General features: G+C 42.5%; 5 protein-coding genes across 7 annotated transcripts; 3 read left to right on the forward strand and 2 right to left on the reverse strand.

The window, feature by feature from the left end:
- Window positions 1–30051: 30051 nt before the first annotated feature.
- Window positions 30052–49513, reverse strand: LOC111975700 (AP-1 complex subunit mu-1-like). Its single transcript, XM_024004231.2, is given in 14 exon segments — window positions 30052–30363; window positions 35017–35092; window positions 43086–43211; window positions 43395–43553; window positions 43696–43767; window positions 44400–44542; window positions 44885–45011; window positions 45214–45361; window positions 45608–45738; window positions 45870–45937; window positions 48259–48293; window positions 48295–48327; window positions 48329–48408; window positions 49062–49513. Coding segments are annotated over 14 exon segments (1263 nt in total). The 5' UTR covers window positions 49104–49513; the 3' UTR covers window positions 30052–30340.
- Window positions 49514–49939: 426 nt separating this feature from the next.
- Window positions 49940–53773, reverse strand: fam32a (family with sequence similarity 32 member A). Its single transcript, XM_024004044.2, is given in 5 exon segments — window positions 49940–50442; window positions 50445–50469; window positions 50595–50648; window positions 50789–50933; window positions 53637–53773. Coding segments are annotated over 5 exon segments (342 nt in total). The 5' UTR covers window positions 53714–53773; the 3' UTR covers window positions 49940–50401.
- Window positions 53774–53785: 12 nt separating this feature from the next.
- Window positions 53786–70735, forward strand: LOC111975618 (large ribosomal subunit protein mL54-like). Its single transcript, XM_024004045.2, has 3 exons — window positions 53786–54046; window positions 67164–67320; window positions 67578–70735. Exons 1-3 carry the CDS (start codon window positions 53920–53922, stop codon window positions 67645–67647), a joined length of 354 nt encoding a protein of 117 aa, XP_023859813.1. The 5' UTR covers window positions 53786–53919; the 3' UTR covers window positions 67648–70735.
- A 1067-nt stretch (window positions 70736–71802) lies between these two features.
- Window positions 71803–83921, forward strand: malt2 (MALT paracaspase 2). 3 transcript variants are annotated; one of them, XM_070447523.1, is made up of 17 exons: window positions 71803–72018; window positions 73853–74000; window positions 74261–74427; window positions 74565–74695; window positions 75220–75370; window positions 75553–75740; window positions 75919–76015; window positions 76619–76663; window positions 76780–76821; window positions 76991–77194; window positions 77312–77489; window positions 77600–77674; window positions 77768–77895; window positions 79813–79962; window positions 80171–80328; window positions 82005–82139; window positions 82388–83921. In XM_070447523.1, the coding sequence occupies exons 2-17, from the start codon at window positions 73864–73866 to the stop codon at window positions 82844–82846; spliced, it is 2445 nt and encodes an 814-aa protein (XP_070303624.1). In that variant the 5' UTR covers window positions 71803–72018; window positions 73853–73863; the 3' UTR covers window positions 82847–83921. The 3 variants fall into 3 exon arrangements, with proteins under 3 accessions (XP_070303624.1, XP_023859811.1, XP_023859810.1); XM_024004043.2 differs by lacking the exon at window positions 71803–72018 and adding an exon at window positions 72234–72722 and having other exon boundaries at window positions 73857–74000; XM_024004042.2 differs by lacking the exon at window positions 71803–72018 and adding an exon at window positions 72235–72722.
- A 1051-nt stretch (window positions 83922–84972) lies between these two features.
- Window positions 84973–97861, forward strand: LOC111975291 (scaffold attachment factor B2). The gene is made up of 18 exons (XM_024003491.2): window positions 84973–85400; window positions 86013–86103; window positions 86252–86316; window positions 86412–86639; window positions 86884–86929; window positions 87712–88117; window positions 88470–88516; window positions 88659–88768; window positions 88924–89073; window positions 93443–93528; window positions 93631–93763; window positions 93872–94014; window positions 94158–94478; window positions 94698–94835; window positions 95105–95147; window positions 96745–96827; window positions 96930–97022; window positions 97175–97861. The coding sequence occupies exons 1-18, from the start codon at window positions 85236–85238 to the stop codon at window positions 97281–97283; spliced, it is 2457 nt and encodes an 818-aa protein (XP_023859259.1). The 5' UTR covers window positions 84973–85235; the 3' UTR covers window positions 97284–97861.
- The last annotated feature ends 27920 nt before the right edge of the window (window positions 97862–125781 follow it).

Consider the following 125781-nt stretch of genomic DNA (forward strand, 5'->3'; position numbering starts at 1 on the left):
AACTGTGCGCGTGATGATGCTCATTACATGCTCCATTTTCAAGGCTTTACCGCACAACGCTTCCTGGTGTATGATACAATGATAAGCTGTCAGCTCACCTGTCGCGTTTTCCTCTTGCATCTTTTCCCGTATCTTCGCCACCAGTCCGCTCCTGTGTCCACACATCGCAGGTGCTCCGTCGGTTGTCAAACCCACGAGTTTTTCCCAAGGCAGCTCCATCTCATTTACACATCTTGACACCTCTTCATACAAATCATGCCGTAGTTGTGCCATGCATAGGACGTAAAGCAAAAACTCCTCTGTCACGCTTAGGCTGGAGTCCACTCCGCGGATGAAAATTGACAACTGGCAATGTTCAGAAATGTCGGTGCTCTCATCCACAGCCAAGGAATATGCAATGAAATCTTTTCCCTTTTTCACAAGCTGCTCTTTTAGATTGATGGACAACTGGTCTACTCTCTCGGCAATGGTGTTTCTGCTCAGACTCACATTTAAAAAGAGTTGCCTTTTCTTGGGCAAACTTCGTCACAAACTTTAATCATGCAGTTTTTGATGAAATCCCCTCCGTAAATGGCGGGCTGATTTAGCGATCTTCTCTGCCAAAATAAAACTGGCCTTGACAGCAGCCTGGCCTTGTGATTTGGCTTTTTGAACAGAGCCTGTCGAGATTTGAGGCCTCGTTTTAATTCCTCTGCCTTTTGTAGCCTTTGTTCCATGTCCATATTCTTGTTTTTGTCCGCGTGTTTCGTTTCATAATGTCGTCTCAGATTATACTCTTTCAGTACCGCCACACTTTCTCCACACAGAAGACACACAGGTTTTCCAGCTACCTCCGTGACATATACTCCGACTCCACCTTGTTTGAAACCCCGGTTCTCAGTGTCCACCTTCCGTTTTTCCATTTTTGATGGGTATCTGAAAGTTAATTTTACTGTGATGCTGACGACTGCTGTGCCAATAAATATTGAAATGAAGCAGCCTACTGCTCGGTGCGTCACCGTTGCATTGTGGGAAATGTAGTATTGGTGCGTGTAAAAGATCTGCGGGCTGCCGGCTTGCTGCGGTCTGCGGGCCGGTTCTAATAATAAATCAAGATCATCCCAGGGGCCGTAAAAAACCTTCTCGCGGGCCGGATGTGGCCCGCGGGCCTTGACTCTGACATATGTGCTCTAGATAGTCAACTAGTCTAAAAAAGGCCAGTTTTATTGCTTCTTTAATCAGAACAACAGTTTTCAGCTGTGCTAACATAATTGCAAAAGGGATTTCTAATGATCAATTATCCTTTTAAAATGATAAACTTGGATTAGCTACAACGTGCCATTGGAACACAGGAGTGATGGTTCCTGATAATGGGTCTTTGTACGCCTATGTAGATATTCCATAAAAAATCTGCCGTTTCAAGCTACAATAGTAATTTACAACATTAACAATGTCTACACTGTATTTCTGATCAATTTTATGTTATTTTAATGGACACAAATGTTGCTTTTCTTTCAAAAATAAGGACATTGCTAAGTGACCCCAAACTTTTGAACGGTAGTGTACACTCAAAAATGCTCTCATCCCAGAACAGATATTCAGGTACCATCAAGGTGAATTAGGCTCAAAAACATGCCAAACCCTGTCATTTCAATTATCTTAATTGATATTCACAGTATTTTCCCCCAAGTAGGCTACATAGAGTAGCCAGCCAAATAGAAAACGTAGCCAGACACCTTTTATAAACTAGTCAATACTTGCTGTTCAGTCGTCAATCAAATCACAGTAAATAGTCTATGCGCCACGACTCCTTGGCTGGCTATAGGAAACATACGAAAGAAAATAATGAATGTGCCCGAAAACAATAATTAGACTCATCGTTACCACTTACATGTACATCAAATACATTTTATTTGTCACATGCGCCGAATATGTCACGTTGGTATGAAGGATCGGGAGACAGGCGCAGGAATGCGTAATAGTTTTTTTTATTAAGATCAAATTACGGCGTGCCGTGTAAAGTCACGGGGACGAAGACCAAACAGACACGTAACAAAACACAGGCTGGAAACCTAAAACAAAATAGCGAGGAGTACCTCAAATAAATAACACAAGCGCACAATGATTAACACATGGGACAAGACCCGTAATCGTCTGCGCAATCCACAATGGCACGAAAGCCAAAACACACAGCACAGGTACTCACACACACCAACAGACATTGTAACAATAATGGACCGCCCAATGGAAACCAAAGGGCACACTTATACAAGTACTAATCAGTGGGAATAGGGGACAGGTGTGCGTAATGAAAGTTCCGGAGGGATCCGTGACAGTACCCCCACCCCGACTTGCTGCACTAGCAGTGCAACGACACTGGCCTCGAGGACGATCACATGAACGCAGTGGGGGTTGATCAGGACCTGATGCAGCTGCCGAAGTTGTGGCGGCGTCGGACAGGCCAGTTGTAGCTGCTGAAGTTGCGTCGTCGGACGGACCCGTTGTGGTGACTTCGGACGACCCAGTTGCAGCATTGTTGGACGGGCCATTCCCGCTGTCTCCCTTAATGATCCATTATTCTGTCACGCTGGTATGAAGAGATTCAGGAGACAGGCGCGGGAATGAGTAATAGTTTTTTAAAATTAAGCCCAAATTATGGCATGCCGTGTCATGGCACGGGGACGAAGACCAAACAAACACGTAACAAAACACAGGGTTGAAACCCAAACAAAAGAGCGAGCAGTACCTCGAATAAATAACACAAGCGCACGATGATTAACACACGGGACGAGACCCGTAATCATTTGAGCAATCCACAAGGGCACGAAAGCCCAAACACACAACACAGGTACTCACACACACCAACGGACATTGTAACAATAATCGACCGCACCATGGGCGCACTTCTACAAGTACTAATCAGTGGGAATAGGGGACAGGTGTGCGTAATGAAAGTTCCGGAGGGATCCGTGACAGAATACAACAGGTGTAGACCTTACCGTCTACACCTGAAAATATTTACTAAATAAACTGAAGTAAAAAAAACAAAAAAAAAACACAATCAAATAGTATAAGAATAATGAGGCTATATACAGTGTGTACCGGTACATGTAGGTAGGGGTAAAGTGACTATGCATAGATAATAAACAGCGAGTAGCAGCAGTGTCGGACGGTCGGATGCCGAGCAGTTGCCATACCAGGTGGTGATGCAACCGGTCAGGATGCTCTCGATGGCGCAGCTGTAGAACTTTTTGAGGATCTGGGGATCCCATGCCAAGTCTTTTAAGTCTCCTTCGGGGCAAAAGGTGTTGCTGTGCCCTCTTCACAACGTTCTTGGTGTGTTTGGACCATGATAGTTTGTTGGTGAAGTGGACAACAAGGAACATGAAACTCTCGATCCGCTCCCCTACAGCCCCGTCGTCATGGAATGTGCAAATGAACTTACAGAGATGATCATGGTCTCTTCCTCCTCAGTGTAAAGAAATTTGACTGCAACCAACCACAGCGCACACAAATCACACAGGTACAGGGAGGCGGGACAGACAGCTGACTGTCAAACCAGCAGTATTTCCCTGTCATCGCTCACTTTTTGACTGATAGGCGTCTGTCTTATCAATAGATCGCTACAGGATGCATATTGTTCATTCTAGCGGGAGAGGGCTCGACTGACTTTTCTGACTAGCGAATTTAAACTTTTAACTGAAAAGTTCATTTTTTAAGTGGAAAAAGTAGCTGGCTGAAAAAGAGTATGTTACTGGCTATTTAGCCAACGCCGGCGCTTAGGGAAACCACTGCATTCATACTCACTCAGTCAATTAGATTTTGGGGGCATTGAGTTGGGGCATGGATATGTACTGTACTGTATACAATTTTTTTGCAAAAACATTGAAATGTAACAGATCTCATGAGACTGGGTTTTGTCCTTGTAGAGGACTTATAAATGATAACAGTGGGATAGGGTTGGGTTAACAGTGGGATAGGGTTGGGTTAACAGTGGGATAGGGTTGGGTTAACAGTGGGATAGGGTTGGGTTAACAGTGGGATAGGGTTGGGTTAACAGTGGGATAGGGTTGGGTTAACAGTGGGATAGGGTTGGGTTAACAGTGGGATAGGGTTAACTTAAAGAAGCATTGGGGCCTTCCCTCTCGTCTTGTCTCCAGGCTTAAAAATCCTTCTTTAACCTGTGTCCTCTTTCATCTACAATGATTGAAGTGGATTTAACAAGTGACATCAATAAGGAATCATCGCTTTCACCTGGATTCACTTGGCCAGTCTATGTCATGGAAAGAGCAGGTGTTCCTAATGTTTTGTACACCCAGTGTATTCCCACAAGGTGCAAATGTTTTTCTTTTATTGATCAGGTCACACTAGACCAGAGTGACAGTGGTGTTCTACACACTGACAATGCTATGTTAAGAGCGCTACAGGCTTTTCTTTAGTCTACATATCTGTTCTTAATGGTTTGTATACTCAGTGTATATGGAACTAGTGTTGCTGTTCCCACATTCAACTCAATTGTCTGCCTCCTTTGTGTCACTCCTGCCCTGCATCCAGTTGTCTCTCCGGACTGAACCCAGATCAGAGCATAACTCTGTGTTCATGCCAAACACTTCACCTGGCACAAGTCCCAGCACAGAGCTGAATAACGACCTGGGAGCTAGTGCTCTGCGGTGCAAGTGAGAGCTGGTTAAGCAAGGAAGGATTTCTGTCTCACAGCCCAGAGGTGCCCTCAGCTTGTTGGCAGGAACACGAAAATGACTGTCAAGCCATTCAAACCTAGTGAGAACAGAATGTCTCAGAATGCAGGTCGACCTGCTGCCAAGGGTACATTATAAACCCTACAGTACCTACTGTACTTATGATCTAAAAATACATCTGCGGTCCAAAATCATGTCTCTCTCTCTCACTCGCTCACTCTGTTAGATCTGTACTTTAAGTACTCTGATTTTGGAATGTTGTTAAGCAACAATGAAATGTATGTATATAGTCTCACGCCATGTTTTGTCAGTTCTTCGGACAGTGTCAAAGAGGGATGTCAAGCAACGATTTTGTTTCATAAAACAAAGTTTCACAAACAATAATTGATAAATGAAGGCTACTTGGCCATTAAAAAGTAAATGCTGTCAGGAGCATTTACAGCCACCTGGTCCAAACAATAGTGCTCCTTCATTCCCCTGCAGGTGGAAGTCATAGATTAACCAATCCACCTTTTGTGAGCCACGTTGTAATGTTGACCCAAGGAAACACCGTACTTCTGGATTATGTATTACTGACTGGTTGTCAAAGCAAAACTTGACTGTGGGATCAAGTGTTTATAGTCAGAACAGGAACTGAATTGAGCATTCTACAATCAATCCTAAATACAAGTATTTCTACCCTTATATTCTTTGTCCCCTCAGTGAAGTAGGCTAGTTGTAAGATGTTTGTTTGTCTCCCCTCACACGAGCATAAACACACCTCCTGCAAGGGACCTTACTAACAGTTATTGATTTAGCGTTTACCGCCACTCTTTGCATAGTGACTCACGTTAAGTCAGTGATTAATTAAACAAGGGTTACAAACCAACACCGTGTCACTTCGCAGCTCAGCATTCAACTCAAATAGGAGATCAAATGTCCCGAGGCCATTTAAACCAAATCCATCCCTAATCCTGGATGTTATCTATTGTTTGATTACCTGTTAAATTCTCATCTAGCACTAAAGGGGTTGTCAAGGATACAGGGGCCCCCTGCAGTGGTGGAAAAAGTACTCAAATATACTTAAGTATCAAAAGTAAAAGTATAAATCATTTCAAATTCCTTATTATAAGCAAACCAGATGGCATGATTTCTTGTTTTTTTATTTTTCAGATAGTCAGGGGCACACTCCAACATCTTTACAAACCAGATCAGAGGAGGACCAGGGATAATCTATTGATAAGTGTGTGAATTTGACCATTTCACTGTCCTGCTAAGCATTCAAAATGTAACAAGTTATTTTGGGCGTCACAGAAAATGTGGAGTAAAAAGTACATTTGTTTCTTTAGGAATGTAGTGGAGTAAAAGTTGTCAAAAATATGAATAGTAAAGTAAAGTACAGATACCCCAAAAAACTACTTAAGTAGTACTTTACACCACTGGCCCCCTGTTCACCCTGTGTATAATGTGTTTGTGATAGCGAGATCAACCACGAGGGGTATGGCAGTCTACGTGGTATCACACTGATGCCCTAATTGTGTTTATTTGTGCGTGTGTGTATGTGTCACTGCCTGTGCGTGTGTGTGTCAGAGAGAGAGACAGCGAGTGAGAGAGAGAGAGACTTCTACAGTATCAAAAAATGTGTCATAGGATAAAGCTCAGTACATGGCTACTGAAACAGCCTCCCTCTGTCTGTGCCCTTACAGTGAACGTTCTTGGTCTTTCGTCATGGTCATTTCCCATTTAAGAGCTCTGGCAGCTCAGTGAAAGTCATGGACCTTATTCATATCCGTTTATAATAATTCTCTATATAGAAGCACTTAGAAATGTTTTTTCCAAGTAGAGCAAATCGGAGTGCATTTAGTCATTCTATATCATTCCATTTCCCATCTGTCAGATAGCCCAGTTGCTGGAAGGTGCACTGTTTCGACCATAGAACTAGTCCAAACTTACAACAGTGTTATTTGTATTTGTATTTATTAGGAATCTCCGTTAGTTCCTGCCAAGGCAGCAGCTACTCTTCCTGGGGTCCAAACACACCAAAGCGTCCACATTACATATAAAACAACAGATAAAACAGTGAACTATGTTTGTACTGAATGAACTAAAGATAAAACAGTACATCATATAACATCTCTACACCACCACCACATATCCACAACACAAAATGTTCAATACCACCATACAACAATATCACAATGTGTGCGTATGCATGTGTCTGTACCTTTGTGTGTGTCTCTTCACAGTCCCCGTTGTTCCATAAGCTGTATTTTTACCTGCTTTTTAAATCTGATTCTACTTCTTGCATCAGTTGCCTGATGTGGAATAGAGTTCCATGTAGTCATGGCTCTATGTAGTACTGTGCGCCTCCCATAGTCTGTTCTGGACTTGGGGATTGTGAAGAGACCTCTGGTGGCATGTCTTGTGGGGTATGCATGGGTGTCCGAGCTGTSTGRTWYWAWTWRWAYCASACAGCTCGGACACCCATGCATACCCCACAAGACATGCCACCAGAGGTCTCTTCACAATCCCCAAGTCCAGAACAGACTATGGGAGGCGCACAGTACTACATAGAGCCATGACTACATGGAACTCTATTCCACATCAGGCAACTGATGCAAGAAGTAGAATCAGATTTAAAAAGCAGGTAAAAATACAGCTTATGGAACAACGGGGACTGTGAAGAGACACACACAAAGGTACAGACACATGCATACGCACACATTGTGATATTGTTGTATGGTGGTATTGAACATTTTGTGTTGTGGATATGTGGTGGTGTAGAGATGTTATATGTACATTCAGCTTGTCAACACCTCTTACAAAAACAAGTAATGATTAAGTCAATCTCTCTTCCACTTTGAGCCATGAGAGATTGACATGCATGTCATTAATGTTAGCTCTACGTGTACTTTTAAGTGATGTTATAGTGATGGGCCGTCCTCTACCTCTGACTACACTGGGGTCACAAGGCCATGACCCCACCAGGATGACCCCACCAGGAAGTAAGTGTGAGAGAGTGACTGCCGAGAATCACTTTTGGTCATAAGGCCTGACCACTGACTTTTTAGCCTGACTGTGTGTCATGGTCAAGCTCAGCCAAAGGGAGAGGAGGTGACCTGCAGTTCAATGGTCACGTAAGAGGGATTTTTATTTATGATGATGTTTTGCATCATCGCTCATTTAAGCTAACTTCCTTCCATATGTGAACAGCCCACTTGTATTACTCATTACATAGAGTAGTCCACAGAGCACATGGCCTGGCCACAGATTCCACAACGCATGAAGCACACCCATATGGGATCATTATTTTACATCAGCAATTAAATAAGAATGTATGGTGTCCAACAAAAGGTGGGTCAACATAAAAAAATCTTGATCAACATAAAGATCTTTATAATGAACTGTAATAGGTGTGTGTGGGATCTGTGTAGCATCACTGACACACCTATACACAGAGGTAGTGTATGAGAGTGGGAGGGCCAAGCCTTCATGAGTACGTGGCCTGTGGCCCGTCATGTTTTCCTCTGTCGCAATGTGTGACAAAAGCTCATATAGGAGGAGGAGTGTTCGTGTTGTGAAATGGAACGACAACTCTGTTTTTAGGACTTGTAATTATTCTGAACTGTTCCACCTTTCATTGTATAGACACATAGATTACATTGCACATTAGTATGACTAAGACAAAAAAAATGATGAGATGCAATTGCCATGAACATACACTGAGCAAAAATAAAAATGCAACATGTAAAGTGTTGGTCCAATGTTTCATGAGCTGAAATAAAAGTTTGAAGAAATGTTCCATAAGTACAAAAAGCTTATTTCGCTCAAATTTTGTGCATAAATTTGGTCACATCCCTGTTGGTGAGCATTTCTCCTTTGCCAAGATAATCCATCCAACAGCATGATCATTACACAGGTGCACCTTGTGCTGGGGACAATAAAAGGCCACTCTAAAATGTGCAGTTTTGTCACACAACACAATTCCACAGATGTATCAAGTTTTGAGGGAGAGTGCAATGGGCATGCTGACTGCAGGAATGTTCACCAGAGCTGTTGCCGGAGAATTTAATGTTAATTTCTCTACCATAAGCCACCTCCAAAGTTATTTTAGAGAATTTGGCAGTGCGTCCAACCAGCCTCACAACAGCAGACCACGTGTAACCACGCCAGCCAAGGACCTCCACATCCGGATTCTTCACCTGCGGGATCGTCTGAGACCAGCCACCTGGACAGCTGATGAAACTGTGGGTTTGTACAACCAAAATTGTCTTAGGGATGCGCATCTGCGTGCTCGTTGTCCTCACCAGGGTCTTGACCTGAATGCTCACATTCAATGGCCACTGGCACGCTAGAGAAGTGTGCTCTTTACAGATTAATCCTGTGTCGACACCCGGTTTCAACTGTACCGGGCAGATGGCAGACAGCGGGTATAGCGCCATGTGGGCGAGCGGTTTGCTGATGTCAATGTTGTGAACAGAGTGCCCCATGGTGGCGGTGGGGTTACTGTATGGGCAGGCATAAACTATGGACAACGAACACATTTGCATTTTATCGATGGCAATTTGAATGCACAGAGATACTGTGACAGGATCCTGAGGCCCAATGTCGTGCCATTCATCCACCGCCATCAGCTCATGTTTCAGCATGATAATGCACGACCCCGTGTCACAAGGATCTGTACACAATTCCTGGAAGCTGAAAATGTCCCAGTTGTTCCATGGCCTGCTTACTCACCAGACATGTCACCCATTGAGCACGCTTGGGATGCTCTGGATCGACGTGTACGTCAGCGTGTTCCAGTTCCCGCCAATATCCAGTAACTTCGCACAGCCATTGAAGAGGAGTGGGTACAACCTTCCACAGGCCACAATCAACATCCTGATCAACTCTATGTGAAGGAGATGTGTCGCACTGCATGAGGCAAATGGTGGTCACACCAGATATTGACTGGTGTTCTGATCCACGCCCATACGTTTTTTTTTAAAGCTATCTGTGACCAACAGATACATATCTGTATTCACAGTTATGTGAAATCCATAGATTAGAGCCTCATTTATTTATTTCAATGAACTGATTTACTTATATGAACTGTAACTCTGTAAAATCTTTGAAATTGTTGCATGTTGTATTTATATTTTTGTTCAGTGTATTTGTTCAGTGTATTGTATAGAACTGTTCTGTAATGAATAAAGCATGAATAGATTACTTTGCACATTTTCTTCTGGCTAAACATCAAAATACGACTTTGTGCTTTTTGTCAGTTTAGAGACACAAGCAGAAGAGCAGCGTCGAGATGTCACGATATTCAACATCTGGTGCCCCGCCTTATCTCATCTTCTTCTTGGTTTTCTTCATGAAGAACAATCTTTTTGTGTGTGCTATTTGTACATGTCATTATGTGGGATGTGTCGTCTATTTTTACTCCCCCTATTTGACCAGAAAAACTGATTTTTCCTCCTCTTGGTGCTTATGAACTTTCATCTCTTGCACAAACCTACCCTCTTATTTGAAGGAAATAATCTGTAAATTGCCTACTGGTTTGTGCCTAATCATAACAACTCAAAGTAAATAGGTCACAATGAGTGAGTGCCCATCTTCTACCCCCCCCCCCCCCCCGAGTCAAATGAGAAGCACACGTGTCTATGGGTTATTTTTACTTCCCTTGAAGCAGTTACGGCACTAAACCACTTCATGGCTGTTATGGAAAGTAGTCTTTGGTGGAGAGGGGACCAAATTATGGAGGCAGGCAGTGCACATGTCACACCGGTGGTTAGCCTGCAGCCTCAGAGGGAACTCTAGAGAAGCAGATGGAGAGAAGGGAGGACTGATTAGGAAGGACACACAGATGTTGATGGGTAGTGTAGTGTACATGTAGCGTGAGCACCAGAATTGAGTGATAGGGGGAAAACAATAAATACTTAACAGCATTGTGAGTAGCCAAAGGTACTTTTGGTCTTAGATTTGCATATACTGTATTTGAGTGTGTGTCAGCACAAAATCGCTGATCATAGGTGTTAAAGCAAATGGCTGTGTTTAAGGCTGACACTTATGCTTAGTTGCCGTGTCTCAACGTTTTACCTCAAGTCTAGATAAAATTCCCCTCAGAGCCATAGCTGACATTAGCGATACCAGGTCAAACTACATTAGACTTCTCTCTGGAAGAAAAGGTTAATTAAACAGGAAATTCAAGGTAACTATTGACTGAAGCCCCCTTTGAACGCTGTCAGGACAACTCCAGACTTGAGTGTGTCTGGGGGGAGACAATGAGAGGGCAAAGCCCCCTGTCAAAGGGGGACTCTGATCTCAAACACATGTCTTGCCTCTCCAACACACCTAAGCCTAACAAAAATCAACATGCTTTTTTAGGGGATTGCTGCTGGCTCGCATGATCCTTCCAAGCACTGATGTTATTTGTTTATTTGGATCCCCATGAGCTTCCTGGGATCAACAAGAAACACAAAACATGACAAGTAACAAAACACTGATCCACTGATAGACAAGGACAGTCACAGAAGTGTAAAATACAATGATATACAAACAATACAACTACAAAATGATTTTAAAAATACAACTATAAAACAACGTGTGCATGTTCTGTCAAAGTTAAACTCTGGTCTGTTTGCTGGGGTCAAAGGTAAATAGTTGAGTCACTACAAATGCGCTCTAGCTTCAGACACGATCAGTGGTTGTTGACATGTAATTGCTAATGCAGCAACTGTTTATGTTTGTGTTGAATTTCCATTTCATAGCTGAATTAGTCACATAAGCGTGATGCTTATTTAACAATAAATGATTCATTGTCATGGGCAACTGTCACATTGTGGTATTGGTTTTGTCTCCCAGTAGAAATGTATGATCATCATGTGCCTGCTTTTGATAAGAATTCCTTATGAGTGCCACTAACAAACAATGACAGAGATAGTACAGTATGTCCTTTTACTGTCATTCTTTATTCTGAAGTACAACTTTGAGTTGTTAAATGCTTCAGTGCTCTTTGTCAAATACTGTACATACGGAACTTTAACTCACTTTTAGACACTGTGTGAAACGGTGAGAATGTTTGACATAGTGACGCCTACAGTATATGGAGAGGCACATAGCTTGCATGTCAACCTCAAGCAGGAAGTCGTGCCATCAGAAGCTATAGCACCACTAGAACTTGGACGGCGCTCATTGTGGACCTCGGCCAAACCTACTGTGTGTGTGTGTGTGTGTGTGTGTGTGTGTGTGTGTGTGTGTGTGTGTGTGTGTGTGTGTGTGTGTGTGGTGTGTTAGTGTGGCAGTTCGTGGCGTGTGTGTGTGTATGCAGCACACCCTTGATCAGGCCCAAGTGAGAACTTCTAGAACTCTGTGTGGATGACTCATTCTTTATTATTCCCCATTACCATGGCAGCGTGCAAACCGGTGTGTGTACCTTTTGCATTGTGCAATCACCTGAGCGTCAGTGTACCTCCGAGATACATATTACTCAAGCGCCAGATTTTCCAAAATAGTGCGACCGCAGCACAAAACATGCCAAAGCATTGTCTGTCTGCCCGGGGCCATCACATTACAGACACAGCACTAGGGAAATCCGGAACTATACACTGTATCCATTTCAAAGGATCCAAGCCGACTTTGTATCTGCTTTACATTAGATAAAGTTCAGAGAGATACCTGAGTTGACTGTACTCTGTTGAGTCCAATGGAATGCTTAGAGAATACTACACATCTCTCCAAAGAGATGTGTAGTATCTATCAGTGTACATGTTTGCTCTCTCATGCACAAACATGACGAAATCATAAACCAGGGGGCCTAAAAATATTTTTTATACTCCAGATGCATATCTACACTACACGGTAATCAAATAAACAATATGAGTGAAGCTATTTCACTCAGGTACATTTGAGCTCTCCCCCTCCTTTCTCAGTACCGCCCTCCCCAGTCTGTCAGGTAGCATGCCTGTGTGTGTGGGAGTCTGATCACAACCTGTGATTCTCTGTCAGTCAGTCAGATACAGCCAGTGTGGCGGCGATACCATAGACATTGGTGCCTTTAACTTCCCCCCTCCCCCTTCCGTTTACCCGTGGCTTACTACCCCCTCCATGTGGGGAAATACTGTCTGCTGACGTCACGCACTGAGCTCCCTCATTCACACGCAAGGGCTTCCCTGCAAGAATGAGGGTTGCTAGGCGACGAGGCGCCAGACCGTAACAAACACAGAGCTTCGGTGGGGTGCAGCGTACCTGTCACTGTGGGGGCGCAGGTCGAATCCCACGTAATCCGATAGCGGTTTACCTAGCTGCTCCTAATTGGCTCATATCAAAGCCATGTACTTTGGAATGCCAACAGACTTTTATATGACTCAAGTGCACTCATCTTAGACCCATTATAATGTCATCTCTTTTATGATATGTGTGGTTGGTAGGTTGAAGTGAGTTTAAACAGCAAGGTAAATATCGCTGTATTCCTTGAAGAAGGTAAAGAAGTGTTTGAACAGAACAATTTAGCAAGTTCCATAATAGTAACTTCCGTCTTTGAATCCTGTGTGCACAATTGTGAAGGGATTTTTAAAAAGATTACAATCATACTGTAATCAAAAGCGTTGAGAAATCGTAGTGAAAGTTAAACAAATGTATTCAATTTGAGACTTCATACAAACTTGATTTTCTCTCAACTGGACACAATTCAGAGGAATGTCACTGATATAAGCCACCTGTTCTTGGAAATGGTTGGAAGTGTGTAGGAGGGATTCAGCCTGTGTGTGTGTGTGTATGTGACTGTACGTGTGTTGTGCTTGTGGCCTCTGTCTGTTTTATGTCTCTCTGTTGTACTCTCAGGGGCTGATAGCGTATGTGTGTGTATTTCGGTGTCAGAAAACCAATACGATCATCATCTAACCGTTGCTTTATCTCCTGAGCCTGTCCACTAAGTAGATGTGTCTTTTCAGAAACAGTCATATTTTTCATTACACTAACAACAGGCGGTAGGGCATAAACCCCATTATCCAACAGGCTTTGCATTGATTGGACTAAAGCTGCATTAATTTCCTCATTAGCACCTGAGCTAGGTAGCAGGGATTAGTGCCAGTTTGCTCTGCAGTGATTGATTTGGTACTAATTGAAATTCCCTCCTGAGTCTATTGGACAGCTGAGGAGGGATTGATTGTTAATGGCTCAACAAGGAGAAAGGACCATTGTCAGGTTTCACAGGCCATTGACAGAAGAAGTATGATGGAATCGCATGAGAACACAGGTAAACATACCATTAGCCAAGGCCTAGTGGGCGTCTGGTTAGCCTGTGTGTGGGCATTAATGCTGTGTTGCAATCAAGAGCTCTTGCTTAAAAGTCTCTCTATCTCTCATAATACACTTTCTGTGGAAACGGGAAAAAAACTGAATTGTTTTCAAAGGGTATTAACTAGAAAGGGGCTGATATGGACATAAATTCCATATTGCGATAAATTGCCTGAATTGATGCGATAACGATAAATCCGGTGTATGTGACAATAAATAATAATAATAATTTAACGATACGTTGATACGCACAATTTGTATTAGTATTATCCTTTAAACTACTACTACTAGCTTGATGTTTGTAGACATCAATTGTCCCATTAACAATCACCCATATTGGCAAACTTATTTCATTTCAAACTTCTATTTTCATTTCACATTTCTCTAGTAAAGGCTACTTATCGCAATGAATGATGTTAGCAAAATGCCTGTGATGAGTGACCGGTATTGTCGGTGTCGATAGTAATCGTCCCAGCTCTAGTATTAACTTAAGTCTTCAGAGGGCCAGGTGGATGTGCTGTTTTTAACCACATCACACGTTGTAACCAGCTGACGCAACAAGTCATGTGTAGTTTATGCAGTGTCTATAAAGTGTTGTTCAGTGCAAAATCAGGACAGGATGAGGTCACAACCTGCGATCGACCTCTCACTGAAACTGTAGAGCTCATTTTAGGAATGCTCCCTGTTTCAAGTGGTTGTCCTCAATTTTACCGCAAAACCTCAAACATTCAGCTTGTAATTGAGTGCATTTTGTGTATTCCAACAAAGAGCCGTGTACAGTTCAGGACTCATTCATATCAATCCATTAAGAATTGTAAATGACTCAACTAGCTAAATAGTTTTTTATGTGAATGTTTTGTTGTTACGTTGCTTTGTTACAGGAGATCCGAGAAAGGGAGAGAGAGGTGTGATGGAGTGAGTGGATGACAGCGCCGCCAGTCTCTCCTTCAGCAGTACTGCAGTTGTACTAAGCTAAAGATTCTATCCTAGTGTGACCAGAAAAGCCAGACACATGAACAGTGTCCAGTCAGACTTCAGTACCTTCATCTATCTGTCTAAACTGGCCTCAAATCTCTCTCCGACAGATTTTTTTTACCTCCGACGATTTCATTATTCTGAATACAACGAATTCCACAAAAGCATCTGAAAATGTTTTTTAGGCTCAGGAACAGCTATTTCAAATTTCCCGTAAACATGTTTACGTTTATAGAGGGACGTTTTTCCTTTCTATGGCTAACAATAAAGTTAAATTGAAAGACGGACATCATACAATCGTATCACTGTCTAGATAGATCTCAATCTGCTGTCTCTTACCAAGCGTAGTAATAATGTGATAATTCATGTGCTATGTATTTTGCATTCTCTAGTTCCTAGATCCAGAGGAGTGGTGTCAGTCTTCGCCGTTAGTACCCTTCCCTCTCATCTCTAGCCTCAGCATGGGTACCCACATCCTGATTTCACACATTTGATGTGTTCTATAGTTCCCCTTGTGTGTATAGATGAGCAACGCCCGAATATCACTCAAAATGATACTAACGGTGCAGTTTCAGTCCCCTGCTCCTTCCATATCTTATAACCATCAACGTCACTACAGCATTCTCAGATTAGTGTTCAGGCTGCACCGGTTGTCTGTTTGAACCATTGCTGTGACATGAGTAGTTCAGAAGTTATGTCAGTGGTTGCGTGCCAGGAAGTTATTCTGCATAGATAAGGACATAAAGGCATGATTGAAGCCAGAGGTGAGTGTAGCCAGAGGTCCAGTGAGTGAGTCACAGTGACTGGCTGTATTTGGTAAATTGGTGTGGCCACATCTCTCTTTCTCAATGGACCTGTCTGGCTTTCACAGTCTGATCTGGTACATTAAGCCAGATCCCAGCTACTATTAGGATCCCTGGCAGTTGCACAAGAGCAGCTAGAATGTAAACAGAACCATAGTAAATGGTCAACTATTAAGCTTTTTAAATGGACTATGGCTGATCCCAGTTCAGCTGCTGCACTCTGCTAACTGTGACCCAAGTCAAAGCCACCCACACAGAGCGGAGGCTCAACACCAAGGTTAGGGCCACAGGCTAAGAATACAAAGACGCTTACTCCCGGGGGGTTTTACCTTCAGATAAGACTGTTCAAAACTGTGATTTATTTTGAATGGGACCCAAAACAATCTGCGACATTTGTTTCTAAACCCGATAACCACCTGGAGCTATTTGGAGACATAATGACAAGGTCAAATCCATAAATACATTGAAGGGCATTTTAATAAATCATTATATGAGTCAAAGGGGATGGCTGGCATATTGAAGAAGAAAAAAAATGGCCAGGAAGACCAGGGCACACGTCCCAAAATGGCCACAAAGAGGTATAATGCAACATGGTGCGATTCATTTATGCTCGAGTAAGAGCCCAGCAAGTGAGAACTTGTGCCTGTGCATTCTCCTCCTTGGTCATATATAATTCCACATTTACATGGCACATACAGTGGAATGGAAACCGGATGGATGTCTGAATGTCTTTTATTGACCTTTGTATCGCTCCTTTTTTCATTATATTACAGTTTCTGTAAAGCTCTCTCCCCTAACGTATCAAGGCCTAGTCTTTCATTCCTAGTAAATGGAGCATTTGCCTTGCCTGTTGATCTGAGCATAAACACACTCTTCCATCACTCCGTCTGAAAGACACGTTAATTGGATTAATGTCTTTCTCTCTCTCTCTCTTTCTCTCTCTCTTTCTCTCTCTGTCATTATTTCCGTGTGTACAGTATATCTCCCCCTTTCTCGCTCTCTTTCTGTTCTGTTGCAGCGTAATGTATTTGGATCTACATGGGTTCCAAGCAGTTTACTTACTATCACATCATTCAACAAAGTCTCATGAGGAGCCAACTGTACTGAGCACCCTGGTGAAGGCTTTAACGCAGCACCATGTGCATTACTGTTTAACGATAGAGAAACGCCGTCCATTGAACCTCCGTTTTCAAGTTTCCTTTGCAGATCCAGTTGGCCTACATACCACAGGTACCTGGCATACTGGAGGGTGTTGGAGAGCTGCTGAGATGAGATGATAGCACAGCTGCCTGGCGATGTGTCCGTCTGAGCTACACAGGTGATCCGTCTTCCTTTCTCTCTGTCTGACTGACAGGTTAAAGGCTAGATTCAATCCGTATCGCCGAAGTATAGCGGAAGATCTGTGTTACAGTGCATTTCCACATACAACGATGGGGGCGATGAAACAACGGAGCCCCTTTCAATTTGAATGAAATGGGCGGAGGGACCGTTGGGCGATGAGCATATGGCAAGGGAGCAGACTAAAGTTGGGGAAAGCTGAACTTTATGCAAATACTCCCCGGTATCGCAATGCTATTGAACGATCTGAGCTCACCATAGCTTCCAGACCCTACTGGATTGGCTGTTGATACCTAGCACTACCTAGTCTGCTTGCTAGCACTCACATGAGGGCAAAGCTAGCATGGCTATCCAAATGATTGTGGAAATCCCTCATATAGTTTGATTGAAATTTAAAGGCAAAGTTCCCGTGTTCATAGAGACTCCATTCATGGGAAACGCTGCATATGTTGGCTCAATCGGAAATTATCTTTATATTTTAACGCTGATCTTCCGCGATACTTCCGCAATATGGATGGAAAACAGTCTAAACATTTTGAAGGGTTGAGCATTATCTAGCCTGAAACATAGCCTGATACTTTGATAAAAGTCAAAGTAACTTTTTTCTGATACTTAAATGTGTGTTAACGAGTAGCATGTAAAAAGGAGTAGCAATTTCAGCTAATAAAAACATGTTTTACAATTTATGTGTTGTATGTCAAACATATTGTACAATGCAACCATATGGTACTCAATGAGTTGTATTTGTTGATTCAAAATAGTCATAAACCCATAACAAGAACCTATTGTTTGAAATTATGCTGACAATGAGCACTAACCTACAGTACCAGTCAAAAGTTTGAACACACCTACTCATTCCAGGGTTTTTCTTTATTTGTACTATTTTCTACATTGTATAAAAAAGGGAAGCTCAGCAACGAGCTGCCCAGTGACACGAGCCTACCAGATGAGCTAAATTACTTATTTGCTCTCTTCGAGGCAAGTAACACTGAAACAAACATGCATGAGAGCATCAGCTGTTCCGGACGACTGTGTGATCATGCTCTCCGTAGCCGATGTAAGACCTTTAAACAGATCAACACCAGGATTACCAGAATGTGTATTCCGAGCATGTGCTGATCAACTGGCCTTGATCAACTGTCTTCACTGACATTTTCAACCTGTCCCTGACTGAGTCTGTAATACCAACATGTTTCAAGCAGACCACCATGTGCCCAAGAACACTAAGGTAACCTGCCTAAATGACTACCGACGCGTAGCACTCACATCTGTAGCCATGAAGCACTTTGAAAGGCTGGTCATGGCTCACATCAACACCATTATCCCAGAAACCCTAGACCCACTCCAATTTGCATACCGCCCCAACAGATCCACAGATGATGCAATCTCTATTGCACTCCACACTGCCCTTTCCCACCTGGACAAAAGGAACACCTATGTGAGAATGTTGTTCATTGACTACAGCTCAGCGTTCAACACCATAGTGCCCTCAAAGCTCATCACTAAGCTAAGGACCCTGGGACTAAACACCTCCCTCTGCAACTGGATCCTGGACTTCCTGACGGGCCGCCCCCAGGTGGTAAGGGTAGGTAACAACATATCCGCCACGCTGATCCTCATCACCTCAGGGATGCGTGCTCAGTCCCCTTCTGTACTCCTTATTCATTCATGACTGCATCGCAAGGCACAACTCCAACACCATCATCAAGTTTGATGATGACACAACAGTGGTAGGCCTGATCACCAACAACGATGAGACAGCCTATAGGGAGGAGGTCAGAGACCTGGCTGTGTGGTGCCAGGACAACAACCTTTCCCTCAACGTGATCAAGACAAAGGAGATGATTGTGGACTACAGGAAAAGGAGGACTGAGCACGCCCCAACTCTCATTGACGGGGCTGTAGTGGAGCAGGTTGAGAGCTTCAAGTTCCTTGGTGTCCACATCACCAACAAACTATCATGGTCCAAACACACAAAGACAGTCGTGAAGAGGGCACAACAAAGCCTATTCCCCCTCAAGAGACTGAAAATATTTGTCATTCGTCCTCAGATCCTCAAAAGGTTCTACAGCTGCACCATCAAGAGCTTCCTGACTGGTTGCATCACTGCCTGGTATGGCAACTGCTCAGCCTCCGACCGCAAGGAACTACAGAGGGTAGTGCGTACGCCCCAGTACATCAAGCTTCCTGCCATCCAGGACCTGTATACCAGGCGGTGTCAGAGGAAGACCCTAAAAATTGTCAAAGACTCCAGCCACCCTAGTCATAAACTGTTCTCTCTGCTACCACACGGCAAGCGGTACCGGAGCGCCATGTCAAGGTCCAAAAGGCTTCTTAACAGCTTCTACCCTCAAGCCATAAGACTCCTGAACAGCTAATCAAAGGGCTACCCAGAATATGTGCATTGCGCCAACCCCCCTCTTTTACACTGCTGCTACTCTCTCTGTGTATTATCTATGCATAGTCATTTTAACTCTACCTACAGTTCAAGTCGGAAGTTTACATACACTTAAGTTGGAGTCATAAAAACTCGTTTTTCAACCACTTCACAAATGTATTGTTAACTTCTCTAGGGTAGGGGGCAGCATTCGGAATTTTGGATGAAAAGCATGCCCAAATTCAACTGCCAGCTACTCATCCCCAGAAGATAAGATATGCATATTATTAGTAGATTTGGATAGAAAACACTCTGAAGTTTCTAAAACTGTTTGAATCATGTCTGTGAGTATAACAGAACTTATTTAGCAGGCGAAACCCAGAGGACAAACCATTCAGAATTTTATTTTTGACGTCACTCTCTTTTCAATGGAGTTTCATTGGGAATCCAGATTTCTAAGGGACCTTCTTGCAGTTCCTACCGCTTCCAATGGATGTCAACAGTCTTTAGAAATTGGTTGAGGTTATTCCTTTGGGTAATGAAGAAGTACGGCCATCTTGAACGAGGGTCACTCGAAGTGTCCTGTTTGTTAGAGGCGCGTGACCAGAAAGCTAGCTACAGTTTGTTTTAATCCTGTATTGAACACAGATCATCCCGTCTTCAATTTTATCGATTGTTTACGTAAAAAAATACCTAAAGTTGTATTACAAAAGTAGTTTGAAATGTTTTGGCAAAGTTTACAGTTAACCTTTGAGATATTTTGTAGTCACGTTTCACAAGTTGGAACCGGTGTTTTTCTGGATCAAAAGCGCCAAATAAATGGACATTTTGGATATATATCGACGGAATTAATCGAACAAAAGGACCATTTGTGATGTTTATGGGACATATTGGAGTGCCAATAACAGAAGCTCGTCAAAGGTAAGGCATTAATTATATTTTTATTTCTGCGTTTTGTGTCGCGCCTGCAGGGTTGAAATATGCTTCTCTCTCTTTGTTTACTATGGTGTTATCCTCAGATAATAGCATRGTTTGCTTTCGCCGAAAAGCCTATTTGAATTCTGACATGTTGGCTGGATTCACAACCAGTGTAGCTTTAATTTGGTATCTTTCATGTGTGATTTAATGAAAGTTAGATTTTTATAGTAATTTATTTGAATTTGGCGCTCTGCATTTTCTCTGGCTTTTGGCCAAGTGAGACAGTAGCGTCCCGCCTAAACTCAGATTTTTGGATATAAATATGAACTTTACGAACAAAACATACATGTATTGTGTAACATGAAGTCCAATGAGTGTCATCTGATGAAGATCATCAAAGGTTAGTGATTCATTTTATCTCTATTTCTGCTTTTTGTTACTCCTCTCTTTGGCTGGAAAAATGGCTGTCTTTTTCTGTGACTTGGCTCTGACCTAACATAATCGTTTGGTGTGCTTTCGTCGTAAAACCTTTTTGAAATCGGACACTGTGGCTGGATTTACAACAAGTGTATCTTTAAAATCGTGTAAAATACTTGTATGTTTGAGGAATTTAAATTATGGGATTTCTGTTGTTTTGAATTTGGCGCCCTGCAGTTTCACTGGCTGTTGACGCTAGCGTCCCACATACCCTAGAGAAGTTAACAAACTATAGTATTGGCAAGTCGGTTAGGACATCTACTTTGTGCATGATGACACAAGTAATTTTTCCAACAATTGTTTACATACAAATTATTTCACTTATAATTCACTGCATCACAATTCCAGTGGGTCAGAAGTTTACATACACTAAGTTGACTGTGCCTTTAAACAGCTTGGAAAATTCCAGAAAATGYTGTCATGGCTTTAGAAGCTTCTGATAGGCTAATTGACATCATTTGAGTCAATTGGAGGTGTACTTGTGGATGTATTTCAAGGCCTACCTTCAAATTCAGTGCCTATTTGCTTGACATTATGGGAAAATCTTAGGAAATGAGCCAAGACCTCAGAAAAACAATTGTAGACCTCCACAAGTCTGGTTCATCCTTGGGAGCAATTACCAAACGCCTGAAGGTACCACGTTCATCTGTACAAACAATAGTACACAAGTATAAACACCATGGGACCATGCAGCCGTCATACCGCTCAGGAAAGAGACGTGTTCTGTCTCCTAGAGATGAACGTACTTTGGTGCGAAAAGTGCAAATCAATCCCAGAACAACAGCAAAGGACCTTGTGAAGATTCTGGAGGAAACAGGTACAAAAGTATCTAGATGCACAGTAAAACGAGTCCTATATCGACATAACCTGAAAGGCCGCTCAGCAAGGAAGAAGCCACTGCTCCAAAACCGCCATAAAATAGCCAGACTACGGTTTGCAACTGCACATGGGGGCAAAGATCGTACTTTTTGGAGAAATGTCCTCTGGTCTGATGAATCAAAAATAGAACTGTTTTGCTATAATGACCATTGTTATGTTTGGAGGAAAAAAGGGGAGGCTTGCAAGCCGAAGAACACCATCCCAACCGTGAAGCACGGGGGTGGCAGCATCATGTTGTAGGGGTGCTTTGCTGCCGGAGGGACTGGTGCACTTCCCAAAATAGATGGCATCAAGAGGTAGGAAAAATATGTGGATATATTGAAGCAACATCTCAAGACATCAGTCAGGAAGTTAAAGCTTGGTCGCAAATGGGTCATCCAATGGACAATGACCCCAAGCATACTTCCAAAGTTGTGGCAAAATGGCTTAAGGGCAACAAAGTCAAGGTATTGGAATGGCCATCACAAAGCCCTGACCTCAATCCTATAGAACATTTGTGGGCAGAACTGAAAAAGATTCAGTTAACCCAGCTCTGTCAGGAGGAATGGGCCAAAATTCACCCAACTTATTGTGGGAAGCATGTGGAAGGCTACCTGGAACGTTTGACCCAGGTTAAACAATTTAAAGGCAATGCTACCAAATTCTAATTGAGTGTATGTAAACTTCTGACCCACTGGGAATGTGATGAAAGAAAGAAAAGCTGAAATAAATCATTCTCTCTACTATTATTCTGACATTTCACATTCTTAAAATAAAGTGGTGATCCTAACTGACCTAAGACAGGGCATTTTTACTCTGACTAAATGTCAGGAATTGTGGAAAAACTGAGATGAAATGTATTTGGCTAAGGTGTATGTAAACCTCCGACTTCAACTGTACATGTACATATTACCTCAATCACCTCGACTTACTCTGTACCGGTACCCCCTGTATATAGCCTCACTATTGTTATTTTACTGCTGCTGTTGAATTATTAGTTACCTTTATTTTCTATTTTTTACTTATCTATATCTATATCTATACTTATCTATACTTTTCTTAAATACGCATTGTTGGTTAAGGGCTTGTAAGTAGGCATTTCACTGTAAGGTCTACACCTGTTGTATTTGGTGCATGTGATGAATTCATTTTGATTTGATTTGGATTTGATTTTAATAGTGAAGACATCAAAACGATGAAATAACACATATGGAATCATGTAGTAACCAAAAAAGTGTTAAACAAATCAAAATACATTTTATATTTGAGATTCTTAAAAGTAGCCACCTTTTGCCTTGATGACAGCTTTGCACACGCTTGGCATTCTCTCAACCAGCTTCATGAGGTAGTCACCTGGAATTCATTTAAATTAACAGGTGTGCCTTGTTAAAAGTTAATTTGTGGAATTTGTGGAATTTCTTTCCTTCTTAATGCGTTTGAGCCAATCAGTTGTGTTGTGACAAGGTAGGGGTGGTATACAGAAGATAGCCCTATTTGGTAAAATACTTATTATAATAAATCAACTACATTTATTAAGTGCAGCAAAGCACATACAGTTTCAGTGTTATTATAGAAGAATGAGACAGAGTGACATTAACGTTGTCATAAAAATAATATAGGCACCCATTATAGTGATGGCAAAGGAAAACTTTGAATAAAAACTATTCTTCGTCATCTAAATAGGCAACCGCATGATTCATAAAAATACTTATTATGGCAAGAGCAGCTCAAATAAGCAAAGAGAAACGACAGTCCATCATTAATTTAAGACATGAAGGTCAGTCAATGCGGAAAATGTCAAGAACTTTGAAAGTTTCTTCAAGTGCAGTTGCAAAAACCATCAAGCGCTATGATGAAACTGGCTCTCATGAGGACCGCCACAGGTAAGGAAGAACCAGAGTTACCTCCGCTGCAGAGGATAAGTTCATTAGAGTTACCAGCCTTAGAAATTGCAGCCCAAATAAATGCTTCACAGTACAAGTTCAAGTAACAGGCACATCTCAACATCAACTGTTCAGAGGAGACTGCGTGAATCAGGCCTTTATGGTCCAATTGCTGCAAAGAAACCACTACTAAAGGACACCATTAAAAAAATACTTGCTTGGGCCAAGACACACTGTCTGTGATTTATTTAGAATTCAAGGCAGACTTAACCAGCATGGCTACCACAGCATTCTGCAGCGATACACCATCCCATCTGGTTTGTGCTTAGTGGGACTATCATTTGTTTTTCAACAGGACAATGACCCAACACACCTCCAAGCTGTGTAAGGGCTATTTGACCAAGAAGGAGAGTGATGGAGTGCTGCATCAGATGACCTGGCCTCCACAATCACCTGACCTCAACCCAATTGAGATGGTTTGGGATGAGTTGGACCACAGAGTGAAGGAAAAGCAGCCAACAAGTACTCAGCATATGTGGGAACTCCTTCAAGACTGTTGGAAAAGCATTCCAGGTGAAGCAGGTTGAGAGAATGCCAATAGTGTGCAAAGCTGTCATCAAGGCAAAGGGTGGTTACTTTTGTTTTACACTTTTTTGGTTACTACATGATTCCATATGTGTTATTTCATAGTGTTGATGTCTTCACTCTTATTCTACAATGTAGAAAATACTAAAAATAAAGAAAAACCCTGGAATGAGTAGGTGGGTCCAAACTTTTGACTGGTACTCTATGTCTAATGCAGACACAGCTGAATGCAGGTCTAGGGTCTGGGAATGCCAGCTCTGAAGGCGACTGTCCCATTGTCCCCATCCACATGTGTGTGAGAGCAAAAAAATGTGTGTTTTGGAGGAATGAATCTATCTGAGTCAGGCAGCCCCACGCTGCCCAGTGTGATCCCTTGTTCCCCACTTTGAATCACTTCCTCCTCCACATTCCAGGGCTTCTTTCCCAAACGCTGCACTCTGTGACTCAGGACGTGACCTCACACAGGCCCAGGCCGGACCTGCAGCATTCACACAGTCACAGACCTCCCCTCAACAGGTCTAAAATAAGCTTCAAGGGCAGACTGGCTGGCCCTGTCCAGGGAAGCCACCCGGCGGTCATCTTCCTCCTATTCAGCTCTCAACACATATGGACAGCTTCAGACACACTGTGTGTGTGTGTGTGTGTGTGTGTGTGTGTGTGTGTGTGTGTGTGAATGTGTGTGTGTGTGTGTGTGTGTGTGTGTGTGTGTGTGTGTGTGTGTGTGTGTACACTCACAGAGAAAACAGCCTGTCACTTCCTGGTCCATGTGCACACCAGTCAGACCCCTTGTTTGCAGGCTATTCTTAGTTTCATCCTTGATACACAGCAATACATCGACTGGCAGCGTTTGGTTTATAGGCCATGTTGCTGTGTTTCGTTGTTACATCGTAATAGTGTAAAGGGGGAGAAGACACACAGACGTATGTTGTGTAAATAGCAGATAGATTTGTTTTAGAGAGAGAGCCTCACAGGTCTGCATGCATGCTATTCTCAACCAGTGGTCTGCAGGGAGATATTCCATTCTGGTCTGGACTGGAGCATGTGAGGCATGCACCCAACACAGCATCTGGACTGACTTACATCACACCTCTGAGGAAAAAAAGTTGAGTAACACAAATTGTCTGTGGTGGAAGATATCTAAGACCTGTTCAAATAGTTGTATGCTTTTTGAAAATGCATCCTTCCTTGGATAGGTGTAAGCAGGGGTGCCACTACATAGAACATAGAGTAGGTAGCTTTCACAGACAGTCATGTCAAGTGATTACTTCAGCAAAGGGTGGTGGAAGGATGCATTTTCAAAGTATTCAAATGTGGCCTAAACATGCTGCAGTAGTTGTGTGGCCTAAACATAATGCAGTAGTTTATTAATACAAAGGAAATAACCAAGCTCTTTTTGATAAACTACTTTATTGATGCTTGATTTTAAAGATATGGATAACAATACAGGCAAGTCAATATCTCTGCTAAAAGCAGTATCACTTGAAAGCTTTTCCTAATTATAACTGTTTGAAGGGTACCTTGTGTCATAGAATTCAAGAGTAAGCAATGGCTTGGTTGGATGATGAAGTTCTGACTTTTGTATGTCCAACAAAACTATTTTATTTGATTTCATTTTGAAAGATCATTTGGCTGTGAACTGAAAAAACATAACATTTTTAGATACATTTTCAGCATATATCTGTATCCAAATGCTCTGGCCTCATATAAACTTTGTTGTGATTAAAAAGGAACGGACAATAAACACAGACAAACCTCAAATCCAAACACACAACCACTAGGACTGTTGTCCTTTGATTTGAACATAAACAGTTTAAAGCAAACAAGACCAAGATGACAAAACTTTGAGGGGGAAAGTGTATCCGAGTGGGATATTTTTGGCAAAATTCAAGGTTTACAGCTTTTGGCCTAGCTTCTGAGAACTTATTGAAACATCCATGCAGTCAACTGTTAACACTGATATTAACTCGTACGAGTCATCTAAAAGATCTGCTAGCACTATACACTCACTGGCCAGTTTATGTTTATTAGGTACACCCATCTAGTACCGGGTTGGACCCCCCTTTGCCTCCAGAACAGCCTGAATTCATTGGGGCATTCTACAAGGTGTCGGAAACCTTCCATAGGGATGTTGGTCCATGCTGATACGATGCGTTCACACTATTGTTGTTGCAGATTGGACGGTGGTACATGCATGCTGTGAACAGCCCATTCCATCCTTAAGATGCTCTATTGGGTTGAGGTCTGGGGAGTGCGCAGGCCAATCAAGTAAACTGAACTCGCTGTCATGTTCCAGGAAATGTTTTTCCACTCCTCAATTGTCCAGTGATGGTGATCTGGTGTTTTGCGGGTACTACTTCAATGAACCCTCCAGTGGAGGACTTGTGAGGCGTCTGTTTCTCAAACTAGACACTCTAATGTACTTGTCCTCTTGCTCAGTTGTGCACTGGGGCCTCCCACTCCTCTTTCTATTTTGGTTAGAGCCAGTTTGCGCTGTTCTGTGAGAGGTGCTTCGGAGCACGCAGCACTCAGGGAGAAAGGAATTACCATTACTATATTTAGCCCAAGAGCCGCAAAAGCCATGGACTTTTTTATGGGCCATTACGTCCACACAAAGGGGATTCCGTCGGGAAATTCGAGGCATTATCAAGTGCTTGTCAAATTGTGAATGAGAGACTGATGAAGTGTATACAGTCTGTGCAAAAAACAAAGCAGAGCTCATTCCTTTCGTCATTTGAGTCGCACCATACAGCCTTACAATGTATTAAAAATCAAAACATTTAGCCCAATGTTTGTAGAACTAAAGTTACATTAATAACTCTAAATGTAGCATATAGGTGGACCTATTTCTTTAACCGCTCAACCTGAAATAGCTGCGTTTGGAGAAAATATCCTATTTTATTCAGCATTGTACAATTGCATTCTTCATAATATAAAATAATTACACGGAATTCTAAGCAAATCTTGTCTGCTAAATGAACTAGTGTAGCCCACAGCCATATGGCATAGCCAGATGAGGACCTAACATAAGGACAACTCAGAGTATGCTATTCTGTTCTTCTGAAGTAAGACTACATTTTCTTCATATCATGTTTCTTAAGACCTGTCTAAAAGAAATCATGGATTTATTGTGAAAGAGTAGGCTATATTACATGTATTTAATATACTTTTTAAAATGTAGCTGTTTCAAAATGTCTGCATCAGTGGCTTGTAGGCTATGTGTAGAAGCCAGGTGATGCTAAATGTGTTTATGTTAATTAACGGTCAATTACCGTGAGACCGGCAGTTATTTGCTTGACAATCACCGGCCGACGAAATGTTGTGACCGCCACAGTCCTAACCATACCATTTTCAAAGTCGCTTACGTCAGTCATTTTTCAATCGAAAAGTTACTGAATGTTTCTCTGCCTGCTTTATATAACAAGCCACAGCCACATGACTGAGCGATACAATTTCATGAATAGGGTGAGTGTACATGTATAACCATTTAATAGCTAGCTTAAGTCGCCAAACCCACTGGCTCCAGGTCACCTACAGTTGAAGTCGGAAGTTTACATACACTTTAGCCAACTGCATTTAAACTCAGTTTTTCACAACTCCTGACATTTAATCCTATTAAAAATTCCCTGTCTTAGGTCAGTTAGGATCACCACTTTATTTTAAGAATGTGAAATGTCAGAATAGTAGTAGAGAGAATGATTTATTTCAGATTGTATTTCTTTCATCACATTCCCAGTGGATCAGAGGTTTACATACACTCAATTAGTATTTGGTAGCATTGCCTTACAATTGCTTAACTTGGCTCAAACGTTTCGGAAAGCCTTCCACAAGCTTCCCACAATAAGTTGGGTGAATTTTGGCCCATTCCTCCTGACAGAGCTGGTGTAACTGAGTCAGGTTTGTAGGCCTCCTTGCTTGCACACGCTTTTTCAGTTCTGTCCACAAATGTTCTATAGGATCGAGGTCAGGGCTTTGTGATGGCCTATCCAATATCTTGACTTTGTTGTCCTTAAGCTATTTTGCCATAACTTTGGAAGTATGCTTGGGGATCCTTGTCCATTTGGAAGACCCATTTGCAACCAAGCTTCCTGACTGATGCCTTGAGATTTTGCTTCAATATATCCACATTATTTTCCTACCTCATGATGGCATCTATTTTGTGAAGTGCACCAGTCCCTCCTGCAGCAAAGCACCCCCACAACATGATGCTGCCAGCCCCGTGCTTCACGGTTGGGATGGTGTTCTTCGGCTTGCAAGCCTCCCCCTTTTTCCTCCAAACATAACAATGGGCATTATGGCCAAACAGTTCTATTTTTGATTCATCAGACCAGAGGACATTTCTCCAAAAAGTACAATCTTTGTCCCCATGTGCAGTTGCAAACCATAGTCTGGCTTTTTTATGGCAGTTTTGGAGCAGTGGCTTCTTCCTTGCTGAGCGGCCTTTCAGGTTACGTCGATATAGGACTTGTTTTACTGTGGATATAGGTACTTTTGTACCTGTTTCCTCCAGCATCTTCACAAGGTCCTTTGCTGTTGTTCTGGGATTGATTTGCACTTTTCGCACCAAAGTACGTTAATCTCTAAGAGACAGAACACGTCTCCTTCCTGAGCAATATGACGGCTGCGTGGTCCCATGGTGTTTATAATTGCGTACTATTGTTTGTACAGATGAACGTGGTACCTTCAGACGTTTGGAAATTGCTCCCAAGGATGAACCAGACTTGTGGAGGTCTACAATTTTTTTTCTGAGGTCTTCGCTGATTTCTTTTCATTTTTCCATGATGTCAAGCAAAGAGGCACTGAGTTTGAAGGTAGGCCTTGAAATACATCCACAGGTACACCTCCAATTGACTCAAATGATGTCAATTAGCCTATCAGAAGCTTCTAAAGCCATGACATCATTTTCTGGAATTTTCCAAGCTGTTTAAAAGGCACAATCATTACATCATCATCTGCACATCTATCACTCCAATGTTAATGCTAAATTGTAATTATTTCGCCTCCATCACCTATTTATTGCCTTACCTCCCTACTCTTCTACATTTGCACACACTGTACATAGATTTTTCTATTGTGTTATTGACTGTACGTTTATGTGTAACTCTATGTTGTTGTTAATATGTCGCACTGCTTTGCTTTATCTTGGCCGGGTTGTAAATGAGAACTTGTTCTCAACTTTAAAAAAAAAGTCACAACAGTCATGTTAATTCCACTGACTAATGTGAGGATAAGAAACCCAAAAACAAATTAAAGATCAAATTGTCAAATGAGAAAACTGTTTTAAAATGAATAAACAGATAATTAGCAAATAATACATCCTTAATAAGCATTCAGGATTTTATTCTTAAGAGGGGTAATGGTGGCATAAAGGACCTGTAACTTTGGAGTGATGACAAACATAAGAACTAATGTGGCACATATTTTATTACAATTTGTCTATTTTAAGTGCTCACTTTGATCTGCATGAATGTACCAATGCACCCTCTCTCATAACAGCCACACAGACTGATGCGACACAAACAATATATATTGAAGAGCTTTTTCAGCCTTGAGTCAGGCTATCACCAAGTAAATGGAACAGAGAAATTAAGAAAGCTGTTTGTCAATTCACATTAACTTCTTATAACACTGTACTGTTTTGTTGGTCACACAACTTAACACCTGAAATTGACCTATGAAATACAATCTCAAGCATGTAATTTAGATGGAAAAAGGGTAAGTACCTTTTTTCTTTAAAGGAGTGTCAGTCCCACTCACTTATTTCAGTTTTTAGTGGACAGGATAGATAGAGGAAGGACAGAGGGGAAGGACAGAAGAGAAAATAGCAGTGGTACAGATTAAAAGCCATGCTGCAGCAGTATATGTGATCTGGAGACAGCAGCTTAGAACGCTAGACCACAGGGAAGTAAAGTATCAATAACTGTATTTATTATTTGCAACTGACCTACCTTTGAGTAACTCTAGAAATATTATATATTTCACTGCTTTTGGAATACAACTGAAACCAAGTAAAAGCCTAGATTCAGAATTTTCAGAGGAGTATCATTTTTGTATTATGGCACTAAATTTGAACCAAACTTTAAGATGGAAATGAAAACAAAAATAAAGACAGTTGACAACAACGGTCCATGACATAGGACTATAGGTAAATATACATCCTGGAAATATGGGTCCTTCCTTCCTCTGCTGCAGCTTCTACTGGGTTCGGAGCTGGTAATCTGGAGAAAAAAGTAAAATAATTAAACAATTCGTGAACTCATTAGTAAACATCCATTTCGCTGGCAGTCATATACATGAATATTGACTGATCTAGAAACATCGGTTTGGCCATAAAAGCTAAGCGAACACTTACAGAGAAGTCCTTTCCCTACCCTTCCATCTTGACCTCAAAACACACAATTCATTAACGTTTAAATATTACTCCAAGAGCCAAACTAAATAAAATGTGATTCGTCTAGTGGGAGTTGGCTCCACCCATTATAAAACTAACAGAAGAAAGACAATAAGTAGAGAAAACTCTTGTTAAAACCAGCAGAACCAGCTCAAGGATAAGTTTCCTTATTTTAGTTCCCTCAGACCAAAGACTGTGTGTTTGTACGGAGATGTTAAGTTCCTCTGGTGCTATGCTTGGCAGCATGACTCGTAAATAAACATCTTAAATACACATACATTTACAATGGGAAGCACACAGCTGTGTGGAGTCTGGTTTCTTCGCTCAAGCCAAGTTCTGACTGCTTATCTGTTCAGGAATCTGAGTTTTGAGTAGAGGTGAGCATGACATCCGCACTCCCTCTCACACACACACAACAGATTGTGTACTTGTTTATGTGTGTATGTACAGTATGTATGTGTGTGTGGACTGTGCGAATTCACTTTTGCGACGAGGGCATGCACGCAGCATGGGCCGGATTTAACAAGATCAGTACCGTCTGTTTGTGGAAACCTCTCCAAAATCACACTCTTTAGCCTAAAGAACACAGCCTCAATTTCTGTAATGATAACAATAATAAAAATGTAAAAAACAAAGTTTGTTATGGAAACAGTGTGGTGTGTGGAACGTTAGACATGGAGTGGTGAAACCGCTTGCCCCATAAGCCCAGCGTATCTGGTTTTCATTTGCCTTAAATCATATCTGCTTTAAGAGCAATTAAGTGCAAAGCCTACGGTGGAGCAGTGTTTTTGTGGTTGCTATGGGGAACCAGAGGCACTTGGAACAATGGTGAACTGAGCCCAATAGTATTGTTACGTGACGTGGCTTTCAAACGCACTACTGACATTTGTAAATCCTTTAACGTGACGGTGGTTCGAGAAATGACGTGTCAAATTTGGTAGTTATGAAGTGTCTAACACAGACACCCAAATGTGCCTGCCACACACACTTTAAATATCATAACATGTTTACTTCTAGTAAAACGCAACGGTTCGCTTTCTAAATGTGGCTATTCATATTGTTAGTTTGACAATGTTTTCATGTGAATAAAACTAAAAGACTTTTGACCCCTTCAAAACAACTTTAACAGACCTAATAAACTTCTAAATACTACTTCTCTGCAATATGACATTTCTTACAAAATATGAGACTTAACGGAACTCTTGAATCCAGTCTACACATCAGTCTAAATTACCCCGACTCGCCTGGAGAACTATTTCTAATTGTAGCGTGCACATGCCATGGGCTAGACAATGGGTCTGGTGGCTTATTCCCCCCCCCAAGCCTCCTTGAAAATGACTGTCCTCTTAACCATCAAACACATGCCGGTTTCCTATATGGCTTTTGAGTGAGGAGAACATTAAAGGGGTAGAATAAGACAGCTTAAGTCTTCAGGACTACTTTGGCTGTGGTAATTGATAGGCTGTGTTTACAGACCTTTACTACACGCTCATGGGAGGTCTCTAYTTTGGTCCCATGCGCCCCTCTCCCCAGAAATGCTCCCCCGTCTTGCGGAGACGGAGCCAACGCGTGGCCTTGCTGACTCAGGCTCCTGGCCATGGCACAGTCACACACAGGGACACGCAGATGAGGTGCCATTGGCTCGCCGTGGTCCACAACAAAGTGCTTGTCGGTGCAGGGGTAAAGCCACAGGTCCTTGGGGGTGGCATTACCCTGTCACACCACTCCTACACTTTCCACCAGTCTTCAACGACAGCCCAGTCTGTGACCTCACCGCCACCAATATGCCAATCAGGACCTACAGCCACATCAAGGCCCCTAGGGCGCTCTGCAAATAGGACAAGGCTTTTCATTCAGCCTGAAGAAACTGTCAGGCTGCCAAAGGCATCAAGGCCTCTAGTTGGGTTAGGGCCAGTGCTTTATTTCTAGAGCTGTACGGTGTCGTGTATCGCTTCCCCATAAAATAATACTGGTCCTCTTTAAAAGTGATATGAAACGTGGAATTTGAAGTAATTTGTCTTTCATTGTTTGATAACAGTGAGATGTCACCTAGACATAGAATTATTATTATTGACCTTCCCCTTTGAACGTGTAAACGTTAATAGAAGAAGTTAATAAAACCACAAAGGGTACTACGCTTAATATTAAGGATGCCTAATTACATTTCAGCTCTTTTAATGAAATCAATCTCATGAAGATTGAATCGTCAGTTAAGGCTCGGGACATCTTTCCGCTAACGTTGCAGCTCTTTTGATCAACAAAATTACATAGGAGGGGGAAAAAATACACAAAATGGTGGTGCGGTGGAAGTCTGCGGTGGGCCCTGGCAAGGAATCAGTCTGGAAACTGTTGACCAGTTTGGCCACCAGAACCCAGAGCTCATCAGGATGATGCAAGCAGGCAATTCAGGTGGCGTTGGCTATTCAGTTGGGGCCTTGGGGGTGAACGTGGAAGTAAAACTTGGCAGTGGCCAGAGCACATGAGGTAGCATACATGAGATATCTTGTTTTCACACCTAGTTTGTAATTGCACCATTGTGATCAGTGTTGTTTAATTGCCCTGACAGCTTCCATAACATGTCAAAATCTGTTTAATTACAGGGTTGATTTTTTAAATTAAAGTTAGGGGCATTAACTCAAATAACAAAAAGGTGTAGTATTTGTTTAACCCTAAGCGGAACACACCACACATGAACATAACAAATACAGATGTATGGAAATGGGGATCTACACCTTCCCTTTTGGTGAGATACAACAGTGCAGTATGATGGCACCGTTCTTACATTTTTTATATCTGTGTCAACTAAAGAACTCAGTCTATATACAGTACATCTACTGTAAGTATTCAGCGATCCACCCACGTTAAGGTCTAACCTCCCCAGTATGATATCTATCACCCATACTCAAGACAAGTAATTCAACAGACCCACAGGTCCCTGTTTAATTAGATCCTATCAGAAACATTGTGAGAGGGGCGATGGAAAAAGTATGCTTTCAGTTTCAGCAGCCCTGAATTCCCCTACTCACATGTGCATTCCTAAATCATTCCTTGGCTAAATGCACTGGCAATAACCCCGAAACAAAAGGTAAGATAAACATTTAAGAGCAAGGGCGTGCACATGGAGTCCCTGTGGGCTGCCTACATTCGTCATCCGCTAACCCCAAACTGGATAGGTCACCATCATTTGGCAAAAGCCTCTCCCCGGCCCGCCCTCCCCTCTAGCTACACTAGCAGGTTCTCTCAGTACTCTGGGACCTCAGAGCTCCCCCCCTCCTGTTTTTCCCCCCTTTTTTCACTCTTTTTCAAAAGATAGTATCAATGTCAGAGTTGCAGCATCATTCATAACCGCTTCAGCATGTGTTGGCTTTCGCTCTCCTTGCAGACAATGGAGGTGGAACTCATCTATGTCAGAGGGGATTGAGACAAAATGGAGCCGTAGAATTCCCGGGACTCATATTGTCAAATATCATGATACTTTCTGGTGAGACTGGATCACTGGAGATATTGTTTCTTGTCCATTGAATCTACTTTTATTGTAGTGAAAATATTGACATGAATTCCATCAGGATCAGCGATTCCGATTTGAGCTAAGCTAGACTTCTACTGTATCTTCAAGCCACACAGGCAGACAACAACAAAACCAGGACCTGTAGTCTGGCCTCGCACGGCGCAGACACCAAAGACTGCTCGGAACAAAAGATTCAACCCCCCGATTGACAAAGTATCAAAACAAACTGTCGGCGGAGACGAATGCCTTCCTCTGGTTGATATCGGAGGTAATGAATATGTTGGTTGGCTCTGCTCTGCGGGGGCCGGTGTATAAGTAAGACAGCCATTAGTTGGGGTGTAGTGCAGTACGACAGCTGGCCAGCGGCCGCCAAGAACAACGCTATTTCCTGGATGCTTCCTTCCTGCCAATTAGAGTCGGGAGGGGAGGGGCCCGTCTCAGACCACCTGCACAGATAACCTGATCAGGAAGAGAGGCCTGGAGAGAGACGGACTGTAGACTGTACTGTAGAGCCTTACAACATGGCACACAGTAGAGGGGAGATAATAGAACCACACAGCACTGCATGAAGCACGGGAAAATCCAGTGAAGGAAGTTACAGACCACTTGGTAGCAGTGTCCCCTAGACTTATTCCTAGGCAGGGCAAAACAGTCCCTGAAGCAACATTCAGTGCTGCAATTACTAAAACTATTGAAACCAGTAAAAGCCCAAACATTTATGTGAGGGGCAACAGAGCAACGTGGGGGGCCCACCCAGAAGCAGAAGAGCCAGAGTACAGGAGCAGAGACACGTGGCAGTTCAGACATGCATAGCTCAACACATAGGATTGATGGCAGATGACAGTGCGTTTCATATGCAGATGTTTGGTGGCTGGGATAACGAGAGATCATTATTACAGTATGGTGGGTTGAGGATCAGTCTTCATTGGGAGGTTTGGTGAGAAGGGTGTGAATGTCTAGTTTTAGCCTTACCTCCGTTCTGTGTGATGTATCGAACCCATGGCAGAGCCTGGTAGCCACTCTTTTCAATGATCTTCAGGTAGCGCACCTAAAAACAAGAGTGAGCAAACATCACGAAACCTGTCCATCGTCACACCTAGCACAAACAGTGACTAAAGGGAGGAAGCAGTCAAATTCTATGGAATACATACACTGAATGGACAAAACATTATGAACACCTGCTCTTTCCATGACAGACTGACCAGGTGAAAGTTATAATCCCTTATTGATGTCACTTGTTAAATCCACTTCAAATCGGTGTGATTGAAGGGAAGGAGACGGGTTAAAGAAGGATGTTTACGCCTTGAGACATGGATTGTGTGTGTGTGTGTGTGTGTGTGTGTGTGTCATTCAGAGGGTGAATGGGCAAAACAAAATATCTAAGTGTCTTTGAACGGGGTATGGTAGTAGGTGCCAGTCGCACCGGTTTGTGTCAAGAACTGCAACGCTGCTGTGTTTTTCACTCTCAACAGTTTCCTGTGTGTATCAAGGATGGTCCACCACCCAAAGGACATCCTGCCAACTTGACACAACTGTGGGAAGCATTGGAGTCAACATGGGCCAGCATCCCTGTGGAACACTTTCAACGCCTTGTAGAGTCCATACCCTGACATAGCCTGCGGCTATGGAACCCTGACCTGTTCACCGGACGTGCTAAAAAAGCCAACTGACATTTACTCCCGAGGTGCTGACTTGCTGCACCCTCGATAACTACTGTGATTATTATTATTTGACCATGCTGGTCATTTATGAATATTTGAACATCTTGGCCATGTTCTGTTATAATCTCCACCCGGCACAGCCAGAAGAGGACTGGCCACCCCTCATAGCCTGGTTCCTCTCTAGGTTTCTTCCTAGGTTTTGGCCTTTCTAGGGAGTTTTTCCTAGCCACCGTGCTTCTACACCTGCATTGCTTGCTGTTTGGGGTTTTAGGCTGGGTTTCTGTACAGCACTTTGAGATATCAGCTGATGTACGAAGGGCTATATAAATAAATTTGATTTGATTTTGATTTGATACAAATTGAGGCTGTTCTGAAGGTAAAAGGGGGTGCAACTCAATATTAGGTAGGTGTTCCTAATGTTTTGTACACTCAGTGCATTTCATGTCATTCTGAGCCTGTTTGGAAAACCAGTCAAGTAAAGTACATTGAATATAACAAAATAGGGTTTAACTATACATGATACTGTGTTGTTTTTACAAGGAAGATTATTTTTATATTCACTTAAAATACTAACTTTAACAATGCCAAGTTCCACCCATAAGGTCATACATGCCCTGCAAACAAAGCCAATGTCTGTAGATGATGGGAACTTCTCTCACATTCAAGAGAGAAACGAGCTGGTAGTTAAGAAACTTGTAGATATTAATACAAAATTAGGGAACTGGCACTTCCCAATCCTATGTGAAATGTCATAAATTCTTCACTTGCCCTTCTTGTGAAACTACAACCTATTGAACAAGACCCAGCAAGGGCACACATATTGCATGATATTACATAACTGAATTTACCAAATTGAGCCATGTCACACGAGAAAACTTAGATAGTAAGCAGAACGCATGACAGGGAGTTAACTACTATTGTCATTAAAATCTAATTATTTACACTGAGGCCTATAAAACAAACAGCATAAATTAACATGCTTATCTCTGTGGTGAGCTTATCAGTGGATTGAGCTTCATATTACCCCATCGTAAAACAGTTCCCTATTGTTTCATGGCTGGGCTTTCGTTGAAACGAGGAGAACCTTAAGGCATTCAGAGATCCTAACAGAACAAGAGAGTGGGGGATTAAGCCTTAAATCTTCTCCAGGATAAAACACTTGCAATAACCGCCCAGAGAATTACACTGACAGACAGATTTGACAATGTGTAAATGGCCACAGCACACCGCACCGCAGCCCAGCTCTCTTCACATAAATACTGAGCTTTTTATCAACACCATATGGGAAAGATGATAGTTTTTGCTTTAGGGAGTGAAACACTTTACAACAAGGGTACCATAAATCACAACTGGGCCGTAATGAAGAAACCCATGCTACAACAGGACACCGGCCCTAACAGGCTCCTCAACAAACACCTCTGGGTGTGGGCCGTCTGTCTGGGGGTCCTGATGAAGATGCAACAGGCATGCAGTCGGCCACCCAAAACGCATCCTTCATCTTCCTCTCAGAAAAGGTGTGAACACTGCCGGTACCAGAACACAACCTGCCTCCAAGACACACAAGGTGGTTCTTCTCATAACAGGAAACAAACAGCTTTACAGAGAGGGTGCTGTTGCGTTCCTCGACAAAAAAAGGCTACAATCCCGCATTCTGGTGCAAAGGAAACATAGTTGGATACAAACACATAATTTACTCCACAGAGGTAAATCGGTCTGCTGACCTGACATTATCCATATCAGACTAGCGCTGTATTTGGACTGTGAGCTGTACAAATCGCCTCCCATTTAGGTGCACAACGCCTATTTCAAGTGTGATTTAAAATCTAAAAGGGTGTTCGAGGCAGATCATACGGCCAATGCACAATGCAGAAAGAATATGTCTATATGCATATAGGAGGAGGACTGTCTGAACAGTCTCAGAGCTGTGTGTGTGTGTCTGCAGTCTAGACATTGTGAGAACAGGAGGATCTCAGTGCTGGCAGGTCAAGGCTAACATCAGTTAGGTCTAGTGACTGTCATTGGCAGAACAGGGGTGCTATCAGGTCAATGCAAGTCAACAAGGACCATCAGAATGGCCTGGTGGTTATGTAGCATGGCCTGGTGGTTATGTAGCAACCCTCAACTATGCGATCACCTCATATATATCACTAAAGATTATAAATGATGTTTTTGTCCAACACATCCATTACATCTGGCCTACATTTATACATCCATACTTTTATCAGCCAGAATCATGCTAACCTCCTAAGTCTCCTATCTTGCCTAAAAGTGATATGCTAACTGAGCCAATTCAATATTTCATCGTTTCTATGGTTTTGCCAACAAGACCAAGTCCCAGTGAGAAATAGCCTTGATCAAAAGAGATGCAGGAATAGTAGCCACGGGGTGAAACAAGGACAGGGGATTTTTCTCGTCCCAAAGTCTCCAACATTAGTTGACCCGTCTACAACTCTACACTGCCGGTGGTGAAATTGGTAGCTTCTTATTCCTACACTGCCAGTTAGTCACAGACCGTAACAAGGTTGGCCGACGTGATGCTGTAATGAATGCAGCTAAATCGAGGTGTAGCCTACTACTCTGTGTCTAAGTAGTCTGGTGCCTTACAAATGTAGATGTTTGTTGTTCTAAACTACTGTAAGGCCAAAGCAGGCACAAACATTCGCACACATTCGTTCCAAAGTTTGGGGCACAGTCGGACCAAGCTAAGAATGCCATATTTTAAGGACACTCTCTTGAAATAGAGCAGATTTATCTTGGGGATGAATGTGTCCTCAGTGTTGAGGATTTCTCTGAGATGTTAGAGAATGTGAATACCAGACAGTAGCTGTGTAGAACAAGCGGTTTCTCCAGGCAGTCTGGTCGACAATTGACCTTTTCAACAGCCATTTGATTTGATCAGCCTGAGGTAAGAGCTTCATTGAACGTTCAAGCGGAACTAGGCAATGAATCCGTCAACCATGGTCCAACAAACAACTTGTTTTTGAAGTTCTCTTTTGAAATAACTAGGCCCACGGGACAGTTCTACTAACTACTGATAGACGTCTGATCATTTCTGTTTATAACAGGAAGAACAGTTTATTTACATTAAATGAAGATCAAACGATCATGTGCTTACAAAGATGACAGCAGAGGCACATCCATCAAATCGCATGTGAAATTGATACCACACCGGAATTTCTGTGATGATGCCTGTGCCAAATACAGTTATCATCTTCATACACAGTACCAGTTTTTTATTTTTTTTTATTCAGTACATGATACAGACTATGATATATTTACTGTAAATAATGTAGTACATGAGTATTTTGCAGTTGGCCAAGCGTTCTGTTCTGGTGGTTGACTAGGCCTATATGGAGTACATCTCTCTGAGGGGCTGGTGGGCCACGCCACTGTGTCTGAGGGGAGGGGGAACCTGGCTGTAATTATCCCCTGGAGGGGGACAGATGAGCCCTGATGTGGCTTCCCCCCCTACCATCAGCAGGCTATAAAGAAACCCAGTAGCCTATGCCTCTGGAGCAGCCCAAACCACTCTGGTGGTAAACTTCCCTTTTCTACCTCAGATGGGATATGGCTGGGGGGCTTAATGCACATCTGCCTGTAGGCCTGGCTGGTTGGCGGTGGGGTAAAACACCACTTTGATATACCACGCTGTCTAATCAAGGAGTTGATGATGTGGTTCCTTTTTTCCCCCCTTGGTGCTGTGTGTCGTGTGCGAGAGACCGGGTAGCGTGGAGAGCGTGAGTGTGCAAACACATGGTCACACATGCAGCCAGGCATATGCAGAGGCACGCACCCACAGACACACACACACTGAGCAGTAAGTGGCGTACTCCCTGTAATAAGCCCAGGCTGCATTAATGTTCCCTTAATGCTAGCAGAGATCCTTGGTGGCGTGCGGTGGGCTCCGTTGGAGTGGCCACAGGGGCTCTGCACAGTTCAAGAGGCCCTGGAACACCAGCGTAGCGACCTTGGGGTCAGCCAGGGCCACAAAATAGCTCCCCATCAAAACCCCTAAATAGTAGCTTCTAGTAGCTAAAAGTAGCATCTCTGATGAAGGCTCCATTGATCTCTGGTTGAGTGAGTTATTTTGAGGGGCTTCGGTTTACAAGCAACCCTTTCCTCAAGGTGCCACCACTAGGGTTAAATAAGTGTGGCTGTTACGAGTGCATCTTGTAGTGATGATGAAACCTTTCGAGAGAACATTCTCTGGTAGAACACTACAACAGGAAGACACTGAATGTCTCTGTCGCGCCATTGGATTATGAAATCCCTCATTTTCCATTATTGCCAGAACATCCTCATTTCCAGAGAATTTCAAGCAAAGTGTAATTTAATCCTCTGCCTTTCAATTCTGTGTGGGACGCCACTGCAAAATATTGATATGGGAATGACACCAAAAACGGAGAAAAGCTCTAATTTAGCAGAGCATGTTTGGCTCTAACATTAGGGTATAGAAATATATTGGGCAGATTGTCTAATTTATTAAAACAGTTTGATAGTGAATTTGCATAGAGGGTAAATTGAGATAGAGACCAGGTAACATATCCTGTGGCTCTACTGGCAAGACAAGAGGCCTTGTGAACACGTCATACACTCGTACAAAAAGAAAGGAAACCAGCCCAACGCACACATAAACCTGCTATGGAAGGTGAGGTAACCACTAGACACCAATGCGGCTTTCCAGCAATGTGACCTGATGTCACCACTGTGAGCTAGCATTGCACATTTACAATACGACACAATGGAGGTGTAGATAACAGGCTTGAGTTTCTCCTGCTTTACTGACTCTTAACTCAACTTTAATAACCAATTCCCTGCACCCCCAGAGTGCCTAATTTGTGTTTAGCCCAAATGCATGGCAGGTTAGCGGAGATGTCCCTAGGCAAACTTGAAAATCTAAGCTAGATTGTTACTAATGCTGAAAATGTTCTGCTGGTACAGCTCAAAAACACAGCGCTGCAGCACAATGATATTGGGATTAAGATTGTTCAGAAGATAATTCATATTCATCCCGAGAATCCTGGGAAAAACTGCAAAAAATCTGAAATGTTTGTTTATTCGTTTTGTAGCTATTCTTTCTGGAGTCCACAAAGTGGCCATTTAAAGCGTTTAAAACCAAGACATGGTGAAAACGCCTGGGTTCTCCCAAAATGAGAGGGACGTTGCGACATCTTGTCAGCGCCACTATGTAAAGATTTCAGAGCAAATGAAACTGATATTTAGTAATGATTGAGTAACTATCTTTGATCGCCAATGACATTGCAAAACAGGCCATTATCATGTTCCTCAATTCAGTGCATTTCAGCAGTGGGTCATCTCAACGAATAGTGCACTCAGGACGCACCGAGAGTATAGAGTTGTCGAATCATACAAACAAAAGTCAAATGAACAAAGTTGCTAAGCTTGCTAGATAACATTCAACGAATGACAGAATCTCTCCTACATTTGGCAAAATGGAGTTGATGATTATACAGATAGCAGATCAGCTCATGAATAACGAGGAGATGAAGAGTGGAAATGTTTTAAAAAGATTCTTAACAGGTACAAACTGTTTAAAAAAATAACATCCATATATACTCTCACACCGTTTGTTGATCACACATTCTCTACCGAAGCTCTCAGATGGGCAGCAAGTAGGAGAAAAGCGGGGGAAATGTTAGAGCTGTATTTTGACATGCATAGGCACAAGACGTTCTTCGATAATACAACCTAATGGATCACAGAATAAAGTTAGGATTTTTCACCCGAGACAGAAGTAAGGATTTGGGGTTTCAGTGGGATTGAAGAATAGCCGAGGCTCTATGACAGGAGAAGATTTCCCCTCGGGCCTCTGAATTTTTACAAGACTGACAGATGTAGTGTATTGTGCATAGGGGCCTATCAAATGTGTGACTGTCTGAAGTCACAACGACAGCTCAAAAAGAGGCACACATTTTTTCCTAGGCTGTACTGTAGGGGTTTCCTGTAGGGTTTATTAACAGCATTCGGGTCGCGTGTGCAGTTCGGCAGTGTCAATTATGCGTGTGCTTTGAATTTATGGTGACTTTGTGTGAAGTAAATATCCTAGACTCAAGGCTTCCATGCAACAACCTGTTTGGATAATGTGCCATTTTATTTTTTGCTAATCTGCTGCTACACATGTCATGTATTTTGTGGAATTACATCAATGCCACTTTAAGGAAAAATGTAATTTCCCGGGTCTTGTCATTTAATTTTTTGGGGGGGTAATGTGAAGAGTGTTCCCGGGACAGTCCCAGGATCCCGTTTACCCATGTTAATCCCTACAATGGTGTAATGGGTTGACTTCATAGCTTTGTATTCCTGTATGGAGACGCAAACGGTTTGTTTTAGTGCTGATGTGAGGGTGTGCGTCTCCATAATAAGTTGGCCATGCTCGTTTTTCACCAGGAAACAAAGACCCGAGGCGAGCAAACCCCACACTGAGCCAACCAAAAGGCTTTCCTTTGATTCTCTGGGCTCTGATGTAATTTCCCTGGTGTCAGATCTGGAAGCAGAGGGCTGACAGGGAGAGCTTGACACTCATCCAGAACACTGCCTGACMTAAATAAGGACCTGCACACTGGTACTCTGCCCCTAATTGTTCTCATCTTAACCAGCCCATCCACTACCTATTGACCATTTGGTCTGAGTATTATGGGTAGAAACAACATTTCAATAAAACAGAGCAAAACAAAGTTAGTCTTAAAAGCAGTGAGTTTTTGGTGCTCCCAAGTGGTGCAGCGGTCTAAGGCACTGCATCTCAGTGCTAGAGGTGTCACTACAGACCCTGGTCCGATCCCGGGCTGTATCACAACCGGCCGTGATCGGGAGTCCCATAGGGCGGCGCACAATTGGCCCAGCGTCGTCCGGGTTAACCGTCATTGTAAAATAAGAATGTGTTCCTAACTGACTTGCCTAGTTAAATTAAATAAAAAGTGTGTGGAGCAGTTCATTTTTCGGCAGTTGTCTGATGCTGGCTATACAGTACCTGTGCAGAACTATTTGAATGTGTGTACATCCTTCTGAGTGTAGCTTGTCAACGACACCTTAACTCTGTAGTGTCGAAATGTTACAGAGAGACCCGCCAGACCAACGCTACAGTGATGTTGTTCTCCCTGTGTTGACTGACAGTCTATTGTACGGTCTGTATTAAAAACGACAGCAGTTCTACCTACAACAGAACCATGCACACACGACACCAGTCTTTGAAGCAGCAAACCAAGCACGATCTCAAGCACACCTCAGGTTCTCAGCGCGAGCAGCCAGACCTCATCCGCGTTACAACAGCGCCATCCTGTGTTAGAATGATTCCCAGTCTCCCAGTAACAGCAACAAGAGACTCCTGGAGGATAGAAGAGGTACTGCAGTGAGGATGCTCACCTGGATGCCAGAGGTAGTGAAGTAGGGGATCTCAAACTTCACACTGATGGGGGGCTTCCCCTCCTTGTCCTCTGCTTCCACACTTGGCAGACCGAAGTGGGCTCTCATCAGATACTCCTTACCCCCCTGGGACAAGACAAAACAGATCAAGAGATAGGATAATGTGGATTTGTTTTACATAAATGTATCCAGGTCAGTTAAGTGACAKATGATATCTTTGGGGTTATGGATGTTCAGACACTCAAAAGAACCGCACTTTGAGAACTATGGTCTACGCTAGCATGCAGTCCAGTGTGTTGTTGTGCTCACCGGGAATGACTTGATGGACCAGACAACCTCACTGTTCTCTGGGATCCACTTGACACTGCCCACCGTGGTCTTGAACTTGGGCGAGTCTGCGTCTGTGGGAACTGGAATGTGGATCTCCACGTTGTTGGCTGTGGAGCGCCTCTTGAACTGACTCTTGGCCTTAGACACAAAAAGAGAGGCTAATACATGCCATTCCTGAAGATCGTGCTATTTGCATTTATGACAGCTTTGTGGTCAACTATTGATTTGATACCAGAGCATACTGTTAGCTGCTGGGTAACGTTGCAGGGCTGGTGTTTACCTTGATCATGTACTCGATCCTGCTGTGGGAGTGTTTCTCTATCACAGACTCTATCCAGATCAGGGGCTTCACCTGGGGACAATACATTTCATAGGCTTAAAAAACAACTCATCAATACAACGAAAAGGGTCATTTCTGCATTGACACGTCTTTCTTCTACATGCAAAATGGCCTGTCATCATCTCATATGCATAAATAAAATAGCAATTCCTTAAAGCTGAAATCTGCATAAGGTGAAAGAGGGTCACTGTCTGCCACAGCGCATTTGTTATCGGTTTTGTTTAGTTGATGAAACGGAGAGTAAAAAATTTGCAATAAATACTCTGCTATTTTATTGCTCGTGCAATGATGTGCAATGATGTGCAATGATGTGCAATGATGTGCAATGCCCGAGGGAAAAAAACAGTGTTAGTTGTTTAAAGTATCTTCTTTACTGCTTTAATATTACAAAACGGACGTGGCAGTTTCACCAAGTACGGATTCCAGCTTTAACTTGTACACTTCTAATTGCATGCCCATCCCATAAAGGGGGCGGTTACCTGGACAGAGATTAAACCTAGTCTTGGACTAAGAAGCCCTTTCGATGGAGAAGCTTCATGAACAATGTTTCTTTTTTTGTCAAAGACTTCATATCTTTGTAAAACAGATCCATAATGACAAGCCCATCTAATGAAACTGGCCTCTCTCTCTCATACAGTACCCACGTGTGTGTTGAGGCGGTAGGACATGAGCTCAAACTCTCCATCGGGGGGAATAAAGGAGATGGTACGGTCATTCTCAAAGCGGGACAGACGCACACACTGGTGGAACTTTGTGTCCTCCAGCTCCACTGATTTACTCTTCCCTCCTGTGGTGAGCACAGCAACAGAGAGAGTCAGGGCATGAGAGGATTGTACCTGGTACAAGTACAGTTTTCTGAGAGAAATACAAGCTCTGTTAAGAATTTAAATAGATTAGAGGTAAGAGCTGAATCCTAACTTGAAATATGTGCGCACAGCACACAACTCCAACTTCCTTGCAAATCATACAATGATGTCGATGGGAAATTCTAAGCAAAAGGCTAAGTCACGCATTAGTGTCTACAATTTGGGATGAGAATACAGACAGAAACAGCTTTGAAATCTGACATGCATTTGTATTTTAACTGAACTGTAACCAATCCAGTGACACACAGTGCAGAGGAACTCACGGCCAGTGTTCTCAAACAGAACTTTATCATTGAGGCCCAGACGCAGCTCAGGCATCCCTGACAAGAACACACGCATCTTGATGGAGCCCACGATCTCACTGCGCAGCACGTTACCGTTCGCACTGACCTGCACAGAGGAGAGAAAGGGGGAAAAGTGTCAAACTGTTTACAACAATTGCAGAAATGCGTCTAAGTTCAAAATGGTTGATAGTACTTCCATAAAACACTGAATAATTTTGTCATAGAGAAATAATAAACATTGCAAGCCAAGAATGTATTAGAGGGAGGCGAGTGTTAGACTTAGAACACGACGTGACAAGGCGCCGTACCAGAAGATTAACAGACTCGATGACATCCAGGAAGACTTCATTCTTCCTGTACTTGATGCCCTCTGACCTCCAGGACACAGCGTTGGTGACGGTGGCAGGAGGGCGCGGGCCCCCTGTGTCCAGCTTGTGCCCCTCTTGGGTGATGTACCTACAAACAAACAGAGACAGACCTGGTGAGAGGACAGGACAACAATGACAGGAACTGTCTGTCTGCAGGCATACTGGGTGTTTAGGTGAAATGGAAGATAAACTGTATACACAGTACTGTAGGTCACTACTACATTATTAAATCATGTTTAACTTGGAGGAATTTTAAACTGTTTAATGGAAGCTAAACATAGGTTTGTACAGAGAGAGTTTTGTAGACAGAATAAGGGCTAGGTAGGATACTCACTCTTGAAGGATCTTGCTGTCAGTAGTCTGAGGATAGCCAAAGTCCATCAGCTCATCCATCAACTCATAGATGATGACAAAGTTATCTCTGATACTCTCCTCTTCCAACTCTTTAAAATACTCGGAGAAAACCTGCAGAGACAATAGGCTGAGTCTAGATACAACACATTTTTTTTACCAGTTAACCACCAGTAATACCTATGGGTTATTGGAAAATAAGACTACTGCACACCACACACCATTATAGAGACTAATTAACTCACCTGGATAATTTTGTAGAGGAAAGAGAAGACCAAGGAGACACAGGCATTTTTCTTAGACGTTGCTACAACTGATGGAACATTTGTTAAGGTGAAAAGTTGATGTGGGGCTTTCAACATAAGTCGACTTGTATCTACCTTAAAAAAAGAGGCCGGTTTGAGAACGAACTACAAGTGGAATTTTCAAGAAGTGAACATTTTACATTATTTACATTTAAGTCATTTTAGCAGACCTCTTATCCAGAGCGACTAAAATTGGTGCATTCACTTATGATATCCAGTGGAACAACCACTTTACAATAGTGCATCTAACTCTTTAAGGGGGGGGGGGGTTAGAAGGATTACTTTATCCTATTAGGTATTCCTTAAAGAGGTGGGGTTTCAGGTGTTCGGAAGGTGGTGATTGACTCGCTGACTGGCGTCGTGAGGGAGTTTGTTCCCCATTGGGGTGCCAGAGAGCGAACAGTTTTGACTGGCTGAGCGGGAACTGTACTTCCTCAGAGGTAGGAGGCGGAGCAGGCCAGAGTGGATGAACGAGTGCCTGTTTGGTGTAGGCCTGATCAGAGCCTAGTACGGAGGTGCGTTCCCTCACAGCTCCGTAGGCAAGCACCATGGTCTTGTAGCGGATGCGAGCTTCACTGGAAGCCAGTGAGAGAGCGGAGGAGCGGGGTGACGTGAGAGAACTTGGAAAGTTGAACACCAGACGGGCTGCGGCGTTCTGGATGAGTTGTAGGGGTTTAATGGCACAGGCAGGGAGCCCAGCCAACAGCGAGTTGCAGTAATCCAGACGGGAGATCAAGTGCCTGGATTAGGACTGCCGCCGCTTCTGCGTGAGGCAGGGTCGTACTCTGCGAATGTTGTAGAGCATGAACCTACAGGAACGGGCACCGCCTTGATGTAGTTGAGAACGACAGGGTGTTGTCCAGGATCAGCCAAGGTTCTTAGCACTCTGGGAGGAGGACACAATGGAGTTGTCAACCGTGATGGCGAGATCATGAACGGGCAGTCCTTCCCCGGAGGAAGAGCAGCTCCGTCTTGCCGAGGTTCAGCTTGAGGTGGTGATCGTCCATCCACTGTATATGTCTGCCAGACATGCAGAGATGCGATTCACCACCTGGTTATCAGAGGGGGAAAGGAGAAGATTAATTGTGTTGTCGTTGCATAGCAATGATAGGAGAGACCATGTGAGGATATGACAGAGCCAAGTGACTTGGTGTATAGCGAGAATAGGAGAGGGCTAGACAGAGCCTGGGGACACCAGTGGTGAGAGCACGTGGTGCGGACAGATTCTCGCCACGCCACCTGGTAGGAGCGACCTGTCAGGTAGACGCATCCAAGTGGGCCGGCCGGTAGATCCCAGCTCGGAGAGGGTGGAGAGGAGGATCTGATGGTTCACAGTATCAAGGCAGCCGATAGGCTAGAAGGATGAGAGCAGAGGAGAGAGAGTTAGCTTTAGCAGTGCGGAGCGCTCCGTGACACAGAGAAGAGCAGTCTCAGTTGAATGACTAGTCTTGAAACCTGATGATTTGGATAGAAGGTCATTCTGAGAGAGATAGCAGGAGCGGCCAAGACGGCACGTTCAAGAGTTTGGAGAGAAGAAGAGGGATATGGTCTGTAGTTGTTGACATCGGAGGATCTAGTGTAGTTTTTCAGAAGGGGTGCAACTCTCGCTCTCTTGAAGACGAAGGGACGTAGCAGCGGTCAAGGATGAGTTGATGAGCGAGGTGAGTTAAGGGAGAGGTTCTCGGAAATGGTCTGAGAAGAGAGGAGGGGATAGGGTCAAGCGGGCAGGTTGTTGGGCGTGCCGGCCGTCACAAGACGCGAGATTTCATCTGGAGAGAGAGGGGAGAAGAGGTCAAGCACAGGTAGGGCAGTGTGAGCAGAACCAGCTGTGTCGTTTGACTTAGCAAACGAGGATCGGATTGTCGTCGACCTCTTTTCAAAATGGTTGACGAAGTCATCAGCAGAGAGGAGGAGGGGGAGAGGGGAGGATTCAGGAGGGAGGAGAAGGTGGAAAGAGCTTCCTAGGGTTAGAGGCAGTATGCTTGGAATTTAGAGTGGTAGAAATTGGCTTTAGCAGCAGAGAAGAAGAGGAGAATGTAGAGAGGAGGAGTGAAAGGATGCCAGGTCCGCAGGGAGGGAGTTTTCCTCCATTTCCGCTCGGCTGCCCGGAGCCCTGTTCTAAACCTATCCATTGTTTGAACTCTCAGCGAGAGAAGTGTACTTTGACCTGAGCAGTCAAACCAACCATCACTCTCCCTTTTCCCAGAGCAAAATATGGAAGCATTTCCATTTCTATTGAGAAACATATATTGGAAAGGCAAAGGAATACTGAGGCAGTAGTCACTCTAATCCCCTTTGTGAGAGGTTGAGTAAGTGGCAGTAAGGATACGGTACAGATTGTTGTGTTTGATCCACATGAAGCGGCCCTCCATGGGCCAGGATAGGGGATAAGTTGCCCCTCTCTGTCCATGAGGATGGGCATAAAGTGCTCGATCTCTGACATGTCCACATCTCCTCTGTAGTTACGACAGACCAGAACCTGGAGCGGTGAAACAAAATATACAGGAACTTACTTCTCTAGCTATCGCTCCGTCCTACATGGTATGTGCCTCCTGAAGACATCATGAACTGGCATCAATGGCATCATGTTTTCATATCTTCAAGTGTCTTTGATATGGAACACAAAAATCTACATGGGTCTAACGAGACTATGCATTTGAGGCTTCACATAAAGTGTGTTTTCATTCTCAAACAGGCCTTAGGATGGGGGCAAATGTTGGTGATCATGATGACATCCATGGATGGTATGGGCTCTTGTCAGGCTTGTGATACAGTATACTGTTCACAAGGCCACCACAACCATTATCATTATCATGCAGAATTTGGCCACAATACATTACGTGATTCATTGAACCCAATCTGATCCCAATACCAGTCTAGCTGGGTGGGGTAGATGCTAGCTAAGTAACTAGCTACAATGCATATTATTAATGTCCCGTATCAACATCAAAAGCTAGCCATCTCAAATACACTATTGTATATTTTTCTTAGAATGTAAAGTAACTAGCTACATATTGTAAATTGGCCATCAAATGTGTGATCCTTTAGTAAACATTTTAACGTGAACCATGTTAGATTAAGCTAGCTAACGTTAGCTCTTTAGCTGGCTGAGCTAATCTCAGTTCCTCTTACCTTGCCCTTAAGATCTAACACATACACCGCACTTGCTGACATTTTGCTTTTAGCTCGTCGTAACTTACGAGTTGGTACCGGTGAAAAATATTTATAATATCTAAAACATGCGGCGGTACGATAGCATCCACCTAGGAGTGCTAGGTGTTGCCGGCTAACATCAGAGAGGAAGAAGCGAAGCGAGAGGGTTTACTCCGCCCAAATTTTGTTCACGAAAACAAGACCGCGAAAGTGAGGAACTTTTGAATATGAGTGTCGAATTTGGTCATCAAAATAATATAATTGCTAATTTGCTACGTGAGGCTTATTTGATCAAATATAAGTTTCGAGTTCGATTGTTACGAATAAACTAACGCACGCGGTATTTCAACAACAAAACTACTTTATAATCAGAGTTATGCCTGTTGTTGACACGCGTATCTGACCTTATTAGCTAGAATGGTCAAACCTTTTCGCCCCCTCCCGCCTGCCTTCAACCTTTGAGGACATGTATTTCCATTGTTGGAGCGATTACTCGACTATCTTGTCAATATAATAGAAAACCTTTGCTAATATTTACTATTATATTGCTCTACTTCCGGGAAGCTGTCTGTCTATTCCCAATACAAATATTGCCTTCATACATAATTTGCTACATATTTTTTTAGATTACAAGTTATGCTAATTGTAATTAATATATTGAGTGACTACACTGTACGCATGTGGTGTTATAAGAGACCACAGCTCAGCCCTCTACTTTACAATAGAAGGCTCTGCAATTGGGCCTGGAAAATGCCACCTGTCGTTGACCGTTTCAGTCTTGACAGCAATGAACTACACACAACCAATACTAATGTAAAAAATGTAAGGTGAATAAATTTGTGAAATTCCAGACAAGGAAAAGTAACTCAGTTTAATTCAATACACATCACAGCATGTCTAATCTAGTATAATTCTATGTATGGAACCAAAATATAGTCACACAAATTACCAATCAAGTTTATTTTATATAGCCCTTCGTACATCAGCTAATATCTCGAAGTGCTGTACAGACCCCAAACAGCAAACAATGCAGGTGTAGAAGCACGGTGGCTAGGAAAAACTCCCTAGAAAGGCCAAAACCTAGGAAGAAACCTAGAGAGGAACCAGGCTATGAGGGGTGGCCAGTCCTCTTCTGGCTGTGCCGGGTGGAGATTATAACAGAACTATGCCAAGATGTTCAAAAAATATAAAATTATAATGACTAATATATGATATAAATGACTAATATACAACAGAAATGACACAGCATGGGTAACAATGGGCAATTTTTTTTCTTCTTCTAAAGCAATTCTAAAATGAAAATGGTCCAGGATTCCTCTTCATTTGGTCCAGCTGACTTTAGGAATATCGTAATGTTCTTCAGGGCGTCCAGGTGACGGTTGAAATCCTGCAATACAACAAAAATACCTTTGTTTATTGTAAATGCCAGGAGTTTGTAGAACTCAAATGTCCAAGTGTATTTTCTGAATTACAGTAAATTCATGCAGATGTTTTCAAATAATAAGGTCTTACCTCAACTCTCCGCTTGTGAGTTTTTTCTGCTTTGTTCAAAATTCTCTCCATTTGCTGAAAGAAACATAAAAAAATTGTGTGTGAATATTGGTATTTTAAACAGGAAGTAGGTCTTTTTATCCCATGACTAACATTGTCTCTATTTCAGTGCTAGAACATCAGTAGGACAATACATTTAGGACAATAATTATTACCCTCTTCTCTTGCATCTTGTCAAAAGCCATTTGAGCTGGTGTTCTTTTGTCAATGTATCCACTCTTGGTTTCCTCCTCTTCATTTTTATTTGTATTAATTTGCTGCTCCAAACGATGCTTCTTCTCCTTGTTCTTCTTCTTCTTTCTAAAAGAGTAAAATAATGCCAACAGATGAAGGGTTGTTAGTGAGGAGTTAGCTAGCCTGCTACATAGCTAGCCTAAACCAGCTAGAGCTTTGAGGTAAATACTAGATTAGGCTTATATGTTTGTTTACTTTTATTTAACTAGGCAAGTCAGTTAAGAACAAATTCTTATTTACAATGACGGCCAACCAAAAGGCCTCCTGCAGGGACTGGGGTTGGGATTAAAAATCTATAAATATAAGACAAAACACATCACAACAAGAGAGAAAACACAACACTACATAAAGAGAGACCTAAGACAACAACATAGCAAGGCAGCAACACATGACAACACAGCATGGTAGCAACACAACATGGTAGCAGCACAAAACATGGTACAAACATTATTGGGCACAGACAACAGCCCATAGGGAAAGAAGGTAGAGACCACAATACTTCAAGCAAAGCAGCCACAACTGTCAGTAAGAGTGTCCACGAATTGAGTCTTTGAATGAAGAGATTGAGATAAAACTGTCCAGTTTGAGTGTTTGTTGCAGCTCATTCCAGTCGCTAGCTGCAGCAAACTGAAAAGAGGAGCGACCCAGGGATGTGTGTGCTTTGGGGACATTTAACAGAATGTGACTGGCAGAACGGGTGTTGTATGTCGAGGATGAGGGCTGCAGTAGATATCTCAGATAGGGCGGAGTGAGTCCTAAGAGGGTTTTATAAATAAGCATCAACCAGTGGGTCTTGCGACGGGTATACAGAGATGACCAGTTTACAGAGGAGTATAGAGTGCAGTGATGTGTCCTATAAGGAGCATTGGTGGCAAATCTGATGGCCGAAAGGTAAAGAACATCTAGCCGCTCGAAAGCACCCTTACCTGCCGACCTATAAATTATGTCTCCGTAATCTAGCGTGTGTAGGATGGTCATCTGAATCAGGGTTAGTTTGGCAGCTGGGGTGAAAGAGGAGCGATTACGATAGAGGAAACCAAGTCTAGATTTAATTTTAGCCTGCAGCTTTGATATGTGTTGAGAGAAGGACAGTGTACCATCAAGCCATACTCCCAAGTACTTGTATGAGGTGACTACCTCAAGCTCTAACCCCTCAGAGGTAGTAATCACACCTGTGGGGAGAGGGGCATTCTTCTTACCAAACCACATGACCTTTGTTTTTGAGGTGTTCAGAACAAGGTTAAGGGTAGAGAAAGCTTGTTGGACACTAAGAAAGCTTTGTTGTAGAACATTTAACACAAAATCCAGGGAGGGGCCAGCTGAGTATAAAACTGTATCATCTGCATATAAATGGCCTTGGGGTACTCCCTTTGTGACAGGCAGTGGCTGAGACAGCACATTTTCTGACTTGGAAAAACACTGCACTCTTTGAGAGAGGTAGTTGGCAAACCAGCCCAAAGACCCCTCAGAGACACCAATACTCCTTAGCCGGCCCACAAGAATGGAATGGTCTACCGTATCAAAAGCTATGGCCAAGTCAATAACAATATCAGCACAACATTGCTTAGAATCAAGGGCAATGGTGACATAATATAGAACCTTTAAGGTTGCAGTGACACATACATAACCTGAGCGGAAACCAGATTGCATACCAGAGAGAATACTAGACATCAAGAAAGCCAGTCAGTTGATTATTGACAAGTTTTTCCAACACTTTTGATAAACACGGCAAAATAGAAACAGGCCTATAACAGTTAGGATCAGCTTGATCTCCCCCTTTAAATAAAGGACGAACCTTGGCTGCCTTCCAAACAATGGGAACCTCCCCAGAAAGGAGAGACAGATTAAAAAGGTTGGAGATAGGCTTGGCGATGATAGGGGCAGCAACCTTAAAGAAAGGGTCTAAACCATCTGACCCATGACAAATCAGGACAGACCGTTTCACTGAGCAGCCATTACGAACACAGGCTGTAAAACAGTGATCACCAAGGTCATTACAGAAAACACCAGACTGATACCTATCAGGATAATTTGTGAGGATAACATCAAGGACAGTAGCCTTTTCTGGGTGTTTGGAGTCATACCTTGTGGGATTGGTAATAATCTGGCAAAGATTTAGGGAGCCCCATTGCTTTAGGACTTTGTCAGGTGGTTTAAGCATGTCCCAGTTCAGGTCACCTAGCAGGACAAATTCAGACTTAGTGTAAGGGGCCAGGAGTGAGCTTGAGGCAGGTTGGGTAAAGAACGGTGCTGATGGACTGATGGCCGGTGCACTTAAAAGCTACATACATTTGAGAAGGCTAACACTATGTAACTATTTACAGTGAACAAAATATGATTTAGCTGTTGTTACCATGTTTGATAGTTAGCGAGATGGTTAGCTTAGCTGGCAAACTTTTGCAAATTGTAAAGTCTACAAAACGCAGTCCACTCTGTGATATATTCTAGTTTTGGAAACATAAAACTSTATGGAGATGTTTTATCGATGAGAAAATGTACAGTAATGTCGGCCAAAATTCATCTCACTCCTACTTCCGGCCACTGGGCTTCCTCTCGTCACCATATTTGGCTGTGAGTGGAAACGCCAACCGGATGCTTCACATTTATAAATCTGGTGAAATATCTGGCTCATTGTTCTAGCTGTATTAGCTGGTTTATAGGGACAGAGAGGTAACTACTTTGCTCCTTTACTCCATTTTAAACATAGTAAGGTGTGGACAATTTTAAGAACACATTGACTTATAAGTAATAATAACATGAAATACATACTTTTTACCGGCGGAAACGACGCCTATTCCTTTCAATTTCAGGGAACCTTTCTGGACGGTGGCGTATTGATCCGACATTTTTGTTGTTGACGTAGATTTCGTTCTTCCTCTCTCGCTGTTACGCAGATGAGTTTCATGAATGGTAGTCTGTTGCCACCTAGTGCAGAGTACCGTACGTTCATCCCAGTAGGTGGCAGTAACGTGACCAGATATGGGGATTTTGAACGTCAAACACATGCGCAGTGGCCTGTTGTGTTAGCTAATCCCCAACGCTTCACGAAAGGATGGCAGGGTACGGTTTATTCTGCTCTACAATGACAATGAAATGCCTTGTGACCAATACACCCGTGTGGTTTTGTATGAGTAACCTGTTGTATAAAACTCCGACATGTGGATACGCAAAGAAAGTTGGTAAGTAACGTTAAATGGTTTCTATAAAATGTATAATCTAATCTAGCTAACGTTAGTTCCATTAGAAAATATAACTGAGTAATGAACAATACACAGGTACAGATAAATAACAGGCACAGTGAGCAAAAGTTATTTATATGATTACAGTATGAGTAGTTAACATAGATGGTTTAGCTGACAACGTCACGAAAACGATGTGCACGCTTCAATGGGGCAGAAGCCGGTGTGATGTTGTGATTCTGGATGGACAGGTAGTTCAATAGGGTCCAGCTCCAACGTCATCTCCCAGGGTCTCTATGCTCCCACCTACTGATATGTCATCTCTCATGAAAAGTGGGCGTTTCGAAAGGAACCATGTAAGGAGAAGTGGGGGTTTCTTGGAAAATGTATTCGATAATACCCATGTCTTGTTTTCACTGATTTCATGGCAATGCTAATATGGCAGAAATGTGCTAGCTAGTGTAACAACAAGTGTGCTTGTGCTACAACAAGTGTAACAACGTATTTGAGACAGCAAGTGCTTATTGTGCAAATGTAATTATTTTTTTAAACAAACCTTGGAGACGAAACATAGTTTACATGTTGTCAAAGCCTACTTGGACACTGTCACCACATTTCCCGTGATAAATAGCCAGATTTTTGACCTGGTTACATGTACATTGAACAACACATAATCTTTTCAGCATGTTTCTGTACCAATTTAGGGAAACCCTGCTATAGAGTACCACATAATGAGTCATAATACCCATAAAACCTAGCAGTCAAACAAGAAAATGGTTCCAATCATTTTTCCCATAAGGATATTAGAAACACTTCAAATAAGGGCTGCGTAGGCTTACCCTGGCATGAGGTTTTGATAACCATGTAAATCTCTCTAGGACAAGATGATTTATCAATATATTTGCCTGTATTTACCCCCTAAACATGAAATGCTATTTAGCTGGTAATATGGCTATCATAAAGAACTTCAAATGCCATGATGATCTGGATGAGACTGCCAAATCGAGGCAAATGTAGTTAATCCAGAGATTCCTATCTAAATTTAGTCATGAAGAAATTGGCTAAATTTCTTGAAATTTACAATTCTTTAAACTGTCTTGTGCAAGTTTTAAATTTACATAATACCTGTTAGCAAAGGTGTCAGCTAGAGATGACGTGCAGGAGCCTGCAGGGATTTGTAGTCTTGCATGATGTCTACTTTGATGCTAATTAGCATTTTGGAATCTGAGAGTAAATAGAGCTGAATATATTGATAAAAGTCACCTTGTCCAAGAGAGATTTACATGGTTATCAAAACGTCACACCAGGGTAAGCCTACATTCTTGCAGTTGACATATGACGCCTCCTGGTGGCCATGTTGGAAGACCACCGCATTCATCCTAATGACAATAGCTGAGTGGCTACCCCAAACTGTATGATAATAGTGCCTAAAACTACAGTGAACAAAAATATAAACGCAGTGTTGGTTTCATGAGCTGAAATGTTTCATGCTCACAAAAATCTTATTTCTCTAAAATGTTGTGCAGAAATTTGTTTACATCCCTGTCAGTGAGCATTTCTCCTTTGCCCAGATAATCCATCCACCTGACAGGTGCTGCATATCAAGAAGCTGATTAAACAGCATGATCATTACACAAGTGCATCTTGTGCTGGGGACAACAAAAGGCCACTCTATAATGTGCAGTTTTGTCACACAACACAATGCCACAGATGTCTCACGTTTTGAGGGAGCGTGCAATTGGCAAGCTGTCTGCAGGAATGTCCACCAGAGCTGTTGCCAGAGAATTTAATGTTAATTTCTCTACCATAAGCCGCCTCCAACGTCGTTTTAGAGAATTTGGAAGTACGTCCAAACGGCCTCACAACCGCAGACCATGTGTAACCACGCCAGCCCAGGACCTCCACATTCGGTTTCTTCACATGTGGCCAGGTCTGAGACGAGCCACCGGAATAGCTGATGAAACTGTGGGTTTTCACCACCGAAGAATTTCTGCATAACTTGTCAGAAACCGTCTCAGGGAAGCTCATCTGCGTGCTTGTCGTCCTCACCAGGGTCTTGACCTGACTGCAGTTTGGCGTCGTAAGTGACTTAAGTGGGCAAATGCTCACCTTCGATGGCCACTGGCACGCTGGAGTGTGCTCTTCATGGATGAATCCCGGTTTCAACTGTACTGGGGAGATGGGGAAAAAATMTAATATAATTTTATTGGTCACATACACATGGTTAGCAGATGTTAATGCGAGTGTAGCGAACTGCTTGTGCTTTTAGTTCCGACTGCACTAATATCTAACAGATTCACATCAACTATCTTACAATGTAAAGGGATGAATAGGAAATGTACATATAAATGTACATATAAATATATAGATGAGCAATGGCGTGCTGCATAGGCAAGATGGTATAGAATACAGTATATACATATGAGATGAGTAATGTAGGATATGTAAACATTATTAAAGTGGTGTTATTTAAAGTGACTAGTGATATCTTATATTAAGTCCATTTATTAAAGTGGCCAGTGATTTCAGTCTGTATGTTGGCAGCAGCCTCTCTATGTTAGTGATGGCTGTTTTTCAGTCTCTCAGTCCCAGCTTTGATGCACCTGTACTGACCTCGCCTTCTAGATGATTGAGGGGTGAACAGGCAGTGGCTCGGGTGGTTGTTGTCCTTGATGATCTTTATGGCCTTCCTATGACATCGGGTGCTGTAGGTGTCCTGGAGGGCAGGTAGTTTGCCCCCGGTGATGCGTTGTGCAGACCGCACTACCCTCTGGAGAGCCTTGCGGTGATACAGCCAGACAGGAGGCTCTCGATTGTGCATCTGTAAAAGTTTTAGTGTTTTAGATGACAAGCCAAATTTCTTCAGCCTCCTGAGGTTGAAGAGGCGCTGTTGTGCCTTCTTCACCACGCTGTCTGTGTGGGTGGACCATTTCAGTTTGTCCATGATGTGTACACCGAGGAACTTAAAACTTTCCACCTTCTCCACTACTGTCCTGCCAATGTGGATGTTTTGTTGACGTTGAGTGAGAGGTTATTATCCTGACACCAAACTCGGAGGGCCCTCACCTCCCTGTAGGCCGTCTCGTCATTGTTGGTAATCAGGCCTACCACTGTAGTGTCGTCTGCKAACTTGATGATTGAGTTGGAAGCGTGCATGGCCATGCAGTCATGGGTGAACAGGGAGTACAGGAGAGGGCTGAGAATTCACCCTTGTGGGACCCCAGTTTTGAGGATCAGCGGGGTGGAGATGTTGTTTCCTACCTTCACCACCTGGGGGCGGCCCGTCAAAGTCCAGGACCCAGTTGCACAGGGRGGGGTCGAGACCCAGGGTCTCAAGCTTGATGATGAGTTTGGTGTTGAATGCTGAGCTGTAGTCAATGAACTGTAGTCATTGAACAGTATTCTTACATAGGTATTCCTATTTTCCAGATGGGATAGGGCAGTGTGCAGTGTGATGGCGATTGCATCGTCAGTGGACCTATTGGGGCGGTAAGCAAATTGGAGTGGGTCTAGGGTATCAGGTAGGGTGAAGGGGATCTGATCCTTGACTAGTCTCTCAAAGCACTTCATGAGGACAGAAGTGAGTGCAATGGGGCGATAGTCATTTAGTTCAGTTATTTTAGCTTTCTTGGGAACAGGAACAATGGTGGCCATCTTGAAGCATGTGGGGACAACAGACTGGGATAGGGATTGGTTGAATATGTCCGTAAACACACCAGCCAGCTGGTCTGCGCATGCTCTGAGGACACGGCTAGGGATGCCATCTGGGCCGGCAGCCTTGCGAGGGTTAACACGTTTAACTGTTTTGCTCACGTTGGCCACGGAGAAGGAGAGCTCGCATGCTTTGAGCTGTGTCAGTGGCACTATTGTCCTCAAAGCGAGCAAAGAAGTTGTTTAATTTGTCTGGGAGCAAGACATCGATGTCCGCGACGGGGGTGTTTTTTTTTTTGTAATCCGTGATTGACTGTAGACCCTGCCACATACGTCTTGTGTTTGAGCCGTTGAATTGCGACTCTACTTTGTCTCTATACTGACGCTTGTTTGATTGCCTTGCGAAGGGAATAGCTGCACTGTTTGTATTCGGTCATGTTTTCGGTTGCCTTGCCATGATTAAAAGTGGTGGTTCGCATTTTTTTTTTGCTTTTTTTTTCGCGAATGCTGCCATTAATTCACGGTTTCTGGTTAGGGAAGGTTTTAATAGTCACAGTGGGTATAACATCGTAGATGAACTTGCTAATAAACTCGCTCACCGATTCAGCGTATACATCAATGTTGTTGTCTGAGGCTATCCAGAACATATCCCAGTCCACGTTATCGAAGCGTGGAATCCGATTGGTCAGACCAGCGCTGTATTGACCTGAGCATGGGTGTTTCCTGTTTTGTTTCTGTCTATAGGCTGGGTGTACACAAAATGGATTAATGGTCAGCGTTGCCGAAGGCAGGGCGTGGGAGGGCTTTGTATGCATCGCGGAAGTTCGAGTAGCAATGATCCAGAATTATGCCAGCTCGTGTTGGGCATTCAATATGCTGATAGAATTTAGGGAGTAATGATCTTAGGTTAGCGTTGTTAAAATCTACTTGGGGGGGGGGTTATACATGGCTGTGACTATAATCGAAGAGAATTCTCTTGGAAGATAATGCGGTCTGCCTTTGATTGTAAGGAATTCTAGGTCAGGTGAACAAAAGGACTTGAGTTCCTGTATGTTGTTGTGATTACACCATGAGTCGTTAATCATAAGGCATACACCCCCGCCCTTCTTCTTACCAGAGAGATGTTTGTGTCTGTCGGCCCGATGCGTGAAGAAACCGGGTGGCTGTACCGACTCTGCCAACATATCCCGAGTGAGCCATGTTTCCCAGAAACAGAGAATTTTACAATGTCTGTCTTTCTGGAAGGCAACTCGTGCCCTAATTTTGTCCACCTTGTTATCTAGAGATTGGACATTGGCGATTAATATGCTAGGAAGCGGTGGATGGTGTGCTCGCCTTCTGAGTCTGACCAGTAGGCCGCTCCGTCTGCCTCTCCTGCGGCGACCACTTTTGGGTCGGCCTCTGGGATAAGCAATTTGAATGCACATAGATAGTGTGACGTGATCCTGAGGCCCATTGTCGTGCCATTCATCCTCCGCCATCACCTTTCAGCATGATAATACACAGCCCCATGTCGCAAGGATCTGTATACAATTCCTGGAAGCTGAAAACTTCCCAGTTCTTCCATGGCCTGCATACTCACTAGACATGTCACCCATTGAGCATTTTTGGGATGCTCTGGATTGGCGTGTACGACGGCGTGTTCCAGTTCCCGCAAATATCCACCAACTTCGCACAGCTATTCAATATGAGTGGGACAACATTCCACACGCCACAATCAACAGCCTGATCAACTCTATGCAAAGGAGATGTCGCATTGTGGCGGTCACTCCAGATACTGATTTTCTGATACACACCTCTGCTTTTTTAAGGTATCTGTGACCAACATACGCATATCTGTATTCCCAGTCATGTGAAATCCATAGATTAGGACTTAATGAATTTACAGTTGAAGTTAGAAGTTAGCCAAATACATTTGAACTAAGTTTTTCACAATTCCTTACATTTATTCCTAGTAAAAATCCCCTGTTTTAGGTCAGTTAGGATCACCTCTTTATTGTAAGAATGTGAAATGTCAGAATAATAGTAGAGAGTGATTTATTTCAGCTTTTATTTCTTTCATCTCATTCCCAGTCTGTCAGAAGTTCACATACACTCAATTAGTATTTGGTAGCATTGCCTTTAAATTGTTTAACTTGGGTCAAACGTTTCGGGTAGTCTTCCATAAGCTTCCTACAAGTTGGGTGAATTTTGACCCAATCCTRCTGACAGAGCTGGTGTAACTGAGTCAGGTTTGTAGGCCTCCTTGCTCGCACACGCTTTTTCAGTTCTGTCCACAAATGTTCTATGGGATTGAGGTCAGGACTTTGTGATGGCCACTCCAATAACTTGACTTTGTTGTCCTTAAGCCATTTTGCTACAACTTTGGAAGTATGCTTGGGGTCATTGTCCATTGGATGACCCATTTGCGACCAAGCTTTAACTTCCTGACTGATGTCTTGAGATGTTGCTTCAATATATCCACATCATTTTTCCATCCTCATGATGGCATCTATTTTGTGAAGTGCACCAGTCCCTCCTGCAGCAAAGCACCCCCACAACATGATGCTGCCACCCCCGTGCTTCACAGTTGGGATGGTGTTCTCCGGCTTGCAAGCCTCCCCCTTTTTCCTCCAAACATAACAATGGTCATTATGGCCAAACAGTTCTATTTTTGTTTCATCAGAGCAGAGGACATTTCTCCAAAAAGTATGATCTTTGTCCCCATGTGCAGTTGCAAACCGTAGTCTGGCTTTTTTATGGCGGTTTTGGAGCAGTGGCTTCTTCCTTGCTGAGCGGCCTTTCAGGTTATGTCGATATAGGACTCGTTTTACTGTGGATATAGATACTTTTGTATCTGTTTACTCCAGCATCTTCACAAGGTCTTTTTTTGTTGTTCTGGGATTGATTTGCACTTTTCGCACCAAAGTACGTTCATCTCTGAGACAGAGCACGTCTCCTTCCTGCCACAGGTACACCTCCAATTGACTCAAATTATGTCAAGAAGCTTCTAAAGCCATGACATCATTTTCTGGAATTATCCAAGCTGTTCAAAGGCACATTACACTTAGTGTATGTAATCTTCTGGCCCACTGGAATTGTGATACAGTGAATTATAAGTGAAATAATTTATCTGTAAACAATGTAGATGTAGCACAAATGTAGCACAAAGGAGATGTCCTAACCGACTTGCCAAAACTATAGTTTGTTAACAAGAAATTTGTGGAGTGGTTGAAAAACAAGTTTTAATGACTCCAACCTAAGTTTATGTAAACTTCTCACTTCATCTGTATTTAAATTGACGCATTTCCTTATAGGAACTGTAACTCAGTAAAGTCTTCAAAATTGTTGCATGTTGCGTTTTATATTTTTGTTCAGTGTAGTTAATTCATCACCATGTCATTTTCTGAACGGTATATGGCTACTCTAACAAGGCAGGAAAGACAACAGAAAAATATATGTTTACAGATTCCCTGCAGTCATGAAACACCTTTGGTGACACCAAGGAGATAAGACTCATAAACTGTAAGAAAAGGGAAGAAACAGTTTTTTGCCCGTCAAGATCTGAACCCAGACAACTGTCAGTACAGGTTCTTTTACGGTTATTTCATCAATGGTAAGTCTGCTCGTTTTCAAATTTTGTTTAGCTGTTATGCTAACCAGGTGTTAACAACAACACTAAGTTAGCCAAAATTAGCTAGCTAGATAGCTTGTAGTCTAGCTAAAAGCATGTGTCGAGTGAGTTTCAAGTTTTGGGGAAGCAATTTCTTCACCATATGCACCTTGATAACAAAGGATTGCATGCATTTATTATCGCATTTGCAGAGTAATGTAAGCCTACTATTCCTAATGTGATGAGTAGATTGGCTATATCAGAGACATTTTTTTCCTTTGTCTGGGAGAAATGTGGCCTTTGATAAACATTTCCTACATTTCTGCTACACTTTATATAACTGGAGACATTAGCCACATATTTTTTAATACGATGGTAGGCTAGGCCTACTCTGCTGACACCGACAACAGATCATTCCTCGTCTTGAATGTAATCATGTAATCTATGCCTATGAAACGTAGTCATGGCTAGAAGGGATGCAGCTTTTGTCAAATTGACGTCAAAAGTAAAACAATCATTTTAGCTAACGCCTTTCCTTACCTTAACCTAATTATCCTAACCTGCTACTTGAATACTCCTAATCTGTAACAAATAGTCAAATTACGTTAATTTGACAAAAGATGGATACATTCTACCCTTGTAGAATGTACAATATGAGGTCCATATAACCCCCCCCCCCCCCCCCAAAAAAAACAATGATCATTTGAGAACTTTATTCATAAGAGAAAATGTATGGACATTACAGCATAGGAAAAACGCCTCAATGGGTTAGGACAACCTGCTGTGTTGACTGGTTGTTCCAGCCCAACAACATATTTAATCTTTATGACACTAAAACAACTGAATTAATTAAACACAACCAGACAATTAAGAGCCCTGGTGGTATAGCTGATCTGAAGAAGTGATATTCTAACATCAGGTGTCCTTTATTTGTTTATGTACTGTATGTCGACTGGATTCCCCCTGTGAAGATGAGCAGTGCTGCAGCAACATCAGTTTCTTCTATAACTTCGTCCTTTTCCAGATATGAAAGGAGACATCCCTCAGTTATACATTTATTTTGGAACAACATGTAAAATGCTTATTTATGTACTTATTTATGAAATTATAAACATACTCTACTTTAATAATAGGCTATATTGTTGTTTGGGTGAAATTAAAAGTGTTTTGTCATTTCTGCTTTGCATTGCTTTATTGAATAAAAAGTATTTCTWATAGCCTAACTAGTAAATATATATATATATATATATAAACACATTTAGCATAAACAATGTAATTGTTGTGGTAGTATTAGGAAAACCATTTTCATTATACCAGTGGCACTTCCGAAGTGCCACTCGGATCTTCTGGGAGAAAAGTATCTGGCATTGAACATGGTGGTGGATGTTTTAAGCTAAAGATCCCATCTCCTGCTTCTAGACATTTCACCACCTAGATTACAAGGGTTGGATTTGCACAAAACTATTTCATGTCAGCACAATGCATGTAAAACATCTATTATAATGATTAGCCTCATACATTGTCTACTGGTATCGTTTTAAAAATTGAGAACATGTACTCAACAATATGTAAAAAATGTGTGAGTTAGGCTAATGCCATCATACTGTAGGCCAGTGTTTCCCAACTCGGGTCCTCGAGTACCCCCAATGGTACACAGTTTTATTGTAGCCCCGGACAAGCACCCTGATTCAACTTGTCAACTAATCATAAGGCCCTCTGTGTTGAATCAGGTATGTTTGTCTGGGGCTGCAACAAAACTGTATGCTGTTGGAAGTACTCAAGGACTGGAGTTGGGAACCGCTGCTGTAGGCCTATGGCTGCATTGGTGTTGCATGCCGTTATCAGCTGCAAAATGGGTTCACATGGCTGATATCCTGAAAATAGTGACAGTCAAATAAATCTAATTGGAGAGCTTACAACTAGGTAATGTTCATTTGAGAATACAACACAGACAAGATAGATTCCCTTACCCTCTTTACTGACGGAGCTGTGATCAATCAACATTAACAATGGTTTATCTTGAATAATAGTTTGAAGTTAACAAGTTTAAACACTTCAAAGAATCAACACTTTCATATAATTTCAAAGTGTACTAGTAAGCTAACTCATATGTAAAGGTTAGACATCTTAGTAAAACAAGTAGGCTATTATTACTAAAGCATAATTTAATCGGGCGGCAGGTAGCCTTGTGGTTAGAGCGTTGGGCCAGTAACTGAAAGGTTGCTAGATCGAATCCCCGGGCTGACAAGGTAAAAATCTGTTGTTCTGCCCCTGAACAAGGCACTGTTCCTAGGTCGTCATTGTAAATAAGAATTTATTCGTAACTGACTTGTTCAGGTCCAAAAAAATGTTTAATTTTAATTTTAATTCTGGTGAAAAGAATGCATTAAATACCAGGGTTGGCAAACCTCGCTCCACTGATCCCTGGTCTACTGGGTGAGCTGACTTCTGTTCCAGCCCAGCAATAGTACACGTACAGTGCCTTTGGAAAGTATTCAGACCCCTTGACTTTTTCCACATTCCACATATTCTAAAATGGATTAAATTACATTTTTTCCTCCTCAACCCCATAATGACAAAGCAAAAACAGGTTTTTTGAAATGTTTTGCAAATGTGTGTGTGTGTATATATAATTAAAAAATATATATGAAATTACATTTACATAAGTATTCAGACCCTTTTCGAGACTCTTAAAAAAAAAAATGTATCCCCTTTTTCTCTCCAATTTTCGTGGTATCCAATCGCTAGTAATTACTATCTTGTCTCATCGCTGCAACTCCCGTACGGGCTCGGGAGAGACGAAGGTCGAAAGCCACGCGTCCTCCGAAGCACAACCCAACCAAGCCGCACTGCTTCTTAACACAGCGCGCCTCCAATCCAGAAGCCAGCCGCACCAATGTGTCGGAGGAAACACCGTGCACCTGGCCCCCTTGGTTAGCGCGCACTGCGCCCGGTCCGCCACAGGAGTCGCTGGAGCGCGATGAGACAAGGATATCCCTACCGGCCAAACCCTCTCTAACCCGGACGACGCTAGGCCAATTGTGCGTCGCCCCATGGACCTCCCGGTCGCGGCCGGCTGCGACAGAGCCTGGTCGCGAACCCAAAGACTCTGGTGGCGCAGCTAGCACTGCGATGCAGTGCCCTAGACCACTGCGCCACCCGGGAGGCCCTTGAGACTCCAAATTGAGCTCAGATGCATCCTGTTTCCGTTGATCATCCTTGAGATGTTTCCACAACTTGATTGGAGTCCACATGTGCTAAATTCAATTGATTGGACATGATTTGGAAAGGCACACATAGAAGGCCAAACTGAGCTCTTGGGGGAGAAGGGCCTTGGTAAGGAAACTCTTTGGACTGAATGCCAAGCGTCACATCTGGAGGAAAACTGGCACCATCCCTGCGGTGAAGCATGGTGGTGGCAGCATCTTGCTGTGGGGATGTTTTTCAGTGGCAGGGACTAGTCAGGATTGAGGGAAGATGAACGGAGCAAGGTAGAGAGAGATCCTTGATGAAAACCTGCTCCAGAGCGCTCAGGACCTCAGACTGGGGCAAGGTTCACCTTCCAACAGGACAATGACCCTAAGCACACAGCCAAGACAACGCAGGAGTGGCTTCGGGACAAGTCTCTGAATCTCCTTGAGTGGCCCAGCCAGAGCCCAGGCTTGAACCTGATCGAACATCTCTGGAGAGACCTGAAAATAACTGTGCAGCGACGCTTCCCATCCAACCTGACAGAGCTTGAGAGGATCTGCAGAGAAGAATGGGAGAAACTCCCCAAATACAGGTGTGCCTAGCTTGTAGCGTCATACCCAAGAAGACTTGAGACTGTAATCGCTGCCAAAGGTGTTCAACAAAGTACTGAGTAAAGGGTCTGAATACTTATGTAAATGTGATATTTCAGTTTTATTTGTAATACATTTGCTAACATTTCTAAAAAACAGTTTTTGCTTTGTCTTTATGGGGTATTGTGTGTAGGTCGATGGTGGGGGGGAAACTATTTTAATACATTTTAAAATAAGAGTATTCAGGTACAGGTGGATCTGTGAAGACCTCTAGTGTGAGGTAGCTATTTACTTGCTAGTAGGAGTCTATATGCCGCTTTATGGTCAGGATGCCCACAGTGATGCACAGTTCCGATCATAACTTCCTGTGCAATCAAAATAGCTCTTTCACCCACACCCACTGAATAATTGCCTGTATCCTCTGTATGCCTTTGCTTGTCCATATTATCTCTGTAAATGGTGAAGTTTATCTCAAGGCACTGCATCTTTAGATTACATCTGAATGTTGCCTTGCCACATAACATTCAGGACAATATCAAGTTTCAAGTTGTATTAGTCGTATGTACAGGATACGCATGGTATACATCGTCCAACGAAATGCTTAGTTGAAGGTTTCTCCTCTACAATGCAACAAAAATAAATTAAGAAAATATAAGAAAATGGAATATAAGGTAAATGAAAGTAGAATAGAATAATACATTTTATAATACAGGAAGGCACAATTTATAGTCCAATATTTACACGTATATTGGGGAAGGGGAGATGGAGGCAAGTGTATAAATTGAGCAGTATAATAAGAGTCTGGTAGCAGCAGGTGTGTGTGTGCATGTGTGCTAAGGTCCGGAGAATCAGAGCAGGTGGTCAAGTCCAGTTCAAGTGTTCAGCAGTCTGGTTTGTAGATAGAAACTGTTGTTATCAGACCTCATTCTCCGATACCGTCTGCACGACGGTAAGGGAGATAACAGCTCATGGCTGGGGAGTGTGGGGTCCTGATGATGCTGCGTGCCTTTCTCAGGCACCGTTTCAAGTAGATATCCTGGATGGGTGGGAGCACGTTCCCAGTGATCTACTTGGCCTTCTTCACCACCCACTGGAGGGCCTTGCAATCGTGGACGGAGCTARTCCCGTAACAGACCGTGATGCAACCGGCCAGAACGCTCTCGATGGTGCAGCGGTAGTATTTGGAGAGGACCCGGGGCGGAATGCCAAATTTCTTCAGGCTTATTAGGAAGTAGAGACGCTGTTGCGCCCTCTTGACAAGAGTGATGGTGTTGTTGGTCCGTGTCAAGTCCTCAGTGATGTGGACGCAGAGGATCTTAAAATGTATGACTCTACTGCAGTCCCGTTGATGTGGATCGGGGCATGTTCCCTCCTCTGCTTTCTGAAATCAACTATTTTGTTTTGCTCACATTGAGGAAGAGGTATTTGTCATGACACCACAATGCCAGTTCACTTACCTCCTCCCTATAGGCTGACTTATTGTTGTTGGTTATCAGGGCTACATCCATGGTGTCGTCAGCAAACTTGATGATGGAGTTGGTGTCGTGCAAAGCCACACAGTCATGAGTAAACAGGGACTACAGCAGAGGAAAGAGGACACCCCTGGGGGGCCCCTGTGTTAAGAGTCAGTGTGGAGGAGGTGTTGTCAATCCTCACAGCCTTTGGTCTGCCTGTCAGGGTGTCCATGTTCCAGTTGGAGAGGGTGGGGTTGAGCTTGGAGAGAACAATAGTGTTGAATGTTGAACTGTATTCAATGAACAGCATTCTCACATACTGTAGGTGTTCCACTTGTCCAGATGTGTTACGGCCATGTAAATAGCGATGGAAATGGTATCTTCCGTGGATCAGTTGGGTCTTTAGCCAATGTTAAATCTATTGCATTAATTAATTTACCTGATTTTTAAGACTTTATATCTATAAATATGGGATCAATTAGATGTATTTAACATAACACTGGGCAAAAATCTTGAGTCCAATCTTGTTCATGTTCTCTAACTCATTGTTTCCATGTTTTGTAGAACAGTGATAGCGATGCTGAAGTGTTGAATGAGTCATAACAGGTTTTTATCCCAACTTGTTTTCTCTCTGCCAGCTGCCAAAGGGAAAGGCAAGGGCATCGTGAAAGATGTGCTGAAGGGGCCAGAGGTGTGTAAGGACCCTGTGAAGCTCACCTCTCATGCTGTCGGAGTCAACATTTTTAAGCAAGGAGACAACCCTGCACTTAAACCACACAAGGAATATCCAGAGTGGTAAGTGCTCAAATGTGATACTACCTTGACAAAGAGAGCTGGAGATCAGTTGTGTTTTTGTGGGATATTTTGAGCTATAGCTTTCACTTGAAAAATATAAATATATCCTGTTAATGCTCTACTTCCTGTTAATGCTCTACTTCATGTCCATGAATATCAGCTTTTGTTATAAACATGTAGCGTTGTGTGTTTTTATTAATGAATAATTACAAAAGCTTTATAAACAATTTAAGTGACACCAAGCTTCTGCCTCCCAGGCTGTTCCAGTTACAGCTGGGTCCCCTTAAGGATATCCATGAGCTGAAGCCAGATAGCCGTGAATACTGAAAGGTCCTGAGGAAGGAGCACGTGGCGCTTTAACAGGTTACACATAGGGAAGAAGCTGTAGGACCCGGGGCAGCGATCAGCTGCTCTACAGAACTGTGTTCTCTGGACACCAGACACTATAGCACAGCTGTAACTTGACTGAGTCAATACTCTCAGCCTGTATGTCATCTTTCTGCTGAAAAGGAATAACCCATCACCTCGAGAACTTGGACTTTGTACTGTAAAATAAGGCAAATAGAAAGACCTGGATTTTGAATCCATCTCAACTTTTGCATTTTGATTTCTAATCTCAAATGTTACCATGTGTAGGCTTCTTTGAAAAAGATGACGCATACAGACATGTTATTTTAGAATTATGTGAGGGTATGAGTTTTGATTCACACCTTGCAGATAGCATCTGTAATACTCTGTGAACATACAAAATTATGTATCTTTTGTCTCTCCCTGCTGTCTCAGTATGTGTAGCCCATCTATGATGCTGTCTGTTCAAAAAGTGTATGACATTGTTGGCAGTATACAAAGCGTGTGAAAAGTTAGGATTTGGCTTGACACCAATCACATCAGAAGCAAAACGTCATTGACAGAAACAAACTTGAATTGTTGTGTCGTTGTCCTCCGGTGGCTAGCTAGCTAAAATCGTCCCTTTTCATGGATAGAGACAGGGATTTGGAGTTTTGGTTTTACTTAATTCTCCGTGCTGGCCAATTATTATAAGGGAGATTCTGATCCAACCATAAATTCAAACATTGTGCCCCTGGCCTGAGAGGATGGAAGTTCAACATGTAGCTATATGTAGTTGGCTAATTTTAATTAACTGGCCTGGTGTATCATTGCCCATGAAAGGAAGTTAGGCTAGCGAGCAAGCATTTAAGTCAGGTAGCCTAGGGCAACAACAACTATAAAAGTGTAGGATGGCATTTGCATTTCCCTACAAGTAGGGTGAGTCAACATGTTTTTTCTACTTACACACACACAGAACTCAGTCCCATGGACAGCCACATCATATTTAGCTTAAGTTGATTGGACTAAATAGTTGTTGGTATCTTTTAGTAGTCAGATGAAATGTAGCACATGGGGATGTGTGAAACTTACTCCTCAGCCTGAAGTGTCCACACTTGCGCCAGCTAATAGCTAGCTTTTCGCGTAGCACCGACTGGTAAGACGTTACAGGAGGGCGGTCATGTGTGCTAGCACGGCAGAGGTCCCAAGTTCGCGTTCAGAAAAATGAAGGCCTTGTTTATTCTCGTCACTTGTCAGAGAGAGAACACCTAAATACCTTTTGAGATCTGCTTATTTCGTGCAAGATTTTGTGTATCAATGGTGAATAGAATGACTGTTTTGATTATTCTGTAAGTGATTATTCTACACAGTGGCGTGTTCATGGATGCCAAGGGAAGCCAGGCTTCCCCAAATATTTGACCAATACCAAAATATTAATAAAATTATATTTCGTCTCTGTGTTTTCATAATTTGAGTGTCTGAATCTCACTGGAGAAATGATCGGAGTGAGGGAAACAGCGCCCCTCTGTCTCAGTATGTGTAGCCCATTTATCTGTTGCTATCTGGACCTAAAAAGTATAACATGTTGCCCCCGTAGCATTTGATTGAATGATACCAGCAAGCATTTGGACAAAACTTCAGTGTCGGTTTCTGGTCTGCTTGTGTTGCTGTCCTGCAGTAGCTAGCTTGCTAAATCCTCCCATTCCTAAACCATGGATGGAGATGGGGATTTGGACTTGTTGTTTTGACTTAATTCTCTGTACAGGCCAATGATTGTGATGGCGATTCTGATCTAACTATAAATGTATATATTGTGCCACTGGCCTGAGATGATTGAAGTTGAATATGTAGCCTAGCAGGCTCCCATTAACTAGCTAGCAAGAAAGGAGGTTTGCATTGGCATTCAACTAGTCTACAAGTATGGTGAGTCCAAAAAATATGTTTTGCTTAAGCACGCACACCCACACACACAGACTGAAATCTGTACCATGGACAGCCACATGACATTTAGCAACATTGATTGGACAATTTTTTMGGGTATATTTTAAGTTAGTTTTCAGTGTATTAAACTAAGCATGTATAGCCTTGTTAATTTTATGATGTTTAATTTGAAATTGTACTGGAATAGCAGAGGCAGTGCTCCTGTTGTTTTTATGCTGACTTGTGGTAACTGGTTTTAAATCAGTAGTTATTAAGTAAACTGTTGAAAACATGAACTTGCTTGACCATGCTGCAGGTGAAATAACTGTTACATGCAATATTTGCTTTGTGGACTTCACCACTCTGGTTTTGTGATTAAACAAAGTTGTTTGTGGTTGAATTTATTCTGCCAGTGTGGCTTCCCAGGTAGCACAAAACGTCTGGCCCACATCTGGCCTGATTCCGGCATGCCAGATCTAAAACTGCTGGCCCGGGTCTGGCAGCCGGATCCTGCACGAGTCTGAAATGAATGTCGGTACAGACTAGGCCTGAGTCATTCGGGCCAGATCTGGCAGCCTGAACTGAGCCAAAGCTGCCATGTTAGGGCCAGAATCGTCCCAGGAATGGCCCAAATATACTTGATTTTACCCCCACCCCCCACACACACCACTGCAAAAAAATATATGAATATTAAAATATGTGGAGAGGTGTGCAAAAATAATCAATGTGACATTAAGGAGACGTTTTTATCCAAAGCGACAGTATGTTGGCATGCATTCATTTTCCGTTCGTGGACCCAGGAATCGAACCCACAATCATGACGTTTCGGGCGCCATGGTTTTTTCCATTGACAGCTATGGTCTTTATTTTGGCTAAAGACTAACTTTGTAAGTTTAATAGGCTATTGGAATAATTCAACATGCATGGTTGTAGGCTGCATCACTCCTTCAGCCTAGGTAGCAGATTATCAAATGGAAGATATAGGCCTATGTTTTGGGAAAATACAATTATTCTATGTCTTAGGATACAACACAGTGCAATGAGAAATGTATTATTGTTAGTACACAATTATTGTCTAGGCTGTAAACTGCAGTGATGTAGGCTAATATGAATAACCGCTCAAACGTCCTTTTGTGTTTCATGCGGAAATAAAGCCCTGATTATACAACCATTTGGAACAGTTTTGGCTTTATTCTCGACAGTTTACAAGGTCCAGAAAATTTCATTAGGCCACTCATATGGTGTATTTTGTCAGGATGTATCAACGTTTACAGATAGGCTATAGCCTATTTTTCTATGGTAGGCCTATGACACTGAGATGTGCTGTCTGTCGTAGACAGTGGTGTAAAGTACTTAAGTAAAAGTACTTTAAAAGTGTTAATTAATTAGTTTTTTGGGGTATCTGTACTTTACTATTTATATTTTTGACTACTTTTACTTCACTACATTGCTCATGAAAATAATGTACTTTTTACTCCGTACATTTTCCCTGACACCCAAAAGTACTCGTTACATTTTGAATGCATAGCGGGACAGGACAATGGTCCATTTGCACACTTATCAAGAGAACATCCCTACTGCCTCTTATCTGGTGGCCTCACTAAACACACGTTTCATTTGTAAATTATATCTGAGTGTTGGTGTGCCCCTGGCTATCAGTAAATGTAAATAACAAGAAAATGTTGCTGTCTGGTTCGTTTAATATAAGGAATTTGAAATGATTTAATGCTTAAGTATTTATATTACATAAGTATTTAAATATTTTAGCAATTACATTTACTTTTGATACTTAAGTATATTTAAAACCAAATACTTTTAGACTTACTCAAGTAGTATTTTACTTGGTGACTTTCACTTTTACTTGAGTCATCATCGGTTCCTCTTTTTGTGTTGTCCGTTGTATGTTTCCTTTTACTTAAGTATGACAATTTGCAACTTTTTCCACCACTGGTCGTGGATCATGTATCCCAAGTCATCCCATAATTAACATTGCCACCAGCATATGCCTAAAAATCGCTAATGCCATTATATTAAACCAGGATTGGCCGAATGACTGAAATTAATAGAATTGTGAGTGGGGTTCGGGAAAAAATATGTAGTAAAATCTAATTAATTTATAGTAGAGATTATCTAGGGTCATTCTCCATCTAATAGTATAATAGGCCGAATTTTTGCGAGCTGAAATTATTACATTAATTTTTTTTTTTTTTGTATTATTCCATCACCTGCCGAATAGAAAATCTCATATGGCCCTCCTGAAAAAGGTAATTGCGTTGTTTGCTCAGCATATCTATCACAGATTGTGATATGGCATTTTTTTCGTGGCTTGCCGTCGCTTGTGATTTTACACATGCACCGCTGCTGCTAGAGACCTTCTGAAAACAATGGCCTTGTTTATTCTCGTCACCTTTTGAGATCTACTTATTTCGTGCAAGATTTTGTGTGTAAATGGTGAATATACATTTTTTTTTTGTGGATTTAAACTTGTTCCGCCACTGTGTGACTGTTGTCTATTTGTTGTCACGGCCTTATTGTATTTCACGGTGGCGTATGAATGAATGGGTTGTAGAGCAAACAACGCAATTATCATAACAGGTTGTAATAGCTTTTTTTTATTGGCTTGGCTTTCTCAGTGATTTTACCCATGAACCGCTAGTGTTTCTGCAACGTGATGGAGTTGTCTCTTTTGCTGATAGTTCCAAACTTCTCTCTGATACATATTTCCACTGACGCTGAGTTTTGGTGTGATTCTATTGGCGTAGGGAAGGTGAAAGTAAACTTGAGGGGAACATGGTTGCTTTCATGCAAATACAAGGGACAACACAAAAAGAGGAACCGATGTAAAATGAGAAACAAGACATTGTTCAACCAATTGTGAGAGTTGATTCACACCGAGACAAGATTGGCAAAACGGACTACTGTAGTTCCCGAAATATATGATTATTGATAAAGATTTCTGAACTAGATGAGAGCGGTCGGTTTGACTCTTRTTCCACTGAAAACTATTGAACGACTTCTGATCTCATCGAAAACATCGTCGGAATCGGTAAAGAGGCAGGCGTTTGTAAGTTTTGAGATAAAGATACAGTAGTCTCGTTTACGTGGACGAAGAAATTCATCTCAGGGTATTCCGGAAGCAGCTGAATAGAACGCAGGTAAATGGGTGCGCTTTCAGTCACTCATTTAAGTGAGCGATACATTCGGATAATAGGCGATAGCAGTTGACCGATATTTAGGCCTATTCGTTATGTTGTAATGTGCTTGTTTAATTGTTATAGCTTTTAACTAGGCTACGTACAGTCCAATCATACAAATATTTTTTCACAGGCTTTGTATACTGCCAGTCACTGTAAACATCACCAAGTGAAAGTTGTAACCATAGCATTAAGAATTAGAATACTAGAATGGACATGAACGTTGTTATGATCATATAAAGGTCAGCCATTTTGGTCAAGTTGGTCAACCATGGTTTGCCAGTGCTGTGATTAGATATTGTGTAAAATAATGTATTTGAACAATTTATCTGCACTGTATGTTTGTTAGCAAGCTATAGCAAGCCGGTTTTAGAGGAATGGTTCCATTAATGGGTCAAATGAACTGCTAATATTCCAACATTCCATTCAAACAATGCAATSAATCCAAAGCCTAACGGACTAAACTCCACTTCCGCTATCCATGGCCATACACCTGCCAAAACTAATTGATGACAGGACTTAGACAAGTTGTAAATGCAACAAGTACTCATATTGTATCATATAATAGCACTCACAGCTTTACAAGAAAACGGAGACATTTCAGATCTGTTTACATATATTTTAGAGGCTATTTATAAAGAAAATAGGTATAAACCCTGTATAAACTGTATGTATATTTAAATTACTATTTTATGTTGACAATAATTATATTACACAATTTCTAAAATATTACATGCATTTTATTTTCATGTATAAGTAAAATCAGGATTATGRCTCTACTGCCATTCATTCCAATTAGACTGTTTGGGATTCTTCCCTGACCAATATGGCTGCCATTTTCTTCCCATTCTGGAACTTTGAGGATCTATGAAATCCCTTCTAGTAATTTAACAGGATATCTATGGTTGGAACAATGTGTCTTCTGTAGTGTGTTCTGTCATCACAGCCACTCAAGGCGTGACTGGCACGCTTGACTCTGGATGACCACTGTTACAAGTTTATTCCAAAATGTTTTGAGAACTGTGAAAACTAAGGTCAATAACCATTAGCTGTTTCTTTTCTTCCCTACAAAAAAACAATATTGTTTGAAGACAGACTAGAGATGGGTGACTGGAATCTCAGCATTGGGACTTTGAGTGAAGGAGCTCAGAGCAGGTTAGCTGACATGCTGGATAATGCCAAATGTGGATGGAGACAACTTGCCAAAGTTGTCACTGAGGAACCTCGATTCCGCTGCAGGTGAGACTTTGAAATGAAACACTCAATGTTAATAGCATTGTCTCATAATCATTAGAGCTATGATGTTGATAACTGAGTCCGTACCCCATATTCTTTACAGAATAATTTGTCATCTATACCGAATGATATCACTCAATCTGTAACTTTTTTTAATGGCGATGTTGTGAAGCTGTGGAGTCTTAATGATGGTATAAAGCCATACAGAGAGAATGTCGATGTTTAGCCTGACCTGTTAGTGGTTTGTCACCATTTATTGACAGTGAGAATGAGATGACCAGCTGTTCGCTCCAGGTGCTCAGCCCGACAGGCAGCCCCAGCCGCTACCTCCTAGAGAGGCTGTCTGAGCGCTCCTGCACCCTGGGCTTCCTGCTGCACTGCCTGAAGAAGATGGAGCACCATGAAGCTGCGCAGTACCTCACTGCTAACGGTCAGTCTTAACCTCTGCGTGCCTGTCTCTCTCTCTGAAATATATGATATCTGCTCTATTTTAGCAACACTACAGGTGTCCTCTGTCACCTTACTTGGTACCTCAGTCACTGTGCGTGTGTATATGTGTGTGTGTAGTGATGGAGCGGTTTCAGATCACAGTGCAGCCCCAGGCCCAGCATGCTACAGAGGGAGGCAGGGTTGTGCTGGTCTGTAAGGCTATTGGTCCTGCTGCTATGGGCTACCAGTGGTTCAAAGGCAAAGAAGAGGTCAGTCCATTGCATATTACAGTGATTATACACTGAGTATACAAAACATTAAGAACACCTTCTCTTTCCCTGACAGATTGACCAGATGAACACAGGTGAAAGCTATGATCCCTTATTTATGTCACTTGTTAAATACACTTCAATCAGTGTAGGTGAAGGGAAGGAGACAGGTTAAAGGAGGATTTTTAAGCCTTGAGACAATTGAGACATGGATTGTGTAGGTGTGCCATTCAGACGGTGAATGGGCAATACAAAAGATTTAAGTGCCTTTYAACGAGGTATGGTAGTAGGTGCCAGGCGCACCCGTTTGTGTCAAGAACTGCAACGCTGCTAAGTTATTCACGCTCAACCGTTTCCAGTCTGTATCAAGAATGGTCCGCCACCCAAAGGACATCCAGCCAACTTGTTTAAGGGGTGGGGGGTGCAACTCAATATTGGGAAAGTGTTCCTAATGTTTGGTATACTCACTGTGTGCCCACATACACTGTAACGTGTATGAGTGAGATAATATATTCTCTCTTTAGGTGCTGGGTGGAAGTGGTCCAGAGCTGCTCCTTTGCCCTTTAACCCCAACCCACCAGGGACACTACATCTGCCGGGTCAACCATGGAGAGAACTTCGTCTTCTCCCAGTGGGCACATGTCCGCATTGTCAGGTCAGCTGGCTCCAGCACAGGTAACTCAATTCAACTATATTTTCATATATAGTTCAATCAGTAGAACTAATGTAGTCAATGCAACAATGGTATTAGAAGATTGTCTTGYCATTTAGGCTCTGCCCTTCCTGAATTCATCACATTGACTTCACCTTGCATTTTTTTTGTGTCATAACCATTAGGCCCCTTGGTTGTGTTTCAGGTGTCAGTAGCAGCTTCTTCCCTCCCTCAGTGAGTGGAGTGCGTATTGTCCGTCAGCCCCGGCCCCAGGTAGTAGCTGAGGGGGACTCCTTGTGTCTGGACTGCTTTGCTGAGGCCAACCCTCCTCCTCAGTACCAGTGGTACCACAATAAACAACTAATGCCAACAGGCAAGATAAGCACCCTGAGGGTCAGTGCCATTTTGGGTCCCCTGAATATATGATTACTTTTTTTACTCTATGTTTAAAAAGCCTGTATCATAATTATAGGTCCAATTATGTCAGACATCTTGGGACTTGTATGTGTCTGTTCATTTGCTGTATATGATTGTCATGTTTGGAGTTGTTATGTGTTGTGGTTGTCTGCAGATACTGTGTGTGACCACAGCAGATCGAGGAATGTACAGCTGCAGGGTGTTCAACCTATACCATGAGGTGTGGAGCGACCAGGTCCATGTCAAAATAGGTGAGAGTGGTGCATCTGCAATGATTGTTGTAACGGCTGTCGTAGTCGTTCTCCTCCTCAGACGAGGAGGAGCATGGATCGGACCAAGATGCGGATTGGTAAGTATTCATATTTTAATGGGAAAACAACAAACACTACAAAATACAACAACCAACAAACYTGACWAARCTGAAACAGTCCTGTGTGGCCCAAACYCTGACACAGGAACAAACACCCAKKAAACACAGGTGAAACCCAGGCTGCCTAAGTATGATTCTCAATCAGGGACAACGATTGACAGCTGTCTCTGATTGAGAATCATACCAGGCCGAACACAAAATCCCAACATAGAAAATCAAACCTAGACCAACCCACCCAACTCACGCCCTGACCAACTAAAACAAATACAAAACAAAGGAAAACAGGTCAGGAACGTGACAATTGTATTGTCTGTTATTTCTGTTCTGTGGTCAGAATTGTACGACGTATTTTGTATGTTTCCTTTTTAGTGTTGGCTTAGTTGTGAGGATTCGTGCAGAAGTGGTTCTATGAATATGTTTTGATTGTCCCAGAAAGCACATGACACAGTGCTTTGACTGACTTCCTTGTTTGTGGTTTTTGTAGACCCTGGTTCCTCCATTGATGCCTCCTGGGGAGAAATAGACGCTGGTACAGACATGATAGTATTTTAACCAACTTCACTGTTTTTCTACTCTGTGTCGCACCAATGTTTTTGGGTGGTAATGTGATTAATTCATAACAATGTTATAAACAATGTTTTACAGCTGCCACACCTAGCCCTGCCAGGCAGATAAGTAAATTATATGGTAAGTGCAGTAAACAACATAGCCATCTAAAAGAAGATGCAGTGTCGAAAAAAAGCTTTATAAACATAAATGACTGTATATGATTGTCCATTTGAATAACATTAATAACAGAATGTTTGTGATATGTACCCTTTTTCCTCATACCTTAATTTCCTCTTGTTTTTCAAAGCCACGGACAAAGTGGCTCTTCTGATGGGCAACATGAACTACCTGCACCACAGGCCTCTGCGAGCGCCCATGGCTGACGTGCACGAGATGACCAACCTGCTGCGTCAGCTGGACTTCAAGGTGGTTTCTCTGCTGGACCTCAACTGGCAGGAGATGCACAGCGCTGTAACTGAGTTCCTACTGCTGCTCGACCGCGGCGTCTATGGTCAGTTTAGTTACTATAAGAAATCATAGTAGTTAAATAGTAATATTATTTGCATTGTCCAGCTGTGTCTAATAGTGCCGATCCCTTTCCCGTTCCTCCTCTCCCGTCATGTTCCAGGGCTTCTGTACTTTGCGGGTCATGGTTATGAGAACTATGGGAACAGTTTCATGGTGCCCATTGATGCCCCGGCTTCTTATACCTCAGAGAACTGCCTGTGGGTGCAGGATGTGCTACAGCGGATGCAGGAGCGAGAGACGAGCCTCAATGTATTTCTATTGGACATGTGTCGCAAAAGGTACAGTTCTCAGCATCAACTATGTGATTGGGCTCTATGATAATGTAATAATGATTTTGCTGTTATGTTGTAAATTAATTAATATCTGTAGTAAACTTGTACTGTTTTAGAAACTTGAACGACGGCGTCCCTCCACAGCCAGGGCAACTGAAAGTGACCGCAAACATAGTGTTTGGTTATGCCACGTGAGTTGCTTCTCTGCCAACTTAAAGTACCTCTTTCACTCATACACGTATCACAGAATGTGTTATATTAAATTAATCTCTGATTATGTCTAGGTGTGTGGATGCAGAGGCCTTTGAGGTGAATAAAGACGACCTGTCCAATGGAATCTTCATCAATTTCCTCAAACAGAGAGTCATGGACGACGAGAAGGTCACTGTCATGCTGGACAGGGTGGCCGAAGGTATGACTAATGAAGTAAAAAAAAAACTAAAACATATTTTGAAGTATTGTGACACTTGATATTGTGAATATCAATCTTTACAAATGACTGTTAACCTGTCTAGCCCCCGGGTTCCGCTAGCGGAACCCCCCCCCACATTCCACTGAAAAGGCAGCGTGCGAAATTCAAATATATATTTTTTGAAATATTTAACTTTCACACATTAACAAGTCCAATAAGCAAATGAAAGATAAACATCTTGTGAATCCAGCCAACATGTCCGATTTAAAAAAATMTTTTACAGCGAAAACACCACGTATATTTATGTTAGCTCACCACCAAATACAAAAAAGCACAGACATTTCTTTCACAGCACAGGTAGCTTGCACAAAACCCCCAAATAGAGATAGAATTAGTCACTAACCAAGAAACAACTTCATCAGATGACAGTCTTATAACATGTTATACAATACATTTTTCAGGTATAAATCATAGTTTTACATTGCAGCTACAATCACAAATATCACCAAAGCAGCTAGAATAACTACAGAGAGCAACGTGAAATACCTAAATACTCATCATAAAACATTTATGAAAAATACATGGTGTACAGCAAATGAAAGACAAACATCTTGTGAATCCAGCCAATATTTCAGATTTTTTAAGTGTTTTACAGTGAAAACACAATATAGCATTATATTAGCTTACTACAATAGCCAACCACACAACCGCATTCATTCACCACAAAGGTAGCGATCGCAAAAAAACAGCAAAAGATATAAAATTATTCACTAACCTTGACAAACTTCATCAGATGACAGTCCTATAACATCATATTACACAATACATATATGTTTTGTTCGAAAATGTGCATATTTAGCGGTACAAATCGTGGTTTTACAATGTGAATACGTAGCCAAACTGCACAAAATTATCCGGATATATTTCTGACACTCACCTAATCTAATCAAAGAACTCATCAMAAACTRTACTAAAAAATACATGTTGTACAGCAAATTAAAGATACACTAGTTCTTAATGCAATCGCCGTGTTAGAATTCTAAAAATAACTTTAGTACGACATACAGCTTACGTTATAGCGAGACAGCGCCTGCAATGAGGGCGGAAAATAGTACTAAACATTTTCCACAGAAATACGAAATAACATCATAAATGGTTCCTACTTTTGCRGAGCTTCCATCAGAATSTTGTACAAGGYGTCCTTTGTCCAGAATAAATRGTTGTTTGGTTTTAGAATGTCCTCTTCMCCTGTCGAATTAGCAACCWWAGCTAGCCAAGTGGRGCGAAGWTGTCCATCTTCACCAAATGCAGAGAACGGAAAACGCCAAAACTCCCGATAAACGTTCAATAATCTGATAAAACTATATTGAAAAAACATACTTTACGATGATATTATCACGTATCAAATAAAATCAAAGCCGGAGATATTAGCCGTCTATAACGAAAGCTTTTCAGAAGGCAATCCAGGGTTCCTTCCCGCGCCTTGCTGGACAAAGGAAATTTGGGGTCACGTCATTCCAAGAGCTCTCGTTTGACCTCAGATCAAGCTATACACCCCATTCCACCTCCCACTGCCTATTGACATCTAGTGGAAGGTGTATGAAGTGCATGTATAGCCATAGATTTCAAGCAAATGAATAGGAAGGCCCTGGAACAGAGCCTCGATTTCAGATTTTTCACTTCCTGACAGGACACTTGCTGCAAAATGAGTTCTGTTTTACTCACAGATATAATTCAAACGGTTTTAGAAACTTGAGAGTGTTTTCTATCCAATAGTAATAATAATATGCATATTGTACGAGCAAGAATAGAGTACGAGGCCGTTTAAATTGGGCACTATTTTTTCCCAAAGTGAAAATAGCGCCCTCTATCCCAAACTTAATGTAGTTTCTCTGTTTTGTTCATGTATCTGTACAGACATGGGTCGGTGTGAGATCACACGAGGGCGGCAGGCTCTAGAGTTACGCAGTAATCTTTCTGAGCGACGTGCACTCACTGACCGCATCCAGAGCTCCGGCTGCCCAGAGACTACCTCGGCACGCAACCTGCAGTGGGCCATAGCACATGGTGAGACCTTTGGCTTATTCACCATGCATTTTTCAATCAAGGTACATTAGTGGAGTGAACGACTGGGTTTTGAACCAGGTCATATGTGTTACATTATCCGTCAGAGCTAAATCCAATGCATTAGCTCTGGGAGCTGATATGCGTTTTCTGGTAGACCTAAGTAAGCACTGCATGACGGCTTCAATAAGCATTAGCTGTCTCTTTCCAGTTCTTCCAAAGAGCCGTAACCTGCAGTTTGACTGTGGCGTGACGGTGCAGCTGGGCTTCGCAGCAGAATTCTCCAACGTCATGATCATCTACACCCGAATATTGGAGAACCCCAAGGAAATTGCGTCCTGCTCGGCCCATCTCACAGACTTCACTGAGGTTAGCTTCTCCATTGTCACAATGTCTTAATATGTTCAATAGACTTCAACTGCAGCACAGTCAGGGTTGGTGACTCTTTATTAAACATTTCACAGTAATAAACTCATCAAAAAAAGAAACGGACCTTTTCAGGACCCTGTCTTTCAAAGATAATTCGTAAAAATCCAAATAACTTCACAGATCTTCATTGTAAAGGGTTTTAACACTGTTTCCCATGCTTGTTCAATGAACCATAAACAATTAATGAACATGCACCAGTGGAACGGTCGTTAAGACACTAACAGTTTATAGACGGTAGGCAATTAAGGTCACAGTTATGAAAACTTAGGACACTAAAGAGGCCTTTCTACTGACTCTGGAAAAACACCAAAATAAAGATGCCCAGGGTCCCTGCTCATCTGCGTGAACGTGCCTTAGGCATGCTGCAAGGAGGCATGAGGACTGCAGATATGGCCAGGGCAATAAATTGCAATGTCCGTACTGTGAGATGCCTAAGACAGAGCTACAGGGAGACGGGACGGACAGCTGATTGTCCTCGCAGTGGCAGACCATGTGTAACAACACTTGTACAGGATCGATACATCCGAACATCACACCTGCGGGACAGGTACAGGATGGCAACAACAACTGCCCGAGTAACACCAGGAACGTACAATCCCTCCATCAGTGCTCAGACTGTTCGCAATAGGCTGAGAGAGGCTGGACTGAGGGCTTGTAGGCCTGTTGTAAGGCAGGTCCTCACCAGACATCACCGGCAACAACGTCTCCTATGGGCTCAAACCCACCGTCGCTGGACCAGGCAGGTCTGACAAAAAGTGCTCTTCACTGACGAGTCGCGGTTTTGTCTCACCAGGGGTGATGGTCGGATTTGTGTTTATCGTCGAAGGAATGAGCATTACACCAAGATCTGTACTGTGGAGCGGGATCGATTTGGAGGTGGAGAGTCCGTCATGGTCTGGGGCGGTGTGTCACAGCATCATCGGACTGAGCTTGTTGTCATTGCAGGCAATCTCAACGCTGTGCGTTACAGGGAAGACATCCTCCTCCCTCATGTTGTACCCTTTCTGCAGGCTCATCCTGACATGACCCTCCAGCATGACAATGCCACCAGCCATACTGCTCATTCTGCGCATGATTTCCTGCAAGACAGGAATGTCAGTGTTCTGCCATGGCCAGGGAAGAGCCCGGATTTCAATATCATTGAGAACGTCTGGGACCTGTTGGATCGGAGAGTGAGGGTTAGGGCCATTCCCCCCAGAAATGTCCGGGAACTTGCAGGTGCCTTGGTGGAAGAGTGGGGCAACATCTCACAGCAAGCAGCAAGAACTGGCAAATCTGGTGCAGTCCATGAGGAGGAGATGCACTGCAGTACTTATTAATGCAGCTGGGTGGCCACACCAGATACTGACTGTTACTTTTGATTTTGACCCCCCCTTTGTTCAGGGACACATTATTCCATTTATGCTAGTCACATGTCTGTGGAACTTGTTCAGTTTATGTCTCAGTTGTTGAATCTTATGTTCATACAAATATATACAAATACATGTTAAGTTTGCTGAAAATATACGCAGTTGACAGTGAGAGGACCTTTCTTTTTTTGCTGAGTTGATGTTTCTGTCATGTGGACATGCAATCATACTTGTTCCTGTTTCCAATTGTGTTCTGTATGATGGCAGGATTTGGATATGGATCTGAAGATGAGTAATCAGGAGAACCTCCTAGATGCAGGGAGTTTACTGCCAATGGAGATTCTCCTGCCTGCAGAGCTTCCAGGCCTCTACACCCGCCTGAAGGGACTGCAGAGACTTAAGGTCAGGGTTCATTTTACACATTGACTCTCATGGATGCTCCAAAACAGTGGGACCAGTGTTGGTATTCGAACTCTAAATCAGATATCATTGTTACCAGTTTTGTTTGGGGATACGGGAGTGCCCAGAAACGCTGTAAGAACCTTGCTCAAGGTGATTGTGAATCCCTTCTCTGTGTAGGCCGTTGAGTTATGTGAATATCACCATTTTCTGAGCTTTGACGCATCTGCCTTTGTTTGTTCTCATTACAGAAGGAGTTGACATTCACTGTGTGCCTTCAGTATAAGTATACAAACTTGGATGAGGAGGTCCATGAGAGGCAAACTGTCACTGTGGGCAAACCACTGGTATCCAAACTCAATCTCCACGAACCTCGGCTTCCCCGCTCCTACTCGGCCTCCTCCTCATTCGACCTTCACTCCTTCAGCCATTCCTCCTCCTTCCCAGAGGGCTTTGGGCCAAGCTTCCCTACCTCAGAGACTTCCTCCATTGGCTCAGCCTCCACCACCTGGTCATATTACTCACAGCCAGGAGTGTCTGCCACCCCATCTTCCCCCGGGAAGTTAAATCTCCCTGTGGAGGATGACAGTCCAGAGTTGTTTGATTCTGACACCCCTCAGCCTCTCACCACAAGCAAAAGCCTGCCTCATGGTCAAGTAGAGGACCTCACATATCGGTTCAGTAACATGCACAACTTCCATTCATGTTAGTCATGTCAATTTGCAGTGTTGTAAGCCGTGCAACCCATTGTGTTTTGTCTACAGACGTACACATTAACTTATAGTGCAACTTACTTAACAACAAATTGATCCCATGACCTGCATTGTTTATATGTTAAAGAATATGTAGAGAATACTTGATGTAATCAATTTTTTTTAGCTCATGTAATGGTTGTTTGTCTTAATGTTATGAAAATATAGTGCCTTAAAGCATAACCATTTGGGCATGCTGTTAATACATTTCTTTCACATGGTGGATTTAACTTTTTTTTAAACAGACATAAATAACTTATAAAAATGTGTTTGAACATTTTGATTCTGGCCCCTCAAATATTGTACGCAAAAGACAACTCATTTAGGCTGGGATATGTTTATTATCCTGTCAGAGCCTTTATATCCAGGCCTTTGCAGTGTAAGGGATGTCAAATGTTTGGACATGTAAAAAGTGTCTGCAGACGGAAGGAGCCGAGATGTGGAACGTGTGGGGGGAAATCCGTTTGATAGAGACTATATAGCAGAAGAGAATTGCAAAGGAATAAAGTGTTGTAACTGTGGTGATGAGGCAATATCCTTGGAATGCCCAAATATGGTGAAAGAGGTGGAGGTGGCCAAAATCAGGGCAGTTCAGAACGTCTTTTATGCAGAAGGTGCTATAAAGGGTAGAAATKGCAAAAGGTCCGACACAGCAACAAGCAGCGATGCCTGCATGTCACCTGCAGGATCCAGACATTCTTCAAGTAAAGAAAGTGGACGTTGTGTCATTTATAGCAATGGTGATAAATGGAACTACAGAAGTAAAAATAAGTCAAGAACGATCGACATTGATCCTGCAGCTGAACTCTTTCAAGGATTAAAGGATTTTACATCTGAGGAGTTGCAGTGCCTTCGGAAAGTATTCAGACCCCTTGACTTTTTCCACATTTTCTTACGTTACAACCTTATTCTAAAATGGATAAAATAGTTTTTTCCCTCCATCAATCTACACACAATACCCCATAATGTCAAAGCAAAAACTGGTTAAGAAATGTTTGCTAATTGATCAAAAATAAAAAACATATCACATTTACATAGGTATTCAGACCTTTTACTCAGTACTTTGTTGAAGCACCTTTGGCAGCGATTACAGCCTCGAGTCTTCTTGGGTATGACGCTACAAGCTTGGCACACCTGTATTTGGGGAGTTTCTCCCATTCTTCTCTGCAGATCCTCTCAAGCTCTGTCAGGTTGGATGGGGAGCGTCGCTGCACAGCTATTTTCAGGTCTCCAGAGATGTTCGATCGGGTTCAAGTCCGGGCTCTGGCTGGTCCACTCAAGGACATTCAGAGACTTGTCCCGAAGGAACTCCTGCGTTATTTTGGCAGTATGTCCAGCCAGCCTCACAACCGCAGACCACGTGTTTGACGTTGTGTGTGCATTTTATCGATGGCAATTTGAATGCACAGAGATACTGTGATGAGATCCTGAGGCCCATTGTTGTGCAATTCATCCACCCCCACCACCTCATGTTTCAGCATGATAATGCATGGCCCCATGTCGCAAGGATCTGTGCACAATCACTGGAAGCTGAAAATGTCCCATTTCTTCCATGGCCTGCATACTCACCAGACATGTCACACATTGAGCATGTTAGGGATGCTCTGGGTAGACATGTATGACAGCGTGTTCCAGTTCCCGCCAATATCCGGCAACTTCGCACAGCCATTGAAGAGGAGTGGGACAACATTCCACAGGCCACAATCAACAGCCTGATCAACTCTATGTGAAGGAGACGTGTTGTGCTGCATAAGGCAAATAAATGGTGGTCACACTGGTTTTATGATTCACACCACTACTTTTTTTTAAAGGTATCTATTCCCAGTCATGTGAAATCAATAGATTAGGCCTAATTTATTTATTTCCATTGACTGATTTCATTATGTGAACTGTAACTCAGTAAAATCGTAGATATTGTTGCGTTAATATTTTTGTTCAGTGTGTTCAGGGAAAATTAACACGAATCCACACAAACTACTCAATATATAAAAAATATTTAAAAAATGTATTTGTAGTTTGTGTGGAGTCATGTATATTTTCGCTTCCCCGTATGGAATTTACTTTTCTCTTGTATATGTTTTGCACCCCCGTTCAGTTGGTGGCAACAATACACCACCAACTTCTGCGTGTAGCGCGACATAAAACTCAAAGAAGCAGAACAAGAGCACGTTTAGGCGTTCACAATTATAAGAACACTGCCCCTTTTCACAAACTGTTTTCAGATTACATATGCGCAGTGGAGTTCCATGTTCATAGTGCGCCATTTTGTGACAGTAGGCCGCTTGTTTCGTGCAAGAGATTAGTTAACCTGTGCTTGCAAACAAAATAACGTTTTCTCAGTGTAATCATGGCTGAAAACTATTCGACGGGAGAAGCAGGGGGCGTTGAGATTCCTGAGGGAGAAATTCGTAAATTGTCGGAGCTGAGAGTCATCGACTTGAAAGCAGAATTAAAAAGACGAAATCTGGACGCCACTGGCATCAAGAGTACGCTGACAGAGAGGCTGAAAAAGGTAACGTTAGCCATGCTAACTAGTAGCTAGTTAGATGTGCTCATGCATCATGATAATTCACAAATGAACTGGAACCAGTGTCACGTCATTAGTTAGTTGCATGATATATATAACCACTAGAATTTGCTAGCTAACTAAGTTTTATATATGTCAAATAAATGAAGCTAACGTCAGCTAGCCATGGCCTTGCGTAGCCGAACGGCAAGGCCTTTGTGAGCGGGCGTGATAGCCACATGGTGCGCTTTCCCAAACCTCTCCTCGGGCACCCCGCTCCGTATTCCAGAACTAACTAGTTTAGCATACACGATTCAACAAATGGAAGCCTTAGTGATTAGTTGACCATTTGAATCCGATGTGTTAGTACTAAAATACATCGAGTAGGTTTAACGCTTGTAGGCACTGGAGGAGAGGTTAGGGAAACACTACTCCAAGGCCTGCAAGCTGGCTTGTCAGATGTTTATGTAAGTGATAATGTTCACCAACTAGCACTGTGTTGTAGCTGACCACATAGCCGTGTGTTTGATAATAGTCGAGTTGGCTAAACTGAAACCAGATATAACGTAGTTAGCTAGCCAGGTAACTATAGTATTTCCTTATGTAATTTCTCCACAGGCGATTGAAGAAGAGGGTGGAAACCCAGATGAGATGGTGGTTGTTCTCGATGCAACTCCTAAGGCGGCACTGGCTAAACGGACCTCCAAAGGTATGTTTAGGGAGTGAGAGCAAGGTCGTAATTAAGCAATAATGTCTTGGAGTAAATTGATATTAGGGACTTAAATATTCGTCTTTAACCCCACTTTTCTCCCAAATTTTGATCTTTAATTGCGATCCAATTACGATCTTGTCTGCAGGGAAAAGACAGGAGAATGATGAATCAGAGGACTGCACCATTGAGGAAGATTCGGGTGATGGCCAGGTGAGCATCTACCATCGTTTTTATCTAATGCAATCACTATGCACTCCCTGGATAACAATCTATTAATAAATTCACCTTCCATAATTCCATTCAAGGATGACAACATGCAGGACATGGACATCCTGGATATGAATGTGCTTGATGAGGCTGAGAATGACAACAGTATGCCGGCAGAGGAGGAGTATGACACAGATGAAGTCCTGAACTCTCCGTCGGATGAAGTCAACCCCGAGATCCTGGCTGACGGAGAGGCCACAAACGAAGATGAACACAATGGAATCTCTGGCTCTCTTGAGCTGATGAGTGAAGCCAAACCTGAAGAGGTGAGACAAACTTGCTGCTGTTGTGGCACAGTCATATCTAATGATAACAAAATTCTCACACTTTTTTTTCTATGGAGGCACAGCCTGAATTAGCAGACATTTAAGAGAAGAAAGAGTTCAAGTTTAAATAAAATGCAAACGCATTTCATTATCATTTGTGTTTAGTTGGAAGGAAAATAGACTAAAATCCCATTTGTGCTAGGAGCCATGTTACACAAGATACATTTTCCTTTTATTCCTTTAGGTTCAAGAGAAGGATCTGAAGCCCAAAGACTCAAAGGAAGAAATAGGTACTGTTGAAAAGGGGTTGGAAGTTGATATGAATGCACACTATCTTTTTGCAGTGTTAAATCCGGTATGCAAGTCGTTTTAGATTAACATTCTTGCCTGTGGTTGGTCAGGAAGAGACTGGAAATCCAAAGAAAATTGCTGACTGTGTGTTGATGCTTGTTAACTGGAATTGCTAAACACTGATATATGAATCTGTCTGTTTTGGGCACCCTCCTATTATTAAAACAGAACTGGTTAACAATCTGAAGCACAAAGTCAGTAATTAAAGGTTTAGTTGTTGCAGTTAGCACGCAGTGTTTTTAGCTTGCCACGCAAAGACCAAGAAGAGAAGACTGAGGCCCATCATTTGAAACCAACCATTCAAAAGCCTTTTTAGGACTGACTAATATTCTCACTGGAGATGAGACTAATGGACTTGTTATACAAACCAAAAGAATTCTGAATTCGCTGTCACTTACCAGATTATGGACACTCATGAAGTCAGCAATTGCATGAAGATGGACCTTCATGGAGCCTCTGCTGATCTTTTGGCTTTCTTCAGATCAAATCTTTTTCTGCCTAGGGATCAGGTGAACTGAAATGGTCGACTTGAATGAGGAGTTAGGCTGCTTGGTCAGTCTTTGGTTTTTCCAGTCTCTTGTTACGTGTGTATCTGTGTATACGTAGTTCAATGACAGCGGAGGGCCACGTCCTTTTCCAGCCTTGCCAGTTCCACGTTAACCATTGCTGTGTTTCAGAAGTAATTAAACTCTGTGCCATTCTATTCCTGTTAAATCCGTAGAAACTGATAAAGTAGCCGGGTCTTGTTTATCTGAGCCGCTAAATGAAGAGCGCCAGGAGCCACCGACAGAAGATCAAGCCACCATCGGGGACAAGGTCAATGTTGCCGAGGAAGACAATTTGGAGCCTGAACTGTCGACTAGCGACATGGACGTTGCTAAGCTAACTGCGAGTGAAATGAAAGACACTGGCGACACACAAAATGTCCCCGACGAGGCAGATGACGCTGAAAGCGAGAGCGCTCAGGCTGTTAGCGTAAGCGAGCAGGGCGCGGGTGAAACCGAAAGCGCTGTTGATTCGGAAATGGTCTCTAAGGCTGAGGGTGAGGAYAAGACTGAAGAGAATGCTGCAGAATCAACGACAGTGAAAGAGTCCTCTTCTGTTGAGGGTGATGATCAGAAAAAGAGGTTTGTTGTTTTCTGTCTACTAGAACAATGGCTATCTCTGTTGCATTGGGTCCTTTTTGTAGCAAGTTTTGGTGCTCTTCTGGATGTAAAATGGTCTGCATTTGTGTCAAGTTATCATTTTGTCATTTCCCACCCCTACCTCACCTCTTTACCTTCATAAAGTAATGTATTGGGAGTTTCTTTGGCCATGTAAGGCTGCCTTGTAACATTGACACCCACCCAAATCACTGTAGTGTTGTATATGCTGGGGTAATTACTATGTGCACAGGGTAAGTATGATTAATCTGGATGAGCCCCCTCCCCCAGGTCTTCTCACTTCCAGATATTAATTGTGTGTTCTCTTTGTCTTTAGTTCTGATGAGGATAAAGGTAGCAAGCCTGACTCAAAAGATGAAAAGGGTAAGTGTAAACATTGTTCATTCTGTAATTGTGATGTGCCCATTGTAGGAAATTGCAAAAGACTTGCTCACACCTGAATGAGGTGCTGAATCGGCTCTGATGAATGTCTGTACATTTGGCTCATGTTTGTCTGTTCTGAAAGGCCCTGCAGGTAGTGCTCCAGCTAGTAGTGGCAGAAACCTGTGGGTTAGCGGCCTCTCCTCCAACACCAGAGCAACTGATCTAAAGACTCTGTTCAGCAAGCACGGAAAGGTCAGTATCCTGAGGGGGGACAATAAGTACTTTTTTGGTATATATATTCATGCAAGAATGTAATTGAACAAGATGTAGGTGTGAAATGGTACTGTACTTTTGGACCGTCCCTGCCCATGAATTAAATGTTCTATCCTTCTCCGTCTCAACATCAGGTTGTTGGAGCTAAAGTGGTGACTAACGCCCGGAGCCCTGGGGCTCGCTGCTATGGTTTTGTCACCATGTGTTCCACAGAGGAGGCCACCAAGTGTATCAGCCACCTGAACAGGACCGAGCTCCACGGTAGAATGATCTCTGTGGAGAGGGTGAGGGTCATTATCTACCATCTTCTATATCAGTGGCCTCTGCTCTAAACCTATAGTTTTGTCAAATGTTGGGATGCCTTCATTCAGAGAAGTGAGGATTGACCATGCCAACCTGCATGCATTTTGCGTGCCATGTACGCCATTTGAGGTCAAAATAAGCTGGATCGAAAAACTCCCCTTAAATAGGCTTCTATTTGGCATATTGTGGTTTTTCACTTAATAGGGATAGGCCTCCCGCTAGCGGGACACCTGGGAACAACATCCGGTGACATCGGAGGGCGCAATTCAAATAAATAATCATAATATTAAACATTCATGAACATACTTGTATTTTAAAGCATAAATTCTTGTTAATCTAACTGCGTTGTCCGATTTACAATAGGCTTTACAGCGAAAGCATTGAATAAAGACTGACATCTAGTGGAAGCCATAGGAATTGCAATCTGGGAGCCAGAATTACATAGGACCCATAGCTTTCCATTGTAAAAGCCTGGGACCTCAAAAACATTCTGGTTGGTATTTCTTTGGATTTRCGCCTGCCATATCAGTTCTGTTATAGTCTCAGACATTATTTTTTTCTATCCAATGCTACCAATTATATGCATATCCTGGCTTCTGGGCCTGAGTAACAGGCAGTTTACTTTGGGCACGTCAGTCAGGTGGAAATTCAGGAAACTAGACCCTATTCCTAACAAGTTTTAACTGTCTAAAGTTGGAGCTGAGCAAATCAGACGATTTGGGCAAGGATAAAATGATCTCTAGCTCGCCACTCTGGCCTGCCCTGTAGTCTTAATACTAAACTCAGCAAAAAAAGAAACTGACCTTTTTCAGGACCCTGTCTTTCAAAGATAATTTGTAAAAATCCAAATAACTTCACAGCTCTTCATTGTAAAGTGTTTAAACACTGTTTCCCATGCTTGTTCAATGAACCATAAACAATTAATGAACATGCACCTGTGGAACGGTCGTTAAGACACTAACAGCTTACAGACGGTAGGCAATTAAGGTCAGTTATGAAAACTTAGGACTCTAAAGAGGCCTTTCTACTGACTCTGAAAAACACCAAAATGAAGATGCCCAAGGTCCCTGCTCATCTGCATGAACGTGACTTGGGTATGCTGCAAGGAGGTATGAGGACTGCATATGGGCAATAAATTGCAATGTCCGTACTGTGAGATGCCTAAGACGGCGCTACAGGGAGACAGGACGGACAGCTGATTGTCCTCGCAGTGGCAGACCACGTGTAACACCTGTACAGGATCGATACATCCGAACATCACACCTGCGGGACAGGTASAGGATGGCAACAACTGCCCGAGTTACACCAGGAATGCACAATCCCTCCATCAGTGCTCAGACTGTACGCAGTAGACTGAGAGAGGCTGGACTGAGGCCTGTAAGGCAGGTCCTCACCAGACATCACTGGCAACAACGTCGCCTATGGGCACAAACCCACCGTCGCTGGACCAGACAGGACTGGCAAAAAGTGCTCTTCAATGACGAGTCACAGTTTTGTCTCACCAGGGGTGATGGTCGGATTCTCGTTTATCGTTGAAGGAATGAGCGTTACACCGAGTGATTTGGAGGCGGAGGGTCCGTCATGGTCTGGGGCGTTGTTAGGCAATCTCAACGCTGTGCGTTACACCGAAGACATCCTCCCTCATGTGGTACCTTTAGGCTCATCCTGACATAACTCTCCAGCATGACAATGCCACTAGCCATACTGCTCATTCTGTGTGTGATTTCCTACAAGACAGGAATGTCAGTGTTCTGCCATGGCCAGCAAAGAGCCTGGATTTCAATCCCGTTGAGCACTTCTGGGACCTGTTAGATCAGAGGGGCGCTAGGGCCATTCCCCTGAAACCAGCTCATATAGGCCTAGTTGTTTCATATTCCAAATGACCTACATCAAGCTAGACTACTACATTGCATCCAGTAATTGAATTATTCTGAATTTTCTCCACAAATTAAATTTAAGATGATGCAAGTTTGCATTTTCACTAGACTGTACACATACAATGATTTGAATAAATAATACCTCAATTTCATTGACCACCTCAATTTCATGTAGTATCAAACACAAGACTTCTGTGTTGGCTACAATGTTTATCATTTAAAACCCTATTCAGACGGGACTAGCATTATTAGAGAACGTTGGTTATGTATTTATAACCCCAGAATGTCCGTTACGCCAGAGGACGATTCAGACAGYATTCTTTTTTCCCAAAATGCTCCCTATAATTATTTTTCTCAATAAATTGACAGTTATGACGGAAGCCTGGAAGTTTTTTTTCTAGGCTTGTCCAGGCGACAACAGGCTACACTAATAACCCAAGTTTCTTTAACCTCTCTGGGATAGGTGGGACATTAGCATCCCACCTGGCCAAAATCCAGTGAAAATGCAGAGCGCCAAATTCAAATAAATTACTAAAAYAAWTTAACTTTCATGAAATCACACATGCAATACACCAAATTAAAGCTACACTTGTTGTGAATCCAGCCAACGTGTCAGATTTCAAAAAGGCTTTACGGCGAAAGCAAACGATGCTATTATCTGAGGATAGCACCCCAGCAAACAAACGCAGACAATCATATTTCAACCCTCCAGGCGCGACACAAAACGCAGAAATAAAGATATAATTCATGCCTTTTGACGAGCTTCTTCTGTTGGCACTCCAATATGTCCCATAAACYTCACAAATGGTCCTTTTGTTCGATTTAATTTTGTCGATATATATCCAAAATGTCCATTTATCTGGCGCGTTTGATCCAGAAAAATACCGGTTCCAACTCGCGCAACACGACTACAACATTTCTCATAAGCTTTGTCCAAACATTTCAATGTACTTTCCTAATACAACTTTATGTATTTTTTWCCGGGACATACTGTGTTCAATATCGGAGGAAAACAAAGTGGAGAGTGCTTTTCAGGTCACGCGCTTCTAACAAAGATTACACTTCCCTCTACCCTCATTCTGAACGGTGCTACTTCATTTCTCAAAGGAAAACCTCAACAAATTTCTAAAGACTGTTGACATTAGTGGAAGCGATAGGAAATGCAAGAAAGTCGCTTAGAAATCTGGATTCCCAATGAAAAACCATTGAAAAGAGTGACCCCCCCCCCCAAAAAAAATTTCTGATTGGTTTATCCTATGGGTTTCGCCTGCCAAATAAGTTATGTTATACTCGCAGACATGATTCAAACCGTTTTAGAAAACACTCAGAAGTTTCTATCAATCTATTAATAATATGCATATCTTCGCTTCTGGGCCTGAGTAGCAGGCAGTTTACTTTGGACACGCTTTTCATCCGGACTTCAAATACCGCCCCCTATCCCAAAGAAGTTAAACCATCTTTGCTGTAGTGTCGTTATAATATTTGAATTGTGGAAGTGTGATCATTAGGATATTTTAGCGATCCACAGTGTTGTGGAAATTCCTACACAGGGACACTCAAAGTCAATCTTAAATGAATCATTGTTTATTGTCAGTGCACTGGAGAGGATCTATCAAACTTGATGCACCATAGTGAATGTCTGTCAGGAGCTCTAACGGGACAGTCCCGTTTAGTCCTCTTTTATATATGATAGGCAAGCCATATTTGCATGATTTTAGCTTATTCATAATTTATTAATTTAATGTTTGCTTCATTCATGTGACCGACCAATACTTCACGAGCTTCTGGGTTTACTGCCAAATTGCAGACACTGAACGAATCCTCACTATCAATCAGTCACTAGCATGAACACATATTGGTTTATAGACTAGCACCAACATAACATTTTCCATCACAGCTCACATTTTATCAAATCAGTTAATGATTTCTTGCTCAAACCGTGAGCAACGCCTATCAAACTCGAACATTTCTCTCAACACAGGGATGCCGATTCGCAAAGGGCTTTTATTATCAGAGGAGGTTATTATAGTTGGAAATGTTACTCTCCTGCCATGGAAAATTTACTGACATGGCAGATTCGGACGTGACTGAAATTTTACTTTTTGTGCTTGTGCACATAATTACATTACCCGACCTCCCCCAGTAAAAGTAATCCCATCTGAATAGGGCTTAAAGTATACATTTAAATGTATTTAATTGTAAAAATGTGTACATTAAAACATTTTCTAGTTAGCTACTGAAAAGCATCCAATTACCAAGTACCCGAAAGTCTAGCATACCATTCCTGCTTAGGCAGTCTTCTGCCAACATCATTATTAGGCAAAAAAAAAGTGCATTTGATGTTGGGAAGTGTGGGATTTGCACGCGTACCAATTTTGGAGCTGGAGATGCTGCTGCCACCCTGAAGTGGTACTCGTAAAAAATCTTCATGGTTGGCAAGTCTGCCATTTTTATAATCCGACCTCTGTTCCAGGCTAAGAACGAGCCTGCTGGGAAGAAGCCTGCTGACAAGAGCGATGCTAAGTCTGACACCGACAGGAGACACTCCTCAGACTCCAAGTAAGCTCTGAGAACATGTCAATGTCATTACACATTAAGCTATGTACTCATTGTATGTCATCAGATACTAGATTCATGTTTTTAACCATTTTCTCTATCCAGGTCCGATGCCAACAAAGAGGAAATGGCTGAAGGTGAAGTCGGAAAAGATGGCAAACGTAATGAGAGGACAGTGGTGATGGACAAGTCCAAGGGAGAGCCTGTCATCAGCGTGAAAGCCAAAAGCAAAGACCGGGTAAGCTACCCAAACGCTGACATCTATGCTCCATCTATTGAACTTTCACCTCAAACTTTTGTGGTAAAAATGGTTACGCTACATGAGCTTTTGTCTTGTTCAAAACAGAGCACCAAGAGTCGCGACCGCAAGTCCACAAGCAAAGAGAAGGACATCCTGTCGTTTGACCAGATCAAGGAGCAGCGTGAGCGGGAGAGACGGAGGCAGCGGGAGAGGGAGGTCAGGGAGGTGGACAGACGCAGGCACTCTGGGTGAGGAGTTGCAATAGCTGCACGACATTTCACCTCAAAGCTAAGAATGAAGCCAGCTTGTACACTGTTAGAAAGCTTTGAAAAGAGACTGGTCATTCAAAGTGATTCCACTAAATATCTCCTATGCTTTCTGTTTGGCCCAGGGAGCGCGGCAGTGGCCCAGACCGTAGCAGCGTGGACAACCGCACAGAGCGTGAGCGTATCCGCCTGTTCCGGGAGAAGGAGGAGCGCGAGCGCCTACTGCGGAAAAGAAACTGGCTGGAGGTGGAGAAGGAGCGGCTGAACTTTGACCGCATGGAGCGCGAGTTCCTGGAGCGCGAGCGTCAGCGTGTGGAGTACGAGCGCCGGCGTGAGCAGGAGAGGATCCAGCGGGAGAGGGATGAGCTCCGCAGGCAGCAGGAGCAGCTGCGCTTCGAGCAGGACCGCCGCCCCCTCAAGAGGCCCTATGCCGACTTGGACAACAGGTACACACTTCATCCACGTCTGCCACCCTTTCACCCCTCTCCACAGCATCAGTACCCCTGTTTGAGTTACCAGGTCTCTTATCATAGAATAGATGGCTGGATATGGCCACATAACAACCTCAGCCTTACTATAGATCTTCAGTGTMCAAGACTGTCATCTAAAGACATGCATGGTTTGAGAATATTTTATTGCGACTGACAAAGACCTGCTGCTTGTAGGAAAGACGACTGGCAGGAGAAGAGGCTGGCTATGGATGACCGCTATGGGGGGCGCTCAGACTTCGGTCGCCAGGAGCGCTACCAAGACATTGACCACAGGGACCGCGGTCGCTACCAGGACGATGCCGTCATTGACAGGTACAGAGTAGACTACAGTTATTTGCAGTGAGCTGACACCAGTTGTCATGACTGTTTATGACCTCTGTTATGTAGGTCTTATGATGGGAGGGCTTCAAGTATTTTACGCCTGTTTCTGCGTCACTTTAATTGATGCTTATATTTATACTTAAGTAAAAAGCTGTTTTAATGGCCAACTGAATGGTGGTGAATTTGTAGTTGGATGCCACACGTTTCGGTCAATAATCAATGTTTGTGTTAAGTAATGTTTAATGTAATCTTTCCTGTAGGAGGGACACTTCACGGGCTGTAGTTGCAGACAGGGATAGCACGGTAAGAGACATGGCCTCATGCAATCTACACACTATGCCCCATAATGACAAAGCGAAAACAGGTTTTTAGATTTGTTTTGCAAATTTAATATTAAAAAAATGTGTGTGTATCGCGCTCGCTCTCTGCTATGAGACTTGAAATTAAGCTCAGGTGCATCCTGTTTCCATTGATCATCCTTGATGTTTCTACAATTTGATTGGAGTCCACCTGTGGTAAATTAAATTGATTGAATGTGATTTGGAATGGCACACACCTGTCTATACAAGGTCCCACATTTGACAGTGCATGTCAGAGCAAAAACCAAGTCGTGAGGTCGAAGGAATTGTCCGTAGCGCTCCGGGACAGGATTGTCGAAGCACAGATCTGGGGAAGGGTACCAAATAATTTCTGCGGTACTCAAGGTCCCCAAGAACACAGTGGRCTCCATCTTCCATTTAAGAATGTTTGGAACCGCCAAGACTCTTCTTAGAGCTGTCCGCCCGGCCAAACCTAGCAATCGGGGGAGAAGGTCCTTGGTCAGGGAGGTGACCAAGAACCCGATGGTCACTGACAGTGCTCTAGAGTTCCTCTATGGAGATGGGAGAATCTTCTGGCAGGACAACCATCTCTGCAGCACGCCACCAATCAGGCCTTTACGCTAGAGTGGCCAGACAGAAGCCACTCCTCAGTAAACTCCGCTTGGAGTTTGCCAAAAGGCACCTAAAGACTCTGACCATGAGGAACAAGATTCTCTGGTCTGATGAAACCAAGATTGAACTCTTTTGCCTGAATGCCAAGCATCACTTCTGGAGGAAACCTGGCACCATCCCTACGGTTAAGCATGGTGGTGGCAGCATCATACTGTGGGGATGTTTTTCAACGGCAGGGACGGTGAAACTATTCAGGATCGAGTGAAAGATGAARGGAGCAAAGTACAGATCTTTGTTGAAAACCTATTCCAGAGCGCTCAGGACGTTTCACTTTCCAACGACAATGACCCTAAGCACACAGCCAAGACAACACCGGAGTGGCTTTGGGACCAGTCTCTGAATATCCTTGAGTGGACCAGCCAGAGCCTGGACTTGAACTCTATCAACCATCTCTTGAGAGACATGAAAGTAGCTGTGTAGCAACGTTCCCCATACAACCTGACAACACTTGATAAGCTCTGCAGAGAAGAATGGGAAAAACTCCCCAAATACAGGTGTGCCAAGATTGTGGTGTCATACCCAAGAAGACTCGAGGCTGTAATTGCTGCCAAAGGTGCTAAAACAAAGTACTGAATAAAGGGTCTGAATACTTAGGTAAATGTGATATTTATGTTTTATTTTTTTAATAATTATTATAATCAATTAGCAAAAATGTCTAAACTGGTTTTTGCTTTGTCATTATGGGGTATTGTGACGATTGTCTCCCCTCAATTTAATACATTTTAGAATAAGGCTGTAATGTAACAAAATGTGGATGAAGTCGAGGTCTGAATACTTTCCCAAAGGCACTGTATGCTATTAGGCACCAATATGAGTTGTTGATCATGTCGCACCACTGTTTTACAGCATTTGGTGCCTTGAAAAAAAAAAGTGATGCGATTTGTTTTTAATTGTGCTTCCCTCACCAGCACTTCTCGGACCGTACCGAGAGGCACGGGAGGGACACCTGGACCGCAGCAGGAAGTTATGACAAGCGTACTATTAATCCAAGGTTAGTTTGATTTTAGATGGTTTTGTCAATTTTAATTTACCTCTCACCAGATGGATGCCAAGGTGTGCTTTGAGCTGCTCATCACTGTCTGATTTCTTTCAGGGAGGGCCGTGACTGGGACAGAACCTGGCAAACCGGTCGAGACGGGGGCATCCCAGGCCAAAGTCACATGGGGGCACGGGGAGGAATGGCAAGGTAAGCTCAAATATATGTATATGTATGTGTATGGCAATATTGACTATGTTTTTGAGACATCCGCCAATGTAGGATTTGGAAATGTGTGACCAGTAAGTGCAAAATCCTTTAGCAATTCTGGTCCTTATGGTGTCTTGTTTTCTGACCCCCAGTCGTGGAGGAGGCTACATGACAACAGGGACCTCCCAGTCCCTCTCTGGAGCTCTGAATCGTCAGAATCAGATGATGCAGGGTGGCGGGGCCTTCGGTCGCCGCTACTGAGGTCTGAACACCCTTGTTCTCAGTCACATGTTTAGATGTATTGTGAAACTGTCTGCAGCATGTATATTGCTCACAAAAGCTTTGTGAATTCGATGTTGCTTTTATAGACCCTTTGACTTTTCTTCCTCCTTTTAAAATTTAAGATTGCAATTGAATTTAACTGAACATCTGAGTTTTAAATGTCTGATCAGATCATTCATAGTTTTTTCACTCTGAATCACCTTTTTTTTTCAAATAGAAAATTGATAAATTCTGTTCAATTTGTGTAATTTGAGTTTTCTATGTGGTTGAATCTTGGTAAGAAATGCTCAGGAATGCGTCTGCTTAAACTTGGTTGCGGAAAAGTACGAACACAATGGTTATGATTGCATTTCAGGCTTAATTTCAATTACTGTCAAATGTGGCATTGTCTTAGTGGTAATGTACAAAAATCTTTTAAGAATTCGTATGGATAATAGGAAACGATTAACCGCGTTTGATTCAACTGCAGTTGTACAATACCACCACTGGATGGCACCAGATGGCTATTTTTCTGTGAGATGAAAATGCTGCCTAATAAAGTTCTTTTTGCAGGCCAAGGGCAAACATTTTTTATTTACTTTCTCATTATCGTTTTTAAGAGCAATGTTTTGCAATCAACTATTAAAACAGGTTTGGTTTGTGGTAGATATAACTCTCCACAAATCAAATAGAATTAGTCCTAAGAGCTCGGGGCTCTTCATGCAACCAGAAAAATTATAAGTACATTAATCATCTTGCCCTAGTACCTACATACTTGTAGGCTACATGTTTGGAGTGTTACACTTCACTTTTTTTTTGGACCATCTTTATTCATAATGAGCTTAAGAATGTGTTAAAATAACTTGATTAGTTTGGCATGATTGCTGTCTATCTACTACATAGGGCCTAGGCCACACTGATGTAAACAGTTTAATATTTACATTGTGTTTAATCCACTTGATTTTCTCCTAACCTACCAGCAGTTTTCCCCTCTAGCAGCCTACCATAATTTTTGGTGTCTAACTTGCCCAGCTCAGAGATTAAAGATGAATCTTTGGTCCAGTCATAGAATTAGTATACTACAATAGACATGAACCTTAAGGTCAGCCATCTTGGTCAGGGATTTGGGACAGACAAGTTGTAAATGCAACAAGTACTGATATTGTATCATAGCGTTCACAGTTTTACAAGATAAACATTTAGACATTTACTGGCCGTTTGCCTATTTTAGAGGCTATTCATATAGAAATTGTATTTATATTGACAGTATTTTGAGTAGACAATTATTACACTATCACACGCCTAACTTTTATTTTCCTGCATAAGTAAAATCAGGATTTTTGGATTTTTCCCTGACCAATATGGTTGCCATTTTCACCACATTCTGGAATGTTGGCGGTTAAAATGAGCTAGATAACCAACAACTGTAATGACGTATTTGAGAGACGAGTGCTCATTGTGAAAATGTATTTGTTTTCAATAAACGTTGGAGACAATATAGTTTACATGTCAACAAATCTAAGCCAACTCTGTCTGTTTTGCCCGCGATGGTTTTGTTGCTAAACCACCAACCCATCTATGGGTCCAGTACTATCTTCGTGCCCAATTCGCGCCACACACACGCCACGGGCGTTGACAGACGAATCCGACTTGCTAGCTAACGGCTCCACTGCAAAGTGATTTCACATGGTTTAAACAGTCAAACTATGATTATTTACCAAGCTAGCATTGTAAAATATAGTGAAATACTAGCTAGCTTTTTATTCTTTCGCTAGCTAGCCAGCTATACTGAACAAAAATTCAAACGTAATATGCAAAAATGTAAAAGAATTTACTCAGTTACAGTTCATTTAAGGAAATCAAGTCAATTGAAATAAATTCATTAGGCCCTAATCTATGGATTTCACATGACTGGGCAGGGGCTCAGCCATGGTGGGCCTTGGCGAACATAGGCCTACCCACTTGGCAGCTAGGCCCACCAATTGGGAAGCCAATTGGGCTGACGTGGTTATACGTTGTCTGCGGTTGGTTTGCCGGTTGGACCTACTGACAAATTCTGTAAATCGACATTGGGAGGCAGTTTATGGTAGAGAATTTAACATTCAATTCTCTGGCAACGGCTCTGGTGGATATTCCTGCAGTCAGCATGCCAATTACACTCTACCTCAAAACTGCACATTTTATAGTGGTCTTTGTCCCCAGCACAAGGTGCACCAGTGTCATGATCATGCTGTTTAATCAGCTTCTTGATATGCCATACCTGTCAGGTAGATGGTTTATCTTGGCAAAGGAGAAATGCTCACTTACAGGGATGTTAACAAATTTGTGCACACAATTTGACAGAGAAGCTTTTTGTGCATTTTTAAAATTTTTATTTTTCAGCTCATGAAAAATGGGACCACCACTTTACATGTTCCGTTTATATTTTTGTTCAGTGTACTTTTGCTTGTTATCAAGCAAAGATACTGCTCATTCCATCTGTGTTACAAGTTAATGGCTCTCCAGAGTGGAGAACAAGTTATCCGGATAGCTATGGGTCAAATAAACCTAAACATGTTTTGTAAGTAAAATCACTAATTCATATTTGGTAGCCTATATTATTGTAGCCATTTTCGGTGCTCTTTCTGCAAGTGGCCCAAACCTCTGACATGGTAGTCCTTGCAGAACTAAGAGTAAGACTGCAACATTTCTTCAAAGGTGTCCCTGCGCTTCACACACATCCATCCTGCCAGCCCAGTTAACGATCAGCCAAAACACGACTCCAACACCATTAAGTTTGCTGACGACACAACAGTGGTAGGCCTGATCACCGAAAATGATGAGACAGCCTATAGGGAGGAGGGCAGAGAACGGGCAGTGTGGTGCCAGGACAACAACCTCTCCCTCAATGTGAGCAAGACAAAGGAGCTACAGGAAAATGCAGGCCAAACAGGCCCCCATTTAACATCGACAGGGCTCTAGTGGAGCGGGTCGAGAGTTTCAAGTTCCTTGGTGTCCACATCACCAACGAACTATCATGCTCCAAACACACCAAGACAGTCGTGAAGAGGGCCCAACAAAACCTTTTCCCTCTCAGGAGAATGAAAAGATTTGGCATAGGTCCGCAGATCCTCAAAAAGTTCTACAGCTGCACCATCGAGAGCATCCTGACCGGTTGCATCAGCGCCTGGTATGGCAACTGCTCGGCATCTGACCGTATGGTACTACAGAGGGTAGTGTGTCAGGCCCAGTACATCACTGGGGCCAAGCTTCCTGCCACCCAGGACCTATATAATATGCAGTGTCAGAGGAAAGACCATAAAATTGTCAGAGACTCCAGTCACCCAAGTCATAGACTGTTCTTTCTGCTACCGCACGGAAAGCGGTACCGGAGTGCCAAGTCCAGGACCAAAAGGCTCCTTAACAGCTTCTACCCCCTAGCCATAAGACTGCTGAACAATTAATCAAATGGCCACCGGACTATTTACATTGACACCTCGCTCCCCTCCATTTGTTTTGTACACTTCTGCTACTCGCTGTTTATTATCTATGCATAGTCACTTCACCCCTACCTACATGTACAAATTACCTCAACTACCTGTACCCCCGCACACTGACTCGGTACCGGTACACCTTTTATATAGCCACGTTAACGTTATTGTTATTTTATTGTTACTTTTTATAATTTTTTTACTTTTGTTTATTTGGTAAATATTTTCTGAACTCTTTTTGAACTGCACTGTTGGTTAAAGGATCGGGCCCTTTTTAAAATGTTCGCCTAAAATGACATACCCAAATCTAACTACCTGTATCTCAGGCCCTGAAGCAAGTACCATTTGAAAGGAAACACTTTGAAGTTTGTGGAAATGTGAAAGGAATGTAGGAGAATATAACACATTAGATCTGGTAAAAGATAATACAAAGGAAGAACCGTCATATTTGAAATACAAGAGAAAGTCCATAATGTATTATTGCAGCCCAGGTGCAATTTAGACATTGGCCACTAGATGGCAGCAGTGTGTGCGCAAAGTTTTAGACTGATCCAATGAACCATTGCATTTCTGTTCAACATTTATATCGAGACTGCCCAAATATGCCTAATTTCTTTATTAATAACTTTTTATGTTCAAAACTGTGTACTCCCCTCAAACAATAGCATGGTATTATTTCACTGTAATAGCTACAGTAAATTGGACAGTGCAGTTAGATTAACAAGAATTTAAGCTTTCTGCCAATATTAGATATGTCTATGTCCTGGGAAATGTTCTTGTTACTTACAGCCTCATGCTAATTGCATTAGCCTACATTAGCTCAACCGTCCCGCAGGGGACCCACCAATCCTGAAGAAGTTTTAAGGGCTTGTAAGTAAGCAWTTCACAGTAAGGTCTACACTTGTATTCGGCTCATGTGACAAATAAAGTTTGATTCGATTTACTAAGGTTGTTACTGTTGCTTGCTGGTGGTGTCTACCAGAATCAAATAATCTTGATGCAACACATTGATTCCAAATTGTGTTGTGTTAAATTAATGATCATTCATTAGAAAAATAAAAGCAGTAGGTGACCTCAAATACCTATCATCTGAGTCTTGAAAGTATTTTTTCATGTCCTTACAGTGACAATACCATGCCAGCACCTACATCTTTTATTTATTTCAAGTACCGAGGATGGCCTTATCCTGTCTGCTGAGTGGAAAGGTAGTCAATGGCTGCAGGAGTTGGCCTAAGAAGCTTATCAGAGGACAATGAGAGATTGGTGAAGGCATGTAAAAAGGGCATGTCAGTCAGGAAGGCAGTTTAAATATTTCAAGTACCGAGGATGACCTTAGCAGTGGCGGTCATGAAAGATGATTGTTAAGCAAATAATTGCTGGACTCTCAGTTGAACATAAAAACGTTTATCTCCTGGCTTACACGCATAGCCTGCAAGCCACTGATGCAGACTTTTGGAACATCTACATTTTAAAAAGTCTAAGAAATCCATTTAATATAGCCTACACCGTCACAAATACATTATTTATTTTAGACAGGTCTAAAGAAACATGATATGTAGGAAATGTAGTCTATTTCAGAAGAACAGAATAGCATACTCTGAGTTGTCCATATGTTAGGCCCTGATATGGCTATGCCAAATGGCTMTYGGCTACACTAGTTCATTTAGCAGATAAGATCTGTTTAGATTTCTGTGGCATTATTTTGTATTAATTTATAGTATGAAGAATACAATTGAACATAGCTGAATAAAATAGAAAGGATATTTTCTCCAAACGCTTTCCAAGGAAGTGCGCCCACTATTCTGTGTTGAGCGGTTAACAAAGATACAGATCCTCCCTATATGCTTAATTTAGAGTTGTTGAAAAAAGTCCTGTAGCGTAGCATCGGCGTCATCTGAACACTTCTGTACTGAGCGAGTCACTGCTACTTCCTGCTTTAGTTTTTGCTCATAAGCAGGAATCTGGAGGATATAATTAATTGTTTTCCAAATGGAGGACGAGGGAGAGCTTTGTATGCGTCTCTGTTTGTGGAGTAAAGGTGGTCTAGAGTTTTTTTTCTCCTCTGGTTGCACATGTGACATGCTGGTAGAAATGAGGTCAAATGGATTTAAGTTTACCTGCATTAAAGTCCCCGGCCACTAGGAGCGCCGCTTCTGGATGAGCATTTTCTTGTTTGCTTATGGCCTTATACAGCTCATTGAGTGCTGTCTTAGTGCCAGCATCGGTTTGTGGTGGTAAATAGACGGCTACGAATAATATACAGTTGAAGTCGGAAGTTTACATATTCTTAAGTTGGAGTCATTAAAACTTGTTTTTCAACCATTCCACAAATTTCTTGTTAACAAACTATAGTTTTGGCAAGTCGGTTAGGACATCTACTCTGTGCATGACACAAGTCATTTTTTCAACAATTGTTTACAGACAGATTATTTCACTTATCATTCACTGTATCCCAATTCCAGTGGGTCAGAAGTAGAGGTCGACCGATTAATCGGAATGGCCGATTAATCGGGGCCGATTTCAAGTTTTCATAACAATCGGAAATCGGTATTTTTGGGCGCCGATTTGCCTTTTTTTTTACACCTTTATTTAACTAGGCAAGTCAGTTAAGAACACATTCTTATTTTCAATGACGGCCTAGGGGCAGAACGACAGATTTTTAACCTTGTCAGCTCAGGGGATCCAATCTTGCATTGATTACATTGCACTCCACGAGGAGCCTGCCTGTTAGCGAATGCAGTAAGCTAAGGTAAGTTGCTAGCTAGCATTAAACTTATCTTATAAAAAATAATCAATCAATGACTGTCATTGCTCCAATGTGTACTTAACCATAAACATCAATGCCTTTCTTAAAATCAGTACACAAGTATATATTTTTAAACCTGCATATTTAGCTAAAAGAAATCCAGGTTAGCAGGCAATATTAACCAGGTGAAATTGTGTCATTTCTCTTGCGTTCATTGCACGCAGAGTCGGTATATGCAACAGTTTGGGCCGCCTGGCTCTTTGCGAACTAATTTGCCAGAACTTTACGTAATTATGACAACATTGAAGGTTGTGCAATGTAACAGGAATATTTAGACTCATGGATGCCACCCGTTAGATAAAATACGGAACGGAATAAACGTTTTGTTTTCGAGGTGATAGTTTCCGGATTAGTCAAAGGTATATGGTTTAGAGAGAAATAGTCGACGCGTTATAATTCCTGTAATAACTTGCGGCTGAATTTGAAAGGGGTTCCTTCGTTATTTTACCGTTCATGTCTTCCATAGAGAATTTCTTGATCTACTTCAAATAAGGTCTGTGTTTCGTGCAGGCTTAAACCGCCTCGATGTTTTGATACCCGTGTAAATCTCACTAGGATAAGGTAACGTTTGTCAACATATTTTCATAAATCCACTCTACAATTTTTGTTATCTTTGATCAATATTGGCTATATATAAGCAGCAGATATCCTTGTCCTATGGATATCTACACAGTTATAAAATTGGCACGGTGATGTAAGCCTACACGAAACACAGACCTTATTTTAAGTGAATCTAAAAATATCCTATGGAATAAATGAAGGAACCGCTTTTAAGATTTTGCTAGGTGTCATGGGAATTATGACTCGCACTTTGGTTGTCAATTCTTACCATGCCCATTATTAAAATAGGATTTCCTGCATATAGAAATTAAAGTTTTTGTTTTCAACATTCATCACAGGTAACTTAAACTCAATTTTTATTCAAACAGTTGAGAGTATTTGTCTCCTAAGCAGACTTCAGTATCATTGTCACTTCAGAGCTGTGTGCGTGTGTATTTATGTATTATATTAAGTTAAAATAAAAGTGTTCATTGTTCATTCAATATTGTTGCAATTGTCATTATTACAAAAATGTGTGTGTGTGTATGATAAATATATATATATWTTTTTTTAAATAAATCGGCCGATTAATCGGTATCGGCTTTTTTTGTCCTCCAATAATCGGTATCGGCATTGAAAAATCATAATCGGTCGACCTCTAGTCAGAAGTTTACATACACTGAGTTGACTGTGCCTTTAAACAGCTTGTAAATTCCAGAAAATGATGTCATGGCTTTAGAAGCTTCTGATAGGCTAATTGACATCATTTGAGACAATTGGAGGTGTACCTGTGGATGTATTTCAAGGCCTACCTTCAAACTAAGCAAGTATAAACACCATGGGACCACACAGCCGTCATACCACTCAGGAAGGACACGCGTTCTGTCTCCTAGAGATGAACGTACTTTGGTGCGAAAAGTGCAAATCAATCCCAGAACAGCAAAGGACCTTGTGAAGATGCTGGAGGAAACAGATACAAAAGTATCTAGATCCATAGTAAAACGAGTCCTATATCGACATAACCTGAAAGGCCGCTCAGCAAGGAAGGAGCCACTGCTACAAAACCGCTATAAAAAGCCAGACTACGGTTTGCAACTGCACATGGGGACAAATATCGTACTTTTTGGAGAAATGTCCTCTGGTCTGATGACACAAAAATATAACTGTTTGGCCATAATGACCATCGTTATGTTTGCAGGAAAAAGAGGAGGCTTGCAAGCCGAAGAACACCATCCCAACTGTGAAGCGCGGGGGTGGCAGCATCATGTTGTGGGGGTGCTTTGCTGCAGGAGGGTCTGCTGCACTTCACAAAATAGATGGCATCATGAGGATGGAAATATTATGTGGATATATTGAAGCAACATCTCAAGACATCAGTCAGGAAGTTAAAGCTTGGTTGCAAATGGGTCTTCCAAATGGACAATGACCCAAAGCATACTTCCAAAGTTGTGGCAAAATGGCTTAAGGACAACAAAGTCAAGGTATTGGAGTGGACATCACAAAGCCCTGAATTTGTGGGTAGAACTGAAAAAGCGTGTGCGAGCAAGGAGGTCTACAAACCTGACTCAGTTACACCAGCTCTGTCAGGAGGAATGGGCCAAAATTCACCCTATTTATTGTGGGAAGCTTGTGTAAGGCTACTCGAAACGTTTGACCCAATTTAAACAATTTAAAGGCAATGCTACCAAATACTAATTGAGTGTATGTAAACTTCTGACCCACTGGGAATGTGATGAAAGAAATAAAAGCTGACAGCTGCACCATCGAGAGCATCCTGACCAGTTGCATCACCGCCTGGTATGGCAACTGCTCGGCATCTGACCGTAAGTCGCTACAGAGGGTAGTGCGTACGGCCCAGTACATCACTGAGGCCAAGTTTCCTGCTATCCAGGACCTCTATACTAGGCGGTGTCAGAGGAAGGACCCCAAAAATTGTTAAAGACTCCATCCACTCAAGTCACATACTGTTCTCGCTACCACCGCACGGCAAGCGATACCGGAGCGCCATGTCTAGGTCCAAAAGGCTCCTTAACAGCTTCTACCCCAAGCCATAAGACTGCTGAAGAAATGGCTACCCGGACTATTTGCTGAGGCTGAGTTAGCTACCAAAGCCAGGGAGGCGGGCACTTCACCGGCCGATGGAGAATCAAAGAAATCCCAAATAGATAGATTCCAGATGTCCGTCAGCTAGCCTGCCAATGTGTAAAAAGTTACAAAACTCCCGTAGCCTACTTCACAGAGAACATGCCGAAAAGTTGATAAAACAAAAAGGAGAACAGACGAGGTACTACAAAATTAGAGCAAGCAGGTATGATTTTCACTTTGTGCCCAGGTGAAGAAAGCACCTGAGCCGGCCGTGCTAATGGTTTCCCACTAGATAACACAGCCACAAACTTAAATACCTCATACCTCAGTACATTGATCTGGTACCCTGTATATAGCTCCATTCTTGTGTATTTTATTTTATTCCTTGTGTTACTATTACATTTTTTATTTTTAAACTCTGCATTGTTGGGAAGGGCTCGTAAGCAAGCATTTCATGGTAAAATCCACACCAGTTGTATTCGGTGCATGTGACAAATAAAATTTGATTTGATTGGTGGATTGTAGCTCACCACCACCAACACTTGGTCTGGAATGTAATTATATACATGCTAGCATGACTAACCTTAGCCAGCTTGAGCTACACTAGATGACCATAAGTATGAGTTCACCAGTGGCGGTTGGTGCCGTTTTAAGATGAGGGAGGATGATCTTTAAAAAAACAAAAAAATGTTTTAAACATGGCCTTATTTCTATTACAGCATATTGGATGACTGTCATTCAGATTACATTCACTCAGCTCAGTGTAACATAGATAGGTTTAGGCTACTACATGATACTCAAATTTTCCCTGTACACATCATGAGGTTGCTACAACCTAGCCTATGAATTAAAGTTTACAACGTAGGTGTACAGGTCAAGAGAATATTGGGTAATCGAGGTGACAGACACATTCAATACCGCCTTGCACACTCTTGCCTGCATCTAGCTGATATAGGGTGTAATCAGTACTCCAACAGTTGCAAATGAGAGTTTCTATTGGATAAATTCAGGTATGTTTACCGCTGTTTCTTTCAATTTGCTTCCGTTTAAGAAACGTTTTTCAACAGAATCGGAGCAATGAATACACCCCTGATCACACGCAAACACAGTTCACGTTCATACCAGACACATACAAACAGCTCGTTGTATATATAATTCCTTCTCTCATTTATCTATGCACTCTCCTCCTCTCACCTCTTCCCTTCACTTGTGGACTTCAGTACAGAACACATCAGCTGTCTGTGACCAGGCGAATAAACCTTTCCAAGCCAAACCTTCATATCATTACTGCTAACTGCTACACACAGCTTACTTCGTTGTCACGTCATAGTCAACATAGGCATAGCTACTAGAACTAAGCCGTTAGTAAACCCGCTACAATCATGCAGAACAGTGTAATCAGATGCAATCAGTTTAGCAGTTGCACCAGCAGGCCCCGGTGGCAATAAATTAATAAAGCCAAAAGCTTCCCTTGACTTGGAAGAGTTCCACTGTTGGATAGCCATAGTCAGCTAGCTAACATAGCATCCCTCTCTGTTGGAGCCGGGTGTTTGAGTAGGCTAAACTAGCTAGCTGAATTTGACAATAGCTAAGCAAGTGAAAGTGAAAAAAGATATACTACGAAATATAGCTAGCGCTCTCTTTCTCCCTCTCTCTCTTGCTTCTCCTTAATTTTGGAAGAAATTAATTTATTCAAAACTTTCAAATTATTGTCTTTCTCTTTTGAGTAACATTTTATGCACTGCAGTGCTAGCTAGCTGTAGCTTATGCTTTCAGTACTAAATTCATCCTCTGATCCATTGATTGGGTGGACAACATGTCAGTTCATGCTGCAAGAGCTCTTCGTAGTATATAATTTGGAGAATGTCCTCCGGAAGTTGTGATAATTACTGTGTAAGTCTATGGAAGGGGGTGACCACCATGAACCTTCTAAGTTTTGTATTGAAGTCAATGTGCCCAGAGGAGAACAGAAGCTAGCTGTCCTCCGGCTACACCATGGTGCTACCCTACAGAGTGCTGCTGAGGCTACTGTAGACCTTCATTGCAAAACAGTGCGTTTTAATTTATTATTTGGTGATGTGAATATATTTAGTATAGTTTTATCTAAAAAGGATACACTTTTTAATGTTTCACTATTTTTATGAAATTCAATGAGGAGAATGGTCCTCAACTTCCTCCTCTTGGGAGCCTCCACTGGTGGACACCTGCTCATCGAACATCTCATTCCAAAATCATGGGCATTAATATGGAGTTGGTTCCACCTTTGCTGCTATAACAGCCTCCACTCTTCTGGGAAGGCTTTCCACTAGATGTTGAAACATTGCTGCGGGGATTTGCTTCCATTCAGCCACAAGAGCATTGGTGAGGTCGGCACTGATGTTGGACGATTAGGCCTGGCTCGCAGTCGGTGTTCCAATTCATCCCAAAGGGGTTTGATGGGGTTGAGGTCAGGACTCTGTGCAAGCCAGTCAAGTTTTTCCACACTGATCTTGACAAAACATTTCTGTATGGACCTCGCTTTGTGAACAGGGGCATTGTCATGCTGAAACCAGAAAGGCCTTCCCAAACTGTTGCCACAAAGTTGAAAGAACACAATCATCTAGAATGTCTTTGTACGCTGTAGCGTTAAGAGTTCTCTTCACTGGAACTAAGGGGCCTGAACTATGAAAAACAGCCCCAGAACATTATTCCTCCTCCACCAAACTTTTCTCCTGGCATCCGCCAAATCCAGATTAATCTGTTGGACTGCCAGATGGTGAAGCGTGATTAATCACTCCAGAGAACGCGCTTCCTCCAGAGTCCAATACACCACTCCAGCCGATGCTTGATATGGTGCATGGTGATCTTAGGCTTGTGTGCGGCTGCTTGGCCATGGAAACCCATTTCATGAAGCTCCCGACGAACAGTTCTTGTGCTGACGTTGCTTCCAAAGGCAGTTTGGAACTCGGTAGTGAGTGTTGCAACTGAGGACAGACGATTTGTACGCGCTGTGCGTTTCAGCACTCAACGTTCCAATTCTGTGAGCTTGTGTCGCGTATCACTTCGTGGCTGAGCCGTTCTTGGTCCTAGACGTTTCCAATTCACAATAACAGCCCTTACAGTTCGGCGAAGCTCTAGCAGGGCAGAAATTTGACGAACTGATTTGTTGGAAAGGTGGGATCCTATGACAATGCCACGTTAAAAGTGACTGAGCTCTTCAGTAAGGCCATTCTACTGCCAATGTTTGTTTATGGAGATTGCATGGCGGCGTGCTCGATTTTATCAGCAACGGGTGTGGCTGAAAAAGCCAAATCCATTCATTTGAAGGGGTGTCCACATACATTTGTATATATAGAGCATTTTCTGAGCTAACATTCAACTCGGTAGCACAGATTAGATCATCCATGTGACATTGAGAAATAGTGCATTATGTGTAGTTTAAAAGATATCCAGAAATAAGTTAATAAATATGTAATAGGTAACCAGATAGTGACTATAACTAAGTTACCAAGTCTTTGACCACACTGTCTTGTTATATTGGTGAGTAAAAACACATGCTTCGTACCCTATAATATAGATAGTAATATGAGCGCCTCATGATGTGAAGACCCTAGTAGATAATTGAGGTGGGTGGAAGCAAAGGGGATTGTAACTGTGACCCACCTTGAAGCCAAAGCCAGGCCAGAGTGTAGCTCTTAATTCACCTGTCTTGACAAAGAGGATTTATGTGGCGGGGTCCAGCTATGAAAGAGATGGGAGACCACGTGGCACCTAGGGTGGAGACAGGGGGAGGTTAATGGGAGGGAAAGGTTGAGGGGGAGATCTGGGAGTAGACTGCTGTCAATATAAGGTCAAGTCAAATGTGAGTGTGTGTGTCTCTGCCTGACTGCCTGTCAGTCAGTTCGTTGCTACTCAAATCATAGGCTACCTCGGTCAGTATTGCATAGCGATGAACTTATCTCCTACTTCGACTGGAGGACTATTCCTGGCCTCGGCGAAGGGATGCCCGCAGGACCAACAGAGATCATCGCGGCGCGGCCAGCATTTTTCATGTTGCGGGTGGGAGCAGGCGGTCAGACAAACGACTTTGGGATGAAATTATTTTTGTTGTCTCGCAGATCATTTGGAAACGGTCGTCTTTGTTGCATTATTCACACACACTCAGAATTCGCTGCTTCAACTTCAGTATCCTACCCAGGGGCGCAACATTGGTTTTAGAAGTGTGGGGGGGGGGGGACATAACCTGGCGTGGGGTCTGGGTCTCCTCCAGAAATCTTTTGGGCATCTAAAGCTCATTTCCTCCATTTCTACACAGTCCAAATGACCCATTGGCCCTTCTAGCCCTCTCTATTTAGAACAAATCAAATAAGAAAAAATGCACAAGGTCGTCAAGCTAGGCAAGATATCATTATTAAATATGTTTAAATGATTGATAAGACTGAACGAGATCAAAAGTAATTCAGTAATCATTGTGTTGCACCTTTAACCAACAGAGCTCTTTTTACATGCACACAATATAGTTGGTTCGCCCCGTTCTGTCCCTAGGGGTCCACTACTCTGAAGCGCGCCAATCCAACACACTCCACTCAGCTTTAAGATCTCAGTGAAATATTCATGATTGGTTTTGGGTGTGTTAGGCCAAGGCCAAAGTGACAACCCACAGGACAGCAGAGTCCCAGGACTCGGACTCAGCAGCCCAGCAACTAGGGATTGCCTAAATAGGTATTTCCCCTGACGTGGGTATGTTTTCAATACAGACTCCTTTTGTTGTACTGTATTCCATTTAAGGCATCCAGACCTTATGAAAGTTGCAAAGTATACCGTTAATCTTGTAATAAATCAAATCTAGTGATACATAATTTTACATTTCTGCCATCCATTGTGACAATGTGGAAGGATCATCAACCTTACAATTAATGTCAATGCATTTCTTAGCCGATATAAATGCTTGGTTACACAGTTTCTTCTTATAATAGTCTCCACTATCAACATTTCCAAGCAAACAAAAACAGGGAGAAGGGATAATATGTAGACATGCTGAGGTAAAAGAACATACTCTTTGCCAGAATTCAGCCAGCCTTCACAACACCATAACATATGCAAATATGTTCTCTTTTGTGTTTTACATATCCAGCAGAGGAAATACATTGCATGATATTCAGTTTCACTCGCATATAGTACGATCTAAGGATGGTCTTAAAACTGCAGTAGTTTATGTCTGAGATTAAATTAACATGACTTGGCATTCAAACATATCTGTATACATTCATCATCATCAGTAGCTTCTAGTTTTCCTCACATTTTAGTTTCACATGTTTTGTGTCATCGGGAAAAGCCTCCATCAACCTTTGATACAGTTTGGAAATCAACTTTGGAGGTTTGTCAGACTGCCTGCAAATAGTTTCAATCTCTGAAGCATCTTGCTTGTCTAGTGTTTGCACAGAGAGAATAAAGTGTTTTATCTGCAAAAATTCACCTCAGCTTCATCATAGACTGGTTTTCCCTGGCTACCTGACCCTGCTGAGACCCCTTTCACAATCTGATCCTCCTAAAATGAGGCATGACAAAGAATTACCTTGGTGTACATGTATACTTTATATTATCCAAGAATAGAATCAATGGTTCAATAAATGTACCATTATTCCCAGATCCCAGACTGTACCTTTAAACCGCTGTCCTGTACTGTAGGTCTACCCATCACCTCAACATGGAACTTTGTATCATTCACTGATATTGTTATAATATACTGCAAAATTCACCTGAGCTCCATAGACTGGTATTCCCTGGCTGTCTGACCCTGCCTTGATACCTGTCACCATCTGAACCTAATGAGCAGTGTTGTGTACTGACTATGCACCATGACAATTTTGAGCTGTTTATTAGTGTGAGTGTGAAAAGCAGCTAGGGAATTAGCTAGGGAAACTGACATATTAATAATGTTACATTGCTATACTGACTCTAATAAAAACTCACATGAGACTGGCTGCATCACTTTATATTTCTTTTACTAGGAACAGTGGGTTACAAGCCTTGTTCAAGGGCAGAACGACAGATTATTACCTTGTCAGCTCGGGGATTCGATCTTGCAACCTTTCGGTTACTAGTCCAACACTCTAACGCTTCAAACACACCGACTGTCATTGCGTTTTGATACGCCAGAAGTACATTAATTTACAATGGACCGCTGCGTTTGCCTTGCAGCATTGCGTTATAGTTTTTTAACTTTCGCCCATGCGCACAGTTTAGTTACGTAGAGCTTGGCGCCTTTTATGCTTTGACGTATTATTTTTTTATAGCTAGCTACGGAGTCAGTTTCATTAGCAGTTGACATGATGCAAGCAGATTTCAACAATTAGCTAATTTGCATACCCTTGTAAGAAATGCCTCCAGTCCGAGTGATAAGGGAACCATATAAAAATGGATGCGTGATGAAAACTTCCCTTTTCCTCGACAGACCAGGTCAAGCAGGAATATTAAGGTATTGTTGTTATTATATTGCCTTAGCTAGGTGTGAGCTCTTGAAAACTAACATTAGGTTTCTTTTTTAATGTAGCTACAACCATATTAACGTTACTGCTTGGGGTGTTCAATTGCTTATGCTATGCTGTTACTGGTATGTATACACTAGCTGTATATCTGCTAGCTGGATACAGTAAATCAATTCAAATGTATTTATATAGCCCTTCGTACATCAGCTGATATCTCAAAGTGCTGTACAGAAACCCAGCCTAAAACCCCAAACAGCAAGAAATGCAGGTGTAGAAGCACYGCGGCTAGGAAAAACTCCCTAGAAAGGCCAAAACCTAGGAAGAAACCTGGAGAGGAACCAGGCTATGAGGGGTGGCCAGTCCTCTTCTGGCTGTGCCGGGTGGAGATTATAACAGAACATGGCCAAGATGTTCAAATGTTCATAAATGACCAGCATGGTCAAATAATAATAATCACAGTAGTTGTCGAGGGTGCAACAAGTCAGCACCTCAGAAGTAAATGTCAGTTGGCTTTTCATAGCCGATCATTAAGAGTATCTCTACCGCTCCTGCTGTCTCTAGAGAGTTGAAAACAGCAGGTTTTGGACAGTTGGTCCTAGGGCTCAGGTCCTCCGAGAGAGAGAAAGAAAGAAAGAGAGAATTAGAGAGAGCATACTTAAATTCACACAGGACACCGGATAAGACAGGAGAAATTCTCCAGATATAACAGACTGACCCTAGCCCCCCGACACATAAACTACTGCAGCATAAATACTGGAGGCTGAGACAGGAGGGGTCAGGAGACACTGTGGCCCCATCCGATGATACGGACAGGGCCAAACAGGCAGGATATAACCTCACCCAATTTGCCAAAGCACAGCACAACACTAGAGGGATACCTTCAACCACCAACTTACCATCCTGAGACAAGGCCGTGTATAGCCCACAAAGATCTCCGCCACGGCACAACCCAAGGGGGGGCGCCAACCCAGACAGGAAGATCAAGTCAGTGAATCAACCCACTCAAGTGACGCACCCCTCCTAGGGACGGCATGGAAGAGCACCAGTAAGCCAGTGACTCAGCCCCTGTAAGGGTTAGAGGCAGAGAATCCCAGTGGAGAGAGGGGAACCGGCCAGGCAGAGACAGCAAGGGCGGTTCGTTGCTCCAGAGCCTTTCTGTTCACCTTCACACTCCTGGGCCAGACTACACTCAATCATATGACCCACTGAAGAGATGAGTCTTCAGTAAAGACTTGAAGGTTGAGACCGAGTCTGCGTCTCTCACATGGGTAGGCAGACCATTCCATAAAAATTGAGCTCTATAGGAGAAAGCCCTGCCTCCAGCTGTTTGCTTAGAAATTCTAGGGACAATTAGGAGGCCTGCGTCTTGTGACCGTAGTGTACGTGTAGGTATGTACGGCAGGACCAAKTCGGAAAGATAGGTAGGAGCAAGCCCATGTAATGCTTTGTAGGTTAGCAGTAAAACCTTGAAATCAACCCTTGCCTTAACAGGAAGCCAGTGTAGGGAATCCCTAAACTATGGGCAAATGAACGGTCAATAAAATTCCCAGCTGCGCCTGAATCTACGAACGCCTTATGCTGGGAATGCGGGGGAAACTCAGGATATTTGATAAACACATACATGTGGGCAACAGGGGGCTCTGGGTGAGCCTGATGCCGACTCACCTGGGGTGACACGATAGTGCCCTGCCTGCTGCCTCGACTCCCTGAGTAACCTCCCCAGCACCGACCAGCAATGTGCCCTCTGCGGCCACAGATGAAGCAGGGAATGGCCCCTCCTCCGGTCGCCCTAAGCGCAGCACTTCCCAGCTCCATGGGCGTCGGAGCGGAGGTGCTGGGGGATGGAAATGACAGGCCCCGATCCGGACATCCGCGGGTAGCCAGCAGGTTGTCCAGCCGGATGGACAGGTCCACCAGCTGGTCCAACGTGAGGGTGGTGTCTCGACAGGCCAACTCCCGACGGACGTCCTCGCGCAGACTGCACCGGTAGTGATCGATCAGGGCCCTGTCGTTCCATCCCGCGCTGGCGGCCAGGGTCGGGAAGTCCAAAGCGAAATCCTGCGCGCTCCTTGTCCCCTGCCTCAAGTGGAACAGACGTTCACCCGCTGCTCGACCCTCAGGCAGGTGGTCAAAAACTGCCCGAAAGAGGCGGGTGAACTCTGCTTAATGGTCCAACGCCACGTTTCCTTCACTCCATACGGCGTTGGCCCACTCCAGGGCTTTGCCTGAGAGGTAGGAGACGAGGGTGGACACACTCTCACGTCCCTAAGGAGCCGGGTGGACGGTCGCCAAGTAGAGCTCCAGCTGGAGTAGGAACCCCTGGCATCCGGCAGCCGTCCCATCATACTCCCTCGGTAGCGCGAGCCGAATCCCGCTGGGACCGGGTGAAGGAGGGGTGGACAGTGGGGCCTGCTGTAGTGGGGCTGGTGGAGGCGCTGGACGACCTCCTCCTCTCTCCCAACGATCCATCGTTTGCAGTACGCGATCCATGGCGGTGCCCAGACGTTGCAACATGGTCGCGTGCTGCTGGACGCGCACCTCTACGTTCACGCGTGCTCCTGCTGACTCAATTCTTGGTGAGTAATTCTGTAATGAGGTCTGTGTGTAGCTGGTGTAGAGGAGTCAGGCGCAGGACAGCAGATATGAGTAAATAAACGTACTTTACTCAACATATACAAATGCAATACGAAAAAAGAGAGCCCACATAAACGGACCGTACTACATACAAACAATTACTCACAAACAAACATGGGGGAACAGAGGGTTAAATAATGAACAAGTAATTGGGGAATTGAAACCAGGTGTGTAAGACAAAGACAAAACAAATGGAAAATGAAAAGTGGATCGGCGATGGCTAGAAGGCCGGTGACGTCGACCGCCGAACGCCGCCCGAACAAGGCTGGGACCGACTTCGGCGGAAGTCGTGACACTATTCCCATTGTTGTGGTTCAACCATATGTAATTAAAACTAGGCCGCAATCTATCTCATCAAAAAAAGTGTGTGAAAGTCGAGACAAAAAAAAGCTTTTTCTTTGGAAGATATCAAGTGTAAATGTATTTATGGATGGCTGGCTTGTCCCTATGCCAAACACTTATGAGAGAGATTAGTTATGGCTGTTTTTTAGAGAGCTGGTTGATGTTATTGAGCTGATTGATAATGAGAGCTGATTCTCATTTGCAATGGTGACCTGGCCAAGAAAAGCATCAACATACTTTAATTCAGGTCCGTCCAGTGTGAGGATATGTTAAGGACGTGCAGCTTCCAGTTAAAACACATGCATTTAGTTTCACTGGAATTGAGCAATAGTTGGAGATCACAGAATGTGTGTTGTATGTCATTGAATCTGTGTGATTCTAATAGTATCACTCATTTATAACTTATCAGGGACATACATCAGTGATGCAAGGGCCATCGCTTATATATTGTATTGTACATGTGGTTCAGTGGAATTGTACATGTTCAGTGGAATAGATGTTTTTTTAAATAAAAATATATTAACATCAATATTACTGGTCAGTTTTTAGTAAGATGCAACATGTTTTTAATGGATTTAATGTATCGAAAGTATCCATCCCAAAAATTCACACTACTTTAAAAGTAACCTGGCTATACCCATGTTGGCATATAAAATAAATATTTGTTGGCTTTCTTTTTTTGCTTGCAGGAAATGTTTTTTCTTCGATAGGTTTCATCACCTCAATTAGAATACTATTACAAACCCGACAGAAATAGCCTATAGGAATGCTTCCAATAACTTCAGGGGAATACTATAGAAAATAATACAGGAACGCTATTTAAATTCATAAGAATACTATGGAGATACTATAGAGATAGATAGATAGAGATACTGCATATTATTTATACTATTGAAATCTTATTGGATATTTTGACGTTATTATAGGTCAAAAATACTATGGAGACTCCTATAATCATTCTATAGTATTTTCATAGCAAAATAATATCATAGCATACTTTAAGCTAACTATAGGGTATTGTAAAAAAAAAAAWAAAATTACAATTTCTTATTAGAATCTTATAGGAATGCTATTGTGCTTTTTCGTAAGGTTCTGTCGAGGGAGGAGCTATATTTTACATATTGTGTATATGTATTTCTTCTGAACACATTTCCATTCGTTGGCACTGTCAATTCTTGCGAATTTTTTCAAAATACTTACTTTTATGTTCGCTAGATGGACAGGCAGACGCCAATGAGTACTAAACTGTAAACCAATCAAAACTTGTGTACTATCTATCCATGATACTATCTCTGTTGATCACATCTGCCAGTCACTTTATCTGTATCTAAGGTAGTAGACAGCTGGTGACATCTCTCAAGATATCGTCATCCGACAAACTGCTGTCAGCAGTGGTGTGTATTCATGGATGCCAAGGGAAGCCAGGCTTCCCCAAAAAGTTGACCAAGGAAAAAAGGTCTGTATGGAGGAGTGGGCCAAAATCCCTGCAGCAGTGTGTGCAACCCTGGTCAAGAACTACAGGAAACGTATGATCTCTGTAATTGCAAACAAAGGTTTCTGTACCAAATATTAAGTTCTGCTTTTCTAATGTATCAAATACTTATGTCATGCAATAAAATGCAAATTAATTACTTAAAAATCATACAATGTGATTTTCTGGATTTTTGTTTTAGATTCCGTCTCTCACAGTTGAAGTGTACCTATGATAAAAAATTACAGGCCTCTACATGCTTTGTAAGTAGAAAAACCTGCAAAACCTCGGCAGTGTATCAAATACTTGTTCTCCCCACTGTATATATATATATATATATATATATACATATACATATACATATACACACACACACACATTTGAAAAAATGTCTAAAAACCTGTTTTCGCTTTGTCGTTATGGGGTATTGTGTGTAGATTGATGATAATATATATACATATTTTTTATATTCAATTTTAGAATAAGGCTGTAACGTAGGCTATGCATCCCTCCTATGTGCTGCTTCTAATTTGCATCTTTGTTGCAGTGTGAACATGCAGAGAGGTATTTAGCCAACATCTACTTAGGCATATTACAACACTTACGTTTTTTCCGATCACGAGTATCATCCTATCCGACTATCAACTATCAATTTACGGATATGATTACAAATATAAGTATGGCCATGTCGGGACACCCCTAGTAAAGAAGTTATCTTTCTTGTAATAAGGAGATAATGGATTATTTTGTTTTAATTAGTTATGTAGTTATTTTGTAATAATGAGTGACAGAAATATGCAAAGTGCAATGTCTGGCTTTTTTTTTTTTTATGTGCAAAAAATGACAAGTGAAATTAATGCCATTGCCTCATCTCTGGTCTGAGTTAAGAAAAACTGCAGACTGGGGTGACTGCCCGTCTCTAATGAAATGTGGCCAACTAGAATCCTCAAGGGTGAAATGTTGCACAGAATGAACCAGTCAATGTTGAAGAAATAAGGTGAAAAGCTGATAGTGTGACAGACAACCTTCGACCTGTACAAGTACTGTACAAATTGTGTTGCATTGACCCCTACATTTATTCCTTACCAAATGGCACATAATTGTTCATATTTCTGACTGGTGAACAATACAGAGAATCCATACGCAAACAGATACTTTACATTGACAACATTTTTCTGACTTATCTATGATCTTAAAAAAATTCAACAACATATCAACCACAAAATATCTGACAGGTTTAAAAAAAAAAAAGTGGAAGGAACACTTCCCAATCCTCACTTCCTTGAGCCCAATATGCTTATTCGCCCTCCTCTGGAGTTGTCTCTTCAGTTCCTCTCTCTATCCATTGTTCTCCGTCTTTGTGGGGTTTCTTTAGGACAGTGGCTATTGTATTTAGGAGGAAGAACGTAAACAGCACAGAATCGCATTAGTGGAAACCAAGACTGTTCTCAGGGCAGGCCTGGATATAGCAGGGAACATTTTAGCTCACCCTAACCTTAACCTAATTATCCGAACCTGCCATGTTCAGCGTCAGCCCCGGACAACTAGATAAATGTATGTGGGCAATTCCATGCCAGGATGGCCTAAATATATTTATGAGGTTTTGGATCTTCCTGAAATTAATTCCATAGAAAGGTCCTTTGGGGGAAGAATGTTTGGCATACATTTGAAGTCTATATGATTATTGAGAAATTATGTATTAAAGTTGTGAAATTTGTGTCATTTTGGCCTTACTCAGGTCTTCTTTAAGACACTTAAATTATGTGTCTGTAAATGCTACTAGGCCAGATTTTTTGTCATCTAAAATGTTACCGTTGTTTTGAAATATGAGTAGTGTTTAGATTAAGCGTTCAATTCATTTACATTAATTTATGGATCATTTAAAATATTACATAATTATCTCAAAAGTATTTTTAGACATATTGTTTGTAACGCTATATTCTTCAAACATGTCAAATTTCCGGAGCTCTCACTTCAAAAGTAGCTGTAACGGCTCTCGTTGGTGGTAGAAAGAGTAGACCAAGGCGCAGCGTGGAAAGTGTTCATGATTTTAATTCCAAAAAACACTCAAAACAAAATAGAAAACGAAAACGCACAGTTCTGTCAGGCAACAGTAACTAAACAGAAAACAAGATCCCACAACCTAATGGTGGGAAAAAGGGCTGCCTAAGTATGATCCCCAATCAGAGACAACGATAGACAGCTGCCTCTGATTGGGAACCACACTCGGCCAAAAACAAAGAAACAGAAAACATCGAATTTCCCACCCGAGTCACACCCTGACCTAACCAAACATAGAGAATAATAAGGATCTCTAAGGTCAGGGTGTGACAGTAGCAGAGAGCCCACTGGAAATGTGATTTATTTGTAGAATATCTTTACAACAAGATGTCTAATAATTAAGAACATCAAAAAGGGTACTTGAGATATTTATGTTAATATTTTTCTTTGTCCATAAATTCATGTAAAAAGGTGTATTCTTAACCTAAACACACGGTAAGTTCTGGCTTTTTTGCATCTACAGACATATCATTGGAGAAGGCCTGGGTATGGCCAAAATGTCAAACATTTCACAACTTTAATAATTATTTTTAAGTAATTATTTTGGATACAAATTTTGAAGATATGCCAGACATCCTTGCCCAAAATGACCTGTTTGGGCTATCCTTGCACCATGGAATTGCCCATATATGGCCACTGCCAAGACAAATGGCATGACCTATGCAAGTGTGAAAATATCCTTCAGAATGTGATTTGCACAATGATTGTATATATGAAGGATTTGCCTGTCAGGTTACCATCATTCATCAAACCTTGCTGATGAGAGGTAACTATGGTTCACGTGGTGGCACATGTTGTCCAAATGGGTCAGGGAATGGCAGCCACCTGTATTGAGGAAGTGAGCGATTTGATTAATACTGTAGACTCATCATTTTAACAAAAGTGGAAGGAAATAAAACAACTCCACCCTGACTACTTTAGGTCAAGTGGAAGGAATTTCAGTGCATAGGCCTACTGTATGTAATTTCTCAGACATGTTTTTCCTCCAACATTCTCGTGTTTTCTTCTTGGATGTTAATCTTATTTTCTTTTATGGTAATATGACATTTCTATTAGGAAGTGTGAGTGATAATGATTATAATATTATTATCATTAGACAAAGCTTCACCCAGCTGCAGATACCCTGGATCCCATACATGCGAGTTAACACAAGGACGTGTTTTGGCTTTCCCCTCTACAAAAAACACCTGCCATTCAATTATTCATTATTTAACAAAACACAAAGATTAAAGTAGTTCAGAAATGTCATTTGTTCTTTGTTTTATATCCGCAGAGGACTATCACAGGCTGTTTCTGATATAAAGTAGCTGATCACGGACAGTTTCTAATCCGAAGTGATAGGCACTGACAAACACCCCACCCAGAAGTCCTTGCCTAGCCTCTTGTTTTGGGGTGCTTGTAGCATGCATGTCCTTGTGTCTGTTGAAGTTTCGGTCTCTTGGCTACAGTGCTGAAACTGATGGCCCTTTCACAAATACCATGCTTACCTCACAGTACGACATTTCAGGTAAGACCCAAATGCAGACTGTGTTGAAGTAACAATGTTTATTACAGCAACAGGGGCAGGCAAACGACAGGTTATGGCAGGCAGGGGTTGATAATCCAGAGTAGGGGCAAAGGTACAGGACGGCAGTCAGGGTCAAGGGCAGGCAGAGTGGTTATCCAGGCGGGCTCAGAGTTAGGACAGGCAAGGGTCAAAACCAGGACGGCTAGGGAAAGCGAGACTGGGAAAAAGCAGGAGCTGAGAGAAACCACTGGTTGACTTGAATGAACAAGACAAATTGGCCACAGAGAACACAGGTATAAGTACTCAGGGGATAATGGGGAAGATGGGTGACACCTGGGGGGGGGGGGGGGMGGAGACAAGCACAAGGACAGGTGAAACAGATCAGGGCGTGACGCAGAGAGTGAGGTGTGTACCTTGTGCACTAGAGAGACTTTCATTCCCTAAAACTTGCAGCAGGGGGCGATGCAATACCACATTTGAATTACCCCCACGTTTACCCCGAAGGTTGAATCGAGAATTGACTGCATCTGAAGATGTCATGAAGGATAGGACTTTTTCAAACAGGTAATCCTCTGTTAGTGGTGGGAATGTGGGTCTTTTGACACACACATTATGTCTATCAGGCTTTCTCCCCTTTATAACTTCACTATTTGTATAGATCATATCTGCTGGCTGGGAGTAATAACAAGATATACCTTCACCTTTCACAGTCTTTGAAGCATCCTGAAATAGTTCACTATGGCTGGGGTAGCAGTCTGCTGTGCATGGGACATTGGTAGCCAGTCTAGAGTCTAACGTTCCATGATATCATGGTTGCGGCCTGAATGGACTTCAATGGACAGAAATTGGTCAAAATGCTGACCATTGGTTACACTTGAGCTCTCCTGCCGTATGGACTTTCATACATGGAACCCTGACTAACATACATTATTAAGACACTGATGAATGGACGTTTGCCTATTGTGGACATTGTGTGCTTTAAAGGCATGAAATGGAAGAGCATCTCTGTCCTTTATGAAGTGGGTCATGTACTTACCTATATAGAAAATAATAATGAAAATCAACTAAGAATCTTATATGGCAGAAGATCATTTGTACAAAATGTGTCTGTTAAGATTTTTTAATGTTTTGCCTTATATGTCAGTTTTGTATTTCTGTGTGTGTTAACTTATATGTATTTTGTGACTAACACAATTGAATACATGATTGTTGTGATTTTCCTACATAGATATGGTATTACATATATGAGACAAAATACACTACATGGCCAATAGTATGTGAACACCTGCTCATCGAACATCTCATTCCAAATTCATGAGCATTAATATGGAGTTGGTCCCCCCTTTGCTGCTATATCAGCCTCCACTCTACTGGGAAGGCTTTACACTAGATTTTGGGACATTTCTGCAGGGACTTGCATCCATTTAGCCACTAGGCCTGGCTCACAGTCGGCATTCCAGTTCGTCCCAAAGGTGTTCGATGGACTTAGGGTCAGGGCACTGTGCAGGCCAGTCAAGTTCTTCCACACCGATCTCGACAAACCATTTCTGTATGGACCTCGTTTWGTGTACGTCATGCTGAAACAGGAAAGGGCCTTCCCCAAACTGTTGCCACAAAGTTGGAAGCATTAAGATTTCCCTTCACTGGAACTAAGGAGCTTGAACCATGAAAAACAGCCCCAGACCATTATTCCTCCTCCACCAAACTTAACAATTGGCACCATGCATTGGGACAGGTAGCCTTCTCCTGCCAGATGGTGAAGCATAATTCATCACTCCAGAGAACGCGTTTCCACTGCTCAAGAGTCCAATGGCGGCGAGCTTTACACCACTCCATCTGTCACTTGGCATTGCGCATGGGGATCTTAGGCTTGTGTGCGGCTGCTCGGCCATGGAAACCCACTTCAGCTCCCGTCGAACAGTTATTCTGCTGACGTTGCTTCCAGAGGAAGTTTGGAACTTGGCAGTGAGTGTTGTAACCGAGACAATTTTTACGCGCTACGCGTTTCAGCACTCAGCGGCCCCGTTCTGTGAGCTTGTGTGGCCTTCCACTCTGTGGCTGAGCAGTTGTTGCTCCTAGACGTTTCCACTTCACAATAACAGCACTTACAGTTGACCGGGGCAGCTCTGGCAGGGCAGAAATTTTACGAACTGACTTGTTAGAAAGGTGGCATCCTATGACAGTGCCACGTTGAAAGTCACTGAGCTCTTCAGTAAAGCCATTCTGCTGCCAATGTTTGTCTATGGAGATTGCATTGCTATGTGCTCGATTTTATACACCTGTCATCAACGGGTGTGGCTGAAATAGCCAAATCCAATAATTACAAAGGGTGTCCACATACTTTTGTGTATATAGTGTATATGAATTATATGAGTAATCTATGAATATTGTAAGAAAAGTGCATGTTCTGACAATGTAACCTCTACAAAATAAATGTTTTCCTATTAGGTTTCATATTGTTTTTATAAGTCAACATATACAAACCCATGACAATTACTATTAGAAACATATAGCATATATACAGTACCAGTCAGGGTTTTTTGTTTAACACTTTTTTGGTTACTACATGATTCCATTTGTGTTATTTCATAGTTTTGATGTCTTCACTATTATTCTACAGTGTAAAAAATAGTAAAAATAAAGAATAACCCTTGAATGAGTAGCTGTGTCTAAACTTTTGACTGGTACTGTATACAGTGCATTTGGGAAGTATTCAGACCCCTTGACTTTTCCCACATTTTGTTACGTTATAGCCTTATTCTAAACTGGATTTATAAAAACATACCTATCAATCTACACACAATACCCCACAATGACAAAGCAAAAACTGTTTTTGCAAATTTCATTAAAAAACAAATCTGAAATACCTTATTTACATATGTATTCAGACCCTTTGCTATGAGACTCGAAATTGAGCTCAGGTGCATCCTGTTTCCATTTATCATCCTTGAGATATTTCTACAACTTGATTGGAGACCACCTGTGGTAAATTCAATTGATTGGACATGATTTGGAAAGGCACACCTATCTATATAAGGTCCAGTGCATGTCAGAGCAAAAACCAAGCCATGAGGTCGAAAGAATTGTCCGTAGTGCTCCGAGACAAAATTGTGTCAAAGCACAGACCTTTGGCAGGGTTCTGCATTATTGAAGGTCCCCAATAACACAGTGGCCTCCATCATTCATGAATGGAAGACGTTTGGAACCACCCAGACTCTTCCTAGAGCTGGCTGCCTGGCCAAATTTAGCAATCGGGGGGAGAAGGGCCTTGGTCAGGGAGGTGACCAAGAACCCGATGGTCACTCTGACAGCGCTTCAGAGTTCATCTGTGGAGATGGGAGTACCTTCCAGAAGGACGACCATCTCTGCAGCACTCCACCAGTCAGGCCTTTATGGTAGAGTGGCCAAACGGAAGCCAAAATGCACATGACAGGCCGCTTGGAGTTTGCCAAAAGGCACCTAAAGGACTCAGACCATGAGAAACAAGATTCTCATGTCTGATGAAACCAAGATTGAACTCTGGTCTGAATGCCAAGCATCACTTCTGGAGGAAACCTGGCACAATCCCTATYGTGAAGCATGGTGATGGCAACATCATGCTGTGAGGATGTTTTTCAACGGCAGGGACTGGGAAACTTGCCAGGATCAAATCAATTGTTGTTTGTCACATGCGCCGAAATGCTTACTTACAAGCCCTGAACCAACAATGCAGTTTTAAGAAAATACCCCCCCAAAATAAGAGATAAGAATAACAAATGCTCAAATAGCAGCAGGAAAATAACAATAATGGGTTATTTACAAGGGGTACCGGTATGAAAATAGTCTGGGTAGCCATTTCATTAGCTGTTCAGGAGTCTTATGGCTTGGGGGTAGAAGCTATTTAGGCGCTTCTTGGACCTAAACTCGGCGCTCCGGTACCACTTGCCGTGCAGTAGCAGAGAGAACAGTCTATGAATAGGGTGGCTGGAGTCTTTGACAATTTTTAAGGCCTTCCTCTGACACCGCCTGTTATAGAGGTCCTGGATGGCAGGAAGCTTGGCCCCAGTGATGTACTGGGCCGTTCGCACTACCCTCTGTAGTGCCTTGCGGTCGGAGGCCGAGCAGTTGCCATACCAGGCAGTGATGCAACCAGTCAGGATGCTCTCGATGGTGCAGCTGTAGAACCTTTTGAGGATCTGAGGACCCATGCCAAATCTTTTCAGTTTCCTGAGGGGGAATAGGTTTGGTCGTGCCCACATAACATTATTGGCATGTTTTTGAATGAGTTATTGATGTCTTTCTTACTAAGGATACAGATGAGATGGTCAGCCATGCATGACGTGGTCATATGAGGGGTTAGTGTTGGTGATGTTTGATGTGAAGAAGAGCCTTCAGACCATTCCATTTAGTTTCTTTTCAGGACTTGTAAGAGACACAAAAAGAATCAGAGGAGCAGAGACAAGCAGCTGTCTTCACATTGGCTGAGGTGAGTGTTACCCCGTATATAGCTAGTTCTGGATGCCCCAATCAAGTGGTTGTGTTTGTTATGGTCTCTTATGTGGCCCCTTGGTAGATTGGCATTATACAACACTGTAGGTTGTCCAAAACAGTGAAATATGATGGTATTACCACAGGATCAACTAGTAGTCAAATTCAAATTCAAATTCAAGCTGCTTTATTGGCATGAAAAACATTGTGTCAATATTGCCAAAGCAACAATGTATACAATATACATTGTAATACAATTAAAACAATGACAAATAATAATATAGAATGGCAGTAAATAATAATACAAAATTAAATATAAAAAATAGTAACAATAAAATGGTAACAGTCAATAGTCGAATGTAATGTATGGTGTAATGCACCACTACCACCACCACTATCATTAAACTGCTATCATTACCATTACCACCCATACCAATACTATTTGGAATGATAAACAACAATAATAATACTAATAACAATAACAGTAATAACAATAACAGTCATAATAAGTAAGTTACTGCTTACTATGCAGATGTTATTATTCAGTGTCCCTCAGGCTATGGCAGGCAAATACATATTTGGCTGCAAGAGGAGCCATTGCTCCTTCGCCCATGAGTATTTTTAGTTTTTCCTCTGGGTTTAATAAGT

The sequence above is a fragment of the Salvelinus sp. IW2-2015 genome, linkage group LG16, assembly GCF_002910315.2.
Source record: "Salvelinus sp. IW2-2015 linkage group LG16, ASM291031v2, whole genome shotgun sequence".
NCBI classification, from domain to species: Eukaryota; Metazoa; Chordata; class Actinopteri; order Salmoniformes; family Salmonidae; genus Salvelinus; species Salvelinus sp. IW2-2015.

What these genes read in the sequence shown, in the direction of transcription:
- malt2 (XM_070447523.1), top strand. Translation starts at nt 73,864, where the DNA reads ATGGGTGACTGGAATCTCAGCATTGGGACTTTGAGTGAAGGAGCTCAG. An exon ending in CTGGGGAGAAATAGACGCTG is followed by an intron (nt 76,664 to 76,779) that starts GTACAGACATGA and finishes AATGTTTTACAG; the next exon opens with CTGCCACACCTAGCCCTGCC. An exon ending in AGGGACTGCAGAGACTTAAG is followed by an intron (nt 82,140 to 82,387) that starts GTCAGGGTTCAT and finishes TTCTCATTACAG; the next exon opens with AAGGAGTTGACATTCACTGT.
- LOC111975618 (XM_024004045.2), top strand. Translation starts at nt 53,920, where the DNA reads ATGGCAGGGTACGGTTTATTCTGCTCTACAATGACAATGAAATGCCTT. An exon ending in TGGATACGCAAAGAAAGTTG is followed by an intron (nt 54,047 to 67,163) that starts GTAAGTAACGTT and finishes TCTCTCTGCCAG; the next exon opens with CTGCCAAAGGGAAAGGCAAG. An exon ending in CACAAGGAATATCCAGAGTG is followed by an intron (nt 67,321 to 67,577) that starts GTAAGTGCTCAA and finishes TCTGCCTCCCAG; the next exon opens with GCTGTTCCAGTTACAGCTGG.